General features: G+C 38.1%; 1 protein-coding gene across 1 annotated transcript; it reads left to right on the forward strand.

The window, feature by feature from the left end:
• The first annotated feature begins 1,114 nt into the window (after positions 1–1,114).
• Positions 1,115–76,099, forward strand: DNAH11 (dynein axonemal heavy chain 11). Its single transcript, XM_086614914.1, has 36 exons — positions 1,115–1,248; positions 1,848–2,037; positions 2,802–2,901; positions 4,564–4,631; positions 8,154–8,318; positions 12,579–12,695; positions 14,567–14,704; positions 14,780–14,904; positions 15,698–15,893; positions 16,395–16,499; positions 16,936–17,328; positions 18,522–18,854; positions 19,484–19,569; positions 20,407–20,629; positions 22,179–22,295; positions 23,204–23,335; positions 24,224–24,307; positions 26,228–26,386; positions 27,844–27,966; positions 30,436–30,527; positions 31,668–31,794; positions 33,427–33,576; positions 34,704–34,928; positions 37,076–37,288; positions 39,777–39,847; positions 48,636–48,729; positions 48,859–49,042; positions 51,762–51,889; positions 52,987–53,049; positions 56,687–56,818; positions 58,704–58,877; positions 69,545–69,706; positions 71,378–71,571; positions 73,643–73,805; positions 75,095–75,218; positions 76,029–76,099. The coding sequence occupies exons 1-36, from the start codon at positions 1,115–1,117 to the stop codon at positions 76,097–76,099; spliced, it is 5,355 nt and encodes a 1,784-aa protein (XP_086471040.1).
• Positions 76,100–144,179: the final 68,080 nt, after the last annotated feature.

The following is a 144,179-nucleotide window of genomic DNA, read 5'->3' on the forward strand; positions in this document are numbered from 1 at the left end:
CATCTACAGTACAATATGACTGAGATTCAAGTACAGATTTGTGTTGATAGAAAAAGAAAATATAAAGCTGATTTTGGTTCACATAGTCACGAGTTTGAGAAGCATGGCTTGGGCTAGCTTGTTCTTTTCAGATGTAAAGAAGCAGTTTGCAGTATGTCACTGATAGCCAAGTTACTGTGATTACTCATTTGTGATGTTACTTCTCCCACTTTGCCTCCAGGTGTTAGTGCCTATTCTAAGCAATAAGGAAAACCATACTTCCTGGCCAGGCTGTGTTTCTCAAGATGTGGAGCATCATCTGGGTATCATGAAAAATAAAACACATATTATGAAAGGTCTGATGTCAGGAAGTACTCGTCTTCCCATTCCCACAATTGCAGCAAAGACTGACTTGCATCAAATATATGCCGAAAATAAGTAAGGAAAGACTGTTATGTGACCTATGCAACACAGAAGGGGGAATGGGAAAAAGGGGGTGGGGGGGAAGCTCCTTTTGGTGGTTTTCAGTCTCAGATATAAACTAGGAGTAAATTGCATTAGTGAGAAAGTAATTGTTCCAAGCATAATATTCTTATTACTCTGTTTTTCCAAGCAGTAAAAGATGTTTTTCTGCGCAATAAATATATTTTATTTTCTGCGCAATAAATATATTTTATTTTCTGCGCAATAAATATATTTTAAACACTGTAATTGCTCTGTCATATGAAAACATGAATTTCTAGGAGTTTATAGTTTGAGTTTATAAATTTCAAAGGTGAAACTTAAGCTGTTTGTAGAGTCACCAGATTTTAGAATCACATGAAGCTCTGCTTCCAGGGTGTAAAATAAGGTTATTCTCTTGGATTAGCTTTTAAATGTGTTTCTGATAGATTGCACTCCTCTGTTGCCTTGAGTGTTTAATGTGAACTGAACTTTCATCATAAAAGGCATCTAATTGTTTTCAGTTAGATTAGTACTAATCTCAAAGGACAGCATCAAAAAGGAGCATGGCACTAATCATTGGGATGCCCATCTATTGCCTGTAAGAACAGCAATAACTAAGCTATGTCCCAGAGAACTCGCAGCAAAAGTAAACCAAGGGTCAATTTTGGTTTGGGACTGACTGTGTACAGAGATGATTGATAATCAGTTGTTGAATAAGCAAAGATTTATAATCCTGTCAATAATAAATGACTCTGAAGGTCCTGGTCAGGGTCAGCTCCTTGCTGTGTGTCGTGGCAGTGAAGCAGGTGTGCCAGGCAGAATAGTGTAAGTATGGAGCTAAACCACAGGCAGAACAGATGAATTAGCTTAAATGAAAAGACTGAAGGGGAAAAAATAGAGTGTGAAAGGGAGCTTGTAAGCTTTAATGTTCCCTTAATATTTTATTAAAATGCTTTGCTGAGTGTTGTTAGTTCCTCTTTTTGTAAACACTAGCAAAACGTAGTAAAATTATATTAAATAAGATCTATTTAATATTTATGTTAACGATCAGTGTTCATTCAAACACCAAATTACCATGTAACTTACTTATTAGAAAATCAAACAGTAAAACACAGATTTTTCACATCTAGAATAATTGCAAGGAACTGTTCAAAGGATCTGCTGCCAATAATTTCTGAGAGGGTGTTTGGCCATGGCTTTGATTAGTAAATACATCTGGGAGTGTGATCTGTGTCTTCATAAACAGCCTTTTTAGCTCTGCCTTCAAGGTTTTTTTTCTTACGATTTCCCTCTGATCAGAGCTAAATTCCAAATTTCAGTGTTGTTCACCCTTAAATGTAAAGGGGAGTGGGGCGAGAAGAGCTCTGTACTATCACAGTACAGTACTTGCTTTGAAATTCAGGGGCTTTTTTTCGATTTTGCAGACAAGATCCTAATTCCAGGGCAGTACTACATGCCATTGAACCAATGGTTATTAGGTGGTCACATCAGATTCATGACGCTGCAAGTAGAGATTCTGCCGAACCTCTTCTGCGTGGCCTTCATCCACACCCTCAAACTGAGCTGATCTTCTGGAAAGCAAGAAGAGACAATCTTTTCTATATAAATAAGCAAGTAAGTGATTTCAGGTGTTATTGTAAGCATCACAGAGAACTTTCTTTTGGTTTACCTTTCCCTGTGCACTCTGAAAAATGAGACACAAAATAATTTTTTTTTGTTGGATTATTTTTGCAGATAGCTTGTAGTGGTTTCCCAAAGTAATCAGACTTTGCATAAATTACCAAAGAGAAACAAAGTTAAACATTAGAGGACAGTGGACATTACTGATGAAGGGTTATGTAGTTGTGAGAAATTCTCTTGTTTCTCTTTGTCTCTTTTCTAAATTTCTTCCCATGACATTTCTCAAACGCTGGAGAAAATGAGGTTGAGAACAAAGGTTATGTTCTGGGAAGTTATTGCCAAATGTGGCTATGAAACTGATACTGTTGTTTAATGATTATAACCATAGCTTGTTACAAGTGAAACAGCTCTTTTCAATTAAAAAAAAAAAAAGATATGCAAAGTTATTTACTTTCCAAATATGAAATCTTGTTGGGAACTGTGTTTAATCCTCTGCTTCTTCCATGCTTATTATTAGTGGTGTTGCGATATCAGGTAAGTGAACATTTTGAAGAGCCCAGTGAAAGCTTTTGGGGCCTTTCCATGGGTTTCAGCTGGCATGGGTCAGCGTTTATCTGCTTGTAGACCTGACACGCGTTTATTTGTTAATTCTCTGAGTGCAATTGCAAGTTGCCTGAATTCTCCCTTCCGCTCTTTCTACTCTTTTGACAGCAGACTATGATCTTTGGTTGCTTTCTTTCTCTTTTGTTAAATTCTAGCTTCAGAGTCCTGTTGTTCAAAAAATGATTAAGATCTTAAAAGTCAAAGAAAGCAGCTATTATCCTGCTTCTGAGGACATTTTCAAGGAAGTAGAAGATGGTAAGGGTACAGTGAATTAGGTGTATATTTTGTCTGTGTTTATATATGTGTGTGTGTTTCTGAATAATCTATAATTTGTCTTGACATAACAGCGTAAGTCATGATGATGAGATATATCAGGGCTGCAGGGGCATACACATGTTAAATCAAGCTCCTTTGTGTGCTGAGCTGGTTCGTTATTTGTGGAATTTTTTTTAACTTTATGTGGATACTCTTCCTGTCATAAAAATATGTGAGAGATAATAGCATTAGAAAAATCAATTAGCATGTGCATTTTTTCGGCATTGTTTTTGATTCTGTAGAAGTAGTAAATCTGTAGATAGATAAATTCTACTGCTAAGAACAATTAAATAAAACAGCAATAAAGAAATATTTGGCTAATATACTACTTAGTATATAAAATTAAACTTTAATGGAATATAATAAAATCCCAGCTTCTATAATTTTATTCAGTTTGAGATACCAGCTCTGCAAACAGCTTACACTTGCAAGTATTGTCTTGCCTATTGTACTCATGGTTAAAGATCACTGTTAGAATTTTGAAATAAAACCTTAAAGTATTCAGATATTTACAATTTTTAAGATTTTTTTTATCCCAGTGTTAAAATTTTGATTTCTTAATGGCAGATAATTTTGTATTAGTCAATTGAAATATATTTAAGTGGTTTTTCTGTTGATGGTATGACTAGAGGAAGAGATTGATATCTCTATAGTTCATCAGGTGCCTTTACTTAGCAAATAGTCTACAGTGGGTCTATAGTGCAAAAATTTTCAGGTCTTTTCTGAACTTTTGAGGCCAGAGATGTGTGGAGTACGTACCAGGCAATGGACAGACATTATTCACCAGGACCTCGCACCTGTAGAGGCCGGCATTGCTCTACAACTTTCACTTTAATACAAGTTTTGAGCAGTAAAAGAACAAACTTTATCTACATCGAAGAGAGACCAAACCTAACTGTTTGAATGAGTCTGAATCCTTTCCATGCCATCCCATGCCAGCAGCAGCCCAGAGCACTTCTGTTGTGCCTTCTGCTGCGAAGGGAAAATAGCACAAGCTTCTGTGGTCTATGGAAGGAAATAAGTTGTCAGTGTTTGAACATCTAGCTTAAAGCAAACACAGAGTCCTCTTCCCCTTTGGTGAAAAACACCAAACCATTGAACATATCACTGGAAGGTGCAGTGGAGCACACAGCCCTTTCCAGAATGTCAAGATGCACTTGCCTCTCAGTGCCAGGTTAGTCAGGAGTATTAAGTGATTATCATTGGACCTCTTGTGATCAGATCTGGCCTGTCCAACATACACCCTCTTTAAAACAATTGTAGGTTTCAGGCTATTTTTCTTTCATTCCAAGCTAGAATTTCACGTTTCCATCCCCTGGGTATCTGCAATGATTCCTGCTTCTCTTCGGTCTGCTTGGCAGCAGTGAGAGGTGTTGTTAAGCCTCCTTCACTACCAGAAGTGGAATGAGAACCATCCTAGCCACTTACAGAGCCTCTGTGCAGCTTCAAAAACAATCTTTGGCTGTAACATGCCACTAAAACCTGCATACTTTTCTCTTTAAAATAAATACAGGATAACTTTGCATTCCCCATCAAGGCTAAGTTAGTTTGGAAATTATAATCTCCTAAGGTGTAGCATTTTTTCCTTTTATATTTTTACAGCCCTTTTAGAAGCCCAAGATATTGATCTGTATCTGAGACCTCTGGAAAAATACATTCAGCTCTTTCGGGCAATAGAATTCCCAAAGATCCATAATTTAATCTCACCTTTATTTCACACCATCTGCCTGATAGGAAGCCACTCCGAGTTCTACAGCGTGCCTGCATGAATAGTAGTTCTGCTGCAGGAATTATGCAATCTGCTTATTGACCAGGTAGCTTCAGTTAAGGGTAATAAACCACAAAAGTACCTAATAAATAAATGTTATTGACATGCAGTACACTGATAACAAATACATGGATTTAGCCTTCCTGTTAGTTGTCTAATAAACACCATAATTACATTATAGATACTTTCAAACAGATTACTAGCTTATTAAATTTGAAGTTGAGGTGAATAATTATTCATCAGCTGCACCATTTACGTACTGTGTATTTAGGAATGAAATATGTTTCTTGTCTAGTGAAAGATAACTATTCTTCAGAAGCTATATAACCTTTTCAGGTTGAGTTGTTGCTTCTTACTCCCCTCCCTTTGGAATACTTCTGCTGCCTCTTTTATTGTCATGTTTCTTAGCAGGTATTTCCTTTTGTGAATTGCAAAGTGCTGGTAAGAGCTATGCAAATCAAGAAAACAGGGGGTTTGCAAACGAGATGTGAATGAGCCACCTTGGCACGTTTTCTATCCTCCCGTCATCAATAAGCTTTCATCATGCTTCCACTGAAACTGGTTGTTATGGTGGGAGTATGAGAACTTCTGCATACTGGCAAGCATAAGCCATTCTATAGGATTCACTGTTCTCAAGGAACTTCCATTGGTTAAGAAACAGGAGACTTCCCTTCAAAGCCAGCCTGTTGTACTTTCTGAATGGCCACCACAGTCCTCCCTTAGGAACAGCAGGCAGCCAGCCTCTCTGATGCCTCCTGTCTGAGGGGACAAGTGTGCAGCTTTCGGGGTGATCTGTGACCAGGGAGTGAGAGAAGAGACGAGATTCTCTTCTCCTGCGAGAAACAACTCCCGGGTCATGCTTACAGAAGTAGGAGGAGGCTTGCCAGGGCGGTCACTGAACAGGAGCCCCCTGAGAGCATCTGGAGGAGTAAATCTGCCTTCTCTGTTACAGGCTTAGAGCAGAATTGAAGTGCTGAGTGAGTACAGGGTACCTCACTCTTCTTTTCAGGGGGGAGAAAAACATGGCATGAACATCTGTGCACTGCAGGAATCCTTTCTCTGGCAGGATGGGAACTAGATGCTTAGATTTGTGTGGAGGTGTTACAGCAAACAGGCGAATGTGTTTCCAATATCACTTTTATTTTGGGGAAAAAAAGTCTTTTTACTCTGTTATTTCTTGAATGTTCACTGTGCAAAATATGATACATAAGGGTCGGTCTAGCTGGTGGGATTTGTAACAGGTTGAACATACTTTGGGAGCATCTGAAAAGTGAGCGCTGTACTATGAGATAATCGACAAACTAGAACAGTTAGAGATAAGAATTATAAAAGATAATACATGTTATTTTTTGTGTTTATATGTAAAGTGGAAAGTAACTTTATGACTGATGTCATGACTACCTTTAAAAAAGTTACTTTTAAAACCCTTTTATTTTGCTGTTCATTTATTTACATTCTAGTCTAGGTTATGTCTTTCACCAGAAAATCTTTTCAAAGGAGAACCTGAAGAAGCATTGGAGCATGTGAAAATAGCTAAAACAACCTTAAAAAGCTTTAAGGATTCATTCTTTAGTCACAGAAACAAATTGGAGAGTTACTTCACCTGTGGCAAGGAATTTAAACCATGGGATTTCAGATCTGAGATGTTGTTTTCCAGATTTGATATGTTCCTCAACCACTTACTGAAGATTGAGATATTATTTATCATCTATGTTGCTGGATAAATATAGAATCTGAGAAATATGGGCTATCCTGGGTTATACAGACAGTAAGACTTGGATTTCTAGTATCCAGAATGCAAAATTACAATGCATAGGAAGAGTTAGGAGTGTTGAGTCAGATGCAAACGTTGCATGCTGTGCAAGGAGCAGACTAGTATTAGCAGTAAGAAAAAAGACAAACATGTTTCCTAAATCCAACCCTTCCCAGGGTTCTGAAAGTTGCTCAAGTAAAGTGCTACTCCTCAGATGCAGCCCATGGCTGAGATTTTCTCCTGAGCATGGCACCTCCATCATTTTTTTTTTTTCTAAGAGCTGAGAAGCAGTCATCACTTTATAGATGACTTTATAGATTAAAAAAATGTGATGTTTTAGACTAATCCTTGGATGAGACAGAATACTCTTCACCTTTCCTTTTAAATCTGTGCCAACAAGCAAGAAAAGATGAAAAATCTGAGATCAGGAAAGGAGTGTAAAATATTTTTCTAATATTGTGGTTAGGGTAGATGGGAGCAGTTACAGCTTCTGGTTCCTGCTCCTGGGGCCTTGTTTTAAGCTTTTTGTGAGCCTGGAAGCAGTTGCAGTAGGAATCTAGACTGGCTGCTGATTAGGGTGCCCTTCTGGGATGTGGGAGATTCACTTTTGGGATCTGAGCTGGAAAATGTTGTACTTCAGCTCTGCAATTATTTAGCTAGTGTGCCTCTCCATCCCACCCCATTAAAATACTGTCAGAGAATGAGAAGTCCAGTCTTACAGAGTCCGACTGCCTGCCACAGCAATCTCTGAAAGGGATTTGGGGTGAATGTCTTGCCTGTCTGTCAGCAGACAAGTCAAGGTGCTCTGGCTGGAGGGGTAGTTGTGAATGCTTGGGAACAGCATCCTGTGCCAGCAGATTCACAAGGATGGCTGTTTGCGCCCATCGGGAGCATCGCGTCCAGCCGCGGTGCATGAACTGACTCTTGCTGACAGCCTTGGTTCTTGACCATCAGATGGTCCCACAGAGAGCCTGGCCCTGTGCAAGCAAGTCCCTTCAGGGTGAGGTGACAGCTGAGTCTTTGCAGAGCTTAATACTGAGAGCGTAGGGGTCTGCGATGTGCCAGGAGTCTGCTCGGGAAAGCTGCAACTGGGTGTGTTCCTGGAGAGAACAGGCGTTGCACGTTTGTAAACACATGAGGAATCAGTTATTTTCATCCCTTTGGGGCTTAAGACAATTACTTAATTCAAGTGAAACCAGAGACCATAGAAATTGATTTGGCACATGTTTCAAGGGAGGTTAAAGTGGGTTCAGTTTTACTCCTCTGAGAAAGATTTATGTTTAATTTTCATAGCAACATTTTCTGTTATGATCATAAATCATGTGTTTAGGAGCGCCTGTTCTTTTTTATCTAGGCCTTTTTTTAACTTAATCTGATACAAATTTATCTTCATTTTAATTTTATATTCTATGAGACAAGTAATTTCTACTTGTGTTTTAATCCTATAAGTGACTCAACCAAGATAAAGCCTTGCTGGAATTACCTATTGCTCCTCCACTTTTTTCATATTAATTATTTAAGATGACACAGATTTTAACATCTCATTCTGCCAAACTGGAAGAGAGAAGGTCAAATGAGGCAAAAAACATTTCAAACGTCAGGTTTGTTACTGGTTTGGTTTTTTTTTTTGTAGAGGCATACTGTTAATTAATTTTTGTTCATTTGACCTAGGAAATTTTCATTAACATGTTGGAATTTCAAAAACTGGAAAAGCTGGAGTTTGGAATCAAAGGGAAAATTTTAAGTAAGCAAGTCTGCAGAATGAATGAAGAGTTTCTGGAAAGCTGTGAAGTTTTCAGAAAGAGAACATATGATCCTTCAGATTACAGTAACATGGTAATACTGCACTCTGCGTGTAGGCGTTTGGGTTGTTATTTCCTTGTTTATTTAAAAGTATCTGTGAACTAGGAGGTTGTGAAACTGGGAATTTTATAGTGCTGAATGGAACTAGGCATGAGATAGGCTTCCAACATAGTTGGTTCAGTGTCTACTACTTCTTCCTAAACCAGAAATTCATTTTCTTAACAAAAGATTTCTGGATGCTTTCTCCTGATCAGATGACTGAATTATTTATAAGTGCTACATATGGAGAAGCATTCAGGTGGCTCTCACCAAAGAAATTTGAGTGAATAAACTAAATTCAAGTGACTAAAATAAATTTGGAAACAAAATCGGCCACCATTGCCCAAAATTAAAAAAAAAAAAAAAGCTATTTATTGATGTACAATATACATTTTTTTTCCTGAGTGTTAGAATTTAATTTATCTGCACGTCTGGTGTAAATAATAAATCAGTTGATTCTGCTTGAAAAATAGAGAAGGTTTTTAAAATGTTGGTATATAGCGATGTCTCGCAATCATAGCTAGAATAATTCCTGACACTATGCTCACTAACAGCCATGGTACGTATATCTGATAAAACAGAAAGAATGTTTATTACTTTTATGTTCTTTTCATAGACTCTTTTTTTTTTGTCGTTTTCAAGATTTTGATGTTAATTCATAGCTATAAGGATCTGTAAACTTGGAAAATGGTGCTTTCTGAAGGATTTAATCTGCTTTTTAAGATAAATTCAAATAAAGAAGTACCTTGTTGTGTTACGTAGTTGACCTTGCTGCCTGCTGGCTAGAGCATTCGCCTGCCTTCACAGTGGGCTCTGGTCACAGCGTTGGCACTGGGCAGCCGTGCTGGGGAGGGGACCAGCGCTGCCCAAAGAGGGGACCAGCCACTCAACTGCTCCTCTGGCTGCTCCAGCTGGCACGGCCAGCAGAACACTAGCCAAACTCGCTCTCTTCTTCCTTTTTGACCCTCACCATCTTTGGGAGCAGGGAGGTATCGATTAAATTCTTCCGGCAGTGAATGGGCTGGCGAAGCCTGGTCTGCCCCGTCGCAGGTGTGTACCCCAGCTGGGGGAGGTGGGGCAGCGGTGGGGAGGTGAAACAGCCCCAGCACTGGCTGCACATTTAGTGGGTGCCCTGTGATGAGTCTCTTCTTTGCAATCCTGGTGGTGCACAAGGTCACCATTGCAAGCGGGATTTGATCACCCCAAATAATCAACATTAAAAACATACTTTTTCTAATTTGCTGACTGAGCATCATTTAAATGAAATTCTGATTCTCCATCAGATGACCATTTAAATTTTTTTTTTTTTTTTAAAATACTTACACTCACCTATTCCTCCCACCCCTCCAAAATTCTCAGGCCAGCTGATTCTCCTGCCTGTGTCCCTGCCATTTCCTGACACTTGTGTACCCACAAGTGGTACTGGGTTTGCAGACGACGAAGTGATGGGCTCAGCCTGCTGGTGGGCATAAGCTTTGCTGGCCTTTGGGTGCTCGGACTGGCTGCGTGATATTTTTGGCAGTGTGGTCAGAAGAGCCAGTGCTGTGTGTTCAAGGAGCACATATTTTGGGTACAGTGTTATTTTAACAGGCAAATTTTCTGAAACAGACCCAAATCTTAAAGTAGTTGTTGTTATTAAAATAATATATATTAATAATAGTATAGTTATTAGCAGAAAATAGAAATTTACTGTTCTGTTAGATGTGGTAGGAAATATATTCTGTGTGTATGCACGCTGATTTTTCTTTATAAGTGGTATGTGGCTTAATTTAGGTAATTAAAAACCCAGAGGAATGGTCGTAAACGAGATTTGAACTAAATGAATGGCACAGGTTTAATTAATGCGAAAGCCCTGCAAAATTGTTAATGTCTTTGGGGTAAAATCCTGGTACTACTTTAAAATCCACGGCAAAGCTTCACATGTCTTAAGGTCAGGACTCACTATACTGTAGTTCTCAATTTCACAGCTCCTGATAAAATCCTTATGATTCACACTAAATTCCTGCTAATCCTTGCACAAAGCAACAAAGCTGTCTCAGAAAGAAGAAATGAGAGGCAGCAGAGACCTACTGCTGCTTTTTTATTTTTTGTTTTTTTTTTTGGCCTTCTGAGGCAGCAGGATGCTCTGTAGCATCCTTGTCTGCAGGAGATGTGGTTTCAAGATGCCCCTTCTCAGGTCTGTTTGTAGTTTACCTGGTTTTGCCTTTACCTCTATGGAGGATTACTGCATGCTCAGTATATAAATGTAAATGTCGGTGAGATGCTTGAATAACAGTTTTAATCTGCTAGGTAAAGTACAGCAATTATCATATTTGGCCAGATGATTTTTTGCTGATCCATTTTTGAGGCAATGAGTCTTTCCTTAGTGACTTGACTGACTTAGGACAAAAGCAACCTTTATAGCACACTTCTCAACAATCATTCTGCATTGTGAGTTTGTTGACTTTCCAGCTTTTTGCCAAGTAGAGCTTAGTCAGTGAGTATTAGTTTTTAAGTTTGAGCCGCTCTTACTCCTGTATGCAGGCTTAATGTTGACAGAAGTAAAAGCAGAATACCAAGCACCAATTACTGTGCTGTTTTTACTGTCATGGCCAAAATATCTTTTTTTCCCAGGTTCTTCAGAAACTATTTGCCTTTGTGTTTGACAATACTAATCAGGAGCTTTATGAAACAATAGCTGTCGTCTTATAGCTAATTTGTTTGTCAGAAGCGTCAAGGTTCATGCTATTCAATGTATGATATATGAATAGTGTCCACATACTTCCAAGAACAAGTTTTACATGCCTCTCAATAGGCAACGTGCAGTATGTGTTTGGTCGATGCGTGGATGGAATTGCCCAAAATCCAGAACAGAGCAATGGTCTATTTTGTAGTGTGACTGGGGGATCTGACCTCGAAAAGGATGTTTAGCTTTCAGAGCACAAGTGTGGGCTTCTCAGACTGATTGTCTTGAATGGATTCTTGATGTGTTAAATACATATATATCTTTTTGAATACATATCACAGGCAGTCACAGAACTAAATCTGAATTTCTTTATTTGCTGTGGACAAGTGCATGTAGTTCATCTTGTCATGTGTTTTGAGTATACATGTATGGGTTTGAGCAGTGTGATTCAAAACAAAATCCCAAACAAACCACATTAGTTGAGGGAGAAGGGGTTAGAAAGGAAGAAGATTCTTAAATAAACAAGTTAATTTGATATGTCTTTCCAAAGACACTAGATTTTATTTAAATGTCCACCTTGGCTACTGGTACTTCTGTTTTCTATTTATTTATTTTTCAAGTGGCTTGCAACAGAAAAGAGACACAGCCAAGCTATAGTGAAAAAAAGAATATTTTCTCAGAGATGATAAATATATAACATATTTAACAAAGGAATAAGTGTAGCTTTACATGTACATGTTACTGTTTGTGTTGCTATTTTAATAGGACAAAGCAGAAGGCACTGGAGCTCTCCCTTCAGAGCCAGCATGAGCTTGCATTAATATGCACCTGTATTTTCTGCTCTTTATCATTTTTCCAAAAGTCTTCATCCGTGAACATGGTCAACTGCCTTGACTGTTAAGAAAGTAGAGCTGTACTATAGAAAATGTCTGATGTTCCCTTGCCTAACACATGTGGTAGCTGTGGATTCTTAAGATAATCTAAATAAATGTAACAACGAGTCAGAGTCAGAAGATACTCTTTACTTGGTGAGTTGACTTCAAGTGTTTGAGTAGCTGAAGTTTGATACTTGCAATATCCTACTTAATGATAATATACAGAGATAATTTGGGCTTGTAAAAACTTGTTGAGAAGTTCTTTGTTTAACGCGAGGTTTAACAGGATGAAACAACATAAAATTAAGGAGTAATGTTACCTGGCAGAGATGACTACCCCTCTTATCAAGCTTCCTAAACAAAGGTGTCACTAGTATACACATGTATTGATCTTGCCCTGGTACACACACATATAGATCTGATGCTGTTATTTAAAAATAATCTATATTGCTAAGCAAATTCTTCAGTTGTTAACTCAGTTTCTGTAAAAAAAAAAAACAAACAAAACCCAAAAAAACCCAAACAAACCAAAAGTGTTACTATTAGATAGCATTGCTCATCAATTAAAATAGTACTGAAAACCGTGAAATACAACAATCTCTGAAGTTTCTTCAGTGACAGAAGTAAGCTATGTATTTAGCACAACCATATGCTGCCCATTAGCTTGTCTTTGCATTGGAAAGACATGCGTTTTAAACTTTTTTAACATTACAGGAGTTTAAAGATGATTATACTGAATTTAAAGCCAAAACTCTGGATCTTGACAGTTGCCTTGCCTCAGTTCTTTGTGTAGGATTTCATGACTGTTCAGGTTTAGAATCCATGTTCAAGGTCAGTACTCATACACATGAAACTGTTCTTCATTTATTAGTAAAAAAAGTTTTGTGCATTGCTTAAATTATGCTTTCTAGGTAAACTGTTTGTGAATTGAATGCCTTGGAATACTAACAGGTATTTCAGCTGCAGATTCAAACTGAGTTATTTGATTCTATTCTCTTTTTAGTGATGTTCTGAATACAGGTTCTTTCCAGAAGTTAACCCATAGCTAAGGCCAGATCTAAAGCATAATCCAAAGAGAGATTCCCCGCTCACTAACATTCTGTTTTGCACTTCAATGCATGAGGCACAGAAAATCTCATGGATGGCAGATGTGTCCAGGCTCTGCATCCAGTGTAGCATGTAGTTAGCCTGGGTAATTGGAGCGTGGTTCTGCAGTAGTATTAATTATTCTCAAGCAGGAATAATTAGAACGTAAGATAGGGAACAACTGATTAGAAACAGTTCTTCAAAATATGATTTAGGAGTTGTCATGTGTAGAACCTGAGTAAGTGATGTCATGTTATTAAGAAAGAGGTAAGTATTTAAGATGTTCAAATGAGTGATTGTCCTGAAAGGCATAAGGAGAAATCTTGCATTTTAATCACCCTGGATAAGGCCTCCAATGGAGTATTGTGCCCAGGTATAAGTATTACACTTCAGGAAAGACGATCTGTTGATGGTTATTGAGGTTTAAGAAGAAAAAACAGAGAACAGACATAAATTTTCAAATACATTAAAGACTTCTGCATACAGGAAGGAAGTAGTCTGTTCTCTACATCCAAAACATAATGAACTTAATTTAAAGTGCAGAAGATTCAAGTCTGATGACTGGAGAAACCGCTTTATGCCAAGCATAATGAATCGCTAGAATAGATTACTAGGAGAGGGGACAAGCTCTTTCTTCATTACTGAAAAATCTTTCAGGGAGGGCTAGAAGAAGATCTCTTGGAAATGGCACAGGTGTAGCAGACCTCGTCTTGAGGCAGGAACACAGACTAATTAGTCTTGAAGTCCCTTTTAGACATATGTTTCTATGACATTGTATGCATCATACTCAAACTGTGTCAAAACATTCCAAATTAGTTGTGGTAAGTTTAGGGCAGTGATCATCAATACTTAACTACAAATTTTGAGTAAATTAATTTTCTTTAGATTTTGTCACTTTTGACATTGTCAGCAATTAAATGACTATCTTGCATTTAATGCTGATGTTTACCCTGTTTCATATCCAAGCTTCTTTTTCTCTCTGAATACATATAATACATACAGAATTACAACTACTTTTTCAAAAGGCAGATAACTTGTCTTAACTTTAATCATAACAAGGAGAACAGAAGACGACTTATCCTCAGAGAAGTCACTTCTGCTTCCCTCTTGTTTGGTAATTTTTTACAGCAGTGGGCTTTTTACCCATAAAAAACATTAACATATAATTAAGACTTTGAATTTGTGTGAGAAACTGGAGGAAGAGGCTAGGGACCTAGAGAGAGAGAATATATCTGGAAAAATGGGAGAAAACACACAGATTAGAAACGTGCAGGGTAGAATTTAGAAAGTACCTAGAGTATGGGGTACATGCCTGGACCTGGAAATCCTACTTCTGTACTTTCTAGGATCTAATCTAACCTATCATTCTTTAGCATTCTAGAATTCATTTGTTTAGCACAACTTAAGAGCATATTTGGAAGTGTGTGTTCTGTTTGTCAGCATGTGGCACATACTCATAGTATAGCTTGGTACAGTTCCAGCTTGGTACTGTTCCATACTTGTACTTCAGAAGCATTTTGGATGAGATTTCAAGTAGAGAGAAGAGTATTACAAAAGAGAACTCTAACGCTTACTTTGCTGTTTCTTTTCGTTTTTTCCTTTATTTTATTTTTAAGCTTTTAACTATTTTTGGAAGCTTTCTAAAAAAACCTGTCATCGTGGAGATATTTAGCCCAAATTACAATATTTTAATGGAAATGTTTTCTGAAGAACTGAATAACTGCAGATGTATACATGATGAACACATTAAAAAGGTATGCCACAACGTCAAAATAAAAGATTGTGTTCTTTTTGGTGCATAATGGCTTAATTTCTGTTCTAATAAGCAGGCAGAAGAAGGGAATGAAATAATTAACACAAATATGCCAGTTACTTCAGGAAACCTTAAATGGTCTGAAGAACTGAAGGAACGAATACAGACGTTTTGGTCCTACCTCTCATCTCTGCCTCACTTGTAAGTGTTCATAGTCACTGATTTAGTGGAAAGTTAACAGCCTTTAAATAAGGCATTGCTAATCACCAAGCAAGCGTGATCTGCATAACGTGGTCTGTTACTCAAGTAAACGTCAATGTTGTGCATGTGTCCAGTTAAAATTTCCTGGTATATTCTGGAAAATTCCTGTTTCTGCATTGGAATGCACTCGGTAGTACTCTCTGAATTGATTTTTAATAACTGTAATAGATTTACTTAATGATTGGTTGGATGAGTCGATAACTAGCAAACCCAGGAATTTCTCTGCTTCAGGACAACACTAACATATTGCACGTAAACAGCATTATTGTTCTATGGTGACAAGACTTTCAAAGATAATTACATGGGACCTAGACATCCAAATGATTTGGAAATTATGTCACATCCCTTCCTTCTTTCCTGAGCCTTAGGGAAATGTGCTTTTAGGTGGCAGCACAAAGAATAGAAAGCTTCCGTAGGAGCATTAGACACACCTGATTTAAATTATTGAGTAATAACGATTCCAACTGTTGACGACTGACATAGCTAGTAATGTGCAAGGGGGCATATCCTCCTTTTCCCTTGAGTTTTAATTGTTCTCTCTTTTTGATTTATGCATCTCTTCTCCTCTAGTTCAATTTGGTAAAGCTATGGTTAACTTAAAAATGGCCAGCATACACAGACCTTCATCTAAAAATGAATAATGTGGGAAACGAAAACTTTTCACTGGAATTTGTTTATGAATTGCTGTCATTAAAAGAAGAAAACTGATTAGGCATGGTCTTTTGCTTTGCAGAGGCTTAGAAAGTCCAGAAGTTGCTTTTATTTCTCAGAAATATGTGGAGATGTTGAAATTCCTTGACCAATATGAAGATCAGACCTACTGTGAATGGAAAGTTCAGGTGGATGAAATTTGTCAGTTTAATTTAGACCAGACTCTAATTAAGTGTAATCCTGAAAACCGCCTCCTGAGTGTGAATTTTCATCCTAAGGTATGTATGTATAATGGTAGTTAAATCTGTATATGATGATTCTGTTTGAGGTCATATTCATGAAATGACAGTGATATACTACAGCATGAGAAAATCTTAAAATCTTACATCTCACTTGTTTTGTTGTCTTTGTTTTCCAGTTGGGAAATCTGGTTGCCCTTTACCTGCTCAGGGGAGAGTTCTTACTTTAAACAGTAAAGAAGGTTATTACAGTAGTAAATGGTTTTTCCCCAGAGACACAATAATGACAGTTAGCTCTTACCCTGTAAAATGCAGTAGTTCTTTACGTTATCAAATTTCAAAAAACCCTGAAATCCTTACCCTTAAATTGCTGAATGCTAATTAAAAGATGTGTCCTGTGCACTTTCTTATACTCTAGTCATCAAAAAGGTGTCTTAATGCCTTTTTATCTGAGATTAAATACAAAGTAAACAAGAAGTCATTGTGTTGAGGCTTCTGAAAGGATAAATGTAAGATAAACTGTTTCTTTCCTTCTTCCAGCTTGTGGCTTTATTGAGAGAGGTGAAGTATGGCTTGATGTTGAACCAGCCCAGTATTCCAGATTCTGCTTTAGCTATATACGAGAAAAGGAACAATTTTGCAAAGGTTCGTGGTGGTGGTATATATTAGCAAAGTGTTGTTTGTTTTTTCTTTTTTCTTCCCCCTGTCCCTTGCAACTTGCATGCATCTGTGCGAGCACGCACATGGCTCTAACTGTCCTCTTGTTCTTGTTGAAAGGGAATATCATGTCTTTGTCTAACGAAATCCCACCTGCAGCTTACGCTTCAGCTTGCAACGCTGGCCGCAGCTGAGCATTAGATACTCGGGGACGCTGCCGGTCTGCATCTTCCAGGCTACGGAGCCAGTTGCCTCCCTGTAGCTTACCTTTTACCCAGCAGTGTTCAAGGTCCACGTCTTCCCTTTCATAGTGTGTAGATGTGAAAGGACCTCCCTCAAATAGCTGTTCTGCCCAGAAAAGTGCATATATCATGAGTGGGATGTTAGAGGGATCTCATCCTGTGCGTGTCTTTCCCGTGAACAGTGTATTGGAGATCTTGAACTTGCCGTTCAGCTGTACAACGGACTAATGCAGACTACTCTGGAGGTAGAATATCCTCTGATTGAAAAAGAGCTGAGAACTATTGATGACCAGCTGAAAGAAGCAGAAGAAATATGCACGTGGCAGGCAACAACCTGCTGGGACTGCAGCAAACAAGTGAAAACGTCTATCTGTGATTTGGAGCAGAGAGTTCAACAATCAAAGGACAATGTTAGATCAATCCAGGGAATTATAAATGCTTGGATGGAACATGCCCTCTTTTTCAGGAAAGGTAAAAAAGAAGCTCTGTTGTACCTGGATGACAAAGGAGAAAGACTTCCTAAAATATACAAAATGCTGCAAGAAGATAGCTACCAGATCCATCGTCTTGTTGAGGTAATGGCTAAGTGAGCTGCATGTTGATGTGGTGATATGGTTGTTAAATATTTGACTATTAATACTTGGTCACCTGTATATTTTTATTCAATTACTTGTTTAATTGCACAAACTGCATAGAAGTTCTTTTAAGACTGATGTTTGAAGATCGATAGGGAGGAGAGAGAACAATTTTGGCAACATCTGAAAAGAATGTTAGTGCTTTTAAAAGTTGGGAGATTGGGAATGGCTGGCAACCTGCAGTCACGCTAGTGCTGCTGTCTCATTTTGTTACCCTGAGCTGTGTTGTTCTCATGATCCCCATGGGTAAAGTAATTTCTGCAACTGGAGAAATGGTCCTGAAACACTTTTTTGCACTGGATATATTGTGAAATAATTTTAATTTGAAATATGAATATTGCTCCCTTATATGCGTAATTAAAAATATACAACAGATAATTTAATTCACTGTTTTTCACTTATGAATGCTAAATCAAATTATAATATCCTTATATATGAACTGCTGCGTTTCATTACTACAGGCGATATGTCATACAGTGACTGAGTCGAAGGACCTAATTTGAATAAGATGTGAATGCAGAAGCAGACTTTCTTTGTCTCTTTGCCCCATTTTTGCTGATTTTTTTGAGACCTGCTTCTATGTCTACTGCATCAAATTTTTGTGTCCATTATAAGCATTAATCTTAGTGTTACCATTTGAAGTGTACCTTTTAGTTCAGTTTCAGACCTAATTTTATTTGTATTACTGTCTTTATTTATACTATTGATATTTATTTTAAAAGATCAAAATAAGGTTTCTTTTTAACGTTTAGTTAACTATAACAAGGGTTGGTACTGCAATGCAGAACAAGCATGCAGAAGTATTCTTACAAATTGTGGATATTCCATCAAAGTTGCTGTGTTGTATGGTAGTTTTTCTGCCAACCTATAGTCTTTTCAACACAGGGATACCTTCACTCTTGCACTGAGTTTTGCTAGTGTAAATACGATTCCAAGGAGGTTCAGGAGTCTCCTACACTGACCAAAGTATGGTTCAGGAGCACACTTGACACAAAGAATATTAGTGTTGTTTTGTGGTATGCATCAATTATATAAACTAATACTGAAACGAGGGGTATTGAATGAAGGTATATGTTAACACAACCACACATTACAGTACTTTTCAATTGTTGTTTCTTTGTTTGCTTATTTAGAGAGATTTAAAGCTCTTCAAAGCAGATTCCTCCTCAGTCTCTTGGAAGATTTTTATAGAGTACATTGATGACATTGTGGTCGATGGTTTATATAACGCCATAATGCGTTCTTTAGACTTCTTTTTGAAGAACATAGAAGAAAATTTGAAGCCAGCTCCTCTTTTTCAAGCACAAATGATCCTTAATAGCACAGAGATTCAATTTAAACCTTCTCTAGATAAAGAGGCTGGTGATGGTTTTTGTGACCTTGTAGATGAACTCCTGAGTGATGTTTTCCGAGTGTCTGCCCAGGTGAAAAGGGTAGCAGCACATCTGGGATCAGAACATTACCAGGTACAGCTTCTCCTCTTGTGTTTGGAAATAGTGAATCCAATTAATTGTGAGCTGTGAGAAGTTTATTTTTAGCTGCAAACTCATTTAATAGCATCAGTCTTCAAATCCTGAGCCTCATCTGTTCTCTCAGTTATGCAGTTTATAGAGGCATAGTCTCATTCATTTCCAAAGGCTTTCACTCACTTCTACATCCATGAGCAGCAGAATGAACTTGTCCATTTTACACAAAGCTACTTGAGATTAACTGAATATTTCTCTCTCGGTTCCTGTGCTGTGAGCTTCCACCTTGGGTGCCACGTTGAAGTCTGTAAATCTGCACATAGTGGAAACCTAATCTCTTAGACAAGTAAAGGAGCATCCAATAAACTGGTGGTCAGAATTATATATAGTCCATGGAAAGTTCAGCTTTGAATAACTTGCGAAGGATATGTATTTGGTTTAGTTTTATGTGTTCATACAATGAAACATAAACCCAAAATACAAACAGCTGAGTGAATTGTAGTTTTTCTTGTTAATGTGTCTCTGGGGAAAAGAGGTGGAATTCCAGTCTCTCATCTGCATGTAAATTTAACCAACTGGTATTTCTGTCTCATTCACTGAAATAACAAAACTTTTCTTTTGGTGCCTAGAATGATATGGACGACATGTTTGATCTGTCTGAAATCAGGCAGGATATGATGGAGAGAGTGGCAAATGTAACCAACAAAGCCTTGGAGTAAAGAAAATCTCTTGCTAGCTACGCGTCTCTCTGGCTGGAGGACCGGTCTCAGTTTATGAAGCAGTTCCTTCTCCATGGTAGTGGTTTAGCATCAAGAAAGATGCCTCTTACTGACAAAGTCTCTTGACAGCCTCCCGCTATTAAACTGTTTAAAGAGCAGGCAAGAAAGCAACTAGTCTTTAGTAACTGGCTATTTAGTTAGGGGAAAAAATTGGAGTATATACATTTATTTCTCTCTCTTCTGCTCTAGATTGACATCTATGAAAATCTTTATGTTCAGATAAGCAAGTTTGAAGACTCGAAAATTTTTGACAGTTGGTTTAAAGTAGATATGAAGCCTTTCAAAATGAGCTTGCTAAACATTATTAAGAAATGGAGCTGGATGTTTAAGGAGTATCTCTTGATTTGTCATCATTAGGTAAAATGAAGTGTGTGTGTGCGTGTTTAAATGCACTAAAGGAATATCTGTAAGTTTGGGGTCTTTTTACATGTAATACTTCAATAAGCTAGATTTGCAGCTTTTTTAATTTTTGTTTTCTTAGTGGTTTTATAGTGAGTTGTTTGTTCATTTGTTTTTTTGCCAGATGTTGTATTTGCATATCCTGTTGGGTTAATTCTCAATAGTAGCACTTGTCATCTCTGGAAATCAGGCCCAAAATATCTTAAAATAATATAGTAAAAACTGTATTTGTTTTATTTTGTAAATAACTACACTTATTTTGTTAAAACAGTGTGTAAGTGCCACTAGTAGTACCAGTAGGGCTTACTACATATTTATTCACTATAGTAAGGAATGTTTACTCTCTTGTAATCATACCTTTCTCTTTTTGTTAGTCTGACTGACTTAAAAGAATTTATAAAAGTGACAGATGCTGGACTCCAAAGAGAGGTGACCGAGGGAGATTATTGTGTGCTGGTAGAAATCATGGGCCATCTCTTGGCTGTGAAAGAGAGGCAGACAACTGCTGATGAACTCTTTGAACCGTTAAAAGAAGTGGTTGCACTGTTAGAAAGTTATGGACAGAAGATGCCAGGCGAAGTTTATGCCCAGTTAGAGGTACTGTAGCAGAAGTAATATTTCACGTTTGCATTTGCGTATATGGTCCTGAAATAGCAGTATTTGATCTCAGTGATGTGAAATAATTCCATTCTCCTCATTCCTTCTCAACTGCCAGCAATAAAACAAGATAGCTTTTCTTATATTCTTTAAAAGACTTGTTTTATGTGAATAGTGGAAAATCAGTTCAAAAAGAGATCTGCCACATTTTATTCTAGTGAGGTCTGTAGTTATTTTTTGCCTTTTTTTTTAAAATATATTGACCAGATCATGTTCACATTCATAAACCTTCTCCCTGGAGCTGAGCCATATAGGAACTCTAGTAAGTGTGTTTCCTATATTGCTTCACCTTCTCAATATAGTTAATAGTAGCTTGGGACTCTATTCAAACATGGATACAAAAGCTGGGATTTGATGCCTGTCAGGAGATACTGTCTTTCAGACATCTCAGCCACTTTTTTCTGTATGTGTATTCTGCCCCATACTCGTTCCTAGCTGTAATTATGTTGGGCAGGAAGTGAAATTTGGGGAATTAATGGAATTAAACAAAACCTGGGGGTAGGAATAGATGGGAAAGCACTACAGCTGCAGTGGTCCCTGCTGACACTAAAAGAAGAGCTGAGTAAGCTATGGCTTCAGATCAGCACCTGCTTAAGGGAGATCCGATTTGCTCTGTTTTGGGAGATGCACTACACTGTAAATGATGTTAAACAGAATTAAGTGGAAGTTCAACTAATGCTTTTCATTAGATAATCTAAGTAGTCAAAATGAAAACTTCTCACCAGTTGCAGTGAATTTCCCAGTCCATAGTGAAATTTATATTTCTGTGTCTGTCTGGCCCAAACCAGATCAAGGAGATGACTGGGAAAATAAATGTACAGTTTTGATATATCCTTTAAACTAGTCTTTTAGTTACTGTGAAGTGACTTGGAACCAGGCTTCTCTTTCTTGTACTTTCTTTTGACGCAGATAAAAAAACCTGTCAAGGTTTGGGTTTTGTGTGGTTTTTTTTGTTGTTGTAGTTGGTTTTTTTTCATCCTGATGGAATGGTTTGTGTTGCATGATTTGCTGAATGTTTTTTCTAGAAATCTTGGTGACATGTATAGAATGAGAAAGCTATTTCCAGGTCAGCTTTATATATTTGAAAATGTTTTAAAACCAGTAGGAGTGGAGCTCCCTGTTTTACTATGTGGAAGACTGCCAATGTATTTTTGAATGAAATTTTGTGTGATTATAGATAAAATAACTGAATTTGTTAAGTTCAAGTAGTTTATGATTACCAATGAGCCATAAAAATAATAATTAAAATTAATTAAAATAATTAACTAATACATAATAAATCAATTAAAAATAATTATAGTTGACAAAAATTCTAGTAAAAGTTACAACATAGAGTATAGTTTGTGGTTAAATAAATCCTCCACTATAATTTCTTATTCATAGGCAGACGTTGGGGTATCCTCACTGTTAACATACGATTTCACTGATGTTTTTCTGACATGTGTGATTTTATTTTTTTCCTCCAAGATAATTTTACTCTGTTACATAGGAATTGCCTGAAAAATGGAATGCTGTTAAGAAGAAAGCTGCTTTGGTAAAGCACAAAGTAACTCCTCTTCAGGCCTCTGAAGTTGTAGTTATCAGAAGAAAATGCACTTTGCTTCATGTACGTTGAATTCAGTGATTAGTCTTTTTTATCTCTGTTTTTTTTAACGAGGACATGATCAGTGACAAGTGTTATTACCTGTATTTCATCAGGGGAAGCAGATGGAATTCAGAGAAAGATTTAAAAAGGAAGCTCCCTTTCAGTTGGGCGCAGAAAATGCCTATGCTCATCTTGATAAGATAATGGGGAATCTCAGAAAAACATATTTACTTGTAATCTTTCAGTACTAAATCTAATGATATTTCAATGCACGTATGAAAATATCTGTGGCTTATGGGTTGAGGTTTTTTGGTTTGGGGTGGGTTTTCTGTTAGGTTTTTTTGGGGGGGAGGTGGTGGTGGTTTGTTTTGGGTTTTTTTTGTTTGTTTTTGTTTTGTTTTGGTGATTTTTTTTTTTTTGAGAACCTATTATAATTCTAGCACCACCAAATGTAGATTTCCTCTTGTTTCTCTTCCAATGTCGCATATACTCACTGACAAAATAAAAAATTTCGTAATACTTGTTCATATTCTTTATTCAAGTTCCTTTAAAAAGTCACCATAATATTCTCTTGAATACAGTAGCCTAAAGTGGAAGATATTTTTAAAACATCGTGAAGGGACTTTGTTAACATTTATACAACTTTATGTAGAAGTGGTTTAATACATTAAGAGATTAATCACAAGAGTATAAATTAACTTTTTTCTATGCAGCTTTTCTTCTTATGATTTGAATGTGGAGCCCTTTGTATGCCTTTTGGGTACTTTCAGAGACAAGGCAAACACAGCTTTTTAGCCTCCGCGATAATTGCTCTCAGTTTTTCTTATATTGAATCATACATACAGGATCCATAGATTTTACTGCCAGGTTTGGGTAAGCTCTATATTCCCTATAACTGTACTTTATTGAGTGCTCTTTTCCTCTTCAAGGCAAATCAAGAGCTCGAGATGTTCGAAAAAGAAATATTACTAATGCAGGAATCTGCAAAACTATTTGAAGTAGCTATTCCAGACTACAAGCAAATGAAACAATGTCAAAAAGAAGTGCAGTTGCTCAAGAAAGTTTGGGATATTAGTATTTATATTAATGTAACATTGTTTTTAAAAAATTAATTATAAAGTTAGAATATATTCTGAATGTTATATTTGTAATTTGATCCTAGAAGTGTTTATAGTTTTGATTTTAAAAAGAAGTTAAAATACTGAAGATTTTCATATTCCTTTTGTTTTTGAAATTATAGTTACTATGTTTTAGAATACCTGGAGTAAAACCGTCTGTTCTCAAGTCAACCAATTTCAAGATAATCCCCAAGCAAAATAACCTTTGTCATTTCATTTTGAGCTTTTTTAATACCAATAACTTGCTTGAATAATTAAAATCAGAGAGCAGAAATTCAGAATACCAGAAAATTCCACCTCAGAACTGCGGATTGTATGTTAGAAAGCTGCAGAAGGCCAGAAGCAAGAGGCCAGAAAAGTCGATGTACAGAACTGTATGAGAAATCAGCCTTGTAAGGTTCTACTTACTTCAAGAAGTTGTTTTTCGTAGGCAAGCTTACAGATATAGGTTCTAGACTTTCTTTCCGTAATTGTTTGCCTAGCATTTGTGTTGCCAGGAGGAGGTTCAGGGCAATTTCTGCCACATCTCCCAGGTGCATCTGTATGTTATCAATAGAGATGGGTGTGTTTAATAGTGCAAGAAAGGCGTGTATGTATACCTGTCAGAAACTGAAGTATGAAATTGTTTAAATGCTTGGCTTTTGGGTTGAATTTTGAGAAGATGGATCATTTTGTATGCTTTGTAGGTAGTTGTGTAGGATTGGAAAAAATAAGATCCAGGAGTTATTGCTTTGTGATGGACTTTCCCCGTGCATCCATTTATCTGTTACATATCAGAAGCTTGTCTTTACCAAATGTTCATGACACTTTTATCTGTACTTTCTGTTTCAGAGCAGCATTGATGATTGGACTAAAACCCAGTGGAGACAGATTAATGTGGAACAGATGGATGTGGAGCTCAGAAGCTTTGCCAAGGTAGGTTCCATAGCTGTCTCTTTTTGCAGTTTATCTGTCTCAGTGCCACCCCTTCCTCAGTCTTCCCACCCACTTTGATGTTTCAGTGGATTTGTTACTCATGTCCAAATTGAATGTTCTGGAACATGTTTGTTTTGGGAGGCTTTTCTTTAAAACTTTATTCTTCTGGATGAGTTTCCAATCCCGGTGGAACCATGCTGTCGCTTCTCTGAATCGAGGCAGTATGTGATAGAATAAAAAGGGTGGAGTTTTGTGACAGTCCCCACCAGATGAAAGTCATTATTTTTAGAGACAGGTGGAATTTGCAGAGGTTTATCCACTCTGCTTTTAGAGATAGCTCCAGAGTGTTGGGAGTTGCAGCAAAGATGCTTATTTTTAAAGGGAGGACATTTTCTTTGCTTGAAATATTTGCGATGTTTTGTTGATAGTAGCCCTGCAGAAGACAGTTCCAATGGGACAAGGGAAGTATGAAGCAAAAATAGCAACAAAGGCCTCTAAATTATTTGCAGGACACTAAAGAAATAGCTCTGATTCATAGGCAGTATAGTAGTTGAGTATGGAAGGAAGGAAGTCTTGAACCTAATGGGTATAAACTTTCTTCTTCTTTACATGTTTGCTTCATTCAGGAATAACTAGGTTTCATTGCATGCCCAATTAGTAGTGCTTTAAAAGAAGAATCAAACTTACAACAGATCATAGAATTGTAGAATGGTTAGGGTTGGAAGGGACCTCAAAGATCATCTAGTTCCAACCCCGCTGCCATGGGCAGGGAAACCCTCCACTACACCAGGTTGTCCAAAGCCTCATCCAACCTCATCAAACTTCCAGGGATGGGGCATCTGCAACTTCTCTGGGCAACCTGTTCCAGTGCCTCACCACCCTCTGAGTGAAAAATTTCTTCCTTATATCTAATCTGAATATGCCCTCTTTCAGTTTAAAGCCATTTCCCCTTGTCCTATCACTACATGCCCTTGTAAAAAGCCCCTCTCCAGCTTTCCTGCGGCCCCCCTTTAAGTACTGGAAGACTGCTATAAGATCACCCTGGAGCCTTCTCTTCTCCAGGCTGAACAGCCCCAACTCTCTCAGCCTGTCTTCGTAGGAGAGGTGTTCCAGCCCTTGGATCATCTTCGTAGCCCTCGTCTGGACTCGCTCCAGCAGCTCCATGTCCTTCTTGTGTTGGAGACTCCAGAGCTGAATGCAGTATTCCAGGTGGGGTCTCACAAGATGTCTTGGCTTAAATCGCTTCAGAATTATGGACTCCACTTAGTCAGTTCTGATACTGGGGGTTGTCATGCTGTGATCGGGGTAGTAAAAGAGAGGAGAGAGTTGAGATGACTGCGTTCTCCTTCTGCTTTTGCGTTTACTGTGGCACATATGCCAGGTCATGGAACAGAGAAGAAACTTATCACTGCCCATGAGCTGATGACTTATATCATGTTCATCATGCTGTAGTGTGCATGTGAGTCCCCCTTACCCCTCTGAAAGGTGGTTTTGAATTATTTTTAAATAAAAAAATAAAAATTATTTTTTAAAATTATTAAATTTATGGATACTTTTATCTGAAGTGAAATAATCAATAAGAAAATTAGACTTACATCATCAGGGCTGTAATAAAGGAAATGGGTCTGATCCAACTAATAATAAAATCCCTGTGTAAATATAGTGTTAATACGGTTCCATTACTTTAATTGCCATATTGGAAACTACATTTCCAGAGCCTTTGCTTTATCTGCCACATAAACCAATGAGCCAAGTAAAGTTGTCTCTAGCTTTGTGCTAACTACAACTGTCCCATGCATCCGCATAAGAAACAGGAAAGTAGAGCTTTCTAACAAACCTCTTAAATTTTTCGTAAAGTTATCAAAAAGGTGGTTGCTAGTGGCAAGTAATTATTGCAATTATTTTAATTTCATTCCTTAGGAAATGTGGTCTTTGGATAAAGAAGTTTGTTCCTGGGATGCATATAGAGACTTGGAGTTAAAGGTGAAGAACCTGATGTCATCATTGAAAGTGGTATTGGAGTTGCAAAATCCTGCAATCAGAGAGAGACACTGGTACCAGGTCATGAATGTGACAGGAGTAAGTATTCAACCGAAGAGACCATGATGATGGTCCTTCATGCTCTACCCAGAGATGCAGTAGTACTGTCAGGCATGTGGTAGAGCCACTGCTGCCAACTATTTGACGTAAAGTGGAGCAGAGATTGAGGTTTCGAACAGAGGCATCTGGTGGGTTGAGAAGTGAATTTGTAGTCTCTGCTCAGACCAAAGGACTCAATTCTCTGAAGGCAGACCTGGATTGCTAAATTAGATGGTTCTTCCATACCTGACACTCTCCCTGCTGAGCCTGAAAATATCACTAAGCTTGAAAGGTTCTCTGTCTTGTCTGGGACAGGGGAATACTTCCCAGTAATAATTTCTATTAAAAATTTGTGAAAAAAAAACCAAGCAATGTGGCTGGAAACTTTCCTCCATAGCAAAATAGAATGTTTCTTAATAGTAAACAGAGGAAATGATGGGCAGAGGGAAATGAAAGGTAAGGAGACAAAGGCCACCTGAAATATCAGCCTACTAGAAAATTTTTTAAGAATTAGTGCGTAGGAAGACTATTGAGCTGACAGTAGGTAGGGGGGAAAAAAGAAAAAGAGGGAGGAGAGATGTATACGTTTTATCCAACTGTTGATCACAGAGCTGTAAACCCAAAGTTTGTAGGAGTCAAAAAAGAAAAGTTTTTTCAATTTCTCAGAAAGAAACCCAGTGGTTTTGGTTCATAGGGTATAACATGGACCAGCTGTTGGTTTTCAAAATTTGAATTCAAATTGTTTTAACCGTTTTGGAAGAAAAAATTGAAATTCAATTTTCAATCTTTTTGAAAATGAAGAAAAATGAAAAGCTGAAAAAAAACCACAGAAGAGAGTGAGCATAACAGAATGTTTCTATTCCAATATGCAAGCATTTTTCACATACAATTTTAATAAGAGCATATTTTGAATTATTTTTCACATTTTAAATTACTTTTAATACAGAAATCTTGTAAACAGGCCTAGCGCAAAATTTTTGTGATTTTTTTTTTACAAAAAATGAATAAAGGAGAGACTGTTGTCAGTCTTTTCAAAGCCTTGATTAAAATGTTAAAGTTTTTTTTCTTAATTGATATCTTACAAAGCAGTAACAAAATATGGCAAATACCCTCACCTCTCCCCAAGATTTCTAGTGTTCAAATACTGTGCCTGTAATTTACGGCAACTTCAATGGCAGCTGTGCAAATAAATTTGACTTTTAGTGTTAGGATACACAATCCATCACAGTGCAAGACAAAACAAAAAAATAAAGTAGCAGCATCAAGAAGTATTTCATCTAGACTGATTAAGTTCGCAGTTTTGGTGCAAATCTGAAAGCGTATCCAGTATCGAGTGTGCATATAACTTATTTCATGGTTTTTTAGTTGCATTCCTTTTGAACACTTCAATATATGCTTATGTCTGTTTTTTCTTATTCATTTACTATTTTGCACTCTGCTGTCTCTTTGCTGTATAGGTCAGGCTTTTAGTAGCAGAAGATACCACCTTGGGAGACCTTCTGGGACTCCAGCTTCATAAAATAGAAGATGAAGTCCAAAGCATAGTTGACAACGCTGTGAAAGAGTTGGGTACTGAGAAGGTTAGAGGTCTCGTTCTTTCCTTCTGTTTTTGCAGAATAGTATGTAACAAACTACTTGTTCGATTGCATTTTGTTTCAAGAAATTAATGATGGGAGTGAATATTTTCAAGTGACTTACCTAGGGAGCAAAATTCACAGCCTAATGAAAATAACTTCTTGTCTGTGGGGTAGTTTACCATCACTGTGAATGAAATATAATTTAATTAAAGTTCTCAACTCAAAATATGAAATGTGAGATGTATAGACAGATGTTTTTACTACTCTTCTTGTTAGAATCATAGAATCATAGAATCGTTAGGGCTGGAAGGGACCTTCAAAGGTCATCTAGTCCAACCCCCCTGCAAGGAACAGGGATATCTCCAACTAGATCAGGTTGCTCAGGGCCTCATCCAACCGGGCCTTGAACGTCTCCAGGGATGGAGCATCCACCACCTCTCTGGGCAACCTGTTCCTAGGTTTTGGCAGAAATCAGCCAAACATGGACTGCCATGGAATTTTCTTACGAAGAGCATCACAGGAGTGGAGCTGCTTTATAAAAAGTCAGATGAGCAGCTGCTCGAAATGTTAGATAACAATCAAGTAAGGATTTAATTAATAGAAATACTATTAGTATATCAATATTATTCACTCCCTTGATACACTTCATTTGTTAAAACTTTTTATCTGAATCTTTATTGCAGAGAGTTCTGTTTTCTTCAGATGTTAGTCCTGTGAAATTATATGTATGCTATCTAACTATATACGTTCTAAAAAAATTCTTGTCTCCATGTAGGAGTTAACAAAATTACAGCTTTCTAAGGTTATATTTTCTTTTTTTAAAAGTCATTTAATAATATGCTGTCCATTTGCAGTGTTTAAAGATGTTACAGGAGAATTTGTTACACTTTTATTAGCCTTAGTTCCTCTGTTTGATGAATTATTTTGATTAGTGCAGTTTTTCGATGTTTTTTGTCTTTCTAGGTTCAGCTGCAAATGATTCTGAAAAGTAAATATGTGGCATATTTCATTGAACAAATGAAAGGTTGGCAAAATAAATTAAACATGGCAGATTCTATCATTTCCATTTGGATGGAAGTTCAACACGTGTAGTTTCATCTAGAAAGTATTTTCACTAGCTCTGAAGATCTCAGAAGCCAGCTGCCTGAAGATGCAAACAGATTTGATGAAATCAACAGACACTTCAAAGTTAGTGTTTTATGTCCATTTATATCTTGCATTTGAATTATTTAGAGTGGGTAATTAAATGGATATTTTTAAAATAACACCATATTGACAGCTTAGTTTGAGTATTTCATTGATAGGCTTGTTTCTAACCCACTGTATTAACATTATTACGAACATCTCAGGCTTACTTGGGAGAATATCAGAAGTGGATTTTGCACTTTTTAATAATAAAGTGACTATTTGCCTTGTTTTCCTTTCGCATGGACTGGCAGCTGCTGGTTGATGCATTGTCACAAACCATAATTTGTGACAAATTTCTGCAGGTCATTCCTCACATTAATATCTTCTTTCATTCACTCTTTGTTAGCCTTTTAACCTTCTGGAATCACATAGAGATACAATACTTCTGAATTACAGAAATCCATTCTGCCAAACTCCGTATCATTTAGAACAATGATAGTTGAAATACAAGTTAATGGCCTATCATTTATTATTACCCAAAGGTAATTACAGCAACATAAACATTTGAACTTACATAAAATATTATGTCTTAATTGTTCATTCTGACCAAAGTCACTTAACACCCACTTAGTGAAGAGAATAACTTGTGTGTTATCAATATACCTAGAATTCAACACATGTATGCCAGGGAAAGTTCTCATTGTGTATGTTTCTGAAAAGCTAAGATATGATAATAATCTATAGGGAGGTTCTATGTTTAAAATTCCAGATAAATTTCTAATTGTTTAAACCTGCAATTCAAAAGATGTGGGCAGCAGCATGTCTTAACCATATGCAAAAAAAAAAAAAAAAATCTATATTCACACCTTTATAGAAGTTGAGAACCCTGTTAAGAAGAATGAAACTATTCAGGGCATTTAACAGGCATAAGTTTCTTCATAGCGCGTGTTGAAAAAGGCTTTGAGTTTGCACGCATGAGCGGAATTCTTGTACGAGTTAATGCTTCCCTTATGATCTGTCATTTTTATTTTGTTAGAAGAGATCTAATAGTATAATTGGTGGTATTTGCTTTCCTCCAGTGCAATTCTCTCTGTTCATTTTACATTTCCTTCATGTTCAGTCTAACCACTGTCAAAATAGGTGTTTGTGGATTTTTTTATTACATTTTTTTTCTGTTTAAGAAATAGAACCTAAACCAGGCTGATGAGGTCCCTTCTTCCAGCTCTTTTTCCCAGTGCTTTTCTTGTCCCAGTGTAGTACACGGTAAGAAGAAGAAGAAAAAAAAAAACAAAAACCTGAGGGAATTTCCACATGTTGCAATAAATTTCTCACACTTCTGTACAGGAGTTGGTGACTGACACAGCAACTACAAAAAATGTGATGGAAGCTACAACCAAGCCAAAGGTGTATGAAAAATTTGAAGCCTTGTGGCACAGGTAAAATTTCCAGTATGATTATGAATTGTTCGAAGTTCTATTCTGGAACAGTCAGGAAATGAGAGCTGTCAGGTCACGTTTGCTTTTTGTATAGGTGTGAGATTATCTGATGATAATTTTTTTGTCATTTGTTGCTTTCTGATGTATTGGACTTTCAGCGCTTTTTATATGATCACTTATATTTGAGGCTTTTGTTCATTATTTATGGATTGCATGATGTAAAAATTGTCAAAGGTCTTAAAAATGTGCTTGGTTTGGATCAAATTCCTTTTTTCCTCATTCACAACCTGGGAGCTGGGAGTCTTTCTTTCATACTTACAGTGGGAGATAGCAGATTATGTACAGCAAAGCTCCTCCTTCAACACACTTAAAGGTATACCTTGAACTTCCCACTGACATTCACTCTTCCTACTTCTAGAGGTGGCGATGTTGAGTCACAACCTGTTTCTCCTTGCAGGAAAAAGTTGTAATAAGAAGTTAAAAAACCCCGAACCTGTTTTTTGAGATGTCACTTTTGTTACAAGATACCAAGCTAATAGCTAAAGTGCATCAGTCACACATAAATGCATGTGTTTTTTTTCCCTTTCCAGATAGACATATAATTGAGTATTTTTGATTCTTAATACTTTTTGTGTCAATACTAACGTGTTTTTATTTTTTTTATCCTCCATACATCAAAGAAAACGTGTGCATCTTAAAATCAAACAAAAAAAGTGACTTTGCTCTCCTTTTTTTCTTTTTTTTTTTTTTTAATTTATCTGCAAATAACTACCCTGTCATAAAAGAAATTTTTTTCTTGTTCTTACTTTTTAAGGCTGGACTCTGCAAGGTTGAAGGGGAGTTTCCTCTTAACCAAACTTACCTTTTCAGGGACTTTTCTTGCACAATTCTGTTTTCTTGCATTCCTTGGTCTGAATGAGTAAAAAGAGCGTGTTCTGTTTGGGTTTCTAAAAAGGAAACATGTAAGGTTTGCCACCTTCTCTGATCCTTACAGCTGTGTTCATTGTTATTATTTTAAATTAAAAGTGGATTATATTGTTCTGGTTTTCTGTTTGGTCTAATTTCTTCCTTAACTGGGAGGGAATTCTTGGCTTTAGGGTGATTAAAGGCATGTATTGTTAAAATATGTCTTCTTTTCAGACTTTCTCTTTGTGAAAAAACTTTGGCTGAATATTTGGAAACCAAGTGCATAGCTTTTCATCGCTTCTATCTTGTTTCTTCAGCAGACTTGCTAGACATCCTCTCAAAAGGAACACAGCCAAAACAGGTGAACCTCCTTGCGTATTATTGTACTTCATTTTGTCTATAGAAGGGCAAGGTCTGCAGCTAACCATATGAGGAGATAGTATCCTAGAACTTCACCTTTATTTCTGAGAGTTAGTTTGCTTTATAAATAGGAACACTTTGTGTAAGGAAGGTAGTAAACGTTTTCTCCCCCCAGCTAGGACAAGCACAGAGTGTTCAGCAAGGAGAGATGAAACCATCACTCTGAGGAGAAATGTTACAAGTCCTGTGCTGTCTCTTTCTGGAAATTTAGCCATGCGTAATTTGCATTTATTTGGATTTTGAGTTGTAGGTTTTCAGGAATTAGAAAATGGGAAAGGTCAATGAGATCATCAAATCTATTCTTCTCACACGGATTGATCAAATTTCAGGCATGCTATGCATAGTGATGATAAGACTGAAAGATCTATGGTCTCTGTTAGGCTGTTACTGACTGAGCTGCTGACCATTGTATAAAGAATGTTTTTGTAGTTATCCTTCTGTTTTCCTCCCTTGAACAATAATCTGCTAGGTTTTGTGACACTTTGAGACCAATTTGTATAAAAGCACAGGCACTTTGATGTATTTCGGAAGCTTTATACTGTGTTATCTACATGCCAGATGATACTCCTCGCCTCAGTGGCTGTCCGGCCATGGCCATTAATTCTCTGAGTACTAGAGTTATTGGTGTGTCTCAGGCAAAGCCTTTTTTGAAAGATGTGACACGTAACAGAACTGATACTTTTCAAGAGGATGAAGGACTTGGACTTGAACATTGAGCCTTTTCAGATATGATGATAGAGTCTCATAGCTTTATCACATGACTTGTGACTCAATCTCAGTGACTTGTTTCATCCACTTACTGCTTTACAACATATGTAAGAAGAGCATCCAAACAAATCTGTTCTAGTTGTCAGGCATAGAGCATGCTGGTGTGTAGACACTGATTTTTGAACTCCACAGTCTTTGGAGAGGTGTGTAGTTACACAAAACATTTAGACCTGGTTAGACAATTTGTGAAATAAGCACTAGATATAACGAATAACAATTTCAAGACTTCTCAGTTTTATATTGAGCTATCCTTGTCCTTCAGACTCTTCTGACGACTGACAATAGTGCAATTAACTCTATTGACTGCTTTATCTGTGACCGTTTTCCCCCAGCTTTTCCCACAAAAGCCTCCTATATAGTCATCATGCAACAGACAGATAGCATCGCCATGTCAGTCTGCACCACCAGGGAAATCAGAAGCACTCTTATTTGTTCAATTGGCATAAGTGTTCTAATACTAAGGAGAATACCTGGGTTTTAATTTTTTTATTGTCTTTAAACCTTAATAAAGAGATTATGATTAATCACCTGGTCATTCAGTGCATCTTGCTTGCTAAAATCAATTGAAGCACAATGTGCCAAAAGCAGTAGAGTAAGAAACACAATTGTAAAATTAGTGCAAAGACTGGACGTTATCCAGTTAGTTGCTAAGAACTGTGTTAAACTTTGCTGAACCACCAAAGCTTATGTATAGCAAATGTTACCGTGGTAGTCATCTCCTTTAACAGAAATACGCATTAAAGTAGTGTGATTGACACAAATCTGAGGTAAATAATTTCTTTATGTCTGGTATTTTGGGGTGCAGGTGGCCCATCATCTTACCAAACTTTTTGACAACATCGCTGATCTTAAATTTCAAGAGAATATAGAGGAGTCTATAAATACTGCCCTTGGGATGTACAGCAGAGAAAAGGAGTATGTTCCATTCCATGAAGAGTGTGAATGCAGTGGTCAGGTATGTTATGTGAAATTTCTTTCTGGGATTTTACCCTCTTTGGGATGTAGATTAAATAGACACTTTCAATTGCATGAAATGCTGCTTTTTTAAGTGTAAATTTAGAAAAACTAATAATAAAAAAACCTTACAACTATTTTTTCCGAATTTCAAAACATTTTGTGGTCCAAAACGGTGTAATAAACTAATAATTTACTAAATTGTCTAGTTGCCCCTTGTACGTAAGTTTTTGTTGGTTGGTTGTTTTTTTTAAGTGCAGCGTGTTAAGTATTTAAGAACAATGAAAAAGAAAATAAAATGTACTAAAAGCCACAGAACTGATGAAGCGTATGATTGAATATTGTATTTTTCATACTACTTCTTTTTCTGACCTTTTATTTCACCTTCCATTGTACTTTCATCTCTCTTATCCTTTAGCACACACCTCTCCAGACGTCCAGCTCTCTCCCATGTCCCCTGTCAGCTGAACAGGGTTTTAGCTGGTTTTAAGCCTCGTATTTGCTAATTGGCCAGCCAGTATGTGTGCTAACTGGGTAGTGGTAGGTCAGAAAGAACAGATCAGCAGCTTCTGAGACAATAACTTATTGTTCTCAGAACAGAGCTGAATGGATAAGCATTCACATTGCATAAAATCAATGTTGCATGTGGTTCTAATGATTGATTGTCTCAGCAGGGAGGCCCCAGGCTGAATGGACAAATATATGCAGCTTGCATCTTGGAGATAGTTTCTCCAAGATACAGCTACGTTTGAGCGCTTAGAGACATAGGAAAGACTGTGTTACCTGTGTTTATTCTGGGTCTATGAACAGAAAATCTTCAGACTTTCAGTTTTGGAGCTCTAAGACAGTATGTCTGTTCCAGTCAAATGGATGTGTAAAACAAAACAATGTCTGGTGTCTCAGTAATTGAGAAGGGCTCCTCTGAGCGAAATTGTACTGAAGAGGTAGTAGGAGAGAGAAAATGGAAGAAAAAAAACCATTCTCATTTCAAGTTTGTAAAGAATGTTTATGTGAAGAAAATCCTTTGCAAAGATTAATGAGATGAGCTTCTTATATTGTTAGTATAAAATGTACTATTTATGTTACATGCATAAATTTATGTATGTTGGGTTGGTTTTTTTTCAAAAGGTAGAGTCTTGGTTGCAACATCTTGAGGCAACTGCACACGAAACAGTGTGCCTCTGCAGCATGGAGGCAATACTAGCCTGTGAAGAGACGCAGAGAGAACAGTGGATTTTTGACTACCCAGCCCAGGTTGCACTTACGGGTTCACAAATCTGGTGGGTTTCAGATGTAGAAAACGCATTTGGTAGGCTGGAAGAGGGCTTGATGAAGGATTGCCACAAGAAGCAGGTATGGATATCTTCTTTTTGTTTAATTTGGTGAAAATAAGTACATAAAAAGACATGAGTGGAATATTTAATAATTTTAATCCTGTAGTAAATAAACTGCTATTAGCATCTACTGAAAAAAGAAATACGCCTTTTGTTTCCATTTCAGTTATTTCATGGTCATTGTTATCACATCTTAATTATTGGGTTTTCTGTGCCATTATTCTGAACTGATATGAAAGGTAAAAGCAAAGATACTGCCAAATGTCCACTACAACGGTGTGGCCAGAACAGAACGTGCAACCCATACAAATACAAATATTAAACCTGTATATTTGTGTAGGGAAGACAAAACTGTTGATTTTGTTTGTGTCAAACCAAACTGTTTACTTCTAATATTATTAGTTTTGGTTGCAGTTCAGAGGGGTACCTTCTGCCATTTGATTTTTGCTTCACCCTTGTTTACCTCCTGCTTGTTTTTGAATGTTTTTGTTCTGATGTGAGTATTCTTTCTCTTTGTGAAAGCTTTGATAGTTTTGGTTTTCTTTTCCAACCTAGCAAATCTGCCAAAGGGAAATATGAAATAGGAAAGAGACTTTAAAGGGGGGCTGGAAATCTGGTAGAGGTGTCTAAAATTATCCCTGTAATAAAGAAGGTGGATAAAGATTAATTTTTGTTTGCTGTTTCTCATAATACAAGAGCTAATAGGCATCACCTGAAGCTATTAGGTAGCAAAACAGAAGAAATGCTTTCACACAGTGTACAGTTTAAAATACAGAACTTTTGGCTACAGAATGACAGACGTATAAAAATGGTCAAATAAAAGGTTAGCCAAATTTCAGTCTTGGTCATGGGTATTAAATATGATGATAAAGTAAGTAGTGTAGTTTATTTTTGTTGAGTTGGTTTGGGTTGCTTTTGGCAGGGGAGGGTTAGTATTCTGGCTGATGTGTCTGTGCAAATTGTGGCATATGTTCCCAGGACATCCATCTCCGGGACTTTTCTTGTATTCCTTTTGGATTTTTTTTTTACACAATCTCTGCTAGCTTCTGTGAAAGTCAGAGACTGCTCCATGATGAACCTCAATGTGATCTGGTCAGGCTATGTTTCTGCGGTCACTTTGCAAATAGAGCAGAGCAATGCCTCGTGTTGTTGCTGCTTTCTAAACCTGTGGTGGGGACTTTGGACTGGTTCTGCTGTAAAATGGACGGACCAGGAAAGATCATCTGGACCTCTCTGCAGATGGCAGCTCACTGCCTTAAAGAAGTGGAGCTTTGGGTGTGTTTAAAGGAATATATCAGAAACGTTTCAGGATGCTAGGCAATTTAATTCAAAATGTCACTGTTGATACCTCCTTTATGATATGATACAGAAAAAATAGAGAACTGGTTTTATTTTTGTAAGCGTTTTCAAAATCTATTAAGGCTTAGACTGTGTCTCTCAAATAACTTGTTTTTGTGGAATATTACTTTCTGGGTCTTTAACTCTGTCTCAGTAAAAACAGCACCAGTAGGCGATTTTGTATATTATATAAAAATAATACAGAAAGCATAGTGTTTGAGGTCTCATGAATTCACCACTCATTTTTAAGCCAGAGTTTTAAGACATGTACAAGCATAGTTCTGCCTCACACTAGCAACCCAATAAATTACATCTTTCTATTAAAGTTAGTTATGTTTGCCTCTTTAGAATTACATGCAGTAGCTGTGTGTGTTTTTCTTTTCTATTAATATGAACCATGAAAAATTCCATAGGTTCTTTCTACTGTGTAACTGTATAATCAATTCATATTTTTCAATCTTCCCTTCGTTCCTTTGCCCGTTTTTACAATGTGATCTTTCCTAAGGTGTATTTTCATACAGTTTGGCAATAAATGTTCTCAAGCAATTAGTACTGCAAGTTTTGTGGAGTCTGGTGCATATCTCTGTGGAGATGATAACCACAAAATTTACAATTCAACTTCATGCAAATCTTGTCCTCTATCCATTCTTAAAGTGCAACACCTTGCCTAATTAACAATCTTCAGTATTTGTGTTCATCTGGATTTTCATTGTCTTGGAGGTGATTCAAATGTCTGTTTAAACTCTGATTTATTCTGGCATCTCATGTTTAATATTAGTAAATTGGTACAAAAAGCTAGGTTTTGTGGTGATTTAATTCATAATGTAGGCAGAACTGATTTCTAGTAGCAGTCATGGTAGATGGTATTGGGATCCGTCCGGTCTGAGAGGACTACCTAAATCTTTTCAGGTCACTCAACTAAATGCTCTTATTACCATGCTGCTTGGAGAACTTTCCTCGAGTGATCGACAGAAAATCATGACCGTTTGCACCATAGATGTTCACGCTAGAGATGTAGTAGCAAGCCTTGTAGCTCAGAAGGTATGTGTTTGGATCACCTATATATTACATGCACAGTTTTAGTGGTTTTGAAAGGAATTAGTAGTACTTAAGCCAAGTTTGGGTCTGGATCTGCTCCTGGTGGGCACCAGGACTGTGGAGGTGGAGTAGGTATAATCATGAAGCAGCCTGCTTCAGAGCTGTGTGCTGTGCCTGCGTTTTTGTGGGCTACTGTCTTCTGAATTGAAAAGTTACTGAAAAAAAGTCAGGTGTCAACTTTTACCTTACTTGTAAGAATGCTTCAAACTTTTAGTAGGCTTTCTGTGAGCAGCAAGATACTTCTCTGAAATTTCAGATTACAAATCTGAGTGCAGACAATCCTTGGGCATTGTGAGGATTTTTCTCAAATGTCTTTACTTACTCTGCCTTCAGTTGTTCTCAGCGTGTTTTGCTCTCCTTTTAGAGGCATACACGTACATCTCTAGAGCGAGTCACTCCTCTCCTGTGGTGACTCTTTATAAGTGCATACAATTACAATTTAGAGTGCTTACTTAAACCAATGTGCTCGTTTTATGTGTAACTTTGTTTAGATAGAGCTAAGGTGGCTGGCACATGTTGCTGGCTTGAATGCAGATAAATGTTTCACTGGATGGGGATTGGAATGGGAAAGAATTCTCATTTTTCTTCTGACCTCCCGAGCCTCGGAAATAAAATGGGCTTCTAAGATGGCATTAAGACAAGAAGAAGGAAGGCTTGAGGAATAAAATGAAGCTCGTTCTGGTAAAAGTAATGTCTGCTCCCAGACAAATACTGCATTGTTTGTAAGGAGAGGTCTTGGTTTAATAAGTGGCAATGTGTTCTGCTGTAAGAGTGCTATTAAAAAGATCTTATATTACACTTGCGTCTGTATAAAAGCACAAATGCCTCGAGGTGCACCTAATCCTTTATAATTGGTTGTTGTATGGTTGTATGTGTTATTCATAAGTCACTAGGAATGAGGTGTGAGGCCTGATGACAGCTGTAGCTTTGTGATGGGTCTCATTTCTTTCATCTAAATAGATCTTACCTGGCATAATGGCTCTGCAATGGCTTTTTAGGTCACCAGTTCCTGAGCTTTTGCTTGGCTCGCACAGCTACGCCATAGACAGGACGATGCCCAGAAACACTGTTTTGCCATCTACGATGCTCAATTTCAGTACTTTTATGAGTACTTGGGAAATACCCCTCGGCTAGTTATTACACCTTTGACTGACAGGTAATGGCTGTTACTAATAACAGTGTCTGCTTTATCTGTTTCAGTGAATAAAAAGTTAAAGGTTTCCTAGAAGTTCAGTGTTGTTTCATACCTCATGTATTTTATAAGATCATTAAGACACAATACCTTTGAGCATGTGTGTGCATGTAGGCGTGCATACTTCAGTAACGGTAGGATTTTAATGTCCGTTACTTTTAAAATAACTGAAATGTTTCTTGCATAACTTAATGTTAACTTAATTCAGTATCTAGCCTGAAGAAGAAAATGAGTAGATCTATACCAAGGTTAATCAGGAGTTTTCAGCAAAAGAATATTTTTATTTGTGTATTGAAGTCCAAACCAGTACTTTTTTTCACACTGCATACAATGAAGCTTTTTTCTGGAAATGTTTTGACTCCAAAATGGAATTTCTTGTCAAAGTCAGTGATGCAGAAAGATGCACCCAGCAATCCTGGCTGGCTTAGTGGTTACGACCCTCTTTTGGGGGGGACAATTCTGGGGCTCAAGTCTTTGAAATAGACAAAGTGACAACTACAGCTTCCTGTTTCATGTCCTGTGTGACCACTGATAGGATATTCCTTCTTGCTAAAAAATGTCAATGTGATTGGTTTTCATACCTAAAATGAGCATTTTCTAAGTAGTGCCTGTGGTGGTTTTTGCCCAGCTGGCAACTAAGCACCACACAGCCATTCTCTCAGTCCTTCCTCTGCGATGGGATGGGGAGGAGAAAATATGGCAAAAAGCTTGCGGATAGAGATAAGGACAGGGAGGAATCTCTCATCAGTTGTGTTCTTGGGCAAAACAAACTTAACTTGGGGAAAAAAATCAATTTTATTTGTTACTAATCACATCGGAGAGGATAATGAGAAATAAAACCAAATCTTAAAAAAAATTAATAATTTCCCCTATCCCTTCCTTCGTCCCGCGCTCCACTTGGCTCCCTGTTTCTCTGCCTTGTCCAGAGACACTGGTAGGCTTGGCCTTGGCCAGAGGTGGGGTCTGACTTGGAGCCATGGAAGCTTCTAGCAGCTTCTCACAGGAGCCACCTCTGTAGCCCCTCCTCTGCTACCAAAACCCCGCCACACAAACCCAGCTCAGTGCCACATCATGATTTTACATGAATATGAAAGAGGTTACGTTTGTGGTTTAGGACATTAAATTATAATGAGAAAGTGGAGTCAGAATAAATCACCCATGAAACATAAGGTTTTGAAAAAAACTCTCAACATTGTAGATGTTCTTTGCAATGCTAACAATCACTTTTCTTACGTTCAGGTGTTACATTACACTAACCCAGTCTCTCCACCTAACAATGAACGGTGCTCCTGTGGGACCAGCCTGCACAGGTAAGACAGAGACCACCAAAGATCTAGACCATGCCCTTGGGATGATGGTGTACATCTTCATCTGCTCCGAGCAGATGGATTACAAGGTGAGATGCTTCGTTAAGCAGTACGGAAATAGTTGTTTAGTTTCTTTTTCATATGAAGTTCATTGGAAATTGTTGCTTTCAAGAAGATCATCTTAAATCTTCCACTTTTGATTTTAGTCTGTAGGAAATATCTATAAAGGTTTGGTCCAGACAGGAGCTTGGGGGTGCTTTGAGGAATTCAATTGCATCTCGGTAGAAGGTTCTATCAGTGGTGGCAGTACAAGTAAAGACTATCCACAATGCCATTAGGAACAAGAAAAAGAAGTGAGTATTTCAGCAGTGCTTCTTTATTGTCCTTTGCAGCCTATAAATACTGAACCAGGAAAATCTCCCAAAGTTCCTCTGAAATGCAGTTCCTTTGTAAATACAGGGAGAGACTAGATGGTAACATTAAATCATCTGCATAATATACTATGTTAAAATAACTTTCTCTTCAAAATGTAACAATAAATGTGAGTGAACTTCTGGCCCTACAGGAATCCAATTAAAGCTTTGCTGTTGAAACTCTGTTCCTGTTCAAGTCCTACTACATGAAATCATTGCATCATGTGAGTGAGAGGTTTGGTGGGGCTCAACCTTGCAAGAAATCTCAGTGGTTCTAGGGTTTCCCAGTGTTTTTGAGACAGGAGGCCTTGTGTATCCACTGCATCATGTTCTTCATCCTCTGCTTCCTTTACTCAATACTGCCTGCTGGCCTTTTCAAACCCCCCACATCCCTATCAGTCTCACTTACTCTACATGTGATAAAAGATAATTCCTCCTAAAGACATACTCCAGCCTTATGCACTTTGTTGCTCTAACAATCCAGTGCTGGCCAGAGGAGCCACAGAATATTAAAAGCTGGTGCCTACCAGGGAAATGCCTCTATGTTTGCTTGGTTCTAGTAAAGTTTCCCAGGCGTTTGCTTTTGGCCATTGTGCGAGACTGGATCCAGGCCCAGAAGCAACTTTGTCATCTGACCTCTGATGGCTGGTTTGTATGATGCAGTTGTTTACATCTGATCCAACTGTAAAATAACTGTAGGTATTATCTTTATTACAACAGATTTTTATTCCTTGGTGAAAACATTACATTGAAGTCATCAGTTGGAATATTTATTACCATGAACCCTGGATATGCAGGTCGGACAGAACTACCTGAAAATCTCAAAGCTCTGTTCAGGCAAGTATGCTTTAGTGTACTTTTACGGTATACAAGTATATCAAGTCTACACTTAGACTACATATATGTCACCTGATGTTACTAGCCTTGGTTTGCAGTGAAGTGCAATTTGTGTTTGATTTGGAATTTCTGTGGAAAAAAATCAGTATTCATGTTGTGACTGCCTGTACACTGTAATGACAAGGGAAATTAAATGTGTATCTTGCCTTTTTCTTTTAATCTACTTAAAATTTTCAAGGTACCTTTGAACACACGGAATGTACTTAAATGTGTGCAAGAATATTCACTGTTTTGTGGTAAATTGGAATCCTCACAGCTGGCTTAACCTACTAAAATGGCTATTTGAAAAGTGTCTAGTTATCGCATTCTTCTATGGGTGTAGGCATGCATGTGTTCATAGATGTTTCATAACTACCCAGTGAAAATGGAGCCGCATACTCTGACTCAATAAGATATTGGATATTTGATTGTTGAGAAGCTGTGAAAAGTATAGTGCACAGAAAAAAAACGCATATGCTTTTGGACGCTGTAGGACAGCCCATAATCTTTTTCTTAGAGTATGTATTTATGCTTTATATCTTAACACTAATGTTTCAAGGAAGAAAGTTTTGAATTTAAAAGATCTGACTGTATTTTGCATACTGTGCTTGAGTGAGTTTGTATCAAAATGGTGTGAATGAATTCCAGAAGTGGTTGCTCTGGCATAATGGGCAGTAAAATGATGCCAATTTATTCTGACAAAGTGTTGGAGCTGCACTTTGAACTATGTGATAATGGTCTTTGACTTAAATGATGCAGGGATTGCTTAAAAAAAGAATTGTTATTTGAAATCCTTGCTCTTGCATTACTCTCTTCACTGATTTAATCAAGACTTCAGAAAAAAATAATTCTGTAATCTCATTTCTCAGCATATTGAAGTTCAATGGGGCAAGCTGCACAGGGGCATCGCCAGGCTGTCTTGGGAGGCACAAGTATAGACATGCTCTCTGGAATCTGTTTCTCTGAGCAGTAAATCCCTTTGATTTTTAAAAGACAGAAATTTAGGGCAGAACCGGGCATCACTGTTGCTTCTGTGAGCAAGTTGAAACACAGGTACTACTTTCTTCTGTATTAAAACTACATCAAGATTTTGGTCTGCTTACTATTTCTGCTTTAGCCATGGAATTCCTGACACCATACTCCTTCATGCTTTCACTACAGAAAGACACAAAGTTTGGTAAAGTTAGAAAGCTGTTTGCTCAGGCACGTCTCATCCTCTTGCCAACCAAACATCCTGCTTCAGATGGAAGGACTGGACGGCAGCAGCAGCAATTAGCTTTCTAGTTCTTTCAAACTAAATTACAATCATTTGTAACAAGCAGTAAGTAACATCTGTTTACAAGAAGGAGGTTAGCATTTGAATTCATGTGCCTCTGCAAAGACAGTCGCTGAATATGACCCTATAGTTGGGTCTTAGCAGACATTGGAGGGAGACACTGAAAGATGCACAAGTGGGTTGTTTTCCTTCCCTCAAGTGGGTTTTTTTTTTTTAGTATTTCACAACTTAGCTGTTGCTTTACCAACCCTTCTCATTAATTGCCACCTAAGATCCCTTCAAGGCAAAGCAGGATTGATGCACGTGAAGGGAACGATGTTGGGCGGCCCCTCAATTCAGAACCTTGCACAAGGGAGGACAGGGTGACAGGGACGCCATCGCTCTTTCTGCATTTGGACAGTCAGCTACCTTGGCAACCACATCTTCCACAGTCAGCTAGATGTAGTATTTGACAAGAGAGCAGGCAGGATTGCTCCCTGTGGCTACCAGGTGTTTCATCTCTCAGTGGACTACCAAAGGATGAAAAATGCATGTGATTATTTTTGTTGTTCATTTTTTAATTTTTGTCGTTCCTTTCTTTTGTTGTTCGTTTTTTTCTTTTTTTTTTTTTTTGCTTTTTTCCGTTTCTTCATTTGGAAAGAAAAGAGTAAGGGATCACAGAATCATTTGGGACCTTAAAGATCATCTAGTTCCAATCCTGCTGCCATGGCAGGGACACCTTCCACTAGATCAGGTTGCTCAAAGCCGCATCCAACCTGGCCTTGAACACTTCCAGAGATGGGGCATCCACATCTACTTCTCTGGGCAACCTATTGCAGTGCCTCACCACCCTCATAGTGAAGATTTCTTCCTAATGTCTAATATAAAATTACCTTGTTTCAGTTTAAAGCCAGGGCTTTATTTTTCTTAACCTGATCCCTGGCTGCTCAGACAGTTTCTCTGTAATCCTCCCAGGCTACCTGTCCTTGCTTCCACCCTCTGTAGGCTTCTCTTTTGTGCTGAATTTTGCCCAGGAGCTCCTTGTTCATCCATGCAGGCCTCCCGGTGTTTAAGTCCAACTTCCTCTTTGTGTGGATGCATCGCTCCTGAGCTTGGAGGAGGTGATCCTTGAATATGAACCAGCTTTCTTGGGCCTCTCTTCCCTCTGGGACTTTATCCCAAGGTACTTTACCAAGCAGGTCCCTGAAGAGGCCAAAGTCTGCTCTTCTGAAGTCCAGGGTAGTGAGCTTGCTGTGTGCCCCCCTCGCTGCCCTAAGGATCTTTAACTCCACCATTTCATGCTCACTACAGCCAAGGTTGCTCTTGCACTCCACTTTCCCCACCAGCCCTTGCTTATTGGTGAGAACAAGGTCCAGCAGAGCACCTCTCCTCGTTGATTCCTCTACCACTTGGAGAAGGAGGTTATCATCAATGCATTCCAGGAACCTTCTATATTACTTCTGCCCTGCTTTGTTGTCCCTCCAACAGATACTGGGGTGGTTGAAGTCCTCCGTGATAACCAGGGCTTGTGAACGTGAAACTGCTCCTATCTGTCTGTAGAGGGCCTCATCTGCTGGGTCTTCTTGGTCAGGTGTCCTGTAGCAGACCCCCATTCTAATGTCACCTGTCCCTGCCCTCCCTTTAATCCTGACCTATAAGCTCTCAGTCTGCTTTTCATCCATCCTAAGGTGGAGCTCCATGCATTCCAACTGGTTTTGACATAGAGGGTGACACATCCTCCTTGTCTCCCCTGCCTGTCCTTCCTAAAGAGCCTGTATCCTTCCATTCTGACACTGCAGTCGCAGGAGCCATTCCACCATGTCCCTGTGATGCCAATAAGATCGTAGCTCAGCAGGATATGAAATAATATTAATTAACAATATCTCTACTGAATATAAAGTCAAATTATTATTTTATTTGATGTTCTTTCTGTTAGGGTTTTCTTTGGTTTTCGGTGGGTTTTATTTCATGTTCAAAATGTGCATACTACATAGAGCTGAAGTGTTACCTTTACTTGATTGTTGCATAAAATAAAAAGCCTTTGAAATTAAAGTATGGACTGCTGCCTTTGAGACTCAGGAATTCAGCGCTGTGGCTGATGTCTATAATAGCTCTTATCCATTGTGCAAGGGGCAGGAAAGGCGAGAGGTAACTGGTAAAGCATTAACTCCTCGTATTTGCGCCTAATAAAATCTCATAAGAGAGAGAAGAAATATTAAATACTACGAGCCTGATATTTCTTGTGCAAGCTATTATTCCATTTGCAAGAAGGGTGTTGGTTATGGTAGGTAGAAGATGATATAATTTTTTATAATTGACTGCAATGCATGTAGCAGCCCTTGTTTGGGCTTATGAAGAAATGCTTCTTAGATAATTGTTTACTTAAAAATTGTTTAACAGAGAGGTGCTTACTCTTTTTCTAGACTATATGTTCTTGATTTCTGTCAGAAATATACTTCTGAACTAAATCACCAGTCTTAATTTTGTCGTATCTAAATATGAATGGGGGACAAAAGAAATCTTTGTATTTGTCAGCAGTAAGAAAAGTGCTCTGAGGGACAAATTTGCTGGCTTGTAGCTGACCTGAACACAAAATTCAAGATCTCTTCTCTGCTATTGTGTAACTTCAGTAGTGATTTTTAATGAGGAAATTATTTAGCCTTTGTATTATTGCTTTGTGTTACTTTATTAATTGGAGATTTTTCTCATTTATATTATTAAAATGGCTGTGGGTTTGTTCTAAAAGTTTGAACTAAAGGTTATATTTAAAAAAGAAACAAACAGTGGAGCCTCCAAAGGCAGCCATAACTTCATATAAAAGCATTAAAGCCCTCCAAGAATCAAAGTCCTTCGAAAAACGATGGCATTTTTATCGACGGCAGGGTGTTGCACTGGACTTCCAGACCCTGTTCAGATGCTGGGAGTGTCCTCCATTCCCTGGTGGCAAGTGACAGCACTGCAGACTGTGCCTGCTCGGAGTTTTGTAGTACCTGTCTTGCAAACCCTGCGTTTCTCAGCTGCCTCCTTTGTGTACAGCAATGTTACTGAATACTAACAATCAACAGTGCCTAATTAGCTCCTTTTACTTTGAAGTAAGGTCCTTGTTAGCTTTGACTGACACTCTTAATTGTGACTCTCTCAAGCTCTGTTTTTAAAAATGTTTGCACACATCAGTCATTTAAGTGACTTATTCTTCCCATGTTTAAATGCTAATCTGTGTATTTGGATTATGGGGTTTGTTTTCTTCCTTAGACCCTGTGCCATGGTTGTCCCTGATGTTGAACTCATCTGTGAAATTATGTTGGTTGCTGAAGGGTTTATTGATGCATACCTTTTAGCCAGGAAGTTTTACCTTGTACACTCTCTGCAGGGAGCTGCTTTCTAAACAGTTGAGGGTCTCTTTGGGCTTCTGGGTTTGATACGTGTTAATTAGCGCATGCTCACTTGGAAATAGTGCAGCTGGATATTGTATAAAAACAGGAGCTTTTATGCATATAGTCTTATCTTTTGTTTTGAAGACATTTTAAATCACATGTCCATCCTTATTAAATTGTCAGATATGAATTTAGAAGAAAGTTCTCTTTCCTCTGATCTTGGGACATTTGTAATGCGTTAATTTTTCATGAAATAATTTTATATCACTTCTTCATACCTGAGATGGCTGAACTACATGGTGCTGTTGTGGAGTATCTGTTGGGGAAGAGAAAAACCTTAAAGGAGAGTGGGAGTTACTATTAATCACAAATAATGTATTCTATTTGGAGGAATGTTTGTTTAAGCTTTCCCCAGTAAATACAGTAGAAGATTGTTTGAAAAATGGAAATATAGCATTGCTAAATAACTTAATTTTTATGCTAGGAAGAATTCCTATTCAGAATAGTTATCTTAAAAGTCTACAACTTGTAAGACTTGGAAGGTTTATAATTTCTTCCCTGTGCGTATGCTGTTTAGTCATTTTCAACTGTATAATTTTTCAGAAGATGTTCTTAATATTCAGCTTTATTAGTGGAATAAGAACTTGGAGAACCCTTCAGCCTTAAGCCATAAACTCTAGCTAGCAGGACCATTATGAAAGCAAAAGCAACTCTATTTTCATGCCTGTGTAATTTTGAAATTATCTGTAAATATCCTGAAATTTTCCTGACACGTTTTTGCAGTGTTTCTAGAGATAATTAATTTGAGCCTTGTGTATCTTCAGATATTGATATTGTCTGCTTCACTAGAACAAGGATTCCTCAACTCTAATGCTCACTTTGTCCTGGAGTCATTCTCTGAATTCAGAAAAACCACTTGTACCATTGTTTGTCATTTCAATATTAATAATAGTGACAATGTTTGAAGCAAAACCTAGAACATTCTTGTTTGTTTATTATTTTTATCTTATTTGTCTTTTAATGGAAATAGGAGAAATTAGATCTCTTTGACTAAAATTCTGGGCTGTTGCAGAAAATATACAGCAGTTGAGAGCTCTGAAAATATTGGTCCAGCACTGGGGCTGTTAGGGGTTTCAGTGCACCTTTGGGGGAACTAGGATCCGAGCCTATGAAAACTGCTTCAGAACAGGGTTGTCAGGGCTTTCAGTGTATAAGTCGTGGAGGAAGGGACTTCTGGTCCTGTTGTGCAATGGCAAATAGCCTGAATGTCTTAAGGTTCTTTTACATAGCAGGCTGCTGTAAAGATGCATAGCTTGCTCTTTAATATCCCATCAGACAGCAAACTAACAAAAAATTCAGGAAAAAAAAAATCTTACCTGAATCTAAGCAATAGCTCATTAAGCCCAGTATATTCCCAAATTTCCTATTTTTCTAACCAACCCTATGTTTAACTTCTTTGCCTAGGTGTACCATTTGTGAAACGTGGAGACTCATTTTCATTGCAGATGCTCAGTCTCGTTCGTACCTCAGAAAAAGCTGGCAGTTTTTCTTGCTGATGATGAACTGTTCTGAAGTTCTAAATAGCTTTTTATTTTTTCTTCTTTGTCATATATTTTGTCCATTTGATTCACACTCTGTCATGGAAAAGGATAGTGACATCTGTCAACTTTTAAAACCTGTATATTAAGTTTTGGTTCTGCTATTGTTTTTTGTGTTTGTTTGAGTTTTTTGGTTGCTTCTCCCCTCCCCATTTAGGTGATAACAATTTAGGAGTTAATGTTCTTAAATACTATCTGATGGGTAGCCAGTTTGGGTGCTGACAGCAGGGTAGTTGCAACCCCAGATGGGGTTTTAAAATTGAGGGAGGGGTGATGTGTGCACACTAAGGGAACTGTGAACCACCATGAGTGGCGTGATGCGTGCTAACATAAGGAGATGGTGGCCATGTAACTCCTGACTGCAGCCACACAGAGGTCAGAGAGGAGCTAATTATCCATGTTTCCCCAGTTTCTCTTTTAGGAGCTGATCCCACTGCAGAATTAACCATTTGAGCTGCAAGAACACAGGTGTAGCCTTAAATTTAGAGCTGTAATTTCATGGTAGATCCCTTCAGCCATTGCAAAATTGTCTGTCGAGATACCTGTTTCGATCCTATAAGGTGCTGTTGAATTGTTTAAATCTCAAAAATGTTTCAAACTCCTTCTCTGTTTCTATGTTACCTAGCAAGGAAAGGGAAAGAGGTGAACGTTACGCAGCCCTGGGAAAAGGAGGAAGAGGGATTGAAGAGCCTATGCGTGATGAAAAAGTTGTGCCTTCTGCATTGGATATCTGCCTTCCCACTGGCAGGGCTTAGGAGAAGATGTAGGCTTTTTCTCTGCCCTTCGCTTACTAAATGTTTCTAGACTTTTCCTCTAGGCTGAGTACCTATCTGTTTCTCTTTTCCTTTAGTTTTGGTGTTGGAGCTGGTTGCAAAATATGTTGATAGTCTGCCCAATCATCTCTTTTGGAAATGAAAAAGTATTGCTAACTTCAGGTCAAATTAGTAGAAGTTTGACGGCAGTTTTTTGCTTGCCTTGTTTCATCATGGAGGTATAGTTGCAGTGAATACAAATAATGCTTGATGGTGCAAATTTTGCCATGTAAAAATAGGGAGTAAAGTGATGCAATACTAAAAATTAAATAGATATACACATTTCATGTTCGTTTGGGTTTTTTTTAACTAGAATTCTAACACTGGCCTAAAACCACTGCAAGACTACAAGGGAATAAAAAGGTGTCACTTTACTCTGTGTGTAAACAGATTGTTTTCTTCTTAAACATTAACCCTTAGTTTTATTTTTCTATGCTAACGACTAGCTAAAATGTTTTCACAGGACCATTTATGACTGGGGACTTCGTGCTATCAAGTCAGTTTTGGTAGCTGCCGGCTCACTGAAACAGAGAGACAAGAACAGACCTGAGGATCAGGTAAAATCATCCCTTAAAAGCATCTAAGGGTAAGAGCTGTTTCTGGTGTTTTGCCTTTGAATAAAACCAGAATCCTAAAAGAGGAGTAGTTAGTGCTCTCGTGATATATGTTTTCCCATCCTTTTCCAGGTGCTTATGCGAGCCTTAAGAGACTTCAATTTCCCTAAAATAGCGACAGATGATATCCTAGTTTTCACGGGTCTGATCAGTGACCTGTTTCCAGCTCTAGATGTTCCGAGGAAGAGGAACCTGCAATTTGAACAGATGGTTAAATGGTCTACCCTGGAGCTTCACTTGCAGCTTTATTCTCAAAGTAAAAGAATGCATTGCCTTTAATTACTCCCCTTAAGAGTTTCAATCAAAATAATTGCAAATGAGTTATATTAGACATGAAGGTTATTTTTGAGCATGCTACAGTATTGATAAGGTGTTCTCAAAGTCTCAGTATTTCAAAGACATTTTGTCATGGCAGTAATGCACCTCAGTATGATAAATATACCCATAAGGAAACATGTATCCTGTTCAAAAAAGCTGTCTACACTGACAAACATGTTTGTTTGTGTACAGTACCAAGCATTTGTACTCAGTAGCAAATTAATTGTTGGTGATTATTTACAGGGAGGAAAGAAGAGCAAGGAAGCAAAAGCATATAAATAAGTAGGCGTGGATTTGGAATGTACATGGTTGCATGTGATTTTTGTGTGTTCTGGTATTTCTGTATAACATAATGCACATTGTGCTATACACATTAAAAACATGCATGTACATCTATGTATGCATGTATTCTCTTCAGGATTAGTTGTCTGTAAGCTAAATTTAAACACTAGTTTTAGTTTGAATTACTGATGTGATGAGAAGGTGAAACTTAGAAACACTGGTTAGTATATGGACCAAATAAAAAGTGTGCTTATTTAGTCTATTGAGAAAGTATATTCCCACCCTCCTTCAAGGAACATCCACATTTGCTGTATGCAGTAGGACACTTTTTACATTTATTAGGGTATATTGGAAACTGAAATAACCAAGCTGGTTAAATGTGACTGATCTAAGGATTTATAAAAGATTTTCTGCTCTTGTCTATATTGTTCCATTATCCTGACAGAAGAGTGAAAGAAGATAAGCTATACCTTGGTATATTATGAACTTTGCAAGCAGCCTTCTATAGAGTATTTTGATTCCTGCTAACTGACTGAATCAGAAGAGCACTGAGGAACATGGGCTTGTTCCTGTTGGACTTTAGAAAATCAATGCAGATGCTCTTCACTAAGACAGAAATCCATAAGCAGCCAAGTTATTTTCATTCTGTGGCTCACAGAACTGTTTCTTTGGAAGAAATGTATTACTTCAGTGGACTGTTTTTATATTTTACCAAAGTACAGCTGCACAACTGTTTTGAGTGTGGAATTCACTCTGCTAAAGTGATGTCAAAATTGTGATAACTGTTCTGTGTCGCTGGGTTGGCACAATCCTACTGGACTGTATGCCTGTCTAGCAGAATAGGATTTGTTCTCACTTGTCAAGGTGGCTGCATTTATTAATACAAGACAGTTCTTTTCCCATTTTCTGGGAGACAAACAATGTTGCTTGTTGCAACATCAGCTCAGCCGAGGCATATCTGCTGAGAAGGTACAAGTTCATTTTCTCCTGTTAAAAGGAATAGGAATGGGGAGGGAGAGATAGTTTTTGTGAATAATTGTGTCTCTGTAAAAAGAAGGATAACAGTGGAGGAAAGGCCTCGCTGTGTATTCCTTCTGTGCGGTAGGTTGTTCAGCTGGAGCAGCTACTGGCGGTGCGTCACTCTGTGTTTGTCATTGGAAATGCAGGGGCTGGAAAGAGTAAGGTGTTTTACATTGTATGTGTTGTTTGTATGTCCCTAAGGAAAATTAATCGTGGCACCGAGTAATAAGCATTCAATTTGACAGATAGACTAAGTAATACTTTGCTCTGGAAGGAGAAGCAGGATGGTTTAATTAGGCTTCTAGACAGAAATAGTGGAATATACTCCACAACACCAAACAAATGCTTCTAATAGATAATGCTTGTCCACTTCTGCTATTAAATGTTGGCAGCTGTGGGGATTTTCTTCCCCATTCAACACTTTCTATTAGAGAAGATCAACTGCAGAGTACAGCTATTTCAGAATGAGATTCTCCTTTCCTCTCCTTAGGCTTAATGGAAGTTTGGGACTACACTAGCATAAAGGACATGAGTAAATCAAAATGAACAGTTGACTGAGTGCAGAGATTAGCAGTCAGAGACCCAGTTCAGGAAGAAAGTCAGATTCCTTTTGTATCAAAATTGTGTCACTAACGCACAGCCTGTGCCTTCTCTTCAAGTGCTGAAAGTTCTGCATCACAACTATGTTAACATGAAACAAAAGCCTGTTTGGAATGACCTTAACCCAAGAGCTCTGACAGCTGATGAACTGTTTGGGTTTATGCACTGTGCAACCCAAGAATGGAAAGATGGCAAGTAGCACGCATATTCTTCTTACTAGGATCAGTTCCTACTGGCATCATTCTTCATCAGAAATGGACAATGCTAGAATTTGGAGAAGATGTTAGAGACCAAATTCTTGCATTTTTCTATATTTTGATGCAATGAGATGTGGGTGCAGAGCACAGGTGGTTATGCAAAGACTGGAGGTAGGGCAGGATGCTAGTAGACAGAAAAGTACTAGCCTGAATGATGCTGATTCAGCTGCCTTAAAGGGCAAGTTATTTTCTTCACAGGCCCATGAAACATCCCATATCATTAAAACTAATGACATATTCTCCTGTAATCAAAACAGAAATAGGTCATTATTGCATAAAATGCAGTCAATTTACTGTATCAAGTGTTCACTGAAAATATTTTTTATTTTTACTTTGAATAACTGTCTAATAAGCAAGAAAAGGAAAAAAAGCATGATTTTGATGCTACAAAAACTTCATATTTCAGTGATGCATTAAGTCTTCTGAAGTTTTAATTGCTGTGCAGTGTTGTTATTTAAGCACTAAATTGATGGGATTCTATTGAAATATAATTTGCAGGTCTCTTGTCATCTCTTCTGAGAGAGCAAGCTAATATTACCCATGAGGGGCCAAAATGGTTAGTTTTAGATGGGGATATAGATCCTGTGTGGATTGAGTCACTCAACACTGTTATGGATGATAATAAGGTGAGCAACTGAGAAGCCAGTACTGTGGTTTCTCCTGTACCTGTTTTCACATTTTCTTCTTCCTTTATTTTTCTGGAGATAGTGTGTGTTCCTTTTTTTTTTTTTTCCCCCATTCTTACAATTTCCTTGGTTTTCACTACTGCTCAGTGATATTTTAGCATCTGAGTAACACATTGTGTCTTGCCTATTTTGTGCAACAAAAAGGCTTAAAGTAGCCTACGTATACGGTAAGGGTGATTGTGCCTCCTAGTGTTTGAATTGATGTAATTCAAAATGTCAATCACAAGATTATTGAAACTGATATTTGGAAAGCCTCTCAGTAAAATAGAATTCATGAGTCAAGTCCTTGCATCACTGTAGTAAGGAAGGCTAGTGTTAAGAAATATAAATAATTCAGTTTAAGAACTAACAGTAGTACCCAGACTTCTTATTCCCCTCTTATTAATTATAGAGCTAAACCAATTTTGTTGGCTATCCAAAATGCTGTAATGTAATGAAACCCAAATCTAAAATCTGAATGTAACCTTAGGAAAGCAGTTGTATTTTAGCCCATTCTCTTAAGCTTTCTTGTGTTAAGAACTTAAACCTATCTAGGGACATGATCGCTGGTTACTCAGCAAGGTGTCTGTCTGAGGCTAGCCACATAGTCTGCCTCTAGCTATGGAAGAGAAAGTGGCTTTTTCAAGGGATGTTTCAGAGCACCTAAGTTTAGGCTCCTGCTCTGAATAATTTTCTTTTTATTTCCATTGACAGAGAGACTTCACCTCCCCTGCTTTTAGCAGCTTTCAGGAGAACTCACATTGGTGAAGCAGGCTAGTCATCTTCTGAATGAATTAAACTGTGGAAAACTCCTACAAGCTCAAGCAAAACCTTTTGAATTTGTCCTCCTCTGTGTTTCTGAAGTAAAAAAAATACTATAGCCATGTTGAAATAAAGTTTGTTTACCTATGTTCAAGAAATAGTATATGTGCATGGTGTTGCAGGTAATCCTTGCTCCTTTGTGGGGCTATAATAAACACATGCTTGCCTTGATCGTATTCTTGCTAGACAGTGTATCTTAGCTTGCTTTTGCTGAAAAATATACTGATTGTTTCTAGGTTCTGACCCTTACAAGCAATGAATGTGTGCCTATGACTCCATCAATGCGGCTGCTGTTTGAGGTACGCCATTTAAGAGCTGCTACTCCAGCTACAGTAGCCAGAGCTGGTATTCTCTGACTGAACACTCAGGACCTGGGGTGAAATCCGTGAGTATCTGATGATATTAGTTTGCATTTTAAAGATACATCTTGAAGATTAATAGGAATAGGCTCCATTATTTATATTAATTCTTCCTTCTAGTTTTTATTCTGATAATAGTGGGATGATATAGTTGGTGGTCATGTATCTTCTCAAATATGCAGTTTGGAAAATTTCACCACCAGTTGAGTGTTTTATTTTCCCCTCTTATGTGTACTGCTTAGTCAAGGCTGGATGCCAAGTGCCCACCAACGCTGATCTATCACTCTCCCCTCCTTAACTGGACAGGGGAAGACAAATACAATGAAGGGCTCGTAGGTTGAGATAAGGACAGGGAGATCACTCAGCAACTACTGTTACAGGCAAAACAGACTCGACTCAGGGAAATTAATTTATGTATTACCAGTCAAAATCAGAGTAGTGTAATGAGAAATAAAACCAAATCTTAAAACAGCTTCCCCCCACCCCTCCCTTCTTCCTGGGCTGAACTTCACTCCCAATTTCTCTACCTCCTCCCCCTAAGCAGCGCAAGGGAACAGGGAATGGAGATTGTGGTCAGTTCATCACACGTTGTTTCTGCCGCTCCGTCCTGCTAACACTCTTCCCCTGCTCCAGCTCCTCCTTCTCCTTCTTCGCTGACCTTGGTGTCTGTAGAGTTATTCCTCTCACACATTCTCACTCCTCTCTCTGGCTGCTGTTGCACATTCATTTTTTCCCCTTCTTAAATATGCTATCACAGAGGCGCTACCACTGTCACTGATGGGCTCAGCCTTGGCTGGCTGGCACTGGCTCTGTCAGCCTGGGGGGAAGCTTCTAGCAACTTCTCACGGAAGCCACCCCTGGACCCCTCCCTGCTACCAAAACCTTGCCACACAAATCCAGTGCAAGTAGTGAACTGTCTTTTGTAATACAAATTTGGCAATAGCAAGACGTGAATAACTTCGCTACTGTTCTCTGGCAGCTTTTTAATAATTGTCACCATCTTTGATACTGTTAAGTACACTGGTTTATATCAGCTTGTATGGCTATCACCCAGCTGGCTTGTGTTGGTAATTATCTAATTAAGGTTTAGGCCCTGCCTACAAAAGACGGGCCATTTTCTCCTGGCTGTGGGAGAAGCAATGACATCCTTGGAGCTGCAGCCTGGGCTGGTGAGCAACAAGCTTGGGTTTTTGTTTCTCTTACTCCTTTGGGTGACGGTACTGCTCTTTTAACTTATTTTATATCTATGCTTCATGTAAATTAATTGAGAACAATTTTTTCTAAAGAATATGGGTTTCCATGTATAAAAGGGAATTTAGTTGGTCAAGGCACAATGCATTAGCTTGAAGCAGTCCAATGTGATCTTTTCCTTTTGCATTTGTTGAGCTGATCCAAAACAGTTCTTACAAATTTTAGTAAGAAGTGAATTTTTTTAACATTTGTTAGTTGGTGTTTTTTATTTTCAAGCAGCATTTCTGCTGTTTCACATCAAAATTCAATTTTGCAGCATTCCAATATGTCATCAACATTTGAGTCAGTTCTAACTGTCCGTGTTAGAGCTGTAAGCCATCCGGACAAGAAGCCTTCAGTGAACTTATTTCCCAGAGAAATCTTGTCAGCATGAGAATTTAATTAAACAACATGAGACTGTACAAGCTTCCCACGTAGGGGGATGAGGATCAGAGGACTGGTGAGGACATAGGGAGGCAATATGATCTCTCACTACAAATAGTGTAGAGAAAGTAGAAACAGTAGGCAACAAACTGTCCAAATAGAATAGCTATGAACGAGTAAATAATCAGTTTAGACTGGGTTTGACTAATACTTTGTGAACACAAGCATGGGGATAAAATTGCCTAACCCTTTGGAATATGAAGTTAGGCGTGTGGCTGTTAAGATGAAGTATGTGTTATAGTTATCATAATGATAAGGAATTTTAGACTTGGTTGTGATAGGAACTAGCACATGAGAAGGGTTACTTTTTTGTCTCCAATTACTTATAGCCAGACTTTTCAGCCACACTGTTATATATACTACTGTGGATATTTGCAATGCAAGTTATGTTGAACTTGGGTGTTGCATAATCCTCGGTCTTGTGTACAATGTGCACACTGGTATTTTAAGTACTGTTCTCAAAAAACATAAAACAAATACAGAATCCTTGCTTCCACCTGCTTTTAGGTGGTCCAGTCCTCTGAAAGCAGGGTCAAAGTATCATCTAGGTCCTTTCTTCCTGCCCTCCCTGAAATAAGAGATGCAGTCAAGGAAAAGGAGTATAGCCATATGCCAGTGTACTCAGCTGTCATAATGGCTCTTAGAAATGCAGAGCATGATGACTTTTGCATGAACAAATACAAATGTTGTAAGGCTGGTGGCACTTCTGTCTGACTTACAACCAATGCAGTAGTATTTGTTCATTGCATTAAAGGCAGTCACAAACAGTTGTTGAAAGTCAACAAAAGTTTGTATTTCAAAGCTAGAGAGAGGAAATTTTGTATTTTTTTTCAGCTTCTCTGTGATAAAAAATTGATTGCTTTCCAATTTGTTTTGCAGGTATGTTGTCATCTGGATAGAAACAAGGAGATACCAATCTGAAAAGGCTAACTTGACTGTTCTCTTTGATAAATATGTGCCTCCCTGCTTAGAACAGCTCAGAATAAGATTTAAAACTGTAACCCCTATTTCTGAGAATAGTATGGTTCAGGTATGCATTAGGATTAAAACTATTTATCTTTTAAGAAACAGTATTTCTGAAGCATCTACTGAGCATGTGGTCCTATGAAGGAGTGAAAATGCTAGAAATGACTGTAAATCTGAAAGGTATGTGAGATGAAATTGAGAGGCTCTTACATACCAAACCTGGACCCGTATTTTGGAGACTTAGAGAGATTCAGAGTTTTCACGTTGCAGTGGTCCACTGTAACAAGAAGAAATGTAGTATGTTTATGGCACTGCACATAATAACCTGACTTCTTGGTTCTTGTGTTGTTGTTTCTGTTAGTACTGTTTTAGGTAGCTTAGGGCTAGCTATTTCATCTCTCTATACATGCATTCTGCCTCTCTCTAATTAAATGCTCACTAACGTTAGTTACTCTCATACCGTGATAATGAGGCTGTACGTTATTCTATGTTATTAAAGAATGGAGCTGAACTCTGTTTCAGATATAAACAATTTGATACTGCACATCCTTATATTGACATTTTAAATTTACTTAATATGCTGTGTCATTCTAAACTCTTCTGAATGTTTGCCTATGCCTCTCATAGTGTTTCTAAGTCAATATGAGAGGAGAAAGCTGAGTGAGTGTTAAGAATCTGCCATAACGTACATGCCTGAACTGTGTGACCTTCTTCATATACCTTGCTTTAAGTAGCGTAGAATGAAGGTATTTTGGTACATTTTATCAGAAGACCTGTTCAAGCCTTTGACCTCTGAAAGGAGCTCCTAGACAATAAGGAAGCACAGCAAGGAGTTGCAGTCTGACTACTTAAATTTAAATACCTTCTTGAGATCACTGTCACTTTCCTATGGAGTAAGCCTCACAGGTCACTCTATTCACATATTTATTTGTTGCAGACACTCTGTTCTCTGCTGGATTGTTTGCTGACCCCTGAAAATGTGCCAGTGTATTGCCCCAGAGAGCTCTATGGGATGTATTTTGTCTTTGCTTGTGTTTGGGCATTTGGTGGGGCGCTCTCTCAAGATCAGGTAAGTTAATGAAAATAACCACAGTATCGCACTGTGCTTGAAAAACAAACATTATATATAATATACACCTACCTACCTATTTAAACAGATATAAATGTGTGTATGTATATGCAGAATTCTACCCACTAATACTGATGGAGGTGCAGAGCAATAGCCCATGCATCTGATTTGTTGGCCTGTAGTACTGTGTACTTGAGCTATCAGACCTCATCTGTAAATGAGCTAACTTGACCGGAGGGAGCTGACGGCTTACAGTGCAAGACTGTGTGCAGAGTCATTTACATGCATAGAGAAGCTGTGTTTACTTAGGGAAGTGTTAACCAGTTGTGCTTTTTTATCTATACTAAAGTCCCTGGCTAAGCAACAAAAAGTAATGTGAGGGTCATGCCTACTAGAATTAAAGCATCTAGCAAAGGGCTGGACAGATGTATGTTTAATCTCACTTGTTGGATGTATACTGAGAAATGTAGGTATAAGCAAGGCATTATAATGCATTCCCCTTAGTGAGATTTTTTTTGTTGTGATGCTACAAAAGGTTTGAAGAAGAAAGTTCTAAAACTAAAATTACTTGTCTGTGTTTTGCTTAGACAGATCTTGATTTCTTGAGAAATATCTAGTTGTACTTGCCTATTAAAGACTAAAAAAATATAGTTGGCTTTACTGCTGTTTAAGTAGATGAAGCCCTTGTGAAGGAACAAATTTATACGTGTGTCATCCATAGGTAAAGGAGCACCTTGCATAAGTTGAAGAATCAGAAGCAACACATTATTGCGTCAAGAGACTGGGAAGATCTTTTTGGTCATATTAACATCTGTTTTCCTATCCTTCAAAAAGACTTGCTGTTCTGTGAAAATACTCAGGAGATTTTTTTTCTGAAGCAAGTCATCTCTGTGGTTTCACAACTGTATAAATCTAAACTGAATTTAGAAGTTTTAGGAAATAAAATATTTGGACTGGATGTGTGGTGGGTTAGCCTTGGCAAACAGCCAAACACCCAACCAGCTGCTCACTCACTCCCCCTCCTCAGCAGGGTAGGGGGAGAAAATAGGCTGAAAAAGTTTATGGGTCAAGAAGAAGACAGTGTTTGGTAAACAGTTACTCTCATGGGTAAAACAGAATTCATTTGGGGAAAATTAATTTAATTTGTTGCCAGTTAAAATGGATATGGGTAGTGAGAAACAAAGGCAAGCATTAAACCAAAGCCTTTCCTCTTTTCTCCTTCCCACCTCGCAAGCTTAGCTTCACTCTTGACTCTTCTGCTTCCACCAGTCCAAGCAGCATAGGTGGACGGACGTTATGGTCAGTACACAGAGGTTTCTCTCTGCTGCTCTTTACCTCTCACACTTTACCCTTGCTCCAGCATGGTCTCTCCATGGGCTGCAGTCCTTCAGGGCATATTTACCTGCTCCACTGTGGGGTCCTCAGTGGACTGCATTGTAGGGGCCTGCTCCAGCAATGCGGAGATCCTTCTCCTCCTCTTCCTTCCTAATGTCGGTGGTCTGCTGCTTCTCAGTCTTTCTGCCCTTGCTTGAATACACTTCCCCAGAGGCATCGTACCTGTAGTTGAGGGGCCCAGCTGTGCCCTGCAGTGGGTCTATGTGAGCCAGCAGGAGCTGGCCATGTCGAGCATGGGGCAGCCCCTGACCTCACAGAGGCCACCCTGCAGCCCCCCACTGTCAGCATCTTGACACCTGCACTCAATCCCGGATGTTATCAGAAGGCCTGATTTTAGCCCCTTTAAACAGCAGCAATACTAAGATACTGATTTGATGTTTTTGGTTATTTCATCACAGTCTACATGTGTATCTCTGTTTTTCATGTGTGCTTCGTATGAATGTCTTGATATGGAAATAGTGCTGTAAAAAATTATTGCACCATTTTATAGCTTTCAAATTACCAAGCTGAATTCAGCTGCTGGTGGCTTAAGAAGATGAAGGCAGTGAAGTTTCCATCCCAGGGCACAGTGTTTGATTATTACCTTGATCCAGAGACGAGGAAGTTCCTGCCCTGGGTGGATAAGGTCCCAAGTCCTGATATGGATCCAGATGCATCTCTGCAGGTACAGTGCACACCAGTGACCACACAGCTGAGCACTGCTAGATGCAAGAATGTTTTGGGATCTTGTCATGGTTTCTGACGTCTTCTTAGAGGTCCTGGAGTCACACTCTTTAGATGTGTTTGGATAAATCCCTGCTGTGTCGGACACATATGCCTTCAGCTGAGTGTTGAGGATTCACAATGAAGCAATGCTTTTATTGATTTTTGTGTTATTAAAGCACTCCTGAAGACATACCATATTCAGTTTGTTAGTGGTTTACGCCCTTTTTCCACAGTAGTAGAAATTCAGGCTCCAAGTCCATTTAATCATTGAAAACAATGCCCACAGCAACAGTACACCACAAGTTGAAGCCTTAACATTTTTCTATTGCCAGCTTTATGCATAGGTATTCTTTTGCCAGCTAGAGTCTCTCCAAGAGAGACTTCTTGAGAGAAGACTTCTTGAGAGACTTCCAAGTCTCTTCTAAGAGAAGCGCGTGAGATCTCAGGGAAGCAACTCACTTCATCACCTTTGCGCTATGCTCTTGGTCAACTTACAAAGTTAGAGCTGTATTTGTGGAATACAAATTGTAGAAGTTATGATAGTATGATATATACCTATCAGTGGAGAAGTAGAAAGCATGAGCTATTAATTGTACTTGCCTCAGTCTGGGAGTTTGGTTGATTTTGCTCTTTTTCTCAGTGTGATTTACATAGAATATTCTCAAATGTTTCATGGTGTTTTGATTGCATAAACTTCTAGGTCTTTTTCTTTTTAAATGCTTAGATGAATAGGAATTTTCCTGGAGAGATTAGAAGTTTGTGGGCATAGAAACATGGAGCTGATGATCCAAATATATTATCCGTTATCAGCTATCCTGTAACAAGTTCTTTTCTCTTCATCAAGTATGAACCCATACTTGGTAGGAAAATACAGAGTTTGGAAAATAAAGCTTTATCAGGCAATGAACGTTTTAGTTGCTCACAGTTAGTAAAGCTAATCTTTTGCCAACTATTTGCCCAAACAGTTTTAAGCATGCTGAAAGCCAAGCCAAAAAGCAAATGGAAATACTAATTGAAAAATTAAACCAACTACCTGTTGCACCAGCCTTTGTTTCTCTACTAATTTTTGGGAGATTGGCATTCTGTAAAGTTTGAGATGGAACCAATGCATTTCAGCTACAATCTGATTTCAAAATCTTCCTACTAGAAGAAATTGAATACAAATTTTCAAGTAGAAATGCTGTGTAAAAAGTAACCCAGTAGAACATTTTGGTTTAGTAATTATGTTTGAGAACAAGAGAATGGTGTATCCCCTTTCATTGCTTTTTAGAATTCAGACCTAGCCAGAGAGAGAGAGGAGACAGAGATGGAGACAGAAATTACTGTTTACTTTTAAAACTAAACTATGTTGTACAAGTGTTTGACATTTTTTTTCCTTTTCAATTTCAGGCAATCTGTTCACACATCTGAGACTGCACATCTCAAATATTTTATTGATTTAGTCTTAACAAAAGGCAAACCAGTCATGCTTGTTGGAAATGCCGGAGTAGGAAAAACAGTGTTTGTAGGCGATAGGCTTGCTGCTGTCTCTGAAGACTACCTCCTGGCTGACATCTTTTTCAACTACTACACAACATCAGCAGTGCTTCAGAGCAATTTCCATACAGATGCAAGAAACCTATCTTCCCTCAAAAGCAAAGGTGAAAAACATTACATGGTTATTACAGTCTCATACAGCTGTTGGCTGCTGTTGTTGCTTGGGTCTTGGCAAGCTAATTGCTTCGTGAAGTGGCAAACTTAGTGAAGTTGGGGCAGGCAAGAGGGAAGGAGGAGGATAAAACTGTTTGGGGTGAATTGGACACTGACACTGGGCTCCAAGTTGCTTGTGCTTGTGGACACAAGAAAATGCAGCTTTACCTATGTTAACAAGAAGCCTTGAGCCAGCTTTGGCTAGCCTGAATGTCTCCGCATTGTGCCTGTAGATGTACCAAAAAAGGACAGTCAGGAGTTGGGCTTGCTTTTGCTAGGCACCATACAATCTTCAAGGAGGTGCAATCCCTGTCTAGGGAAGTTTGGAGTCTCCATAGGAGAGACAGATGCAGAGCAAAGGAAACATTAATATAACACACCAGCAGAGAGGGCTGTGTGTTGGCCAAAAAGTTTACACTGGTGGTAGTTTTGGAACCAGAGGAGTCATGCAGTCACAGTAAAATAGGCGCGTAAAAGCTCTGTGTCTCTTCTGCTTTTCGTGAGCAACACAACCACGGGAGAGCGCAGCTGTCAGTGGGCATGCCCTCTTTGCCTTCTTTTTTCATCCTTACAGTAATTTGAACTGACACAACTATACAGAAAAAATGACATGCTCTATTCACTATGCAGTTTTTACAGATGTAAAAAGCACTAGAGAAAGAAGTTAATACAACTGTCTTATCCTCTCATATATCTGGGAGAAGGTACAGAAAACAATTTCTTGCTTTTAAAAACCTCCCAAATGTAAGGAGTCTTTAGATAAAATCTTTAGAAGTATTTGTTTGTTGCTTAAATTTGCTTAAGTTTGCTTAATTTAACTGCTTGTGCAACCAAATTCTTAATTTTTAGCCAATCTACATTGTTACTAATGGATCAAATTGTCACTAGACTTAAAAAAATAAGTATAAATCCACACATTTCTATTTAATAACTTTTTACCCTGCTTTTTCTTTCCTGTCTCCTGTTGATTTCTTCTGTGTTCAGGCCAGGTAGCAAATACTGCTTTCAGTTTACTTTGTACCTTAGTTTAGTCTTTGAAGCATTTCCAAATTCCTGCTAACTTAGAATCCTGCATTAGCAGAACTTAATCACCTTTTTGCCCCTCAAAATGAATGGAGAGGACTGGGGAAATGAAGTCTGCTGCGCAGCAGAGTGAGATCACGAACCGATGTAATAGCTGTTATAGCTCCTTTAATGGGGAATCAGCCTTAAAAAGTTTTCAGATATTCCTGTGTTGAGAGGGTTATTTTTATCTAGTGATTGCCATTCCAGCAGCAGCCGTGACCAAGGCACTAGAGCACAAAGGCATAACACTTTCCATTGCAAACAGAAGCTGATAAAAGGAGCTCCTGGGCAGCAAAGGTTATGTGTTCTTCTTGCAGGAAACTTCTTAAATAAACCTAATAGGTGAAGTCAGCATCACAGAGGCTTTCTCTTCAAGTATATCACACCCACGAATTGTACTGTGGCATAAAATTGAGGAGTTCATGAACTGTTAAGGATTTGCTGTGAAATGTTAGTAGTATTCCTTCAGATTTTAAGTCAGTATTGTAAAACCTTCACTGCTTCTTCTAAGACGTACTAAGAGACAAACAAAGTGGACTCTTCTTGTTGTCTGCAGCTCTTCTTTCTGCCCACTGCTCTTCAGCCAAGTCCCTCTTGTTAAATGCTCTGCTAGCAAGTCCTTCCACTAATCACAGCAGGTGAAGAACTGGGTGACAATTCAGAAACAAGTATATTGTGTTGGCTTTCCATTGTGTTTACAACATTTTTTCAGTGAGCTGTGTCTGTTCTGTCATGTATAGTTAAAAATGACTGCCTTTTACGTTATTTTTGCGTTTGTGTGTACCAGTGCTGCTTCTGATAAAATGCATTCAAGTGATACACTGAAATGCCTGCCTTATGTGTTTTAGGCTACCACTTCAAGCAGTCGTTTGGAACAATTAAATTGTTGATTTTTTTTTTATTTAATGGAAAGAGACATTCACATCAAATTACACAAATGAGCAATTTAAATTAAGTCTCAGTTTAAAAAAAGTTTAACAGTTGAACTTGTTGAAGTGCAGTTATATACTACATTGCCATTTTATTTTCATAGTTTAGAGGTTGAAAGATTTCTCTTACAGATCAGATCACTTTTAATCTGCAATATTTTCTGTCAGCTCTCATCTTATCTGTATCCATATAACTTTTTTTGAGGTATCTACTAGAGTGGGTGAGATTGCATGTAGTCTTGGGTTTTATTTAGCAATCCCCCAAGGCGTATGACTCATCCGCTCTGCCTCTAGAATAGCAGATAATTTCAAAATGTTACTTGATGGAGGCAGGTTCTGATGCAAACTAATATTGGTACGTTACGTTTGGGGTCTTTAACAGTACTGAAGTCTGGAGCAGTGCCACAGAGAACAAATTTGTGCAAACATTTATGTACAATGGAATTTAGTAGAATATATTTCCTTATTGTACTGCAGTAATACAGTACTTTTTAAAATATAATGGGAGTAATAGATTATAATTGTGGACACTATTTAAAATCTAGATGAAGTTGAGTATTCCTAATTTTGAGTTTAAAGGTACACGTATACGTGTACCTCAGCTAAAAGAAGCAGAAAATCTTCTCTTACATAAGATTTTTAAAGTAATTAAGATACTTTAAACCTTTCATATGCACATAGCTTCTGCAAAAAGTTTTTTCCCCTTTTGTGGCAGAAAAGCAGGATAAGTGTAGTCACAGCTTCTTTTCCGCCGAATTTATGATCATCAGGTTGCAAATATGTTGAGGTTCTGCATCTCTGTCTTGTCCTCCAGCACACCTTCACTTTTTATCTGCTTATTTTTCTTCTCCACAGTCAGTAACCATCCTTTTAGCTGACTGTGACTAGACGGAAATGTCCTTGGAAGCATTTGTTACCTCTCTTGAATTGGCCAGACAAAATCACTGTTGAGGTTTGCAGATGATTTATTTCACTGTTTGAAGAGTCTAAGATGACAACACAATACTCCTTTTGTCCTAATGGAAACTGTTTGCAGTGGTATATTTGTCTATACTGTTTTGCCTAAGAAACCAACAAGTCTGCTGCAAGTCAGAATCACAGCAGGGCTATGACATACAGCATTCAGCTGGCACTATGCAAGTACAGTTTCTGTTTCCTACAACCTCTCATAATCATGTTGCCCAGTTTTTGTAAAAAACCAAAACAAGTTCAAAACCACATGCTTAATTTTCACTCTTTTTTTTATCTAACTCGAAGATTTTTAACATACAACCTAATACAATGGAAAAAAAGTAAGAAGTCTGTAGTCTGCATTTTTGTGCTATTCTACTTATTATATATAGAACTGATAATACTTTTTTTCTTCCTCACACTCCTTTCTTTTTGACAAATATTAAAGTCTCAAAAAATGTGGGCTTAGTCATCTCAAAACCAATAGCAGGTGTAGCACAAACTCACACTTATTGACTAGAAAAAAAAAAAATCTAGGCTAGATGCACTAAATTTTTGAGAACTCTTTTTCCTCTTACCCAGCAGTATTGAGTGAGAAATCTCATGTATATAAAATTGGAATTAAATTCTCTCCTGTGCTGCAAGCGTTGTAACTACCATCTTCCCTAAATGTTTCATAACCACCTTTGATTCAAATCCCTGCTCTGAATGAGAGAGCTTTTGAAATTAGGCTGCTCACTGAAGATAAGAACCTCAGTCTCTGGGACATGCTGAAAAGTTTTTTTGTTGAAATCCACCTATTACTGTGGATTTAGTTTTGTGCAAAACATTTATGTGATCATTTAGACAACAAAAATATATGACCTAGGAAGGGAGAGAGATGAAATTGTTAGTTTCCAGTCCTGCTTTAATAAGTTCCCAATGATTTCTGCAGGTTGTTAGTTCCAAGCAAAAAATATGAACAGTGCAATTAGAAACCAAGCTTCCATGGACAATGAATCTTTTCTTGTGAATCTGTGGAATACTTCACTATGTGGCAAAAGTCGAGGATCACATCATACCAAAGTTCAATATTTTAATAATACTTAATACATGTGGTTTTCTTCTGTATTTTCAAGATGACTTAGCAGCTTTCTGTAGTTACTCTTTCCCTTACACCTCTAAGGGAAGCAGTGCAGATGGATAAAAATTGTATAAACTCAAAATTTATGTCTCAAGATTTTACAGTTCTGATGAATACATAAGGGTATCTGAATTAATTTGTTCCCTGTTGTAGTAATTTTGTTATCTGATGGTCTGCATTCAGCATCAAGTAAGCACCTCATTTTGGGAAATAGGCTGAAATTTAATGCAATCAGCTTAATATTCCTTTAGTATGGGAGATGCCACACTAGTTTCCTGATTAAATGATATTTGTCATTTATATTTTTACACTTTAAGTTTGATAAAGTCCTTGTTTATTCCTTCCCAAGAGAAGGAGAAAATAATCTACTTCACTGATAAACTTGCTGAGTGGATACCTGGGGATTTCACATTCAAAGCATTTCAGTTCCAAAGGATGCAGATGGATATGCAGTGAGACTTTCAAAAGCTGTGAAATAGTCAACCAGCTAAATCAACAAGACTCTTCTGGAATTCAGAATCCCAGTGTGATGTTTTTTCAAAGGCACTCTGTGAGTTTTGCTGATTACTAAGGACTTCAGTAGTTCAAAAACCCTTGTGGGTGGTGAAATGTTTCATAAATTTTAGCCAGCATGATTTTGAACTCTCGATTTGTTTAGTTTCAGCATTGCTTAGTATGGTAATCATTTTTATGTATGTTGTGTTACATTTCAGAAATGTTTGAAAAACTGGTCATAACTATGGTCCAGTAGGAAATAAGAAACGTTTGAATATGCCTGAAGTGGATAGATATGGAACAGTTCAACCTCACGCATTGATTTGGCAGCATATAGATTATGGACATTGGTGAGCATTTACTTCTTAATGTTATGCTACAATTTTTATATCGTGGTCCACGATCGGATATCTAAACCACATAGAAACAGAAGGCTTCAAAGAGAATTGCTTAAACGGAAAAGCATACTCTCCCTGGAGGTTAGAAACAGTTTTAGAAAAGAGAAGCATAAAGTGAAGGGGCTGTAGAGAGTTTCAGAAGGAAAGTATCCTTCAGCTGCTCCTGATGGTGCTGCTCAATGTTGATCCCATCAATTGACTTGAGGAGAACAGGGATATATGAGAAATAGAAATTGATTCCCTAAATTGCAGCCTGCCAAATGTTCAGCCTATACTATCGCCCTGTAAAGACAGCAGAAAAAATCCACAGAATCTTTATAGTACTGGTTCAAATGAATGATATTCCAGGGCCCTGAGAAGAAAAACACGTAAGATGATCACTGAAGGATAAATAAGTTGATTTGGGCAATTAAGGTAATTCTCTTCTTTCTTTCCAAAGGACAATTTAATTTTAAATTAAATTGGCAGTTAAAATACATTAATATCCTTTTATCAGAGTCCGTGGAAGGAGAAAGTATTCAGTTTAAAATCAACTGATTAGTGTTTGATTTTGTTCTGTTACAGGAGGATCTACATTTTCTGTAAATACTTAGTTGTTATTATAAATGCATATTAGATTCTTGTTCATATACAAGCATGACACTGATGTGACATGAAGAGAACACGCAACATACAAAGAAAACATTGTGAATGATCTAGTGGGTAAAGGAGAAAACTAATCAAACATTTTTAAAAAAAGTTAAATGCACATCTGTCTGTGTATTTTAGCCTTACAATTTTTGTTTCATCAAGGGTTCTTCTTTTCACTGACACATACGCTTTGATCTGACTGTAACTGTGACCAAAGTGAAGCAATAGCATGTGTACTTGTCTTGCATCTTTTAATGCAGATTCAGTGGGATCATATAAACTTTTCACTAGGTTATACTTCATTTCATGAAGGAATGATACCAGGTGTCAGCTGAATATCTTGTTAAGGAATGAGATGTACAGAGAAAAAAGGAAATGCCTGCTCAAATCTGAAGCATCTCTAGCTCAGAGAAGTCAATGGGGTCTAATTCAGTGACATGCAAAGCTAATGTCTCAGTGCCCTTCTGTTTTCTTCCCAGAGCTATATGCTATTCTAGCCTGGGATCTTTTTGTTTTCTCACAAAGATTTCAAACTTCAGATCTTAAAAGTTCCTACTGCTTGAAACTGTTGGTTCTTCTTTCTTTTTAATTGTTTGAATTGTTTCTTTTGAAACAGAACCAATCAAAAAAAAAAAATCTCCCTTTTACAAAACAAATCAAATTAAGAAAAAAGTTGACCGTGCTATTCAGGAATTTTGAATATAACCATTTGAGAATTCTAAAATAGAGTAAAATTTATTGCAAAACCATGGAAAGAAAAAGAATGCATTATACTATAAAGTTCTGGAGATGATTTGTTGATTTAAGCAGGGAGTGTCTGCATTATTTATGAGTTTTACTGTGTTTTTTTTAAAGATGGTAGCTGCTTGACCAAGTTCAGTAGTATGCTAACTTCTAAAGAAACAATCTTTGGATTTGGGCAATCAAAACTCAAATTGCCAGCAACTGAATGACATTTATTTATTTATTCATTTATGCGTTTGTTTATTTAAAGTGGCCTCCTTTTAATTCACCTAGAGCTATGTTGTCTGGAGAGCCAGAAACAGTATCTATTGGATGATGCTGCAAGAAAAGGAGTATCTCTTAAGCCTGCTGTTTCCTACTCTGTGGCATTTTCTCTTAGGTGTGCTTGATGACAGTTGTTTTACATAGCGCTCAGAGCCATTTCTTCATGATTTGAAGACTGATTTGAACTTTTGACCATGTTGTATTTTATCATCATTGGATTGTTTCAGGAGAATGTAATATCTTCAACAAAAACATTGAACAAAATATTATGTGATAGAAATTGTGGGATTTTTTTTAAATTTTAAAATGTCCATTGTAATTTGATACTTCTGTGGCCATCTGTATTCCAGATTTCCCATAGGGCAGAAATGTTGATTCTTCTGCTGAAGTTAAGCCTGGAAAACGTACAATATTTTGTCACTACTACTAATCAAGCTACGTTTTCTTCCTCAGGTACGATAGGCAGAAGCTAACTGTTAAAGAAATTCATAATTGTCAGTATATTACCTGTATGAATCCAACGGCTGGCAGCTTCACTGTCAACCCTAGGCTCCAGGTATGGTTTAAAGTGTTGTATTAGAGCAATCCTGTATTTAATAGATAATTACTGTTTAGCTTTTCACTGCAATAGGTGGGAGATGAAAGGGGATATGAGAAAACATAGTGTCTGAAACGTAGTACAGGTTAAAATCCTACTGTTCCTATAGCTAAACAGAAAGAGACAAACTATATTTATTATGATACTGAGATTCTCCTGAATTTCATAGCAATTGCAGTCTCTGCCATTCACCTGGCAGATGTGCCCTTGGGGCTCATAGCCAGACATGCAACTGCTGTGGAACTGCATCAAGGATGAGGCTAGAAGTAAAGTATTTTCTGTGACACACAAGTAACTGTATTTTCACTAGACTATATTGTCATTTGACACTTTGACTCTTAACTGCTGTCTAATGAAGATTCTTTCTCTCTCTTTCCTTTTTGATTTTCAGAGATGTTTTACAGTGTTTGCTTTGAACTGCCCTTCTTCAGAGTCCCTGACTACCATCTATAGCAAGATAGTTTTGTTCCACTTCCAACAACATACTTTTACTCTATCAGTAATCAAGAATATTCCAGCCATAGTACAAGCAGCCATATGGCTTCACCAAGCAGTGATTCCATACTTTCCACCAACTGCTATTAAGTTCCACTATATCTTTAACATGAGTAACCTCTCCAACGTCTTCCAGGTCTATATCATGGGTTAATTTTCTACCTAACAACACTCTATTTTTGCTGCTCTTTATTATTTAACAATGTAAATTGGCCAGTGAAACAATGAAGAACAGATGGCCTTTATACAAAGTAGAAGATAGTCCCTGCCTTGATGTGACTATGATCAGGTAAATGAAAAGGGTAGAAAGCTGAGAAAAAAAAGATATTTAGTGGAAATAGAGTAATGGTTTGCAAAGTTTGCTTTGCTTACTTATTATTTTGAGAAGGTCAACATTTGTTTAAAGGGAAGAACAACTTTCTGGAGACTAGGCAGAATGAAACAGAGATTGAAGAAGCTCTGCAGCAGGGGCTGAAACCAGTAGCCAAACATCAGAGCAGGGATTAAAGAGAAAAATGAGGAAAGAATATAATATGATCAGCAAATCCTGGTCCCTCTTGTAAAATCAGGTGAGCCTAGTCCTGCTTTGGTTTTACGTGCTTTCCTGTTCCTTGGAGTGCATCTGTTCTCTTCCAGAATATTTTTCTTGCCTGCCCCACCCCATGAATCATCATGAACTGTTAGCAAGGAGGCAAGGATTTGTCAGGCCTCCTGTTAATACTGCCCTGTATAACACAGACTCTGATGGGGATGCACCGGCCCATCGTGCACATTTTTACCCATCCTGGCATGGAATTTGTTAAGGAAGGTTTGAGGTGACAGTTGAGAAAGTGCTAGTTTTGTCATGATAAACCGTGTCCTGCTTTCTTGAGTGGTACTGCAAAACAAGGCTGGTGAACACATAAGATCCTGGCGGTGCTGATACTTCCCTGTGTCCTATACTGCACCAGGGCCTCAAACCCTAACGAGTCACAAAAGTGTGCCAGTCAGTGCAGAGCAGACGTTTGTTTTAATTGTATTTTGCATGCTGAGCTGGCTGGAGAACTTGCTAATTTAAGAGACAGTCTCGTTCATGTTAAAGAATATGTAGTTTCAAGCACGATATGTATTGGGTATCTGCTCAGGATGGTTAATGCCTTTTAAGGGAGACTAACTGATATTCTGCAGGATGGCCTGTTTTAATGCCAGATGACAGCATTAAAAATATATATATATAAATATACACACACATGATGTTATCCTTAGGGCATTCTGTTTGCTACACCCGAGTGTTTGCAACAACCAAATGATCTTCAACGTCTTTGGCTTCATGAATCAGCTCGTGCCTATGGGGATAAATTGGTGGAAAACAAAGACTGCAATTTCTTTCATAAAATGTTGATAGGCACTATGCACAAGTATTTTGAGGTACGTTGGTAACTTGAAAGTATTTTGCCTGACACCAGCAAATTAAAAACTGGGTAGTGAAATGTCTCATTCGTTAGAACTTTAAGTATCAGTAGCGCAAGCATCTTCCTTCCTAAGGAGAAGCAGGTGCCAGAGTAAGTGAAAAGGGGAAACCAAGGAAGCTTCTCCTTTGAGAAGATTCAGAGGTAGATATTCTTACCTTAATTGGAATATTCGACCAGCAGAGAGCTCTCAAGTATCTCTGTTGCAGTGTTGTTAGTAACTTAGAGCAAACACTTGAGCCTTCCCTAGAGCAGGGAGGTGGCAACCTGTGGACATGACTCTTCATGTCCTTTGCCGGATACGTGGAAACAAGTTGTGATCTTCATTTTCTCTTTCCTGATTCTGCGCTTCAAACCACAAGAATAATGTATTTTATTTTTCTTTATTAATTGTTCCTTTTGTATTAGTTTTCCTTCCCTGAATAGTTTATCTTAAGTGTATGTATGTCTATGCCTATATATTAAAAAGTTGAATTATTTTTTTTTTTTAATTGCAGTCTCTTTGAGCTTCAGAGCGTGTCAGTAAAACAGCATGTACTTTTTTAACTGTGAGCATTGTTGTTTATCCAAATAAAAGTGCTTGTTAAGAATTAAACTATTAGAGAGTTAAGATACTGTAAATTGCAAGACATATATAAAACAAATATGCAAGTTTCATTTTGGTCTTTCTGTTGTGTGAGGATCAGGGTTTTCACAGTCCAAACATTGCACATATAAACCACCAAGCAAGTATGTTTCTTTGCTTTGATGTTCTCAGTGAAGTTTTGTTATGTTGTCTTTTGTTTCCTTAACTTGTCATACATAAAGAAATATAGTACATTGCAGTATTGTTCATTGTATCAGACATGGCATGCAGAAGACAAAACAATGCCACATATTAGGTAGTACCATGGCATATATAGTTTCTTCTGGAAATAATCTGTATTGGTGCCCATACCAAGGATGAACTAACTAGTAAGGAGCGCAGTACTGTTTCTACTTGCTCTTTGAAAACTCTTCACTTGAAAGCATACTCATTTTGCAGCAGGCAAAGCAGCAGAAATATGAACTAAAATGAACCTATTAAATGTATGTGTACTTGATTTTTAAAAAAGAAAACAGTTTTCCTAATAGTTGGGGAGGAGGTGGAAGAAAAAGGGAGTGGGTATTTTAATTTATTTGACAGAAATGGAAAATGGAAAATATCAGCTTTGTTTAGTAGTCTTTTTTTTTTTTCCTTCCTTTGTAATTTCTATTTGCCAGTAAAAAAAAAGAGTGACAAGAAATAGAATAAGGATAGGAATCGGGACACCAAAATGGAAAATTTAAAATATTTGGAAATGTTTGAACCTAGATTGAACAGTGACTTCCTGTCACAAAGAAGTTATTGTTCATTAATTTTACATAGTTTAGACATGAACAATTAAAGATAAAAACAGCTTTACTAGTAGTTGTTTGGAGTCTGACTGTTTGGAGGTACTGTGCAAACACTTTGAGCCCATACTTGCACCTACTTTTAGTCTTCCAGTGTACTCACAGTGCATGGGTACATCAATCACTACCCTAATGGACTGCTTTTTCATGAAAATGTTTCTCGTGCTGTGTTTCGGGCATTCTTAAACTATTCTTTTTCTCTCTCGCTATGTGGTAGAATGGGGAAGACCAAGTGTTGCTGCAATCTCCGCTCATCGATTGCCATTTTGCAAACGGCAGAGCAGACTCTTGCTACAAGCCAGTGAAAGGGTGGGAACCACTGAGGAGTATACTTGAGGAGTTCCTTGAAAGCTACAATGAAATGCATGCTTCTATGAACCTAGGCTTATTTGAGGGTGCCATGCAGCACGTGTAAGTGGAATATCTATAAAGGGAGCAAATAATTCATAATGATGCTACCGATGTTTGCATGAAGTTGTTGCTTTTCACTGTTCAGAGGTGTTTGCAATGCAGACTCATAACACTTTTAATGGAAGGCTTATGCAAGGGCACTATGCAGCAGTAGTCCCGCTAAATATATTTTATTGATGCCATTATGGAAGATTAGGTTGTGGCTCAGTGTTTAAACTAACCTCTGTTTTGTTTGTTTAAAGAGAGATTCATCCTTTTTTTGCACTGCATAGAAATTAACACCACTTATTTTCTGAGGTTGGAAACATTTGCTTTATTTTCCTGTATGGACAAACCCCAGCCAATTATCAGAAGATGAAGTGAAGATTTTGCTCAATAACTGAGGCACAGACTTCACTGTTGCTCCTTGTCATTATTTATAATCTTTCTTCAACATATACAGTTGTTCTGGTCATGTGTAATATCAGTGATTTCCAGAAAGAGACAGAAGCCCATGCTGGCAGAGCTTATTTTTGTTAAAGCAGCTTCTATTATTTGCAGTGTCAAATCATTTAACACAGAACCTTTTCTTCTCACTGAGTTGGACTAGGATTTCAGTGTCATCGTTTTTCACTTTGTATGTATTCAGGCAGGAGCTATATAAGAGAAGGTGCTCTGGACAAAGCAGTCTATTGTAGAACTTTCTCTCCAAGAGGATTAATAAAAGAGCTTAAATTACAAAGATAATCATATGGATCTTTCATAGGGGCTGTAGATTTTGTTCTGCTGGTTTAGAGGTTGATGTGATAATCATCAGAAGCCTTCTCAGGTATCGCTAGTTTTGCTTGAGAATGTTGGTAAGCCATTGTCTTCTCTCTGAAGTCTAGTGACCGAGAGTAGTATCCTAGTTTGGTAAAGTAGCAGGGTGTCTTAGCCTTACAATTTGGCAGTCCCAGAAAAGTCTATGTGAAATTAAATCCTGTAATTTTTTTCCACACCTTTTAGGGTTTTTTTTTAATGGATCCATTGTGAAATCATTAATAAGGCTGACAAAGCTCTACAATGAGGTCAGAGAGATTTGGCTTCCAGTAATGTTTTGGTCGAACAGGTTTCTCTCTCTTTATTAGATGCAACTAGATTAGACACATTATGCCTTCAATTAAGAAGGTTCTTATTGATCTTTTTTCAGGGATGATTTTTTTTCAGTGGCATGAGACATAAAGAGAATGAGGGAGTTGCTTTTTGTTTTTTTTTTTTCATTCATCTATGAAAGATAAATAAAGCAAAATATCCAACGTGCCATCTCTAAGCTCTGATCTGGTGATACTAGGCTGTAATTCCTTAGAATCTGCATTTGATTTTAAAAAATGAAATTCTGAAAATAATTTGTAGATGCTTATATAAATGACTAGAGTATCAATCGAAAGAGACTTAATATCTCCAAACATAGGGTTTTTTGGGGGAAGAATTACCTCAATACTTACATTTGAAAATTCTAGCAACTAAATCTTATCTAGTTTTGAGCCAGATCCTCATCTGGCCTCATTCATCCTATGATATTCCATGATCAGCAAATAAAAGCATGCCTTAAGTAGTCTGCGCTAGATATTCCAAGAGTAAATTAAAGTTTGATGCTTATTTTTCATGAAGTGATTGATTATCCTTCAGCCTTTGAGATGCATACTGCCCAAAGTGAAAATTCTCCTAGGGCCCAGTTGGCCTCTCTTCAAGTGAACTAGGTCTTTATTCTGAGTCCAGCCAGGGTCTGTCAGGATCTTGGAATGATGCTTTGGAGCAACTCAATGTAAAGAATAAGCAACCAGACAGCTCAGGTCATTGTAGAGGTCAGTGCAGACCTTCAATATTTGACAAGGAAAAACAGCTTTTCTACCCACTTGCTCTGATATTGGAAAGAAACAAAATGCTGACATGAAGATAATGTACCTTTAGGTGTTAAGAATACACTGCCACAAAAACAGACAAAAAAAGAAAAGAAAGAAAGAAACCAACCTTGGTGCAATAAAAAGAAATTGAGAAACTTGGCTAACGAGGTTGTTGAAGTCTATGTTATGTTCTTGTTCTTTGTCATCAGGTGCCGAATCAGTCATATCCTAGAAGCCCCTAGGGGTTATGCACTTCTGATTGGAGTAGATGGTAGTGCTAAACAAAGCTTGTCGAGGCTGGCAGCATACATCTGCTCCCTGGAGATTTTCCAAATCACACTGAAAAAAGACTACGGGATCCAGGACCTGAGGGTAAATGAATAGATATTATTTGAATCTGTTTAATTCACTACTTCAAGAATGTGTTGTTTTGTTGTTATATGGGCTTGATAAAATCACAGGTGAAGCAGTGTAATTTACAGTAACAAGCCCTGTGGTTCCTGTGGTTTCCAGCTGCACCTCTCGTTTTCTTTATCTCTGAAAAATAGGTGGTCAAAAGGTTTATTAGTGTCCTTTTATATGCTTCACAGAATTTTGGTATTCTCCACTCTTTCCAAGGCAGCTACTTGACGCACTACAAAGATGTGGTTGGAGTTCTGGTATTTAAAGTTAGCCGTTTGTTACAAATTTTTGCATGTCATTGCACGTGTATTGATATAGTGGAATAAAATTTTTGTGGATGAACACCAGGCAAAATTTTGTCCTTGTTGCATGCGAGTCATTTAATCATTTAAACTGGTCATATGCAAAGGTAAGGAATATAGTTGAGTTGAGGTGCTCTATCAGGCTTACAGACTTTGAGACCTTGCAAGGCTATGCCCGATCTATGTGAGCACACAGGGAAGGAGGGAATATTTCCAAGCAGGGAAATTTGTAATCCTCTGTTAACAAGCCTAAGGATTTGCTTTCTGCTAGGTCATGAGGCAACTAGTTCGTATTAGCCAGCACTGACCTTAATCCATGTTTCAAATGTGACCACACTTGAATGCAGCTGATGTGGGTTGGTTTTTTTCTGGAACCCAATGCAAAAAAGCATTCCATGTTTGTACTACTGCTAGCACGACAATTCCATGCTATGTCTCTCTCTGGGCCACCCATGTGTGAGGAAAAGTAACAGTGCACCAGTGCACTACTCAGGTTTTTTTTTGTTGTTTGTTTGTGTGTGTTTTGGGGTTTTTTTTAACATAAGAAAGCTCTCCTAAACCAATTCACTAAAAAAAAAAACTTGCAGAAATAAGAGTTTAAAATGGATCTGACTCTTCAGTGCAATTCCCAGACATTATTGGTATGGTTATGGCTGTTCTCGATGGGGACTTTCATGGCTGCAATATTCCTTTTTTAGTACATTCATGGGGGATTTCCTTGATTAGTAGTCTGTTTTGATGTTTACCACTAGGTCATATTAAAACATCAGTGTTTGATATGGAAAGCAGAGGCATACTGCTTTTCCCTTTGGATTTTATGCAGCAAATTAGCAATGTGTAAATAAACTGGAAAAAGTAAGAAGTCAGCAATGAGTTACCATTCACTAACAAGCATTTCATGCTTTTTCTGTATGAACGTTTTAACAGAATATGAGTGATTGCCTCCTTTCCTTACAGGTAGATCCTGCCAGTTTGTACATCAAAACTGGTGCCAAGAACATGCCCACAGTGTTTTTGCTGACAGATGCCCAGGTTCTAGATGAACGCTCTCTTGTGCAGATTAATGACTTGTTGGAATCAGGTGATTATACCAACACATTTCTTGAAAGATCTCTTCCAATGACAAATGATCTGTGGTTTCATTGAACTTTATAGAGATTATTTCTCTTTCAGGTATTTGTAGGGGGCTTTTAGAGAGGCCAAGTCAAACCATCCAACTTTAGCATTGAGTCTAACTTGCTTAAGAAAGCATTGCCCACTGAGGAGAAGAATTGCTAAAGCTTATCGTGTATTAAATGCCTTGATTTGGGGGGAGATGGGAATCTCTCTGACTATGCCATGTTTGCTTTGATATGATTTCACTGACTTCAAGCAATATCTTCATGACTGCACAAATGTAACAGCAATGCAGTTTCACCCATGTTTTGAAAATTAGAGAATCTGGATTCTGAACATGGGGATCTGGAGATAGAGTGGAAGAAAAATGGGAATGATACCATGCTGTACAGTTGGAGAGCATTTTGAAAGATTTTTTTTAAAATTATTATTTATTTTTGCAACTAGATTGGAAAACAATTTTCTAACAGCCTGTAAAAAAAGTAACCACTATTCTGAGGGATACATAATTTATAAGTGAACTTTCTATCAGGGCAAATATTTTTGTCTTTTAAACACAATGTTGTTTCCTCTCCCTTGTAAAAAGAACTACTATTTTTAGGTAAAAAGATGTGGGGAACAGGAGGAAATTGTTTTGTTGCTTGATCCATCTATTATCGTAGCATAGCTCTAGTTAACGTGCCTAAACTATATTGTGCTAAATACCATGTACAAGATTATTTCTTACATTGTGTTGTGTAAGCCTTCTCCTAACTACTCCTTTGTCTTTTTGCAGGAGAGATCCCAGATCTGTTCAATGATGAAGACGTGGAGGGCATAGTTACAGGAGTTAGAAAAGAAGTCTGAGCCCTAGGCCTGATGGACACCAGAGAAAGCTGCCGGAGGTTCTTTTTGAGTAGAGTGCGGCTACAGTTAAAAGTAAGGTGCATCTCAGGGGAGAGAGGCAGTACCAAGCTGGTTAAAGTTACAACATATTTCACTTGTCTTATAACCTTGTGCATGTTGGCATACTTTGCTTGAAAGACATACTCTACAATGTGTCACACTGAATTTGCCTCTCTCATGTTACCCCTGTAATAGCCTTCTTTATGTGGATGCTTGATGTACGCCAAGTTTTACTCCTAGATCTGGCTAGTGACTTCCTGCCTGTTCATAGGAAAGTCACATAGCTGCTTTGCATCTTAGTTTCATGGTCTTGTGTTTTGAATATAATGATGCACTTCAGAGAGAAGTGAGATGCTGATGAGGAGTTAGTGGTGCGGTTAGTGCAATTGTAAATATGTTCCCTAATTACACATACAGTAATTCTGTCTGTGTAGTCAACTCTTAAATGTTTGCACTGAAATTTCACAGGAAATGTTAATCCTTTCTACTTTTCCTATGCCATTTAAAACTGGGAAAATAAAAATATCTATGTAGCTCTCTTCAGGTCAAAATCTGTTTAGCAATACACATTAATATGATACTGCAAGTGCAACAAGTATCTCTTTTAGAACTCCATTTTAGAGGTAATGTTCCTGAAAGCTGGAAAGCAGAAGCTGGGAACGCTGATTTTGGAGTGGAAGCTCTGGGAACTTTTGGTTTATGCAGACTTCAATTTTATACATCATCTAAACATATGTGTAGCCTATAAGTCTGAAAATAATTAACTCTTTAGAAAAAGAGTGTTTTGAAAGGAATATATGCCCCATACTGATCTGTTTGATTGGGGATGAGAAGACCCTTCCCATAGCAGATTATTTCACAGTAGTCTTTTGTGTGGGTTTTTTCTGCTTCTTCTGAAGTGTTTAACTACCTCTGATCTAAAAGCCATTCCTATTTGGTTATGAGATTTTTATCCAAGTTCTTACACTTTATAACATACCACTTTGTCTATTTTTTTCCGCATCTTCTCTCTTTTTCCTATCCTGCATTATCTTTGCTGCTGTTCTCTCCTATCTCTAATTTTGTTGCCATCACTTCTGTCCCTTTGCAAATTTCTTTTGTAACTTAAAGACCAGTGGAGACTTTTATGGGGTCTAGCGTGACATATTGTGTATTGCTCTCACTTTTTCAGACTTCAGTGACATGGTCAATAGTGGTGCTTACCTTCTGTATACATATTTCTAGTCAGTGCTGTTTATCTCTGTTTCATGACTATTGCATTTGTGTACATTTTTTTAAGAAAGGACAGGAAAAAAATATGATGTCTAATCTCTCTCTTCATTTTCTTCTTTCTCATTGCTTTCCCTTTGTGTTTTCCTTGTTCCCCCAACAATTTCTTCTTTTTCTTCTCTCTTTTTTTTTAAGGGGTTTTTGAAAGCCAGCTTTCAAATGCTTTTTACCTTGCAACCATTTCGCCAGTCCCCCACTGTGCAAATTAGCACTTCTGGAGGCAAGAACAGGAGATACCTATTCATGTTGCAAGGAAGCAAAGTAGAAACATTTTAGTACCAAAGGAGACATAAACTTCATGAGTTAACACACTGGCAGATATCTGTATGTCAGCGCTGGGTGACCTATCACCTCCTTTCCCTAGATGTGAAAAATAAAAGACTAATAAAATGTGAAAGAGAACAAAAGGGAGAATTTAAGACAGTTTCAGAATGTTAAAGCTTATTGAAGTGATATAGTCTCATTTTTCAATTTAATTTTAAAACCCTAACATTCTACATTAAGCCATTTTTCGCTTGTGCTCACTCGTCATCTTATACCATACAGTTCTGTTTATGATGAGGAATCTGTAGCTCTGGAACCCAAACTAACCAGTGCAATTCTTTGAACTAACGTAGCTCTTTGGTTTTGGGTTGGGTTGGTTTTCTTTGTTTTCAGTCTGGAACTTGCAATCAATTCTGCTGTTAATGTATGGAGAACATGCCATGTAGGTAGGTGCAAATTTATGTCAGTTAAAGACAGTGGATTGCACCATTATAAAACATGAGCCTACAACTGAAGTGTGTGCTAGGACGTATATACACCTGAGGATTTCAGAAGCTTTTGTGATGAATGATGAAATAAATTAAAAAGGAAGAATGCTGCTTAAGCAAACAAAGCTGATGGCGAAACATTGTGAATGGTAATTTACTGACAGTGCTAAGGTATGGCATTGCATAGGCTGAGAATTTTCTAAGACTCACAGTGATTTATTGGAGCTCCAGAAGTTTTTCAATATCCCACATATCTGTGCAGTAATCACTCTTAAATACTCTGCACATTACTAAAATTTTTTATAAAAGTAAAGGCCAGAAGAAACAACTATTTCTCAAAATCATGGATATGAGGCATGGACAGGCAGTCCTGCAGTCTCCTGAGCTCTCTCTGATTTTATTTTATTCTTTTGGTCATGGCAACCTTTCAACATTTTCCCAAAAATGGGAACACCATGCCTAAATGCCTTGCAACCCATGTCCTACTCAAACATATTCTTAAATGTATTCTTTTCAGTAAACATACTCTTTACAACATTGCATCTTTGCATGTTTTCCAAGTTCTACGGTTCCTACTAGCTCATCTCAGTTTCCCGAGTGCTCTTAAACATTACCATGTATTCTAAAGCCATATGGCTTTTCTTCTGAACTGAATCTCTCTTACTTAGTGCTGTGCAGGCAGTTTTCTTCATGAGCTGCGAATCTCTACTGCAAATACTTGCTTCCATTTCTTGAATGAGTTTCCTCATTGTGTATTTTCCTCATGTTTCAGAGTTGACAGTCCCTCGGTGGCCATTGTGAAGTCCCAGTGTTAAGAACTAAGTCTGCTGATTTTAGGGGAATTCTGTTTCTCTGGTTTCCTTCCAATAGGCAGACTTGGCTGGACTACTTTAGTAATTACATTCTTATAACAGTCGCCTCCTTGCATAGTCCTGTGAGCATTTAGTTGGCTCCCCATTTTCTAAGGAACTCAGCAGTAAAGCAGTTCCATGCTTCAGCCAGAATTAATGTCAAATATAGGCAGGGCAGGTGCCCTGCATCACCACAGGCAATCTTTGTTTCTAAATCATTTCCAAGTCCTTGTTCATCAGGACATGTTAGCATTTTCTTTGTGGTCTGTTTCACCACTGACAGGACATCTCTCTTGTCTGTGAATCCACAAAGAACTTGTGCAGCCTCATCACAGCCCAGCTTTTGGCCAGCTCTTGTGGTTTTTCCTTTGAGGGCTTAAATACACATGCCTATCAGCACAACTGCTTTACTCCTAGCCAAAGAGAACAATGTTTTTAGGGCTTCTGGTTCTATGTTAAACTAACGCTAACTCCAGATGTGATTATATTTGTCTGTTTCAATGGGAAATAAGGGTTGAATTGATTGTGCTGTCTATCACTTGATCAATCTCACCTCCCAACTAACTTCTGAACTCACCAACCAATTGTCGCTAAGGAGACAGGTGGATCAGGGACAGACAGACACAGTTACTGCCCTCCCATTGAATGAAGACTCAATTACGTTATTAGACAGCCAAGAAAGTATCGCGGATTTCTAAGTTCTGTAGCACACAAAACAGCTGCTTCTGCAGTTGGCAAGCTCTTCCAGAGTTACGGTTTCTCTATGGAAAGCTCCAGGGTTTTCTCATTTGGATGTCAGCCATCTCTTCTTGAGTACTTAGCTTATTTTTAAGGATACATCTGTATTAGTAAATTTATGGGGTATGTTTTGTAGTCCTGAGAACTAGTGGCGTGACATGGCTGGCATCCATGTGGCTTAGCTTTTCCCTTGCTCTGCTCACAAAATGATGGCGGTGGCATAGAGCTGGTTAGGAATGATTCCTGGTCTGTACAGCTCCTTACTCCTGCTGTAGTGCTGCTTTGTTTCACATGGGAAAACCATGCAAATGTAGTGCGCTAACACCTAAATAAGGCCCTGTCAGACCAGAGGTCAAGCATGTGCCAAGGCACTCTTTAGTTCATTAGTATTAAGATACACTGTTGTCTGTCTTTCTCCGTTTGAAGCACTCTGTGAACCTAGAGAGCTTGCATACCTGAGATAAGCAGGAGTAGGCTGAGCTGAAAAATACAGCGTAAAAGACACCTATAGTGAAAATAACACATGAGTGTGAGGCTCAAATGGGACATTTGAGAAAAGAAGTCTTTTGTGTTCTTAGGAGGAGTGAATGCTACATGGAAGTTGATGTTAATTTCACATGATACCAGTTCTACACTTATTATCTTTCTTATTCAATTTTGCAAATTTAAATCTTAAAAACGTCAGGTGAAAGACTCTTGCGTAGTCCCTCTCAATCCACATTGCTTTCAAAGAAAGGGATGAGTCTAGCTTGGAGAACTTCATAAGTTTTTCTATTACTATATGAAATACCCTCACTGTAATATTTATATCGTGATTGTCTTGCAAGAAATGAAGCATTTCTTGGAGCATTTCCTATTCCTTTTTTTTTTCCCCCTCTGTCAAATTAGACTGTCGTTTATGGCCTGGGCAGAAGATAAACATTTTCAAAATATGACCTCCTTCCTTAAGCAAAGACTGCTCAAAATGTAGTCAGTAATAATTACTCATTTTTCTTCACAGCTCTCTTGTTATCAGATCACATGACATCTTCATTATTCTGTGTGCAAAGCAGGCAGTGCACAAGGTCCTTTATAATATTGGGAACTCACTGGCGGGAATGCAAATGAACTCTGAAAACATGCTGCATCAAATCCTTGCCTGATGTGATTTTACCAAACTTCACCAAAGCTAAAAGAGATAGAAAAGTTATGCCATGGTGACAATCTGGTTACCCGCTTTTTATGACTACTTTTTCAAGCATGTGATGTAGCCAATTTTTTATTGTCCACAAAGAAAAATTAACAAAGACATAGTTATCTAATTAAGGTGTTACATTATATTTAGGCCTGTGCTGGGATTTCCTGCCTAACAAGACAACACAGTAAAAATCACTCAGTTGTAGCTTTGTGTTTTAGAGAAAAAGAGTGGAAATTTTAAATAGTGTGTTTAAATTGGAGTTCTAGAACTAGCTGTTCTAAGAAGTAATTTATTACAAGATTGAGAAATTGTTCTTCTAAACTTCATCCTGACATGATAATCTACAAAGTTTGTGTGTAAGTAACTAATTTTACCTGCTGCTACTTTTACATTGGATTTAATTGTTTCTCTTCATTTTCTGAAGGTTTCTGGAACTCTTGATTTGCTGCCGTTCTCTTTATTATTAGCTTTTGCAGATCCTCTCATCTAGTCCCTCTCTTCTTAGCCTTCATAGCAGTTGTTTTCAAGTGTTACCTTTTGCTTTGTAATCTGTACTTGTGATACAACAGCTAGGTGTTTTAATATGTCTGCATTGCAAGCAAAAGGTTGGTGTGTCTGTATTTCATATAGACTAAGTTCATCTGCCTTTAAACCAGCTGTTTTCAGGGATGTTACAACAGTTGAGTCCTGGATACTTACTCAGGTATATTTCCTTTTTCTTGTTGGGGCTTTGCAGCCAAATAATCCTGGTAGGACTTTCACAGACTTTCACTAGGACTCGCTTACCATGTTTAGCAACTTGTGCTAGATGCCCTGTTGCTTCAACCGTTTCTCTCCTGTCTGTCTTCACTCGTCATTGTTCACCTACTCTTCTGTACTTATTTGTTATGGAAGTTCACTGTTGAGAGGCTTTTGTGTCCTGTGGTTATCTGCATGAGCTCCAGTAGTGCTGTGATGGATAAACATGAGATTAGAATAAAGATTAGAACATGCTACTATAATGTACTCTTTAAAACTTTCAGACATTTTTTTTGAGGGGTGGCCAAGGGCAAGGAGAGAACAGATGAGTATAGTTATGACTTAGTAAATCCAGAGTTTAGATGCTAGGATAAAAGTAAACAATCCTGAAAGGTCAGTATTATCTTCTCAGAGATCTGCAGTTCATGTAAACTGATGCAGTTCCTTATAGATAGAAATAGTTCTTTTAAATCACTCTTAACAAATGACATTGGATAGAGAGATCACCTTCTCCCCTAAAATTCAATATAAGATTGATATAAATAGGGGATAAATAGTAATAATTTCATACAAACAATTGTTTAATATTTAGGGAAGATAAAATATTACTTAGGGTACAAGACTAAGGAAAACACTAAATTCTGATTTGTGTTTGGCGAATAGTCCGAGACTTTGATTTGGACTCTTCTTGCAGTCCAGTACTTAGAGTTAAGTCCAAACATGAGCGATGTAGGAGGATGTAAAAGATGTAACTTCTAGCAAGACTATAGGGTTTCCAGCTTTGGAGGTGTGACAGATTCAATTTGGCACCACTGCTAAAGCAAGGGCACTTGTGAGAAGCACATGGGAGCGGGGACAGATATCGCTAGGCACTCCATTACTGCTGCTCCTGTAGCAGGGATGGTAGGCAGATCTGAGACGGTGGCTGCTAGAGAGGAGAAAATGAGGTGCCCCAAGCAACAATATTGTTCACCGTGCCTCTGATATTATGGCTGAACATAGAATTTTATCAGAAAATGAGGTGACATGAATGAGAGGGAGAAAGCATGTCTAATTGAAGGATACATGCTGTAACAAACAGATAAGAGATTTCAGAAAATTCACAGAAGTGTCCAAGGTCTTTGACAATCGTGGAACAGACCTAGCAGATTCTTCATGTACGTTTCTTCTCTGATTCAGAGTTTTGAGGTGGAGACCATTAATTCTTGTATTGTTTTGATTGTTTCCTTGCTGTTTGCCCTTCTTTCTCATCAGCCTGATAAAATTTTTTTGTAAATTCCAAGATCTTTCTGTGGTCTTTGTATGGTTTTAGTGTAGTTTTCATCGCTTGCCTAGAATGGATTAGTACATGGACATTTCTGCCATTTGCCTCTTCATGCTAAACACATTTTCTTCTGTACCTTAGACCAACTTGCTGATCACCCTGTCTTTGTAACATCCCTGAACAACCTGGACTCCATTGTGTTTTTGCATGGGTGTCTACGTTTCTGCCTAAATTCTGGAAAATGGGGGAGTACATTATCATCTTGCACGTATGAGAACATGCACTGCTGTTTGTAACTCTTGCAGGAGTCAAAGGCCATAAGTGATTTAAAACCAGTGGTTTCTCTTGCTGACGCATTCTCAAGTACTTCCCAGACAAATGTGCAAATTGCCTGTGCTTAGAAGAATTTTAGATTCATATAAGAGAGGTATTTTTCTCTATTTAACAATAAACTAGATCCGTAGGGGGACCAGAATAACTGCAGCAATTTAAAACTGTTTTAACATGAAATAGTCCTCTATATCCCATTCCACGAGAGAAAGAAAAAATACTATGAGATCTTGTAGCTCTAGGAAACTGATAAGCATGTGGGAAATGGAATAGGTACTAGTGAATACCCTCCCTTTAGAAATATAAAGAAGTAAATGGATTAAAAAATGATGGAACATGCAGTCAATTCATAGTGCCGTCTAAAGCATGGGCTTGGGGGCTCTAATTTTTTTTAATATTTATGGTTCACTCACCAGTAAAGATTTCAGTGAATTCTTCTGTATTTTATGCCCCATTTAGTATTTTAGTCTGCATCATTTCTCTTCCTGTCTGTCACAACATGGAAGATTATCATAGTTTCTGTTTGTCTTTTCTTGCTTCTTCCTCTTACCCTTTTTCAGGTGTTTTTTTTTTTTCTTTTAAGATTGTTTCACACATCATCTGCCTTTCACCTCCTCTGTTTCCACCATGGCTCCCAAAAGAAGGGCCTACTTGTGCTTTTCTTGCCGTTACACTTGGCCACATCATATATCCTTCTGAAAATAGTGTCTTTGATCTGAAGCCTTCAATAATCTCAAAATTCCACTCTATTTGTGGAACCATGAGAAAGAAATTCTCTTTTTGTGAGATACAGCCTGACCAGTGCTTGTGACCAGAGGCCATGTCGTAATTTATTTGTGAAAAAGAGTGGGAATAAAAAGAGGACATACCCTGTGGTTCGGCATAAAATCCAAGCTTTACAAAATGTCCCAGAAAACAGTTTCTTCAAGAGATTTTTCTGAAAAATGGTAAAAGATTTTCTTGACTTAGTTCTACTGAAACATTTTCATCTTTGCTCATAACTAAAGGTTAATTGCAGAAATTGTTGTCTTGTGTTTTCCAGTGCAAAGATGTAATTTCAGAAAATATGAGATAGTGGCAAGTCTTTTCTATTTTTTGTGTAATCTTTCCAGATACCATAGAAGCTTTTTCCACTGTTACTATTGACTCATTGCTTTCTCTCTCCTTTCTAACTGCTTTAAAACTCAGTGAAGTATTGTCCCAGGTCAACCTCCTCCTCTCTTCGCTCCTTTTTTTTCTTATTTTCTTTCAACTTTCTGCTCTTCTTCCTTTTTCATTCAGTTTTTTTCTTCACAAGAAATGTCAATTCCCAATTACTCCAGAGGCAGAATAAACCTGTCACTTCCCTAGCATGCCTGACTGGCCTCTGGCCTGGCTCTTGTGGCTGTTGTGGAAATGATAGTCTGTTCTGATACCATTTGGATATTTTCTATTGGAATTAATGATATTGATGCTGTATGGTTTGAGAAGCTCTGTACAACAAAAATAGCTCATTTCATGAGAAGCATATAGGAGAGACTCCAGATCGGTCTTAACAGCCTGATGTCTGTCATTTTGCTAATGAACTAAAAGCAAATACAATGGCCAAAACACATGTTAATGGCAGTAAATATATCCATAAATACAACTGAGAGACTAGAATAATCCTTCCTTCCCAAATGTGAGCTGCTTTGGGTAGGCCCGGTGATACTAACAGCCAATTACAGATTTATTTCTTTTTCTTTGACTATTTTAGCCTACCCTTGTTTGGACATCCCTTTCCACTTTTGTAAAGTGCAGTCCCTAAAACTTCACATGCAAACCGAGGTCCAGATCTCCTTTTCTTCCCATATCTTTTAACGAGTTTGCAGTGCGTATTAAAGTGGCAGGAAGTGGCTTCAATAGATTTGGAAACAAGAACTGGGTTTGTGTCACCGTGACCAGCTGAACATGCACCTTCTTGGCTGTCTGCGTGCCAGCCAGTCCCTGTGGCTACATTATTATTTATAGCTATCAAACAGAGTAACTGATACCAACGTGGAGAGATGGGAAGGAAGCTGCAAGTACACAGTGTTTGTACAGTAGAAAGGGGGTAAAACCTGTTTGCCCAAGGTAAGATCCTAGCTGACGAAGTCTATTAGCTGCCAAATTTGTTTTGGAGCCTTCAGCTGTGCGCTGGCCGGCACAGGGCCACGGTTCGTTGCATGCCTTGCTTTGATCGCCTGGACTTGCCATGTAATTCTTTTCTCTCCGTTTCCCCTCCCGCCTCTCCGCAGATCATTCTGTGTTTCTCTCCCGCCGGTGCCACACTGCGAGCGCGAGCTCGGAAGTTCCCAGCCATAGTTAACTGCACCACTATTGACTGGTTTCAGGAGTGGCCACGGGAGGCCCTGCGCTCCGTCAGCAGGAGGCTCATTGAGGAAGCCCAGGGGGTCGAGGTACAGAGTTTCAAGCTCATCAGTCTTCTAAGAAAGCAATGGAGATGATTGAAAGACCGATAACTGAATAAGCTGAAAAAAACCCAATGCTCATTTTACTCCTCTTGCATATTTGTTTCCTTCCATGTTGTTCAAGCTCACTCCTGCTAAAAGATGAGTTTTTAAGGCTTGTCGCTGCCCGGTTCCTTCAGCAGAGTTCAGAGAGCTGTCGAGCACAGGCAGCAAAGTGAGGGTGAAAGAAGAGAGGCATGTCATAGCACCATCTTTGCAGAATCCTTCCATTCTAGGCTTTTTAGAATCCTATAGATACAGAATTTATTTAACGCTGTTTAATACAGTTAAATATATTAGCTAGTGCTGTAGCAAGTGAAGCTGAAATATTGCAGTGCACAGCCCAGGCTAGCTAAAGAAGAGTTTTCCCTCTGTTCAGCAACTAAGCGGGTGAAAACTTCCCCTACAACCACATGGCAAATGCATTTTGAGTTCTAACATCTGGGTGGTTGTTCCCTTTTTGTTCCTGTCTGGAGCGTGACTTCTTGGGTTGCTTTTCTAAAATAAACAATCATACATCAGTGAGTTTTGTTTCAGGCTTTCAGGGCAATGATTGCCTGGTGTTCCTCTAAGAGTTTCAACAAGTCGCTTCTGTAGTCCCACCCTACTAGCTCCCACTGTCCCAAGCAGTCTCACTGGCAGCTGGTGGAGTCATTCACGTAGATCCAGAAAGGATTTCCTCTTTTTCAGTAATTGCAGTTGCAGGAGTTTTGTTCTAGAGAGCTCCTGTGTTTGGGACCATTTATTTGTATAGGATATTTGTTATCACGACAGAAAATGAGGATCTCGGGAATGCCCAAGAAAAAGCCGCCTAGTTGTAGCACTAGTCCCCGGGTAAGTCCGTGTGTAAGAGACGGATGCGTTTACAGCATCTGTCCCCCGTTCGAACCCATTCAACATACGCGGAGTCGTCAGGAAACGAAGGCGAAGGAGAGGGGAAGCCTGCAGGATTCCCGGAGCTGCTCGCAGGGCAGCCGCCCGCCCTCCCCCTCCGCGGGGCCGGGGCGTGCTGCGGCGGCGGGGCCGGCCCGGCTGGCGGCGGCGCCCGCGGCTCCGGCGGCGTGCGGCTGCCTCCTGTAGGGCGGCGGGGGAAAGGGAGGGCTCTGCGCCTACTTGGCGTTTTATGTTTTCCATCAGCGCCTTCTGCTTTGTTTTGACAGCCCGTAAGAGATTTAAAGTGGTGTTAGGACAGTTATTCGTGGTCCAGTGGACTATGTTTTGGCCTTTTTTAATAAGATACCAACTTGCATGTTGCCGTTTATTTTAAAGACACTGCTAGGATTACATGGAGAAAAGAGAATAGGATTTGTTTTGACTTAAATACTTTTTTTTTCCTCAGATGCTTAACTAATTATATTTTGCTCCTTTGAACATACATCTGCTCATCATAGAATCATAGAATGGTTAGGGTTGGAAGGGACCTCAAAGATCATCTAGTTCCAACCCCTCTGCCATGGGCAGGGAAACCCTCCACTACACCAGGTTGCCCAAAGCCTCATCCAACCTGGAGAATTTAGGCTTTTAATACTGAAACTGTTTGTTTTTGTGGGTTTTTTTTTTGGGGGGGTGTGTGTTAAATTTATTATTATTTAAACATGTTCCTTTATAATTCATTTTTCATATATTTAGGAAAGGTATCACTGATTCAAGCGTTTGTGTCTCTCTCACATTGGTGTAAACTGCTCCTGATCAATATATTTTCCTGTTCAGTTCCCAGCAAGTGAAATAAGTGACAACTAACAAAATAACATGACACTTTATTGACAGTGAGGTAAGGTTTCTGTGTCATCAACATACGTAAAGCAGTACTGGATGCCTGAGTCATGTCTGCATGTGCAGCCGACGAGAAGACCAACAGACAAGACAGCAGAATGCAAAAAATACTAGGATGAGACAGGAGAAAGATTTGAAAGTGATGGGGAGGGTGAACCCAGAACAGAGGTGCTGAAATAACAAGGAAGCTATGACAGTGTTATGGGGGGGAAAGAATGAGGACTTAACTAAGAGAGAAGAGAAGCAAAACTGAACCAGAAAGGTAGGAGAGGTGTACAGCAAAGAATCTGAGGAGGAGTAAAAAGGATGTGAAGGGAGAATGATCACAGAAAAGTAGTAAGGGGGGGGGGGGGGGGGCAGGAGAGTTGCAGAGGTGTATTAGGATATCAAAGAATGAGCGGGGCTGGGTGGAAAAGGACCACCCTGAAGAACAGAGCAAATCTTAGCTGCAGTCTGCCATCCCCTCTCCATTGAAGATTTATGAGAGGTGGTCTTCTCTCCCTCACTCATCTCTAGTGCTGATGTGTTAATACATCATTTCACTTGCTCCATTTTAGATATTTCAGGAATGCCTTTTGTTTGTTCTTAGTTAAGAAATGTTGTTCGCCAGGACTCGTGTATGCCTGAACTTCCGAAACATTCTGTAATCATGCTGTCTCTTATGATGAGCAGTGCGAGGTCTATTACTGAGTGATTATTTTGGCATAATTGACCCTTAGCTCCCAATTGTCCTTTTTCAGATTTTCGGAAAATACTCTGTAACAATATTACAGATATTTTTAATTAGGGTAGCTTGAAGCTCAGCTAATGATTTTTTTTTTCCCTCTTAAAAGTTCAATACAAATATGACATCGTATCTACATTGCTTTAACAAAACCCAGAAAATTTCTGGGTTTAAATGGTGAGAGAAAACCATAAAAAATTCAGTGATTATAGGAGTTGAGAAGGAAGTCTGAGATTTTCCATTTCCTTATCTTCAAAACAAGTCTAGATACTTTTCTGGAAGACAAAGTGTATCTGGGGAAGGAGAGGGACAGATTGAGCTCAGGAGAGAGATGGTGAACGGCAGCATCAGTATGCCCTATGAAGGATGCCACGATTGTCCCTTCTGCTTTGTGTGAAAATATCTGAACAAGAACAACAAGTGATCCTCCCTGTTGAAAATAAGTCCCATGAGCCCCTTTTCATTCGGAAGAACATTGGGCAATGTGTGGGTTAAGGACAAGAAATAGTGAGTTCAGAGATATTCAGAGGGAAATAGCGAGTATCAGAAACTTAATCAATTTGAATCTCTCTGATTTCTTGGGAGAAAAGAAAGGAAAAGAGCCCTCTTCTGTTCCAGTACTCAAATTGCTAGACTTACGTTTTAAAAGTGCGCAAGAAAAGAACACTGTGCAGCAGTTCTGAAATCCATGTACTGAGCTTAACGAACTTACAAAAGTGCCTTTATACCTGATTTGGTATGAAACATGATCGGTAATGTATTAAAATACTGTCTCTGAATTCAAGGTGACGGGCAATCTCTCTTCCTTACTTTCAGCTGGTGCGACATCTCAGCACTGAGTACAGAAGAATCAGGATTGTTTAATCCGTCCCTTTGAAAATAACAGCAATGTACATCTCTGCCATCTCCTTTGAGTGTTTTGCTGTTACTGTCTTGTACGCTGCTTCTCCAGTGCTTAGCATCAAACAGTGCACACTATTAAGCATAATGAGGTTAAATTCTTTGTGCTCTTAGTTTGTCCTCCTCCATAGTATTTTGCAACATGTGGTATGGTAAAGAAGCAGCCTGAAGTAATTTTTTTTTTTTTGCCTCTTACACTCTCAACTCCCCCACACACGTGCTTCCCAGTTACCTCTGCCTTCAGACAAACGCTGGCTTGGTTTTATTCTTATTTTTTATAACTGCCTGCAGTATGCATTCAAGTTTGGTGGCATTGGTCTTTTTTGCTCTTTGCTTGGCGTGTTTCAGCTAGCTTGACTCAAATGCAAAGGGCTAAGATATATAGTGGTGACTAATTTACATTCTGAGGAAAGTAAAAGGGCAAAACTCGGATCTAAACTCTACTCATAACTTGCATTGGGTTTGGTTTGGGTTTTTTTTGCATCCTTAAAAGTCAGTCAGCCAAGGCCTAGAATAGGGAAACTGCATGAGAATGAACAGATTTCACCCTAGTATTTTCTTTCAGATTGTATATAGGCTTATTGCTCAGATGTCTTTAGGACTGTTGAATGGGTTCAATTCGTACCAGCCTAATCTTCATTATTGGCTTCGAGCTACTTTATGCTTTCTGGTGAACTGCAGTTAAATCAGATTTTGTTACTGTATCAATTCTTTTTTGTTTGCTTTTTTTTTTTTAAATAAAGAAGGCTAAATTAGCGATAATAATTTCCTTTCCCTACAACCCTGAAAGAGCATATATTGGAAAGTACAATGTAGTATTAAAAAAAACAACCTGGAGATAAATGAATGGCAGAATAAATAATTTATGCTAATGAAATTACTGCAATTAGTAGTTCCACAATGACCCTTTTAAAAGCCACAGCTGTTAATGTCAGGAAGTGCTGTCACCGCTGACCTTATCATAAGAGAAAGTGACAAATTGAAAATGCGGGGAAGACCAATCCTCAAAGAGGTCTGTTCGGGAACGATTAGTGTTTTCTGAAAACCAGTGTGAATTACAACCAGCTGCTCTCTGGCTCGACGTGTCTCCCATGCTGTGCCATTTTGTTAAGCTCGATAACAATAGTTATTTTGCCCCATTGAGACAAGTTGTCTCGGGCCACTTCCAGCTCTACCGGAACCCACTTCTTCCCTCACTGATTTACAAATGAAACTGTTGTTAGAGGGCTTTTCAGGGCTGCTGAGTAGAGACCTCTCATAAGGATCATGTGTAAGGAGGTTGTCTTTTGCGAGGAAGGGCTGTACTGCAGGGTGCGTGTGTGTCTCAAACAATGAAAAAAGGAGAAAAAAGCTGAAACGCACTTCAGCTGGAAGCCAAGCGCAGCTCAAATCTGCATAAAAAGTCCATTCCTGCTGACTAGCCTTGCTTTTACAAACTATTTTTTTGAAGATGAATTTATTCTAGCTTTGCCTCAGCTAATGATATTCTGATTTTTTTAGTTGTAAAGCAATTTATTTCTGCTTTCCCTAAATGCAAATCAGTCTTTATTTAGTCCTTGTTTTAATTTCTGTTTTTGTAATCATAGGTAAAATAAGTATTCTTCTAAACTAGCTTTTAGAAGTCACAAGAAAATAATGAGGTTTCTTACTGAGAAAAATGGCAAGTCTTTCTGCACCAACCTGATTGTAATATTAATGATGTAGGCTTAAAACATTTAACTGCATCAACAGCCACTCATGAGCAATTTTCCCAAAGTTCCCTAAGCATTATTGACAATGCTTTGGTAAATTATGTGTGACTTTCCTAAGAGTTGGTGTAGCTCATTTAATTCATATTAATTGATTTTTAGGCTTCCCTTGATTAATTGAACTGGGTTCGTCTTGTACAGAATGCAATAAATAATCATTAAAATGAGGGAGATGTGACTCCACAGATTATAAAGTTAAGTATGCTAGAAGTCATAGAGGACAAAATGGAGGTTAGTTACAATGATGGAGTTAAATGGGTTTTCTCAGTATTTCCCTGTTAATTTTGCATACAGTACTCTTGCTTAGACATGTATATGAATATATTCTAGTAATGTAGGTAGATGGGGCCCTTGAAAAGAAACAAAAATGAATTTTGAGGGTTTCTTATTTCATCTTTTATGCCAGGGAAGTATACTCTGATTTAAAGTAATGCAGTAGTATCTTGTATTTGCTAATATAGATTTAAAAAAATTAGAAAAAGGACCTTTGAGTTTCAGTCCTGGACCTACCTCTTTTCTTGCTGTGAGAGGTGAATATAGACAGGCATTTCACCTCTGCTTTTTGCTCAGAAATACGTAACTGAATGACTGTCTGGAGCCGTTTTAAATATGCCTAGCCTGTTTCGGTTATCACATAGTATGTGAAAAGAGTTTTCCAGTCTCACAGCTGCATTTTCCTCCCTGTGATGAGGGAGAAACCCCATGCAGTGCTGCGTGGCACCAAACACAGCCCCCAGGGCCACAGGACCACTCTGGGGTCCTTTCTGCAGTGTGCCAAGTTTAGCTCAGAGCTGGAGGTATACTTTGTGGTTTGATGCCTGGGTGGCATGTAGGGAAAGGAATAGTGTCAACTGTCACAGCTCGGGGTGGTTCTGAACTCCATTTAAGTCATAACTGCTTTCTGATCAAATACCCCTTGAAACTGATGGAAGGTTGTTGTGGTTAAGCCCAGGCTGCACGAAGCCACTCACTCACTCTCTCCCACGCCCTGGGAATGGGGAAGAGAATTAAAGGAGAAAAGGGAAGGAGACTCATAGATTGAGATAAGAATGATTTAATTAAAAGTGTTAATATATTAATATCAATATGTATAATGATAATAATATATACAAACAAGTGATGCACAGTGTAATTGCTCACCACCCAGTGACCGATGCCTGTCCCATCCTGGCAAACAATTCTGAAACAGATAAGACCCAACACTGCAATCCCAGGTGAGTGAGAGGCCCGAAAAAAAATAACAAAAGAGAGAGAGAGCACTCTAAGAGACCGAGAGTCTGAGAGAGAGCCCTCAGAAGAGGGTCCCTGGAAGAGCAAGAGCCTCTTCCTGGTCAACCCTCCTCTATATACGGGGCATGACATTGCATGATATGGAATACTTCATTGGCCAGTTTGTTCCCCAATCCTAAATCTAAGCTCAAATCATGAGGGAAGTTGTTGATCCTCTGTCCCGGCCATGCTCCCCCCGAGTCTGTTGTGCTCCTGCACACCGGCAAGAACATGGCAAGCTGAAAAGTTCTTGAGGTCTCAGTGCCAGCTATAAACATCAGTGCGCTGTCAGCATTCTTGTCATAACAAATCCCCAGCTAAAACCAGAATGCAGAGCTCTTTTAGCTGCTAAAAAGAAAAATTAACTCTGTCGCACTCAAAACCAAGACAAAGGTCTCTTCGGTGCAGAAATGCTGCTTATTTTCTGACATTTTATGATAGGTAGAGACTCCACAGTGCTCTAATCCTGCCCTCGTACCAGTTTATGTTGGTTTATCGCTGACTTTGACAAGCACAGATAAGCAGGGACTTGTACAAATTCAGAAATCTAAATCGTGAAGTCCAGTTCTGTTCAATCTGAAGTTAATGGCATAAATGCACTTTACTCTGAATAGGAATTTGATGATATATGAGGTATGTAGGGATCAGTGTGATTAGAATAGCCACTCTGTTGTATTTCTTTAACCTATACAGGTTTTTTCTTAAACAGGGTTTCCAGAGGTGAAATACCAAATCCATAGAGTATTAACTCTGCATATAGCAGTGTAGTGACTGATTTAATCTCCGTTTTTTAGCTTTATGGAGTATTTATTAAAAAAAAAAAAAAACAAAAAACAACAACAACAACAAAAAAAAAAAAACCCACGAAAGTACGTTGGAGCACTGAGCTTCTGTGGTGATGAAGACTTAATAAATGCCAGCACAGAATTAATTAATTTATATGTAAAAAAGTTGAGGAAGGCTAATTTTGCTTTGATGTTTTTTACATCTTGACAAAATTATGTTTAGGGTAGGCTGAGGAATAGCTTTCTGAATGAGCCATCCCTAGAAACATAACCTTTTCTGACTTAGATATACTTAATTTTTGAAAGATTTCTTTGCTCCTGTGTTTGCATTTGTTCTTATTTCTTGGATATGTCCAGCCACTCATCCAGGACTCCATTTGCAATTTCATGGCTTATGCCCACATCAGTGTGAATATGCTGAGTGCCAAATACAATCATAACGAGAGGCGATAACAATTACACCACTCCAAAGACTTTTCTGGCGCAAATCATGCTTTATAAAATCCTCCTAGAGAAGAAAAGCAAGGAAATGTCGGGACGCATGGAGCATTTGTTGAATGGCATGCAGAAGCTGAAGGCAGCAACTTTCCAGGTAAACTGTGAAAGCCACAACCTTTTATTTCATTCTTTATAAATAATCTTGATTTTATTGCTAATGAAACAAAGTTATCACAGCATCTTTTCATTAGACTGAGTTGTTGTGGGGTGGCATTTTTGTGTTTCATTGAAATGAACTGACTTTGAAAACTGAGGATTGTGGAGTTTTTTGTCACGTAGAAGCTCTTAGGGTTCTTTAGCTGTCTTTGGAAAGAGGAGTCCATCCATTTGAGCAAGAACGAAGTCTGGAGGGAAGAAGAGTCTAATGGGGCCACAGTAAAAGCATGGGAGAGGAAGCAAGTGCCACAGTAGAAGCCAAACCACGGAGAGGGAAGATACGGTTCTGTATGTGGTGATTTCATGCATGGTCAGTGACCAGCTGAGGGGTAATGAAGGCAGGAGGAACAAGTGTGGAGCCTTTCCATCAGCTGTGCTCACCTCCTTTCAGGAGTAGTGCCACTTAGCCCTCAGTCAGTGCTTCTGCCTACAGTTCATTTGTGTCTGGTCAGACCACAAAGAAGAAAGGGGAAACTGCTTGGAAGCTTTTCCCTCAACTCCACTCCCCACATGTTCTATATTCCCTTTTGCAGGTGCTGAAGACAAGCTGTAATCCAGAGCTTTCTTCATTAAAAATAAAAAGTTTGCATGTTTTTATAAAAAAACTGCAAATGAAATGCTCAGTTTCAATCTTTGCCTAACATTGCTTCTTTGTGCTATTGCATGAGGTTAGTAGTGGGAGCTGGCTGACTTACTCTCACTTTTTCAGCTGAAGACCTGCAAAAAATAAATGACCAACAGAAAAGGGTAACTGCTGTTTTAAAGTCTGTTTTTAATAAGTTATCCCATGCCAGTAAATGATTAAAACATCATTTTTCTCTGAATTCTCATTTGACAATGACCAAAAGGTAATTTGACAATTTCACGAGCTGCATGCTGTGCAAGTGGACAGAGCCACAGCTCCTGTCTAGTCAGGTACTTGAACACTGAGACATTTTTATTCTGCACTCCAGAGCTCTATACAAGAATATCAAATGCAGCACTGTTTAGTTTTTTTCAGAAAGAAAAAGACATAAAATCAACTCAAAAAAATTGAAAAATAAAATGAGTGGAGAGATTTGGGATCTTTACAGTAATCTGTTACAACTCAGAATTACTGCTTTGTCTTCTCATTTCAAAATCGTCAAATTTTGAAAAGGTAGATTTTGTAGGTTAAGATTTCAGGAGCCAACCAAAGAAGGGCCCTCAAGACCTTCCATGTGGTAAAAGTTTAAGCCCTCTAATATTTGTCATCCTCTTGGTCTTGTCACCCCTATCCAAATCAGATTAACAAGTCTCATCTGGTTAATATATAGCCTTTTTACCATGAATACCTGTCAGATAAAATGCTTGGAGGGATAGGGGGGAAAAAAAAAAAAACAAACCACAAAACGAAAAAACCCAGATATTTGAAAGAATATCTGTACATGTGGAAAAATATTGTCGCTAGATATTTTGACACGGGTTTCTCACCCGGCAGGCAATAAATTGCTATTTCAGAAAACTAACAGGTAGTCTTTGCTCATCAGTCTCTGAGTCTGTCTTAACCTTTCAGCAAACCTCTGCTGGAATTATCTGCTCAGAGTGATTACTAAGCATTTTCCATAATGCCCTTTTGCTTTTACGTTTGCATCTTTGCAAATGTACTGAGACATCTGGTTACAAACACAACCTCAGCAGCTGGACAGACATCTGAGCATCTTAGGGGAGCTATGGAGTCCCTGGTGGGAGCAGTTAAGGTGTTTTTATTAAATTCTTTGCATCAACAAAATTCTGTGGGCTGCAAACAAGGAGCTGTCAAATGGAAGCAAAATAAAAAAGGAAATGACAACACTTTTAGTACTGAGACCCATGAAACATGATTTTTGTTTTCAGTCCAGCTTTTTGGGGCTCACGTGGTATAATCTTTCCAAAAGTCATTCCAAATGAGCCTTGCTCCTGAATAACATATTACCTTTTGCCCTGTAGGTAGAAGATCTAAAATCCAAACTTGCTTCTCAAGAGGCAGAACTGCAAGTGAGAAATCAAGATGCTGAAGCTTTGATTGCTAAGATAGGGTTTCAGACTGAGAAAGTGAGCCAAGAAAAGGCCATTGCAGATGCAGAGGAGCAAAAGGTCAGTCTAATTCCCCCATTTAGTGCTGTTGAGCTATATTTAGCACAAAATAAACCTTTTTAGGTGAACAGTTTTGAACAACTTCCTCTCCAGGGAGCATAAAGTCTAAAGAATTATTATACTTACACATGTAACAGCATTTCACACCGTGATTACCACTTGACCTTTCTTTACATTATGCCTTTTCCCAACCTTCTAGCTGTTTTAATGAGATGAAAGAACAATAAATACTGAGCTCATTCGAGCATTTAATGGATGTGGATCTTGAGAATCAGACCTATTTGTAATACAGTAAAGGTCAGAGAGTCATCTCTGAGCACTTCAGATTTCTAAAGGCTTTGAGACTCTGGGTAAATTGAACAACTCAATTGATACAGAAGTTCATTCCAGTATCTCGCAATATTACAAGGTACAAACCTTGAATTTTAAGATTACAATAGCATTCTTAATATGTGTCATCAGTATTGAATCTTCTTCTTTTGCTCTCAGTTCAGCCTATTAACATTAGTTATCAACATCCATGTTGGAAACACAGAAGTTTACATGCGTTAGTCCTCATCACAGAATGAATAGAAATGCATCATTTCATCTGATCTCTCAAATTTTCATCTACTGTTACAAGCATGGGTTTTGAAATAAAACACCAGCAGTATGGAATGCTGTGAACTGAAGTTCCTCTGTCTTTAAAGTCTGAAGGGCTCATTGAACTCTGGTATTTTGCTACAAAATCTGATGTACATTGTGTCATTTATCAAGACTTCAGAGAGAATTTTTTAATTAACTCATAATAGTTGTTAATGCCTGGTTTTGATCTATGGAAACTTCAACTTGTCACGAACTTTTTATACAGTTTTCAGATACTGATCAACAAGAAAGACTATACTGTCTGAGCAATCAAAACAGTCTTTCATTCTCATCTGGTTTGTTTCTTAAAGATTTCTTTTTATTAGGTGATATTTACTACTTTTCTAATAACCTTGTGTCTCATCCTAATTTTATTGAGAGAAAACTGATTTCTAACACCAACATGAATGAATGGACTATGCTAGTACAGACTTCAGTCTTTTGCTGATCCATATCTTATATAGGACTTAAAAATTGCTATGAATTTTGAAGTCCAAATCATACAATTAATTAAACTTGCACAAATTGGATCCAACAGCTCAACATCCTACCAACTACTTTCAGTGGTGCTTTTCCTGTATTGGTTCCATATGCTTCTGATGGATTTGGATGATCAAAATGCACCCTTAACACAATTCTAATTACTTCATTAAGCAATTAGGTGAAACACACAGAGTGATTATCGTGGGATAATCACATCTTTGGGCCACTTTGTTGCAGGGATGAAGTTCAGCACATGACACTGATTATTATCATACTCCCCTGTTCATTGCTTTATTGCACTTCTGGAATGTTTTCATTGGAAATGTAAATGTCATTTTGTGCTACATTAATCTAAAACCACTTCATAGGCTGATGATGATTTCTAAATAATAGTCTTCTACAATTTTTGTTACAAAAAAAAAAAATCAGCAAATGAGAATACATCTTCCAGATAAGTAATTTGTGATTACTCTTCATATTTGATTAAAATTTGTCACCCTTTAAAAATTTATTTTGGCTTTCCTGTTCTATAGATTTCAAACTGAAGTTTATAAGGGGTTTTGAGTTTTGCAACATTAAGCTGGTGAATATCTTGGAGATATTACCTTAGAGTGAAGCATTACCTAAGAAAAAGTAAAAAGTGGAAGTCACTTTAGATCAGACTCATCAGGAACAGTGGGATCAGTCTGGATGTCCCATAAATGTGGTAGAGCTACGTATCTGCACAGTAATCAACAAGGGTCTGACTAGGAAAGTGACACTGCTAAGGTTTTAAAATAGTGGGCGGCAACACTGCTGTCGTTTTACTGACCATTTGTGTGCTCTGAGTGATGCCAGCCAGAGTGGCTTACAGATGAAGATGCATACGCCATTGCCTTTTAAAATGGGACCTACTCCTTCAGAGGAAGAAAACATGCAGAACGTGGTGTAGGTGCATGGGTGATAGTGGCAGTAGCTGAGGATTAGGAGCAAAGATGGATCCAGACTGACCAGCTTTTGTGATTTACCTCCCTCAGCCAAAGTGCACTCTTTATTTATATTGTATATTTGAACTGCTCTACTCATGGTCTGATTGCTAAGGGCATGCTGCTTCCAGCTTTTCTAACAATTTAGCCGTCACTGAAGAGGTCTATACTGCAGAAGTTATTGATGTGAAGGGGACTAAGCTTCTGGAGACAGGGATGAAAATCTCCTCCATCGCTTTGTGCAGAGAAGTAGATTTGAGAAATATTGTCCTAAGGCTTATCTGCAACTTGCTCTGTTTAATTTTTCCTCCCTTGAAATAAAAAAAAATCTTGTCCCATATTTTCTTTGGGCATCAGCAAGCAAAGAATTGCTGAGCATAAGAAAAAAGAGTGACAGAACTACAGTGCAACTTGTGTGACTTAAATTAACTGTTTGTTTTAATGGAAAGTACTGTGTCAAGTTAGAAGCACTGTTTACTGTACATGTAATACTTGTTCACCTGGTTACATCCTTAAAAATTAACAGAAGGAGCATCTTGGCTGATCTAAACTTTTTGCTGAAAGTTAATTTCAGTAACATAGGTCTCAAATCATGTTAAAGAAAATATAAACCAAACCAAAACTGCAACTGTATATGCAGTATTTAATTTTAAAAAATACATTGTGGCTAAGATGGAAACCAATAAACATTGGGAATTTCATCCGAAAAGCTGCACCAGTTCTGTTTTTCACTTTTCTTTCACAAGAGATGGGGGAAATATTTAACTTTATTAGTAACTTGTCATTTGTAATGTAATACATATTGATTTTTAATCTTTGTTATTTCCACAGACAATGTCTGTGTGTCCCCCATGTAATAAATGTATACATGGAAAGTGACCCCAACAATTGTAGAAACACGTTTTGTAAGGATATTAAATTCTTACAGAGGCTTGTTACTGCCAATGCCAGCACTTGATCCAAGTATTAACATCTTGATCACTGTAATATCCTCTTTCTCTGTAATTAGACTTTGTTTAAGCAGGACCTGACAGGAAATGAGCCTGTGAGATGAGCATGAGGTACAAAGGATAAAGATGAACCAAATATAACTGCCTTCAGCCCCAGGCAATATATCCTTAAAAATGTGCATGATAATCTTCCAAATATGCAATTGCAGATCACACTGAACACCCTCTGGGATTACTCTGCCAGATAGATTTGAACCAATGAAATCATAATCAGCCTTTAAACAGATAATTAAATCATTGCAGAATGTTGTGGAGCTGCTCAGATTTCTCTTGAAACTGGTGCTAGCTTATGTAAAGTCACTGATCTAAGCCAGTGTTAAACCAAAATAAGTTTTGACAAATCTGCTTGGATTGGTATCTGTTCAATTCTCAAACCTGAAATTAAGTAAGTATAGTGTTTTCATATAGGATATTTCCTTTTCTCCTGTTCTCTCCCTTGTTGACGCCTATGTTTTGAGACTTGGGACTGAGGAATTAAAAGAAAAAGGCAAATTTACCAAAAGATGGGGTGTCCTATGCAAGAAAGAAATTGGACATCACACAAAATCTGTTAATCTAGTACCTATTTGAAAAATGTATACAGATTATTATAGTCTCATGGAAATGAACAGAAATTGTATAAAGCTGTTGCATAGTCCTCTCAAAACATTGTAGTGATAGCACGTTGTCCTGAATGAGAGGAGGTTGTGCTAAGCAATAGCGTGTTAATTCATCTGAGAGGGTTAGTCTTACAAACACTGAACTGGTCTTGGAAAGACCCATATTCCTTTCACCATCAACCTGGTGAGCGCTACCAAAATTGTGTGGAAGTGCCATATTTTCTTTAGTAAGCCAGAGGTAAAACTTTTTTCTTTTTTCGTCACGTTAACTGCATATATATTTGACATGATAATAAGAATAAAGCAAAGTTATTGAGGCAAGAATCAGAGCAGCCTGTGAAGGAGAGAATTTGAAAAGTGAATATTTCAAGTATAAACCATTTTTAGCAGATGAAGCATCAGTACCTGTTTCTTACTTTTCAGTTTGCAAAACTGAGTAGCAGGGGATGATGGAGAATATCCAGTTGATATAATAACCCAGAGAAAGATTCTTTGTGATGATACAGACATTTGTCCATAAGTATAAACAAAAATGCTTTCTGGTATGTCAATCCAAAGCTATTCTGTTTCCTATTCATCTCTTTTAGTTTCAGTGTTTTCTTCACAAAGGGGGTAGTCAGCAGGTTTCCACTCCTATCTCACGCTATTGTCCTTAAAAGGGCAGAGCAACATGCAGGATGCTTCATGATTCGGAGCAGCAGGGAAGAAAGGAACTTCATATACCAAATTTTGTCTCTGGAGCAATGCAAATAAATGTAATCTAGCTACCCAGAGGTTAAACTACTGCTGTAGTAGAAATGGCAGATAGAATATGAGGATAAGTCACTGAGAAGCATGTTAACTTCTAATGCTTGTAGGTAGCTGATTTGTCAGCACATCACTTTGTCCCTGGGCTCTTTATCACATTAGTCTCACTATATACAAGGCTTCACTCCTGAGCCACTGCATGTGCTAGCTAACATATAGCATATAGAAGCTTTACTGAAGTGAACAGTGGCTGCCTTATGGAAGTCCTGGCACTACAAAACTCAACTGTCATTAGGGATCTGGCTCACCAGCCCTTAGAATCATAGAACTGTAGAATGGTTTTTGTTGGAAGAGACCTCTAAAAGTCATCTCATCCAAACCCCCTGCAATGAGCAGGGACATCTTCAGCTAGATCAGGTTGCTCAGAGCCCTGTCCAACCTGACCTTGAATGTTTCCAGGGATGGGGCATCTACCATCTCTCCGGGCAACCTGTTCCAGTGTTTGACCGCCCTCATTGTAAAAAATGTCTTCCTTATATCTAGTCTGAATCTCCTCTCTTTTAGTTTAAAACCATTACCTATTGCTACAGGCCATACTAAAAATCTGTCCCTATCTATCTTATTAAGCCCCCTTTAAGTGCTGAAAGGCCACAATAAGCCTCCCTGGAGCCTTCTCTTCTCCATGGCTAAACAACTCCAAAGTCTGCCTGTCTCCATAGGAGAGGTGCTTCAGCCCTCTGATAATTTTGTGGCTTTTCTCTGGACCTGCTCCAACAGAGCCATGTCTTTCCTGTGATGAGGACTGCAGAGCTGGGCGCATTACTCCTGTTGGAGTCTCACCAGAGTGGAGTAGAGGGTGAGAATAGTCTCCTTCAACCTGCTGGCCACCCTTCTTTTGTTGTAGTCCAGGATATGGTTGGCTTTCTGGGCTGCAAGTGCACATTGCCGGCTCATGTTGAGCTTCTCATCCACCAGTACCCCCAAGTCCTTCTCTGCAGGGCTGCTCTCAATCCGTTTTCCACCCAGCCTGTACTTGTGTTTGAGATTGCCCTGACCCAGGTGCAGGACCTTGCACTTGGCCTTGTTGAACCTCATGAGGTACACGTGAGCTTGTCCACGTCCCGCTGAATGGCATCCCATCCCTCAGGTTCATCAACCACACCACTCAGCTTGGTGTCATCTGCAAATTTGCTGATTGCACTGAATCCCACTGTCTATGTTATTGATGAAGATATTGAACAGTATTGGTCCCAATATGGACCCCTGAAGGACACGACTTATCTCTGATCTGCATCCAGACATTAAGTCTGTTGACTGCTACTCTCTGGATGCAGCCATCCGACCATCCAGACAATTCTTTATCCACCAAACAGTCCATCCGTCAAATCCATATCTGTCCAATTTAGAGAGAAGGATGTTGTGGGGGACTGTTTCAAAGACCTTACAGAAATCCCGATAGATGACATCTGTAGCTCTTCCCTTGTCGACTGATGTAGTCACTCCATCAGAGGCCCAAGGTTGGTCAGGCAAGACTTTCCCTTGGTGAAGCTGTGCTGACTGTCTCAAATCACCTTCCTGTCCTCCATGTGCCTTAGCATAGCTTCTAGGAGAATCTGTTCTATGGTCTTCCAAGGCACAGAGGTGGGGCTGACTCCTCTGCAGCATGGTGGTGTAAACAGAAGATGTTAATTCTCACCATGCAGAACAGATAGAGTTTAGAGCCACACACAAATCTGCTTGAGTGTCGGAGTTGTAGAGGTCTTTTTTATGCATAACATAAAATAATGGATTTTAAGATCTGTTTGTGTATACAGACATTCCACTGCAAGTGTGAGTGCTTAAGCAGCTCCAATTTGATTTACAGTCCTAGTTTTTAATATGAATTTTAAGAATATTTTTTTAATAGGTAGCAGCAATCTGACCTACCGAAAGCTGAACCTGCTCTTGTTGCTGCTACAGCAGCCTTAGACACGCTTAATAAGGTAAAGATCATACAGTTTGATGTCTGAAAAAAAAATAAAATTGTTCATTGTGCAAATGGTTCAAGGCTATTAAATGGTCGTTCCAGTGCCAAGCACAATCAAACTTCCATCTTCTCTGGGCAGCATGCTCCAAAACAACAGGTTGGCAACTGCTGTACCTGACCTGGCACATAGGATTGCAGAGCAATGGAAGGGCTGTGATCATGAGTATTTTCAGCACATAAAAAAATTAGTCATAGTCTTCAAAGAGCTGAGAGTTTTACGTTGGTAATCAGAAAGCTTCTGCGAAACAAATCCACTGTTTTTGCACAATTCTGTACCTGTTCCTCTGATCTTTTTTCAGGTTAATCTTACAGAACTGAAAGCCTTCACCAACCCACCAATGGCTGTAACCAATGCTATTGCTGCAGTAATGGTTTTACTGACATATAAAGGGAAAATACCCAAAGCTGGAAAGCTGCAAAAGTCTTTATGGAAAAGTTAATGATCAATGGGACGTCATATAGTACCTGAGATGAGAGAGGAGAAGAGCAGTTAAAAGCTAGAGCCAGAGAAAGAGAAACTAAATCTCAACTTCATTTTCTTACAGCCTGAATTTAGGGAGATAAGATATGACCCTGTATTGTTCTTTTCTGCATACCTTTGATGACAAACTCAAGCCAGCCTGAGCACCACTGGAATTTATTAATTGCAAAAACAGAAGAAAATGTCAAAGTCAAAATCAAGCATTTCTTGATACTTATCTCTGCCAAATTCCTCAAGTGAATCATAAAATCACAAAATGTGTTTGTGAGGATGGATACTTCAGACTTTTGAGAGAAACAATATTTTTGCTTTGTACTGCATAATGTTTCCAAAACAATAAGCTAGTGCAGGATTCCAGTTTTGCATTTGCGATGAACATAGGAGTTAGCTTCTGATTCTCTGAAATGGAAAAGGATTGATGCACTGGAACTTCTTGCAGGTTGATGACTTCTTACAAGCTTTAATCAGCTATGATAAGGAGCATATTCCTCAGAATTGTCTGAAAGTCGTCAAGGAATATTACTTGAAGGATCCAGATTTCAACCCAAATTATGTTCGTACAAAATCCTTTGCAGCAGCTGGTCTCTGTGCCTGGATCATCAATATAGTAAAATTCAATGATTATTGAAAATTCAATTGATTATTTTGGTAAGCTCAGCTTAGTGTTCTGGGGAGAATGTAACAGCAACCATAGATAAAGTGGGAAGTATTCAGTGCTTAACAGTATGTAAGCATGTATTTATTCTTAGTAGAAAGTGGTTAAAAAGATGTAGCTATCCAGGATTTTTGAATTGTCGTTATGATGCAACAGCTGGGAAATATTCTTCTCCAGATGTACACATTTCACTTGAAATGTTCATCTGAGTCTGGCTGTCTAGAGTGTAAGACAGAGCTTATCTCTTGTGATTCCCTTGAGCACCTGGCAGCAGGATTCCTCCATTCATCCTAGTATGATAACAGGTTATCATTTAATTAGAAAATAGTAAAAAACCTAATCTATTTTAGTTGAAATCTGCTCAAGCTTAATGCCTGTCTGATTTTCACCTGTATTCTAAAACCATGAAAGTGATACATTTAAATTAGCTTTAGTTGGAGAGTAGACTCACTGAGGATGCATTCAGTTCTGCTTAAGATATCCTTGTATAAGCTATAATCAAATCTCCTGCAGCCTTTAGATCAATATTGAAGTAAATGTGTGCATGTCTCACTATTGTGTAGAAAGATGTCTCTAAAGCAAATATGTTTCATGAGAGACTGCTAGGATTACCTGAAAGTCTCTTATCAGGAGTCATTTGCAATTTTTATGATGAATGTGAGACCAACTTCTTGTCTAATGTATCTATGTTGTATGCCTTTTTCAAGGTGCACTGCAAGGTAGAGCCAAAACGTTGTGCACTGGCCCAGGCAAATGCTGAATTAGCAGCAGCTACAGAAAAACTAGAAGCCATCAGGAAAAAGCTTCTTGTAAGTACTGCTTGATTAATAAGCACTCTTCTCTAAAATCTTGCGCCCACTTAATTCTATTAATTTTATTTAATTTATTTATTTAATTTTGCTAATTTATTTTATCTTTATTGATTTGATTTGTTCCTAGTTCAAGTATTAAAGATATGTTTATGTTAAATATTATCACTATTCTTTCCCACAAATCTACTGAACAATAATATTCCATAGTTTCAGTGGTAGCACATGAAGCTGTTTTACCAAATGTTTATATGAGTAATGACCGATTGGAATATAGGAATAAATTCCAGAAAGGGTTTTGGAAGCTCATGCTCATCTGTGTTTGTCATGAAACATATCCTAAAAATGACATCAAATCTCCTTGATTTTTTGAAAGACCTCCAAATACATATACACATGCACGCATGAATACATGCATGTAGAAGTGGAAACTTTGATTACAGTCTTTTACTGACAAATGCCCTTTGAGTTAATGATTGAACTGAAGACCAGGTTTGTGGAATCATCTGTTTTCTAAGCATATTATTCCTCTTGGACAATTCTGTGTTTGCTTCTTGTGATCCACATGTTACATCTCAACTCTCAAGAAGAATGTACAGTCTCCATTTTTAAGTATTCTAGTATGCAGTCTCCAAATATTTCGCTTCAAAAGCTTCAGAAGCTTCAGTTACAGTGCAATTCTTTGCACAGGCCAATGCAAAATGTTGTTCATTCAAATATCTTGCAAATTCCAGCTAGCAATAGGGTTCTCATCTAATTTGTCGTGCTTTTTTCCAGATGAAAAATGGTGATTGAAGTTACTCATTTCCACAAACCACTTACCTATACATATGCTGTATCCAAATGGGATATATTTGAAATGTTTTTTAAAGAAAAGATTTGAAAGTGATTGAAGTAACCTGGTTTTAATTACATTTTTAACTTGTGTCTTATCTGATAGCTGTGTGGTGGACTGGAAGTGATCAAAGTGGGTATACAAGTGTAGTGCGTAACATGAAGACACCTGTGTATTAAAGCCACTGACTGTTTCCCCAGGACTGGCAACTCGGGAGGTGGGGGGAAATTGCAAGTTAGCACATACCAGAGCTTTAAACAATTTAGGAATCTTAGAAGGACGTTTAGGTTTCCAGAATTATAACAGGTTGGAGATAGGACACTCACTTAATAAAATTTTAATCTGAGAAGTTTCAACTACAGAAAACTGTGTGGCTGAGAGATACATTTCCTCTGGGATCTGGTCTTTAGGGCCCAGTTTCCTACCTGTGAAATGTTAGAGGATGGTGAGAGGCTGAGTTTGTTAATAAAGTTCAGTAGGTTGAAGGAACTCTGCAGATTGGTGGGTACAGAACAGAGCCCTTTCCTGTCTTTGCATTTCTGCTTTTTAACATAATTGACTCTCACTAATTCCATGAAATCCACCACTTTGCTTGGTTTTGTTTTAACCATAGTTACAGCTGACGTTTCACAGAGCCTCTACTTAGCTTTCTGGCCTCAGCTTTTTTCTCCATCTAAACATGCACAACATGGTCAACAGTGAATAACTTTGTAGATTTTAATCTCTATTCAATGATCCTGAACTGCATCGTTCAATCTTACATTTAAAATCAGCTTGAGTTCCTCAGCTGGAAACCTGTATTCATCACATGTTAAAGGACATGATGTTCAATGTGATGTCCCGTGGGGAGGACTGTTATGCACAGCATTCGCATTAACTAGGATTAGCTGATGAAAAGATGCAAATTCAGTGAAACATTGACTTCTTGTTGACATTCAGTTTTAGAGTTAGAATGAAATGCTGTATAAATATTCACCAATTTTCTTCCACAGAGAGTTTTACATCTAGCAAAGTTTCATCAGCTCCATTTTTTCCAATCGTGGTAACTTCTCAATGGGCTTCATTAATGTTTGCATTCGTTATTTTATAATGTTCACACCCACCCTATGCAACCTGTTCCAGCTGGCTCATGTCAGGCCTTTTAAAAGTATGAATTACTGTGTAAGGGAGTCTGAAATGAGTAAAAAGAGAAGGCAAACTTTTATTTCTTCTGGAAAAAAATGAACTTCTCAGTGATCTAGATTTTATTTACTTTAGCTGCTGATAATCCTCTGTACCCTGTCAGCCTCTAGAAAGCTCTTATTCCTTACTTGAATTGTGTGCATCCATAGTCTGTAAAAATAAGGTCATTCTTAATATATGGACATTCTTTTATACCTCTATCTGGGCTGCCTGCTGACTGGATCCAGCTTGTGGGAAGTTTTCACCTCACCCACTACCTCTTCTTCAGCAGTAGCATAAGTGCTGTGCAGCCCTATCAGTCATCCTCTGAAAAGGCATATTTCTTTTAAGCTTGCACAAGACCAGTATGTAAAGTCTACGAGAAGAAGGTACTCCACGAGTGCAAATTCATCTGAATTTGCATGCAATCAAGCAGTACAGAAGAGAGAGATGTTTTGGATGTCATTTATGAATGGTAGCTTTTAGTAGTCCTTTTCAATCTGGAGCTAAACAAATTCAGTAAGAGCAATGAAGCAGTTACTCTTCTATCTAGTCTCTTTTAAATGCCTCTAAAGTGGCATTAGAGTTTTTCTTATCGTTATTCAAGCATCAATCCATATGTTCAGTTGTCCCTTCTCCTTCAGTTCATTTCTTGCCCTTTTCCCTTCTCGTCATTTATTTGCCTGTCTCTTTCCCATCTTCCTCTATCCCATTTTCTGAAGAATAGACTTGAAGACAGAGTATCAGTTGTTAGTGATCTCTGCTTCTGCTTTCATGGATGTTCTGTGTTCCCTGACTCATAATTCAACTGCTTTCTGTTGGCAAAGAGAGAGAGAAGGAGACTTGTACTTATTTTTCATATGGAAGTTTTTGTGGCCAGCAATTTTCCGTGATGATAATTGGTGCAGCTGTTAGTAATCAATAATACATCTTCAGCCTAGACAGCACAGTTAAACTAACCTCCTTTCACTTCTCATGGCTTCCAGAATATATCTTTAAATGAGAAATTAATTTCTTATCAAGCATAGGCAATATTGTAATGAATATTATCACAGTATTTTTCTTAATGTCAAATATATACAGACTGGTACTAGTACTAATAAAGTATGTAATTTTAAACATTTACAATGTTTTAAAGACGATAAAAAAATACTCTGTGGATGATGAGGCCTACTGATCCTTTCTTGCATGTTAAAGTTTTAATATAAGAACACATACATTTGTCCATCCAGTCAAACAATTGTTATGTATTTACAGTAAATGGAAAGAAGAGCGGATTAAGAAATAGAAAAAAAGGATTGTTTCCTCATAAGCAAAATTATTTTTCAAGTATTTTGAGTAAGGTTAAATCAGATTTCCATCCTTAGACTACAGTTATCTGCTAAAAATATTTGTGAAAATTATGATTTTACATTGACATATATATATGTTACAATAAGTATGCCTATTGTATGCAAAACAAAACAGAAGGAAAGGTAGTATGTTTATTAATGTTAAAGCTAAAAAGTTGGGCCAAGTTCATCCCTTTGGAAGATACGGTGCAATTTGTATTATTTACAATTACAGTCATTATTATTGAGAGCACTTAAATACAGTGAAAGTACACTCTGTGCTTGAAAAGGATTATACAGAGGCACCGTCCAGCAAGCTTGCTGTGGAGAGTAATGGCTCTCTGCTGTGATTTGTGGAGCTTAGTTACCTGGCACTGACTTTCTCAATAACAAGCGTTTTTAAAACTTGTGAATTATCCCATAGAATATAAAATACTGGGATATAAAACTCAATATGTAGTCCTGCTGTTGCTAACCTTAAACTTTATCGATGTTACATCCTATGAGAGAATGACAAAATGAAATTATGTGTTTTGTAGTGACACCTTTCCTATTAAAAAGTCATGAGTTAAGAAGTGCTTTGATAAAGGAGACTATTACGTACCGAAAAACCTCCCACAGAGATGTTGGGGCGTTCCTTACTGTTTGTCTCACTGCAGAAGAATGTTCTTGCCATCTTTACTACGTAAGTCTTTGATGGATGAGTGTACCTGAACTATGGTCAGGTCTATGTTACATGCAGGCAAACCTGAGATTCCTAGAAATAAGTCTCTCTTTAAAAAAAGAGAGAGCAGAGATCTATTTCTATATTCATTTTTCTCATGCTTTGCATGCTGGACTAATGAAATTTTACTTATAGCCCAGTTCTGTGAGATGCCCTTATGAGTAGAGGGCCTCATTAGTCTTTCAATTTAAGATCCATCACCATTAAAAAGTGGATTGGCTGCCTCATTATCGCTAAGAAATCAAGCCAACCTTCTTTATTAAGGTCTAAGTTGTCATTTCATCTTTCCCCCTTTGCCAATTCATTTCTCATTTTTAATTCATATATTAGCTTGAAATTTCCTGATTGCATACCACCAACTGAAGCACTAAAGTTGGCAGATGAGATCTAAATCTCTGATCCTGCAAAACCACCAGGCTTTCATGGAGATATGCACTGCTTGCTCCTGTTGCAGTTCTTCCATTAAACCTGAAACAGGAAAATTTTGTTCTACAGTGGAACTGACTGTTGTTAGTTCTGTATTACTCTAGAGAAACAAAACAGTTTCAGGCAACTTGCCTGCTGCAACCTCTGTTGTCTTCCCTTGTCTTTTATTTTTTCATAATGGTCTTTCAAGCCTTGTTCTTGTATTGAAATTTTGCCTCACCTGATTATTTGTAAAAACAGTACTTTTCAAGGTGTTACCTTCTTAGCTTTTATTACTCAACCATCTGACTTTTTTAACACCTTTCTTTTCATTAGTTCTTCTTAGCTTGCTGAGCTGGAAAGTATTCTATTTTTTTCTGATAGAGTAGGAAAGAACATGTTTGTCTTCCCGATGAAAGGGAAAACCGAGAGAAATACGTTGTGGGTGGTTTTCCTCTTTTTGGTTCTTTTCGATGGACAAATGCAGTAGCTTGGGCTTTTTATTTTTACCACCAGAAGAAACTTGTGATTCCCCACCACCCCATTTTGCTGACTATTCTTGACTGATTATTACCATATTTCTTAGATTTTTTCAGAAAGACAGGGTGTTGTATCTTCAACACCTGTAACAAGATAGCTCCTCATCCAAGCATCTTCCAGCTGTTACAGTTCAGTAGACATTAATAGAAACAATTTTACAAGATTTTATCTGAAAAATCCCATGTAATCCTAGCTGCTCAGTTAAGAGAATCTAGAGAAAATCCTACAGCTCATCAAATTACCAGTTATATGGCAGGAGTGATGGAGACTGAAGGAAAAGGAGACTGAAAGGGGGTAGATTTCGATTAGATATAAAGAAGAAATTCTTCACTCTGAGGGTGCTGAGGCACTGGAACAGGTTGCCCAGAGAAGTTGTGGATGCCCCATCCCTGGATGTGTTCAAGGCCAGGTTGGATGAGGATTTGAGCAACCTGGTGTAGTAGAGGGTGTGGGTGTCCCTGCCCATGGCAGGGGGGTTGGAACTAGATGATCTTTAAGGTCTCTTCCAACCCAAACCATTCTATGAAAATGAAGGATCTGAGAAATCTAAAAGGGAATTTGCAGAGACTCATTAGGGGTGAGCAGTGGCTGCTACTGGGTTGAGGTACATTCAGTATGAAATCCCTGCAAGCAGAGAGAGGGTATGTTGCTGCCTTTTGAGCAGAGTGCATAAAAGTGTGGTTAAAGATCTTTAGTGGAGGTGTGGATCAGCATGCAGGACATCAGCTTGTTTTCTGCCTCTAGTGAAACCATCGTGTCTGCCCAAGAGAAAACTGCTGGATCTTTTTATGCTGCCAGGCTCATATACAAAATGAACATAAAAATTCTGTCCTTGCATTTTTTTTCTCTCTTTGTTACAGCTTTAAATGCTCCAGAATGCATTGGACGTAGTTACAGTGTCCTAGGATGTTTGTTACTGAATCTAGCATGAGAAACTTGCACTTTTGTCTGGGACATCCAGATCTGGCCATTGCAATACAGGCCATTGTCATCAGGCAGAAACTTTTCTCCTGCTATCATTATCTCCAAGCACCTGATCTCCACCATTTAAATGGATATTTGATAATGGATTCTAGTGATGGTTTTGTTCAAAATTGTTAGTTAGCATACTTATGTTGTGCTAGGAGCTGGAGAAAGAACATAGAGTACAAGAAAACCTTTCCTCTAAAGTTTGTACCTTTCAGACTTAAAGGTCCTGTCTACAATTATTGTAATTAAAATATGTTATTTAAAATTTAAAAAAAAAAAGAAACACAAAAAACCCAACAAACTTTAAGCTATAATATTTACCCATCTCTTTTCTGAATAGGTTCCGGATAGCAATCTGCATAAGCTCACAGCTTCACTTGAGAAAGCAGTTGCAGAGAAGGTCCAATGTCAAGATGATGTGAACTGAACAAACAAAACGATTGAGCTGGCCAACAGGTTGGTCAAGGGACTTGAGGTAAGATGTTTTTGCCTGAATGTTTATCCTAGTGTGAGTTTTGAAATGTTTGAAATGTTTTGTTGAGCATGAGGTTAAACTCAAATTTTTGAGGATTGTGTGGGGAAAAAAGGCAGGGGTAGACAGCGACAAGATGACCATTGTTAGAAATCATTTAAATAAAAAAAAAAAAAAAACAAACAACAACCAAACAACAAAACCCAAGCCACAAATAAACCAATAATAAAATTCTGAAAAGTAAAGTGTGCTGCCGCACAACTGCATTTCCTAAAAATCATGTATAACTGAGCAACTGATATGGGCACGATTGCTAGAGAGAAGTCTCAATAACTAAGTCACCACATTTATACACAACTGTGAACACATTGTGACAGCCTGGGCAGCCTCTAGTTAATGAGCAGAAAGACTGAATAATCCTAGGTCAGGATGGAGTCACCCTGCATCTGCCCCCATTGCACTTTAGATTGTAAATAAGTGGAAGGCACCAATCAGATATTTGCCGTTTGCTTTTATTTTTTTCCTTTTACAGAAACTATTAATTTTTAAATGAGAATGAAATGTATTTATGTTAAAATTATATATATTTCAGTGTGATTATTAGCTTTATTTGAGGACAAACATCATTAAAGCCAACACATGCCTATTTAACGGTCAGTAAGCATTCAAGTCAGCCACAGCTTTGCTGTACAGTCTCTCCGAGGTCTTTATAGAAATCGTGCTGTCTCAATTCATCATCTAGAATTTTAGCCATTCCTTTTTGACAAATAAGTGTAAATAACAGGAAGTAAAATCACAAACAACATTTACACTACTCCGCGAGTTCCCAAGGCAGTCTGAATAAATATTTTAGGTTGGATTTCATAAAATCTCTGTGACCTTGCTTTCGAAGATCAGAGAGTGAATACTTTTGTTTCTGCAAATCTCTTAGCAGAGGCTGGCAATCAAGATTAAATCAGTGTGGAAAAAAATTACTGTAAGAGTGTAGAACTAATCAAAAAACTCCAGTGCAGTTAAAACAGATCCATTTTTGATACCTGTTTCCGAACTTAATATACCTAGAAATGTAAAATGTGTAAATAACCTTTCCTTTCGTGGAAAAACGGTGAAGTCAATGTTACTATCTGCATATGAGAACTTTTGTTTGCCACAAGACACCTGAGACAGGGCCACTGTTGGCCTGACCTTGCAGACCTCCAAAGCCTTTCGAAGCTCTGTGGAAGCCAATGGCCTTTGCCTGTAGGTAGTCTCCAAGTCTTGGATTTGAAGGTTTATACATAGTTAAAAGAAGTTTCTCCAACATTAGAGTTTTTATTAGTGATCTTATTGTGTAAGTTAAGAGGGAAAATATTTAAAAGGATTAATTGAGAATGTCAAGTCTTTTCCTCTGAGAATAAATTCTTTTTGACTAGAACAGGAGACAGTTAACTTCTGAAAAGCATCAAGACTGATGATTTTGTCTATATAGCATTGACCTGGAAGCTCAGCCATTCAGACTAATAAATCAGGCAATTTATATTTAATCATTAACTAACTCCCGAGCTGAACAGCTGTTCAAAATTAGAAATGGGTCACCCCGGCCAGGATGACATTACAGGCAATCTATAATGCATTAGAATAAAATTATAGTGATTTTTAACTGTCTGGAAATTTATTACACTGCATGTTCCAACTCTTAAACCCTTGTTAGCCAATGTCACTAGTGATTTATGGTGCTTGGTGGTATGGTAAAATTACTGAAGATTTAAATAGACAATCATTCTATGTTTAGTAAATCTTCAAATTTCAAAGCTATTTTGGAGAATGAGATGGGTGCTCTTTATTGTTTATGACTTACCAGTCAGTGACAACAAGAAGAGAGAATGGATAAATCAAGAAGCCCTCTTGTAAATTAATGGATTTATTGTCTTGTTGCCTTCAGTTAATGGTTTAAAGAAGAATCCCATGACTTCTGTAGGCAAAAATGGATGTCTAAAATACTTCAAAACAAAACTGCTACATTACAAAGATTGCTGTTAGAGCTTTCAACAGGAATAGTCCTTCACTTCTCATTTGTTGGGCATCTCTCATGAATGTAACTGGGGTTTAGGAGGCCTTCACGCACTGAGTTCCTGCATTTACACTGTGAAACATTTAAATTCTAACTCTTTATGCACAATACTTTGATTAAAGACACTTCCATTTTTTTATATTTTATATTTCTGTTTTATAACAAAAGAGTTTGAATCTTCTGTTATTGTAGAATTCTGTGTCTGTCTTTGCAGGATAGGGTATTTAACCATTTCAGTAAATATTTCTATTTTTTCTGAAAAATATAGATGGAAAATATCTCATGAATATAAAATTGAACAATTATTTTGTTACTTTGGTTTTGTACACATATAAATTATTTTTAAAATGAGAGTGAGTTGTTACTTGAGATTGATTTTGTACATTTTTAAGGCTTTCAAGAATAAGCATATCCAAGATAGTTCTTTTAAGCTCTCAAGCAACTAGCACCAGCAAAATGCAAGCATTTTACATTGTCATATTTGAAGTATAAAGTATACTTCCTATTCAGTGATTTTGATCGATTTTGATTACATCATGTAAAGGACTGAAAAAATATGTTTTGATTACTGTCATTACTCTGAAAAATAAATGTCTATATGGATAGTGGGCAAAGGAGAGTCCTTATAAGTTGTTCAGCAGTGTCCTTTCCTTCTTTCACGCTGGCCCTTTCTTTGCTTCAGTCTCTCTGCTCATTGGAGAACGAATTCCTGAGGTTTCCCTGATGCAAGTGAACAAACTGTGAAACAACTTCTATTTTATCTTGAATATTTCAAACAGTACAAACAAGGAAGAAAAGTTATGGTGGTCTATTCCAATTTTACATCTAGAATTTTATCAGTTTGAAGATTACTCTAATGGATGATCAATTTTTACTTCCCTTTCCATGCTGAAACTATTTGAGTGTACATTCATGCATACACTCATTCCTTTGCTGGGAATTATATACACAGAACAATCAAAGTATAATGTGCCAAATACTGCTAGTTTGGTTTTTTATACCATGTCATAAACTCCAATTGAAAAGGAGATGATGAGTTGATCCATATCTTAAACAGTAACTTTCTTTAAAGAAGATACTTTATTTTCTCTGAAATTCTTTAGTCACTATTTCAACGTTTGGAATAGATGGTGGGGTGTCTTTACAATGTAACTGGAATAAAATAACAGCTTTCCATATAGCTACTAATAAGAAATCATCAATATCTGGGACTGTTCCTGACTATTAATCCAAAATATGCCAGGGTAAGCATGGTTAAGATGAACTCTGCAAACTACATACGGGATTCCAGAAATCGGGACTCTGTGGGGAGAAGAAAAAAAAAAAAAAGAAGAAGAAAACAATTTCTAGAGTTAAAGTTTGCCAGAATCATGCAGGCTGGAAGGAAACTTCTGAGATCATGTAATCCAGCCCGCCTGCTCAAGCTGGGTTGGTTAGAACAGATTGGCCAGGGCCACGTCCTGTCGCATTTTGAATATCTTCCAGGATGGAAATTCCACAACCTCTCTGGGCAATCTGCACGTTTGACCACCGTCGTCTTTCCTCCTGTCGAAATTCAAAATCGTTTCAGCTCTTAACTCAGTAAAACTTCTGTAGCTAGTAGGTAAAACAAGCCAGACAAGTAATAAGAAAAAAACGTGCAACTCTTCTGCCTTGCCCCTTCCTTTGAAAAAAAAAAGTGTGAGAAAAAAATGGAATTCACATTTTTGTTGAGGTCAAAACAGCTTTTTCAACTCCTTTCTTCTTTTTTTTCTTTTTTCTTTTCTTCTAATATTCTTGTTTCTTTGCCTTTTCTGAATCTTGATGGAAATGATTGCGCTTTGCTCAAGGCAATAGTGCCATGCAGTACCTGGCAGCACTATGCCAGATACTGCCAGTATTGCTGTATGTTTGCCATACTGCGTCTGGTCTAGACAAAAGCACCAATTACTGAAAAAAATGAGAAGAGGGGATAATGCTTGGTGAAGAGCTTCATCCTAATTTCTCAGATTCAAAGGCTTCAAATCACCACTGGAAATTATGGATTGCTTCCAGCCTTGCAGTCTTAGGAAGCATATCTCTTGCTGATACAGAGTACCTTTCCTGTTGAGCTTTTGTATCCTTCTGGTTTTTAATGTGGAGATTAAATGTTCTGTCGCTTCCGCATTGTTCAAGAGATGACGTGTTCTAATTTTGCATTGCAGTCTGAAAACATGTGTTTGAGCCAGTCTGTTAAAAACCTCAAAGCACAAAAGAAAACTTTATATGATGACATCTTATTAGCAGCAGCATTTGTCTTACTGTGGACCCTTCACAAAACAGTATCGCCAGGAACTGATGGAACATTTCTGGATTCCTTTTCTAAAGTCACAAAAGGTAAAATTTACTGTACCAAATGGGAGTCTCCACTGAAGAGTCTTTCAAAAATTTGAAGTACAGATCTGTATTTAAATAGCGGCTACAAAATACTCCTTGCAGGTATTTGTTTTCCAGTATATACGCACACACCTGCTCTTATGCACACGCTTTCCTCAGATTACAGGTAGGTTTTGAGGGGAGTGGGAGAAAGAGATTGGGTTCTCTGTGGCAAAAGAAAATCCCTTCCCTTTCCAATTGTCTATGCCAAATTCTGTCCTTTGTGACGCCTGTGTAATAATAAATGTTATATATAGTGATAGAGCTGAATAGAGACACCTATTCTGGTTACCTTTTCAGCTCCAGGAAGAACATGTAGTTATGATAATCCCCATTTCTCTGTACATGGAGCAAACCATGATAGTACTCAATAAATGCATAGAGACTCTAACCCTTAGACTTGTCTCTGCAAAGGCCAGGTTGGACGAGGCCCTGAGCAACCTGATCTAGTTGGAGATATCCCTGTTCCTTGCAGGGGGGTTGGTCTAGATGACCTTTGAAGGTCCCTTCCAGCCCTAACCATTCTATGATTCTATGAAAGGTTTCTCCATCTTTCCTTGTGAAGCTTTGGACCATTCTTTTCTTCCTTACTGCTGCAAATGCTCCTCACCTCTTCCTACTTGTTTCTCGCTTCTCATGTGTCACAAATCACAGTATTATGTCATGATTGATGTAGTTTATTCTCTGAAATATGTGACGTGTGGAACTTTTACCCCCATTTTAAACCACAGAGCTAAGGCGCAGCAGGTAAGCTGCATTGCCTGAGGACACTCTGGAAGTACAGTAACAGCCAAGCCTCAGCTTCCCAAGGTCAGCACTCAGAACTGCAGGCGCATCTTTTTGTAGACGCTTGCTGTGTGCAAGAGTTTAACAGTCAATAATTTGCGTGGAGCTTTGTTTTGCCTGGAACATCTCTCAGTCCTTTTCCACCAAAAATTTGTCTGCAGATAAAGTTCTTTCTAAAAAACTCCTTCTACCTCACAGCCTAATGCTGATGGTAGAAAAAATTACCCTGTGCATTTATTTTCAGTAGTGGGACCCTGGAAATAAATGTCATTCTTAACTCTTTTAAAATCCTCTGAAACGAATTGAACATTTTTATAAATAATAATAATCCATTCTGTAACTCTGTACTTTTTAAGATGCTTTCATTGAACAGCAGTGACGTAAAATACCTCATTTCAGTTTTGATTGTTTTCCTGCAAGGGAAAAGCGGACAAGAAGAGAGAAATGCGTTTGGGAAATGAAGTTAAAAATAGATGTTTATTAATAGTCCTCTTTAGCAGGAGCAACAGCTAATTCTATGCCATGAAATATCAATTTTGTGCAGATAAGTGGACAATAGATGTATCTATATATTAAGATATTTTTCTTGCGTCGTGTGAAAGTTTGTATGAGAAACTCTGATAACACCCCAATGCTAGTGTTTTGCACAAGGACGTATTTCAGCTCATGGTATTGTTTGCCTTACAGTACACAGATAAATCATATTTTCAGTCTTCTGGTATATCTAGATAAATGTGTTACACACAGAAGATAAATACATTACATGCTTGCAGAGAGGAGTGTATGACTGTTGGTCCTTTTGTCCTTGTGTTTTCAGCAAGTTCATCAAAAGTTAGGTTTATTTTGGGCTCTGTGATTAGAATCAGGAGTTAGACAATTTTGTCATAATGTAACTATGGCATTTTTGCCACAGAAACTGCACTAGAGTTATGCTGCCATTCTTATTAACACTAAATTGTGCAAATTTGGCTCGACTTAAATATATGTAATGATTTTATTTATACATAACCACCAGATTTACATGCTTTTTTATTTCCGTGTGTGCTTTTAGAGGAATCTCGTCTACAAGCCAGTACTAAGTGCTATGCATGCATAGGGAGGAGGAAAATTTTGATGGAAGAGTTTTTAAAACAATTCTGAATGGGGTAGAAGATAGTTCAGGCTAAATACTGATGATGCTGTGGTTACCTTTAATTTATGGCTTTAGAATTCAATCCAGAAATCACAAAATAAGGAAGCCTGGTATAACATCATGAAGGAATTTGTGGCAGTTTGCACTTTGCTTCAGCAAGGAAAAATTTAATTCCGGGCACCTGGTACAGATCTTTTATGCTTCCACTAGCCACTTTTTTTTTTTCCAAATAACTTACTTATTCTCTCTCTTTTATTCTGTTGTGTTGTGTTAGGCATTTCCCTTCCCACCCATACCTGTTTGGTAAGCACTGATTTCCAAATGTTCCATTTCTTTTTGATTTCGTTTCCTTGTCAATGCCTGCAACAAGTTAGTGTCCTGCAGGTGTGGCTGGCTGATGGCTGCTCTAGTGAATGTGGAGATCACAGCTTCCTTCTTAGCGAACAGGTGCTCACACAAGAGCGTTGCTGCAGCTGGTGCCCCCATTGCGGGTGCACTCCATGGCTGCCAGTGTCCCCAGAGATGGTCCTGTTCTCTGGCTCTTCATCTTGTTAACACGTAGCTGAACTATAGTAATAAGATAACAGGGGAATCCTGTTGTGGTTTTTTTTTTTTTGTAGATAAATACTGATTTATGTTCCAGAAATACCTACTCAAGAGCATATATGAGCATTGACTTTGCAGTATCAGAATCCATATGTAGAGAAATTTATCATATGTAGTATTTTTTTAACTTTATTGAACTATAAATATAGTTTATGAATTAAATGTCTTAAATGAAAACACATTTTTTTTAAATCTGTGATAAATATTTGCTTTGCATCACATTTCCTAGTATTTTCTTCTGCATCTGGCACTCTACAGGGATGCTCCTTACTTTTCTGCCTATAAAGCTTGAATTTATATCAGCCCAGTTATCTTGTGCATTGCACTGAGTCATGTCTTGCTCCTTGGTAACCTTGCTGGATGATTATATTCTGCTCTGATTCAAAGGTTCCTATTCCTTTGGCAGAGGACCTGGACCCAATTACCATGTTGACAGATGACGCTACGATTGCGGCATGGAGTAACGAGGGACTGCCCGGTGATAGGATGTCAACGGAAAATGCCACTATTCTAACAAACTGCGAGTGCTGGCCTCTGATGATAGATCCTCAGCAACAGGGAATTAAATGGATAAAGAATAACCATGGAGCTGACCTTAAAGTCATACATCTAGAACAGAAAGGGTATGTACATGCTGAAGAATTAACGTTCATGTTTACTTCCCTGAAGTTCCCCTAATTTTTGTAAGGGATCAGTGTTTGTTGGAATACACTTTCCTGAAGACTTGGAGTATTGCATCACTGCTGCTTATTTATCCATAGCATCATTTTTCATTTAAAATGGTGCTTGAAAGAGGACCGTTTTTATGCTATTTTCAAGTGATGAGGAGGAAATGAAGTGAAAGTTGAGATGCGCTTCTTGTGAGGGGAAAATCACTTTTTCAATAGGTAAGATGCAAATCCTGATGCTATGACATTGCGTATACTGTACAGTTTAGTCAGCAGAACATGGCGCATGCACCTTAAAAAGGGAAAGATTCAATCCAATGTACAGCATTCAAGGCAAACGCCAATTATCAACTCTTTTGCTGAAAAATATGTTTTTAATTGTCATTGTTATTACTGAATCATATGTAAGTTGATAGCACTTGCATGTAATTGATCTGTTAATATCTTTTCTCATATTTACTTTGATTTAGGGAGACAACAAGGTAAGATTTAACTGCTCCATTTCAAAGGGCTATGTGAGCTTATTTTACTGAATTCTAGATACAACACACGATTACACAGCACAGTAAACATTCACAGTAATGCCTCATTTTTAAAGGAAGTGTTAATCATTTATCTGATCTGCTTCTCTGAACAAACTGTTTTCCTCACCTGTCCTGATTTTTTTTAATTCTTTTTCCAACCCTCACAAATAATTGTGATTTTCATTCGTACCCTGCAGTACTCTTCTGCATAAAGCTATATTATCTGCTTACTTGTCCTTCCACAATTATCTACTCTCTTCTAAGTGCCTGTTGAAGCAGAGTTCTTCCAAGTCATTCAGAGGCAATGCCTTCAAGAAAGCATTTATAGTGTAGATGAGGATATACCAAAATCCATAACACAAAAACATATAATTTAAAAAATAACCAAAGCTGAAAGATATACATGCCCCCCAACTTCTCTATGTCAATTCCCATGTCTTCAATGTGGGGCCATACCCTCATATTTGCTTATAAGAAAACCCCCAGGAATATATTTTTTGTTTAATATGAGGACAAGCAAGAGCATCGGTGTAAAGATGTTGAACTCAAAACTGTTGAGCTCTTGATCACTGGGAAATTCTTTGTGAACAGTTTTGGATGGTTTAACCATGCTCTTTTAAAAAAACTTCTCCAATTCTATTATATAAAAGACATATTTCTATGACCAGCATTTATCTAATATTTGAAGGTTTGATTTATTTTTTTTATTTTTCATGTTAAGTTTTCTGAAGACCATTGAAAGAGCTCTGACTTGTGGAGAGACTATACTAATCGAAAACGCGGGTGAATCTATTGATCCCATACTTGATCACCTGCTTGGAAGACATACAGTTAAAAAGGGAAAGTAAGTATACTCGAGTAATCAGAATTTTTCCATGACAACTGGATCTACATTGCTTTGATTGCCCCGTCTTGCACTGTTTCAGAAGCTTTCATGAAGTTTTTTATTTCTTTTTAAAATGCAATTGCTAAAAACTAGTGATGAGTGGATATTAAAATGTTAGTATCTGCATCTGAATAGATAACAAAATTGTCTTCTCAATTCACAAATGTAACTTGAAATACAATATAGACATGCATGTGAGTTTCTCAACCCAAAATGAAAATCATTTTTATTTCAGAAAAGGAAAAAAACAAGGAGGAGCATATATTATAATTTGGCTCAAAAGAAAAGAAAATATTTCATTTCCATGTTAGGCATCTGTAGCAAAAGGGAAAGCATTAGAAATGAGAGGCTAGATTTGGATTTAACAATATTGGATTTTCCAGCTGCAGTATCAAAATAAGAAAACCATGCCTCCATGTTGCAGTGTGTTGCCATAACTGTTTATTGGGCCACACCATGAAAAAAATCAATTAACTGGTTTAAAAAAATTATATTGAAAAAAAAAAGTGTAATGAGGAAAAAATTATACGCAGCTAGAGATGGGGACTCTTTACATCGGTATTGCTGCCAACATCCTGTGCATCAAACTAGTCCATTTGATAGTGTTTATAAATCCATTGAGGCAGATGTGTAGCAGTGGTGTTGCTGTCTCTTCAGTTTTACGCAGAAACCGAGTCTGCTAAAACTTGCATGCCCCATTTCTCACGAGAGTGCTCCAAACATCCAAGTACAGGGACTGCTCTGACCTCTCTCTCCCAATGGAAGGACTACAGCTCTGCAGCCTTGTGAGCTCCACCCCAGAGGTCTGTAGCTGAGCGTTTGAGTGGGAGGCTCAAGTTTGAATCAGATAACAAAGGCTGAGTTAATGTGTACTCCCTCTTCTGACACTGCTGTGGAGAGAGTAGTAGGTGGTACAAGGGAGGGAAACTTCATGTCCTGACCTTTTGTGGGAGGTGTCTTTGAATCTCATCTGCCATTCCCATGCCTCTTTTTTCCCTACATTTTGAAAAATTGTTGTCAAATTTATAAAATATTATCAAAAATATTTCCCAAGATCTAATTAAGATACCTCTAGATATACATTTTCAGGATGATAATAGGAAAAGTAAAGGATCTTGTACTCAAGTCCTCAGTGCAAGAGAATTTCAGTCCGTAATGTCTTCCATCACTTTTCATGAAAACTTTCAATGTGCTTGTTGAGTCTTCAAAGCAACCGTCAACCTAAAGAATAGTGTTCATTTGGGGTTGCATGAGAGTAAATTCAGTAAATCTCATTAAATGTTTCATCTAATGAACTGAAATGCTATATTATTGTCTCTGCTCAAATGTGAGTTTATTTTTAAGCCTGAAAGTGTTCCTCTCTTCTATTCCTATTTTCAAGCAACACATCAACAAGCTAGACTTTGCATGTTGAAGGATGTGATGTTCTGATGAAAAGTCAGAGATACCTCTGAAGCATTTCTGAATGGGTCTCAAGTGTTACTCAAAGGGTGTTTTGAGTACCTTCACAGTTTCAGATATTAAAGGAGAAAATATGAAAGAAAGTTTAAATGAAAAGGGTATCTAGTTTTGGACAGATTACCCAACCTTTTTCTCCCTCCTTCCCCCTCATATTTCAGGCACTGGTGCCTGCACAGTGAATCTAAGCAATACACAACAGCTCAAACCTCCTTGTATACAATAAGCTCCTGGAAGATGCATTCTTGCCCTGCACTGTGAGATCTTGACATTATTCCTTTTTGTTGCATTTTTCTATAATGGTATCTGAAGTACTTCAGACTGAGACCATATAGCTTGCTTTTTAGAATCTATAGTGAGGAAACTCTACTGAAAATTAGAATTGTACTGATCTAAAAGAGAGATCAGAGATCGCATGGTCTGACAAATTTTAAGGCATGAGGCAGAGAGATGTAAAGCAGTAGAAAGAAGTTGGATTGACAAGGACAAGGGTCACGGCAACATAGTTTTGCATATATTTAGCAAAGGCTTCCATGCAGTACAACAGATCTGTACACATGCACAGACACACAAATATGTGAAGCTGTTCAAACGTACGTTCTTCTGGTGAATATTTTAGCAGCGTTACATGACCTAGCATTCTGTGGCTCATTGAAGATGTGGCAGGTCTCCTTTGTGGGACAATGATAATGTATATATACCTTTATTACCAAATAAGCAGAGTTTTCCTCATTCTGGATTCATTTCTGTTATTTGTTTATTTTAGTAGTTGTGTCAGGCACTTTGGAATTTTTTTCCTAATAAAGAAAGACTAGAAGGTATTTGTGATAGATATGGTGCAGTCCAGCAGTTGAAGTTCATTAATAATTGGAATGTTGCAGAGTATGAAGTAATGAATACTAATTACTCCTTTCATGTCTGACAGCACCCTGCGGACCAATACATCAGCCCAGACTTTAATTTGGTTCTAGTAATGGTTTCATCAATAGTACATTAATTCTGTGTTTGAAAAGATATACAGTTGAACCTGACCCACACAGTAGATACCACTGTCATAAAATGGCCACATACTGACAACAACTGGATAATTACAAATAATTAAATCCACTGAGCTTCAGACAATCCTAATTTTAAGTAAAATATATCTTATCATATCAATCGACAGAAAGCATAGCAAGGGAGATTTATCAACTTGTACTCCTTCCAAAGCAAATTTGCTAGCCTGCATATTAGAGAACTAGCTGATCTGTGAAGCAGCTTCATAAAAGTATCTCACCCCTTCCTTGTTTACCAAGATTGTTCTTATGTTGTGACTCTTGAATATTCTGTAACACCAGCTTCTGGTATTGTTTCTGAATGAAGCCTGCAAAAGAAATTCTCATCTTCAGACAACTTCAAATATATGTACAAATTTATTTTCCACAAAACATGGGTGATTATAGGGTGAACTACAGGTACTTCTTATCTCTGACAGCCAGACCTCTTTCTTAAGTGCCTTAGTATGTATTTAGAAGCCTAACAAGTTTTAGGTGTTTGAGTTTGGATATTTTATTTATTTATAATTTTTTATATTGTGTTGGGTTTTGGCCTTCACTTGCTACAAGCAGAGTGATGCTTTTGAATAGGTTTGATATGAATAGACTTTAATATTTGAGTTTTATCTGTGTGTTTCCTATCCTGTCTCCCCAGTACCACTGTTTTGGAGATCACTGGATATGAGCATGAACTATAATAGATCAATGTCATTTTGACTCATAGGAGAGAAGATAGAGGAATAAATTCATTGTTCATAGGGCCCGTTTGCATTCACATGAGCTATTACACCTGCTCACATCCTCTGTGCATTCACAAAGTGGTCGTCGTGTCTCTTCAGTTGCAAAACTAGGTTATTACAAGATTCTTTAAGACGTCTTGAAATTTGATTTATGTGCAAATGTGGCTTGTATGAACAAGTTTCCGTTCTTATGAGGCATGACTATTATTCATGAAACAGCAAGACAATTCACTCAGTTTCTCCACAGGGAGAAGCTTTCCTTGCCTTGAATGTCTCGCCAGCTGTGCAACTTAAGGCAGTGCTTTTCCCATTGAACTAGTTTGACCAACTTGCACAGTTTGCCTACTGAGATTGCCTAGTAACAGCTCCATTCTGCACTTGTTTTCACCTGATTTATTCAACTTCATTCTCTACATTACTTGTTGGAGTTTGCAAGTCAGTTCCAGAAGCTTTTAATTTTAAGCAGCAGGAAGAGAAAAAAGGCTCCTTTGGAAAATGTGTTTCTCCCTCTTTCTTCACATTGAAAAATATTGTTTCTCTTTCCTTTCCTGTCCAAGAATTTATCACTTCTTTTCATTCTTGCTGAGCTGATCCAAAACATTTAGCTACAGGAAGCTATCCTACTTTCTGCCATTTAGAGTCATGACACGCTTTGGAGAACATTTGCCCTGAAAGATACTCTTTTTAATTTTGAGTTGCATGAAAGTATCTGCTAAGTATCTGCTAACTCTTGAGCCATTTCATGATACGAAATCGTGTTCCTATACTCAAGATTTTTTTGTCTTCCAGATCCTGTCTTCAAAAGTCCTAGACATTGTTTCTTTGGGCAGCACATACACAAGGGAGAAGCAGTTCTTTTTGCCAATAACTCAGATTTTGATAGATCAGACCAGATGTTGCACTATTCCTAGACTTCTAATGACTGAGAGGTCAGCACTCATGTTAGCTTCTGGGGTGTATTTATTTTTAAATTTGCTTTTGCTAAAACTCAGTTATTCCTCGAGATTTATACAGGATTTTAAAAGTGCTTTGTGAACCTCTTTTGAATCCCTTAATCAACTCTATTTCAAGATGTATGAGAATTTCAACAGGAAAGAACTAGTGAACAACAATCTCTTTTTATTTTACCTTGTATGTTCTTAAATAACAGGGAGCTAGATCTCACATGAAAGATGCTCTGTCTATTTGTGGGTAGAACGGTGCATTAATTCAGTCTGTTCTATCTGCCTCTGCTGGTGAAACAGGAGATTATGAAGAAAAAATTAGCAAAAGTAGAACTTGTCTTTAGTAATTTCTTTGGTGGTCGTTTTTTTGCTATGCCTTCTATCATGGACTTGCAGAAATAGTGCCTATATCTGCTACATTTCTTTAGAATCCAAAATCAACCCCTAAACAGATACATTTCATTGGAAAAAATGAAGCAGTTCTGCTGGGTTTCTCCACCTCTGAGTTTATCGTTTTTGCTTATACTCCTTGAACCATGTGAGAGTAATAACAAAACATTTATTTTTCCCAGATCTGCAATTAACAGAAAATCTGGAATAGCTGCAGTAATAAAACCCACTGATACATTATGTAGTTTTTGCCTTTCATAGATGATAATCACAGAAATTGGTAATTTATTGCTCCTGTGACTTGAGAACCCATAAACTGAGTACTTGAATCCAGACCTCTAAAGCTATCCTGGTTTTAGCTGGGACAGAGTTAGCTCTTCTTTTTAGCAGCTAGAAGAGCTCCGTGTTTTGGTTTTACTCAGAGTCTTGCTCTAAGAAGAATGTTGATAGCAAGCTGATGTTTGTGGTTGGGAGTGAGACTCCAAGGACTTTTCAGTGTGCTGTGTTCTGGCTGGAGTGCAGAAGCACAGCAGGATAAGGGGGGAGCATAGCTGGGACAAGGGGGCCACGATTCCCCTTGTGATTTGTGGTGGAACTTAAGATTGAGGGCCAAACTTGCCAATTAGTATTCCATATCATGCAGCGTCATGCCCAGTATAAAAGTGAGGGGCAGCCGGGAAGAAGGGCTTTGGCGCTTTGGCTCTTTCGCTGCTTTTGCTCCTTTGCGCTTCTGCGCTTTTGCTCTATTGCCTTTTTTTTCCTCTCTCTTTCAGCACTCCCACACTTGGAGTACTATCTCTCTCTGCCCCTCTCTATTTCGGGGCCTCGCGTTCGTCTGGGATTGCAGCTTCAGGACAAGACGGCCTTCGGATAAGAGGGAGTGGTGAGCATCTACACTGTGTATTGAATCATCTGTATTAAATTGTTCTTATCTCAACCCATGGGTTTCCCGTTTCTCCTTTAATTCTCTCCCTCATTCCTGGGGCTGGGGGAGGGTGAGTGAGTGACTGTGTAGGGTTTGGTTGCTGGAGCGGCCTAACCCACAACAAAAGCTTATTATATCATCACGTAAACCTGAAATATAGTGTGACTCCCTTAGCAAAGTTCTTTACACTGACAAAGCAAACTGAAAAAGTTGTGTTTTGTCAGATCTCTGCTTCTATCTTTTGCTTCTGTGTGTGTGTATAGAAAGCGGAGAAAAATTACTCTGTCTGTCAAGCTCTACTGTTTTGGTCCCTCCAGCTGTAGCCAATTTTGAAGGTTGTGGAGAGACCACAGTATCAGAATTGAAATCCGTGTCGCAGAACTGCAAGGTGAATTCAGGTCCACCTGAGAAAGGTTGTATTATCTGAAGGACATGATTGTATGGCTAAATTATTTCACTATTATATGACTGGAAGCCAGGAAAACTAATCTCCAGTAGTTTGCATGGCAGTAATATACAACATATGTGTCTGATGTTGAGTTTTGTAGAGTCATGGGTTTCCTAGCACTAGACATATTAGGTTATTTTTAGGAATTCACTTGCAGTATATCGTAAGTTACTGTCTTTTCTTCCTGATCCTTAGTGAAATGCAGAAGTGCTTTCAGCACACCATTTCATTTAGCCTACATTTTCCAGCTAAGTGCATGTCAGAAGCAGGCAAGAATGTTAAGAACTGAAATAGATATCTGTGACTCTGACAGTGCACTATGATAGCCTAGAAAGAAAGCAATGTTAAAATTTGTACAGAAAAGATATATTCATATTCTGATGTGACTTTCATGAACTGTATTTTAAGTGTTTAGTATCTATACTATTGCAATCACTTTGAAGATTGATTTGACTTAACAAATGTCAATTTGAATTTTGTGAAAAGCATTTGTCTGCCTATGTTCCATTGTATAAATGTTTTACAGACTTTTCTTAAACAGAAGTTTCTTAGTAATGTTTGAATCTTCTGTCTTGGCAGAGAACATTCAAAGCCATTGCCGTATAGAAAATCTTGTGCCTACATGTGGCAGGTGATGGTTGAAGACTGGCATACACTCACCGTGCAAGTAGATGACACAAAGTTGTGGCACCTGCTTGCACCAGACCAGACACACAGCATGCGCTGTAGTCTATAAGTAGTCTTTCCATTTTTTTTGGTGCTGTGCCATAGAAGTAGGAAGGTGAACTTTATGTTGCCTTCAAAATGTTACTTCAGCAGTAGCAGTGTTTCCGTGTGGGACAAGCTGGCACTGCTCATTGAAGACAAGGGGTCAGGAAGTGACATCTCTTCAGTAAGGGCTCTTAGTGAATAAAAGTTGAACCTAGTATAACTCATTCTTTTACCCAGCAAATAATTGATTTGGAACAAAACATTTAGTAGGTTGCCTTTAAAAATTATTTTTGTTTTTTCAGTCACCAATCCCTTCTCTCTCCTCTGGTCACTGTCAGTTTGTTATAAGTATATGCGTCTGCTTAGGTTTTTTAGGATTTACTGCTAAGCTATTCAGAAGAGGGAACAGTGACCTATATTTAAGGAAATTATTATAAGAACTAACAACTGTCTCATTAAGGGTTGTTTGAAAACTTTCCTAAGTTTGTGGTAAGGAATGAAGATAGACATTTACGCGTAAGCAACAGACTCTTCAGTACAACAGTGAATAATCTACTGGTGTCTGTTGTATATGCAAATGAAATTATGCCAATTAAGAAATGTTCTGTATATTCTTCATATAATTTCGATGTGTTCGATCATCCTCATTTTGTTTCTTAAGCTGCAGACACTTAAAGTTTGATTTGTATCCATTTCCTGTGCTCCCAAGATCATTTAGTACCCATCTTTTGCAATCTAAGATATTTATGGGTTTTTAATTCAGTGAAATCCTCGTTCTTGTGCATTTTATTCCTTCCCAGATACATCAAGATTGAAGACAAAGAATGTGAATTCAACAAGAATATCTGTCTCATCCTTCACACTAAACTGGCTAACCCTCACTACAAGTCAGAACTGCAGGCTCAGACCACTCTCATTAATTTCACTGTCACCAGGGACAAGTTGGAAGACCAGCTGTTGGCTGAGGTTGTTAGTGCTGAAAGGCCAGACTTAGAAAAACATAAGGTAAAGAATATCTTTTGATCTGTCTGTTGCCCTTTCTGAGATTGTTAGATTAGCATTAATATGCCTGTTTGAATCTGCTGTACAGTAATTAGTAGTAACCTATATCTTTTAAGGGTCAGATTCTGCAAAGTGTAGAAAGTACTACTGATTTGCTCAAATCTGTGCTCCCAGAGGGCTGGGCTTGACCTAAAGCTCTGCTAGAAATCAAATTTATTGTGATCTTATTCCCATGCTTCTTCCTACTGCTTAGTTTGCTCTGTGCATTGCATTTAATTTACAGTGCAGGATTAAAGTCCTCTGCAGTGCTTTGTTCTTCAGTGATCTTGAGCCAATAAGTGTGAATAAAATTTCATGCCAGTCTGTAAGAGGATATGATGGCACTGTTAGGACTTGGGGCATTTGGTTAATAAATCATAATTTATTCCTGTGAAGATGCTGTTCTGTGGCTGCTGCGGTCGTACCAATGTATAGTAACTTATGAAAAGAAACACTTTTATAGCCGGTTATAGAAAGGACTTTGAGCAGACTGTGATCTATGAGCTAAAAAATGAAAAAATACTTAGGGGTGTGAAATGAATAATAAGAATGCGTACTGTTTTCTCTAGCATGTCTTTCCAGTTGTCTCATATAGTTTACTAACTTCATCCGCAAAGATTTGCTGCACCTCTTTGAGTTACTGCTGCTTCATGCAAGGGCAAACTGGGTCAGAGAGTTTAATTACCCCTTGAAGAATGAAAACCATATACTAGGGATCACGATCTGAAAACAGCTGGCCATTATCCTCTGCATCTGCACATTGCTCCGCATGGGGCTGTATGCTTAGAACACCTGTATCACCTAGAGCTTTTTGGTGTGAGGGTCAGATTGGGATGGGAGCTTCCGATAAGACTAGTCAAGCTCTTTCACTGTCAGAAGGTCAGTCCAGCAGAGCAGACTACGACCATGCTTTCCCACACCGCTTGCTGCCATAGTGGGACTCTCCAGCCTTGTACCACTGCTGGTTTTCTCAACTGCCACGTAGATTACCACTTTCTATCTCTGGCAAGATCGCAGTCCATTTGTGTAGTCTAGGGAGAAAGGAGACTAGGAGAGAGATAAAGTTCTGTTCCATGGTGAGCTTGACCTTCTTGCTTTTAGTGTCTGTGAACCTTAGTTCTAGTGTACTGAGACAGAACATAAACTGTCTCTTTCAGAAATTAAATTAAATCAACTGGTGTAATGGAATAGAAAATATAGCTCACAAAAGCTATAAAACAGTATTCCTTGCTGTGTTGTTTAAATACAGTGTTTTCATTCCTTCTGCTAGTCAGCCCTGGCCAAGCAGCAGAACCGTTTCAAGATTGAGCCCAGGCAGCTGGAGGATGACATGCTGCTCAGCCTTTCAGTTGCCCAGGGCAGTTTCTTAGATGACCGTGAACTTGTAGAGAAACTCGCGTCAACAAAGTCAACTGCAGCAGAAATACAGCACAAGGTAATAACAATTGAGCTATTTTTAACAGCTTAAAGTCACCTGTAAAATATGTATTATTAATTATTTTTAGTGAAACATTTCTATAAACTAGGAATAGTCAAATTCCTGTCTGTCCAGCAAGGACTGTCCACCCACCTATTGGCAGTTTCATATCTATGGTATGTAGTTGTCACACATTCATTTTTTTCCTTTTGATGTAGGTGCTTTAGTTAGTACTCATAAAAGAAACAAAAAAAATGAAATATGAACAAATGTATTCATATATGATTGCTATGTTTTCAAAGGTGAACAGGCATATTGCTGCAGAGAACAGTCATTCCCTAATGTTTGTCTAAGATAAGAAGCTTGCTTACCTTAAATATTTGCTACTATCTGAAATAAAGTCACTTTTCTGGAGTGTATGCATACTCTTTTTTTGTATGGATAGGAATGTTTTGGTAATAGTGTGGGATGCATGATGCACTGGAAAATAAATGAGACAACTGTCATCCTGTAGATAGCTGAAGCCAAAGAAAATGAAGCTCAGATTAATGTGGCGAAGAGAGCATTACAGACCGACAGCCGTAAGAGCGTCCATTCTTTACTTTGTTAGTAACAGTCTGGGCAGCATCAACCCCATCTACCAGTTTTCACTGAAGGTAAAAACTGATCTCACTGATTTGATTTCAAAGTGCAAGGAACAGAATTCTGCCTCCAGCAGTGATACCCAATATATTAGTTATCGCTTGTACCAGATGTTTACATTTGCAGGGCTGCATGTCTGAGAAAGGAGAACATGATGTGATCTCCTGATGGTCTGTAACACAGTACATTCCCACGGGTCTCTTTGTAGGCTGAACAGTGTTTTCTGACTGTGCTTGCAAAATGTACCTTCCTTGCATTAAGCCATCCCCTTAAGGGTCAGGTAGGAAGAGTTTTGAGGGATTCTGTATAAACAATTCACTCTGGCAAATCTACCAGCTGATCTAAGGCTGTGAGGAAGGGAGATCATCTACTGCAAAATTAGCAGCTTGCTTAAGTGAGAGGTTCTGCCGGCTGAGTTATATAAGGAAGCAGAAGAGTATTGCTGTCTGCAGCCCTCACCCCTGGTTTGCTGAAAGTTACCTTAAAAGCCTCTTGGCAGAAGTGCCTTGCATTTTAGACTGCTTAGGCCGGCTCTTAGTGAGAAAATGATTATCTTAGGAGTAGAAAAGCAAAAAAGCAGAATTCAGATAAATAAAAATAATTGTACTTATTTTCAGGCCTTCAATGCAGACTTCCACAAAGCAGTTAAGCAGGCTGAAAAATCAGGTGATATTCAGTGTCATATCTGCTCAGGCGGGGGGGTTGGACTAGATGATCCTTTGAGGTCCCTTCCAATCCCTAACATTCTGTGATCTCTAACCTGACAAAAGCTGTCACATATTCAACCTTTCTTTTCACAAGCCGAGGACTTTTTGAAAAGGATAAGCTCATTTCTTGGCCCAAACAGCTTTTCAGGTGAGGAAAAATTTTCAGATTGGTGATGCTGATATTTGCTGGGTTTGCTATTTCTTCACTGGAAGGTGATGCCTCTGCCAAAACAAGTGGTTTTGTTACCTTGTGACTGTGCAGTTTCTCACACAGTGTGACTGCTGCTTCAGTATCAATAATAATTGCAGAAATTCCAAAGAAGCTTTTATGTAATTCTTTTCATTTAAAATGCTGCAATGACTTCATGAAGCTACGCTGAGGATAAATAGCATGACTTATCTGCTTGTGGTTGGATAATTAGGTTTGAAATTGATGTGGTATGTAAAGTAAGAATTCAGTAAATAATACATATCCATATCACATTCAGGCTGTGATTTTTCCTTTTAATTTTAGTATCTGTCTGCCCTGGAAAAAATCAGGGCTCAGATGTACTGAGTGGCAGGTTTTGTCCTGAAGAGCTTGCTCCAGAAGAGCTTGTATCACAGAGCTGGTCAGTAAAAGGTAGGAATTAAACTAGAAACCAACAATTTGGAAAGAATGTAAAAAATTATAAATTGAGGAATCTGATTTGAGGTGTGATAGGAAAAAAGAAATCACTCTACATAGTGTATAAATGGGAGTAAAAAGCAGATAAAATATCTGGAAGAGGAACGAGAAAAAAGGAGGGAAAGAAAACTGGTGATGATTTCTGTGCATCATGGTGCAGATGGGTTTATTCATATCATCTAGATTTCTAGCCTGTGTTGCTTAACTTTGTCTTTTTTTTTGTAGCAGTGATACTAAGATGGATCGTGAAGAATGGAGATTTGTACGGCAGCTGAAAAATACGCTCAATCACAATTACAGAGTAAACAGAAACCAGAGTAAAGGGCACAATAAACTTCTGATTTATTAAATACATTTTTAGAGAGAGAGAGGGCTTTTAATAGAGGAAGAAAGATGCATTTATATTGGAAAGGAGAGAGAATATATGATATCAGGGCAAAGGTGTCTCTTTTTCCCACTATATATGGTTAAAGTGATAAAAGAACTAGAAAACTCATAGACCCTGAGGAGTTTTCTTCGGTATACATGCAGCTCATGTGCCAGAACTGATTCAGTGTAAAACAACCCCTCCAAAAAAAATCAAACAAGAACCAACAACAAAAACCACTCAGTATTTGCAGATTTCACAAAGCTTTGTGACAGCTTGCAGTCTGAAGAGGGCTTAGAATGGTGATGGAAACAACTGTGCACTATTTGTTTTTCTCTCTATCTTCCGAGACATAAAAAGGATACATAGAGATAATTAGGTGGAGTTCAGAAATCTGTACATTTTCGGTAGTATTAGTATAAAATAATTTGTGGCCAATTTTATCTAAGGTTAACTACAGTGTGCAAGACTTGTATTTTTAGGTTTGTTTATATTCCCACAAGCTAAAGAAAAATAACTGCTGTTGTTGGTTAGCTCATCTTGAAATTTGGGTGAATTTGTCTTTCAGTACATAAATGTATTATAGCTATCATATATATATAAATACTAGATATATATCGTGTGTATAAATTAGATATATAAATATGCAGTTATGTTTTCTGCAAAAAGTTTTGACTGACAGTTTGATTCTCATGGTGTCTTTTTTAACAGGTAAAGGAAAGTTCAGCTCTGTGTGTGTAGGAATGATTTTGAAAAAAAAAATCACACCCTTTAGTCACTAATATCTAGGAATATCATTTTATTTGCAATAGAATTCAAACAAATATTTTAAAATATCATTTAAATAAAATGTAAATTATTGTATCAGAGTTTTAAAAAATGCAGCTGTAGGAATTCTTGTTGCTTTGAGCTCCCCACTCAGTAATACTTTGAGCGGTGAATGCTTTAAGGCAGAAGTGATTCTGAAGCAAGTCTGATGACCTTTTTCAATTTTGTATACTCCCAAGATTCTTCTGAGAAGTAAAGAGATAGAACTCCTTGAATTGGATTTTCTTCTTTGATTCAGAGTTGAACACACTTACAAGATGACTTCTTAACTACTCAGTCATGGAGTGCCATTAAGGTAGGTTGGGAAAATTGTTTTTCAGTTCTAAATCTTTTTTGATGTTATTTCTGGAGGCATGCTACAACTAGACAGTTTTAGATAAAGTCAGACATTCCAGTGTAATTTTTAGTAGAACTAGTGATGCTTTCAAAGAAGACTTGTCTTTGCTTTTTGAGTGTATTTTTCCTTAGACATCATGTGCTGTGCTTTGTAAGGAAATTCTGGTTTAGCATAATTTGTTTAGTCCCCTAAAAATACAATTTTGATCTTCATACCACTCCTTACTATAGTAAATGTCTCATACAGGGTTTCCAGATTGTCATATCTTGATATTTAACAGTAAGCAGACAGTATGGCAATAATGACCAAACTAAACTTTTATCAGTAATATTATTTTTATGTGTGCATGTATATATGTATACAATTTAGTATATTAAGGTAAGTCCTGAGTCCTTTGGAATTGGTTAAACTGTTTTTTTACAAACCTCCGAAAGTGTCAGTGTTTGTCTTCCCATTTCAGTCTTCACGCAGAAGGTACATCATCTGTATTTATGTCTTTGGCATGCTTCCAGGCTATGGCAGTGAGGGATGTGTTCAAGGGCTTGGATAAAGATATTGAAAGATCCACCAAGATGTGGAAGAAGTGGGTGGACTCAGAATGTCCAGAAAAGGAAAAGCTCCCCCAGGAATGGACAAACAAAAGCTCTCTTCAGAAACTGATCATACTCAGGGCGTTCCATCCGGATAGAATGATGTACGCTCTTAGGTATGAAATCTGAGGGTATGTCTTTTGAGGCAAGTGTGTGTGAGGGTGACTTGTATGTGTCAGTGCGGAGAAAACTCAGATCTTAGGAAGCAAGCAAATAAATTGTAAAACTGCATGATCAATCAGAATTTGAAATTGACTGTGGTCCTTCTCAGCCCATTTGTCCTGGTTTTGGCTGGGACAGAGTTAGTTCTTTTTATCAGCTAGAAGAGCTCTGTGTTTTGGTTTTAGACTGGAATTTGTTATGAGAAGAATATTGATAGTGCACTGATGTTTGTAGTTGGCACTGAGACATCAAGGTCTTTTCAGATTCCCTTGTTCTTGCCACTGTGCAGGTGCACAACAGGCTGGGGGGAAGCATGGTCGGGACAAAGGGTCCACAACTGCCCTTAGAATTTGAACTTAGATTTAGGATTGAGGGACAAATTGGCCGGTGGAGTATTATCATGCAGCATCATGCCCAGTATAAAGATGAGGTTTCATTGATGAAACGACTGTTAGATCATCGCTGTCAGGTGCTCAAGTCTGAGAATGGTGCAAGCTTGAAGCCTGTATCAGGGACCGCTTTTGGTGTTTAGTTCATGCTTATTCGTATGTACAAGAACTTTGTGGAAGAAAAGCGTGGCTCAAGGTACATGGAAAGCACAAGGATGGACTTAGCGAAATCCTATGAAGAGTGCAGTCCTACCACTCCTATGTTTTTCGTTCTGTCTCCAGGAGTAGACCCACTTGAAAATATTGAGACACTAGGTAAGCCTCTTGCTTCTGGTGCAAGGATCACTCAACTGTCCTCCCATTAAAGAAAGAAAAATTGAGCTCGAAAGTGAAATGGAGCATGCAAGGCTAGAAATGTAGAGAAGTAGATATACAGTTATACACTTGTGTATATATGTCCATACACATGTACATGTATGGCTGTATTTTTGCTAAACAGAACAAAGCTTTCTGAAATCGTCTTTCACTATGGTGGAGTATGCTTTACTAGGGGAAAGTTGGGCACAGTATTTTTTTCGCAGAAGATTCAAGTACTAAAGTTTCTTCCACCTCCACCGTATTCATGGTGAATGGGGTGGATGAAAAGTTTAAGGCCATAAGCACTACAGTATGAAGAAATTTTTAGACCAAGCATTCCTCTGCTTGGCATAATGCAGGTTTCCTTTGTACTGTTTTCTACCTTTTGACTAGATGAGGGCCAGAGGGCAATTTTCTCCATGCTCATGTAATCTTGTGCCCCCTGTGACTAAATAATGGTCATTATACAAACTATATTCAATTGTATAGGGCTCTGTGGCTTTATACTTGGGATTACTATTCCCCACAGACAATAGTGAGAATACCAGGTTAATACAGCTGTGACCTCACTGTGCTCAATTTAAACTCAAGCCTCACAAGGTGAGAGGCTTGTGCATTTACCCACTGAACCAATCAGTTAAAAAACTGATGTGATATCTACCACATGTTGCTCCCTTTTTCATAAGGGAATTGCTCTGTACCCCCTGTAAGAGTTTCTAAAGCTCAGTAACAATGCCGAGCATCTATCAAAATGTCAAAAGGTTCATTATCTTAAAACCAAGGGAACAGATTTCTGCAGGCTTTTTCTAATACCAGCAATAAGGCCACTGTTGAGAGCTTGCAATTTTGCTTGTTGAAATTGTAAGGGTTTAGTGAAGTGCTTCAGAAGAAGTAATATGCATTGCACAAGTGATAGTGAAATTAATGGGGGCATTATCATTCTTTTTCCTTTCTGCTCTGCTAATTTTCCTATCTCCTCCCCCTCTGTCACTCACCCTTCCCCAATTATTTCTTTTACAGGCAAAAAGCTTGGGTTCACTATAGACTCTGGAAGATTTCATAACATCTCTTTAGGACAAGGGCAGGAGATGGTTGCAGAGAAGGCACTCAAGAAGGCTGCCAGACATGGCCATTGGGTTCTTCTCCAAGTGAGTGTCAAGCAGCAACTCTGGAGGGGACTGTTTCCTCAGTTGGAGGGATATTCCCAGAACACAAACAAAATATGCAATGGATTACAGCAAAAGTTCTAAACAGCTAATAATCTTGTTCCATTTTGCTTTTGCTTTTGATTGTAGCAGGATAAACAGCATATTATTAGAGTGTATGTCATGTTTGGTTGAACACTGTCCTCACCCTCCCAGGAGGAACAGAAGAGATAAACCAGAAAGCCTCTGGTGGTTAGGTAGGACTGCCCTCAGGCATACACCTCCCCCGTGTAATGAAGAGCTCCTGTTCTATTCAGTGGGCCATAATGGAGACTTGAATGAAACGGTCTGACTGCCCCTTGGGAAGCTGTATAATTAGCTCTGGAGTGCTGCTCCTCTGAGATAGCAGCCACAGCTTTGACCAACATTGTATGGGTCGAGAACCCACGCTGCAGCAGACAAAAAGATCTGTGCAATCCCTTGGCGAGCTGCGGTCCCCAGCACAGTAACAGAGTGGACAGGAGCACTGCAATCGTTAGCGCTACTGGAAGAAGGTGGTCCTCTCCCACCATTTTATGCTAAATAGCCAATGGATATTTGTAACAACCCCTTTCCCCTGAAGCCAAACAAGAAGAGCATGTTCCAGGCCTTGATATTAAAGGAGGTCATGGGGACGGAGTGATTCCCTCCTCTTCTGGTTTTAACCTCAGCGACATTTGGCTGTCAGACCAGGTGTCCTGCAACAAATGAAGAGATGGGCTAGACTCAGTGTTGTCTGCCGGCTGAAATAAAATCACCTCGGGGTTAGCAAGGGGCTTTGATGTGCTAGGTGCCATGCAAACACGCACAAGCTGACCCCTTCATCGACAGTGAAACTGGAAGAATTCTTTAACCAGATTTTGCACGAGTAAGCCAGTCACGCTAGTCTGAAATAACCCTGCTTTTCTGCTAGTGGATATAGAAATGAAGGAAAGAGGAGAGTTGGTTTTCAGGGGAATTTCAGAGTCCTCAGCTGCTATGGGGACAGAAAATGGGAGATGGCAGAGGCCCTACATCAGCAGTGTTGAAGCCACAAGGATAAATGGGGAACATCTGAGAGGCTTCTGGTGTTACAGATCTGCTCCATTTTCCAGCCCGTTATGCCTGGCTTCTGAGGGAGGAGGGAAGTGATGATTTTACCATGAAGATTTCTGACAGTGAAGGATTGGGGAAAGCCTGAAAGGAGGCTACATAAAGATGTTGGACCAGATCCCAAATGGTGCTAAGCTCGCTAGAGCTAGTGGGATTTGGATGTACTCAGTGCTTCTCAGGTTTCAGTCTTCTGGGTTTTGGCCCCAAAACTCTATAGTTTTATGCTTTAGAAAAAAAAAAAATCCTGGAGCAAAAAGATGAAGTATTTTACTATGAATTTTGTTGGAGGCTAGGGGGTGTATAAATAGATATTAAAAACACCCTTGCTATTCTGACAGACCTGGGAAATACTGTAAAAATTCCATTGGCTTCAGACCTAGCAAAAACAGTTGGCACAGCAGTTGGTAAACTGGCAGAAGAAAGACTGCCTTCAGATTTTTTCGTGACAGGTTTAACTCTTCTGTCACTGTAGTTAATTTCTCAAATTCAGACATCTGATATATCAAATGGTTATTTTGATATTATACTAAGGCTTGAATAATTTCCACTTTGCAGTGGATGGCTGTAGCCTATATGAATATGCAGGCGCTACCAGGCTGCTATCATGTAGCGTAATATGAAAGTTTCACTCTCTTTCCATCCCCTGTTCCTTTTCCACATGTCAAGGGACAATTTGGGAATATCCCTTCAGCAGGTCACATGATAAAGAGATGCAGCGGCCAGAGCATGACTGACATGTCGTATTCCTTGGCTGGTGTATGGAGTTGCAATTCCTCTTGTGCTGCATGGAGGTGGAAGCCAGTGCAATCAGCTGTTTCTGGCACAGCAGTGAGGAGCCAGAGAGAAGCTGTAGGGCTGAGCTGTGATTTGAGTTGAAATGCTAGTTCGGTAACAAAAAAGCAGAGTGTGAGCTAATGGAGGGGTAAAAGCAGCTGTAGCCCAGCCACACCATAAACCTTTCTCTTGATATTCTCATATTTCACCAGTAGGTGATTTGGAGGCAGATCCTTTTCTATTATGACTAATTTCTCTGATCTATCAATGACTTTGCCCTGTCTTCACATATTAAAAATCTTAAAGACTGTTAGACTCTGAAGTGGTATGAAATATTTTTTAAGTAGTAGAATAGCTGTAAGCATTTTTCTGTGTCTAGTGCTTCTTCAGTCTTGCTCCTGATATACATTGGACGCGTTTTGACTTAGGTCCCAGTTCTACAAGGAATTTAACGAGAGTCCCAAGTGTTCTGCTGAGTTGTGCTTATCTTTATGTATGATAACACATCCACCCACACCCCCAGATTACTTAACCCTGAGTTTATAATATTTTTGTTAGCTTTGGAATCAAGGTCTGAAACTTTAGAGGCTAATGGTAAAACCTCTACTATTGCAACAGATATCAAGAGATGACAGTAGCTAAGAATCTTCAAGTTTATTCTTTGTATTATCCTTTGTATTATCAATTTATTGAATAATAAAGTGATGCTTTAAATTAAATAACTTAGACATTTTTTATTATATAGCCACAATAGCAATGTCTTAAGGATAACAAATGTATTTTTTTCTCACAATAAAACCATATTGGCTGTTTTTCAAAAGAATATTCATCTAGTAGCCAAGTGGCGAGGAACCTTGGAAAAACTCCTCGAGCAATACAGTGAAGAAAGTCATCCTGTTTTCCGTGTCTTTATTAGTGCTCAACCAGATCCAACCCCAGAAGAGCACATCATTCCTCAAGGAATACTAGAAAACTCAATTAAAATTACCGGTGAACCTCCTACAGGAATGCTGGCTAATGTACATGCTGCTCTCTACACTTTTGACCAGGTAAAAGCAAGATGTACTTTTTTTCTTTTCATTCATTTACTTTAATTACTCCTTCCCCTGTGAGGAAAAGTGGTAACATTGATGATCGCTTTGTAGGAGTTGAAGACTCTGGGATCTTTGTGTTTCCAAAATAACCTCACAGCTGCAGGGTGCCAGCCCTCTGTGCCCTGGCTGCCTCTGTGTTTCCCATCAATGTTGGGCAGGAGGAAAGACACAATGATAACGTGTATGTTTGTATTATTAGATATAGACATGCATAGGTGTGCTTATAAAGATAGCAAGAATTGCATTTATCGCACCAGCTTTACCCAGTGGTGCAGTCTTATGAAAAAACCTGTCCGTGCTCTGAAGTCAGAGCCCTTCCATTCCATGGTACTCACAAAATTTGCTCAGTTCTAAATTTACTTTGGCCATGTCCATTCTCCCACAGAGTGAATTTATGTACCTAGGTGGTCAAGCAATGCCTCAGTACCCTGTCTATGAATTCCTATAGTTAGGCACAAAGAAAGGAATTCATGAGCAAGCGTTACGTGCCGTTTGTTGTTTTGTCTTTCACTCTTTCCCTGCGTGAGGTTCTGTGGAGATGCTTGGTGGGTGGGAAGAAGAGGTAGGAGGAAGAAGACATGAGAGTGTGGAGGGCAGAGGTGTCACTGGACGTGCATAGCCTCCTTCCCTCCAGGTCCTTGGTTATCCCAGTCGGTTGCTCCGAGGAACTTGTAAACAGACCTTCAAGCTCAGTGCAAGTCAGCTTCCTGAAAGTGCTGGAGCAGCAAGCTTATTCGTGTCAGCAAGGCAGACCATGATGAAGGCAACCGTAACTGTACACTTCAGCTTTCTAGCAATGTATTAGCATGTCTTTATTTGAACATAGGACACATGAAGGCAAAGCTTGGATGTGACAAGTATAAGAGTTGCTTTTAAAGGGAACTCTGTTAACCAATGCTCAGGAAAAAAGAGCTGTGCACTAAAAGAGTGGTGTCAAAGCTACCTTGGCTACAAATGAATTGATTTTAATGGGGTGAGGTGTTTCGGAAAGGTTCTTATGAGAAAGAGAGAAGGGCCCTGGTTTTGCAGCTAAACGCACAATTAATGCAGCAATTTTTTAAAAAAAATTATAATAATATTTTTAATGGAAAGCTGAAAAGACTGGACAAAATTTTTAATAAAGGCAATTCATACACATTGTTGTCCCACTTCAGGCTGTGCTCAGTTCAAGAAATATATATACATATGTATATATGTATATATTTTAATTAGCTAGTTTCTAAGCTTGAGACTTTAGAAAACTCTCTTTTCTCCCCCATTATTTTGAGCCATGGGTGTTTGCAGCTTACTACAAATGCCTGTGCAGACGCTGTCTTTGATACATTTCTGGTTAAGGTATTTTAATTTTTTGGAAGAAAAAAAAGAATTGTAATAAGAAAATCAAACTATGCCTAATTGTCCTTCAAACCATGACACTAATCCAGGTGGAATAAATTTCATGTTTTGTGGTTTTCTTCAGGATAGAAGCTTGTATTGTATTTTTTGTTGTTAAACTCAGGATTCTGGCTTAAGGAGGGGTTTTTGTCAGACATAAAATTCTTCACCTTTGCTCAGACTTTGCTTCCTGTTGTTCGGTTCAGGATGACCTATTTCATTTTGACAGCCAAGAGTTTATCCCTCGGAAGTTCCTTCCACGCCTCTGGTTTTTGGGTATCAAATGTCATTTTGTTATGTCAATTACTTAAAGATAAACTAAAAGATAAAATATAGAAGACTAGCAGAGAACCAAGATTGAATTTCTGCACGTTTTGTAGGAAAATGGCAAATAGTTTGTCTCAATAATTTAAAAAACAGATATAGCCCTGTGCAGAATCTCATGTTGCTGAGATTCTTTACTAACACCATAAATAACAAAGGCAAAAGAAAAATGATGAAACTTTACTTTCAAACATGATTCTTTGAGAAACACTGTGAAATTTGAAGGAATAATACACTTTTTAATAAATGTTAAACTGGCAAATTTTCTACTTGGCACAAAGTCTATGAGTGATTTATGCTAAGAAACTGTAGTGGTTATTTGAGTAATATTTACAGAGTTCTAGTTAGGGTCTCTATTTTTATTGGCTTCAGTAGCACAACAGTTCTCTTTCCCAAGGGACATTTGGAAATAAAAAGGTAACCATCAACACTTTTGCTTCTGGGAATTACTGCAAAAAATACTGCCTAATAGTCACTCATCACTAAGAAACCTGTTTCCCACTCTCCTTCAAACTCCAGGCTTTTGAGTGCTCCCTTTCGGCAGCTGAGGCAGACACAGCTACCGATAACACTGCTGGCTGTTAACTGGATAAATGTATTCCTTTTTTCTTCGACAGGATACCCTTGAACTGTGTACCAGAGAAGGGGAATTTAAAAGCATCCTTTTTTCTCTGTGCTATTTTCACACTTGCGTTGCTGGGAAAGTTTGGCCCCAGGGCTGGAATGGAAGGTGCCCCTTCAGTGCTAGAGATCTCGCTGTCTGCATCACTGTCCTCTGCAGCTATTTAGAGACTCATACGAAGGTAAGAAGTTGTGGGCAGGTAACCACACACCAAGGTCATTTCCACTCCATCCACTGTTTGTACTGAATAAGGGGGACACAATTCTTTCTCTGAAGCTGTTACTAAATATGTGGTGTTATACGAGGCTGTTACTGAGCATGAAAACAAACCAGATCAAAGGTGTGTGGGGAGATCATGGTTTTTTTCCTGGCAGTGGATGCTTGAACTTTGTAATATAGGTCAAACCAGTTCCACATCAGTAGCTAAGGGGGAAAAAAATGACCTTCATTATGTTAACAAAAACAGTGGTTTACATGTGCATATATGCCAAATTCATTAGGCAGGTAATGAAGCATTTGCACAAATGTAATTACATACAGCAATTCTGACAGTTCATAACATTGCATTAATAATCACTACAATTAGTTCTGATGATGGAAGCAATTTACAGCACGTCACATGTATAAATAATGGTGCATTCCCTGCATGTGTCATTATTATGTATTAAGGATGCCACCTTGTTGTGACTTTCCCAGTAATGTTCCCCTTGAGTCAAAGTTAAGGGTAGACGAGTGGTTTTATTTCTGAGCTACAGCGTATTTCACACTTTTATAGTTTAAATACTCATTTGAGGTCATTTGTGTAAATTCTGTATATGAAATGCCTAAATAATAGCAATAATTATTTATTACTAAATGATACAGGATAATACTAAATAGATCCTCCCATTTTAGTAATTTAAAGAAATTTAAGAGATATTTATAAAGAAGAAAAGAGAGGGAAATGTCACCCATTGATGATACGGTTTTCTCCATGTCTCCCAACTTGTATTTATTCTTAGAAATTAATTTTCCTTTTTAATTTTTACCCTTACTGACCTTTATTTAGCTAATAGTACATGAAACTGTTTTTCCTTTCTGTAGTACTTGGTGTCACAGTGAAATAATTGCTTAATTTTATAGTGATGATTTAATAATGCTTCCCATTTAGAAAACAAGTCCATAAAATCAGCTTATTTCAACCCTTAGTTTTCTCTCTAATAAATCTCGCTGCTTTAAGCTCTTTTCTTGTCAAACCACAATTCATAACCTGGATAATTAATTTTGCTAATTAATGGGAGGGAGGATTCTGATGGCAGGGAGGACTAGAAAGGTCTGTAAGAGTGAGAATTATTTCTTCTCTCCTCTTGATAACATTGCTTATTGGCCCTTCTCATTGTATTGGTTAGTGATTCATTGCCTTGTGGCTTTATAAGCGTTTTTTAACATAGATATTGGAGAGAGAAAAGAGATAATAATTTTTTTTAAATGTGAATTGAAGGTATATATACATGACTTTGTATGTGTTTATATATACATGTTACAAATCTCCCATTTGACTGTCCTTTGGGGACGACTCTATTTAAGGCAATTAGAGATTGACCAGAAAGCTGGAAAACTCGAGCTAGCCCATAAGATAGTGGAAATTGCCCGAACTCCGTCATTGCTTGTACCAGTGCTTCCCTCCTTCTTGCACCTCAGTTTGACTTAACTCATTTTCCTGTTGCCACGACAAATTCCATCACACTAACCTTGGACAGTTAAGGTCTCCTCAGATGAAGTGCAGGATGCCTGATCCTGCCTCAGTGTCCCACTCTTCCCCTGTGCTTTCTGACCCCCACACATATGTTCACAGAGTTGTTGTTCCATGTTGAGAGGGATGTGGACTCCAGCCTCACCATATCCATCCCCTGAGCAATGGCTCAGTGGTTTTCTGAGTACAACAGACCAGTTTGCTATAGAGTACAATGGCAATTATATAAACCTGACAGCCCAAAATATTTCTAATGCAAACCCCTCAGTTTTCTCACACTAGCAAAAATGTCCCTTTTATATCACAAGCTTTGATTATCCCAGTGTAATCAATGTCCCCAGAAGTGTGCAGCTGAATGAGCTTGTACTGAGTTAGAATATTGATATACTCTTGTAAAAGACAAAAGAAAAGCCATTTCTTGAGATAAGTATACATGAAATTAGAAAAACATTAAATGTGTTTCTGTTGCCAGCGAAGAGAAAAGCAGGTTTATTCTAACTGCAAGAATGTTTCATTCTAAATGCAAGTTGTTGGCATTTTTCACAGGGATTCTCTGTTCAGGCTTCTCATCACCAGCATGCAGCATTGCTTATTATATTCCAGTGGCCTTTTTTGTTTTCTCTTCTTTTTTCATTCTCTTCAAATCAGTTTAAAAGAAAGATGGATTAGAGTTTCACATATTCAAATTGAAATAAGCTTATAGCAAGCAGACTGGAATAGCTGCAGCTATTTTACTTGTTCTGTTCTGTCACATCATGCAATATTTAAAGCCTATAATTAAGTTTTTACTTGAACTGTTGGGAGGCAAATACTGCCCCCAAGGGCATAAAGGTTCCTGTCTGGAAAGGCTTCATCACAAACTGGCATATTTTGCAAACCAAAGGATAGCAAAAAGAAGCTTCAAACTCTGTGAAGCCAAACAAAACACAAAGACAGTAGTTCCTAGAATAAAATGTGTTGCCACTGTTAATCATATGCTGTAACATTGGCATTATGACTAGAGTTCTACAATAAGCATAATGCTTACGTGATGCAGTAGTAATGGGATTAATATTAATTCAATTTTTACCGAAGTTCTTGAATACATCCCAAATTCAAATAATGTAGAATTTCAGTTACTGAGAGTTCCTAGTGAGGAGATACAAAAGACTGCAATCAGATACAAGTTTTTTATTTCTCTTCCAAGAAAGGCACAGTAGGTTACCTTCCTGTCACTCATGAGGATTATATTTTTAAAGGTCTGTATGGGAAAATATACGTGCTTGTTAATGATTTATGTTCTCTCATATCATGCAGTGTTTTGAAAATGTACTTTTCTCTTAAAAGCTTTTTATAAGGGATAAGGTACAAAACATGACATAAGGCTCAGATGATACACTTTACACTGTTACTGAATTTTAGTCACAAACTTGATATTTTTGCTCAGGTATTTACAGATACCTCTCATTGGATTGAAATAAAAGAAATCTTTGTTTTACTGTCATTATTTTCTAAACAACCCCCAGCAATGCAAATATATAACCGTGAAGCTCTCTGAAAGGACGTATTTTAATTTTGTTTCTCTTAACAATGTTTATTTTGAGCAGCTTTGGTTTGTCCTTTAGAAAGCTGATTTGTTTTATTCACTGATGCAATCTCTGCCCCCTGGTAGGTTCCATGGGAAGACCTGCGTTACCTCTTTGGTGAGATCATGTATGGTGGCCACATCACCAATGCCTGGGACCGCAGGCTCTACTGTGTATATCTGCAAGAATTCATCAGCCCACCTGTGGTAAGAGCTTTCATATATACCTGAAACTCTTGAACATGTATATAGTATGTTCAGCCTAAGAGAAAGTCACCTTTCAGAACTGCAGCCTTGTGGGGAAGACCACAAGCTTTCTTGTCTATGTGGCCCCACTTGTGGCAAGGCCTTGTCTGGCTGCGGAGGAATAAATTCTCCGACTTGTAATGAGTACAGTGATTCGTCATGAGCAGATTTTTTCTGCAAGGGTTTGTGACTTGGTGTATTGCTTGTTTAAATACTTTTGCAAGCACCCTTACTTGGCAACTTGAATTCAGTGTTTTGTGACACTGCTTGTATAGCCAACGTAATGACATTAGGGGATAGTACTTTTAGGTTTCCATTTTCCTAATAAAACTATTCTCTTTTAAGGTGCTGCCATTTAGAAAGCTCTAGGTGGGCATAGGAAAGTATCTTTTATGGAACTGCACTTTAAGCAGCGTAACTGATAGACTCACTAGTTACAGCAGTGCACAATGGCACTATTCTCAA

The sequence above is a fragment of the Tauraco erythrolophus genome, chromosome 7, assembly GCF_009769465.1.
Source record: "Tauraco erythrolophus isolate bTauEry1 chromosome 7, bTauEry1.pri, whole genome shotgun sequence".
NCBI lineage: Eukaryota > Metazoa > Chordata > Aves > Musophagiformes > Musophagidae > Tauraco > Tauraco erythrolophus.

Excerpts from the sequence above, each read along its gene's own strand:
- DNAH11 (XM_086614914.1), top strand. The coding sequence starts at position 1,115 with ATGATTGATAATCAGTTGTTGAATAAGCAAAGATTTATAATCCTGTCA. Across the intron at positions 1,249-1,847 it reads GGTGTGCCAGGCAGAATAGT|ACAAGATCCTAATTCCAGGG; the intron begins GTAAGTATGGAG and ends TCGATTTTGCAG. Across the intron at positions 71,572-73,642 it reads GAGGGTGCCATGCAGCACGT|GTGCCGAATCAGTCATATCC; the intron begins GTAAGTGGAATA and ends CTTTGTCATCAG.